The 144,179-nt window shown below is 44.2% G+C and overlaps 1 pseudogene; it reads right to left on the bottom strand.

Annotated features, from left to right (window-relative positions):
- Positions 1 to 119,184: 119,184 nt before the first annotated feature.
- Positions 119,185 to 119,302, bottom strand: LOC126425156 (5S ribosomal RNA; annotated as a pseudogene).
- Between the last annotated feature and the right edge of the window lie 24,877 nt (positions 119,303 to 144,179).

The raw sequence follows: 144,179 nt of genomic DNA, 5'->3' as shown, positions 1-144,179 counted from the left end.
GCATATTTTGGCCTCTGTTTACCGCTCCAATGTAGCTTTGCGCGGCTTTCTCGCATGTTTCACTGAAAATGGGACGAGGGTCATTTATCAACAGGTGTACAAGTTCTCTGTCTGCTTCCCAGTACACCAGCATGGGGTCTACCAACCCCCCTCACTGTCACTCATTTAAGGCAGCTGGAGGCCATGCCCCGTTACTGCTTTCTCAGAGTTTGAACCGTCCTAAGCTGGCCTATTGTCGCTTCCCTTCGCCACTCCCCAGCCAGGCCACGGTCAACTCTGAATACTTCCTTGGGATAAACAAGCCTCCAGTAAATCGACGCATTTCCAGAAAGTTTTCATGTCACATGAATTACTTTAAAACCATCACCAAACATTAATTATTCCAATACATCCATACTATTCCCTCTACAAGATGCATTGTGCCTTGTCAGTCATTTTTGTTCAGCCCTACTGTTCACTCAATGTGCGATCGGTCATCTTTAATGACTTCATGTAAGGGATGTAGTTCTTACCATCTTACAAATGGCCTCCATGATAAACATGTTGTTCACTTTAAAGCTTTGTGGAAATTCAGAATAATACGCTGCCTTATGTGTCCACTGAAAAGAAAAGTTGGGAGCAAAATGTCTCCTCCTCTCTGCTCTGGAATTTGTGAGTAAGGGATTGGCTGCTTCTCCTGAAAAGAGATGACTATTGTTAACTTTGATTAGGATTTGCCAATGAATGGAACAGACGAGTTAAATGGGAGAAATGGAGTTCGTGGAGTCTTGTGATTGGCACGAAACACTTGTTGGGGTAGTTGTGGCAGTGTTTTTGTGAAGTTTACTGAGGTTCGATGGGAAGCGAGGCGAGGAGAAACTGGATCTCCCGATTAAAGCTCCAGGCTGGAACTGGTCTTCCTATATAGACTCTGGTCTGGAGAGGATTCTGGCCTTGACTTTTGTTAGGAGTGGGGCTTCCGATTCAGACTTCAAGTTGCAGTGGGTCTTTTGATTCAGACTCATAGCTGGAATGGGTCTTCCGAATCAGACTTCAGTCTGGAGAGGATTCCAGTCGTAACTTTTGTTATGAGGGGGTTGCAATAAGCCACTTATCCTGGGAGTGACTTCGCACTAGCACAAGTCTTTACTGGGGAGCCTGTGGTGAGGACTTATCTGTACTGACAGTTTAGACCTTAGTCATCTCGGACAACTCGCTGTGCCAAGGGCCGGCTGAAATTTGATCTCCTTGCGCGCACTAGCGTATAAGTGATTCAAATTGGTCCATGATATGACTGGTGGAATCTGTCGAGATTTCAGGTCTCCGTTAGAGAGTAATTGCAATCCGTGCTACTTCGTATATTTCATGCCCACGATAGGGAATTACAGACGCTGCACAACTTTGCTCTGCAGACGCTTGAACCACGACAGTCATCTGAGACAGCGCCGCACGTCGACAAAAGGGGCATTTTACTGCTTCTCCGGTTTGTTAGGGCAAACAAGATCACAATCCCAGCACTTGTTCTCAGCGGCAGCAACGTAGTATAACTTCTGTGTAGAATAAATCCATCAAGGTCTATGCAGTGTTAGGTAATTTCAGGTTGCATATCCGTATTTTAAGCCAGAGTAAATTGTTCAGTCACACAAACCTTAGTTTTTGCCAACTACCCGCCAAACAGGGTTGTTAACTGTTCGTTGTATATTTGTGCTGCCATCAGATCAAATTTTATTTTTGTCATCACGCTTAAGATGTGTTTTTTCCAAACTTTTATCAATAAACTTCTGACATAACATTTATAAATGAGCTATCCCGTGTTGGTATATTAATCCCCCATCAACCTTTGACAAAAATAATGACAAGACCATCATTTCATTAATACTGTTTCAGCATTCGAGTTCATGTAGAGTCTGATAACTGTGATAACCTCTAAAGCAGGCTGTCAGCAACACACACAGTTAAAGGGCAAAATCAGTTTAGCGGGCGCATAGAGCAGGTAGTCAAGTGGAAGGTTTACTAGTTAAAGTAACTGCTGCGAGGGTGGTAGCTAAGAGTCGGGTGTCGCCTTACAAAACATACCGCGAGTCCAGTGTAGTCTTACAAACTGATCTTGCGCAAGAAGAGAACTCTTCCTCAATAAATCCCCTCTACTTCTCGCCCACTCTTTGCTAATCCGTAATTTCATACCAGTCTCTTACACTAACGCTTCTTATCGAGGTGAGCAACAACATCTGGCGATATTTCAAGAACTTTTGGGATTGTTTTGCACTTGAAAATGATCATGAATTAAGTTAAGTACCACCAGGACAACAGCAAACGACAACTACAGTTTTAACAGCTTTCATGGCAACAGTTCTGATACTCGGCACATCAACTCTCAGAGCTTCTTTCGTATTCGCTATTTGGTTTTGTTCGACGCTGGTTTTCTTTCGATGTTGAATAATAAAGTGATGGAATGACAATATTTTCTCTTCATACTCTTGTGGCATTTTCTGAGATATTTTGGTTTTGGTTTGCGTACTAACTCCATGACGCTTCATGAAGTTGTAGCGCCAACGAACTCCACCCTTAAAATCCGTTAAGTACTATTGCAGCGCTAGCTTACGAGCGTGTATTTCAATCATTTATGCACGATTTCCAATGTAATTTTGACGGTGTCCTTGAATCCATTTCAATACTTCATCTTCTAGTTTTGCCCATTTGTATTCAGCTCTCTATTTGCATATTTAGTCTTCCTCATCTTTTCCGTTCTTCTTTACTAGGCAGTCAACCGCGAATTTTTTTTTTTTTTCTGTTGGCAGAGGACCGAAATTCCATTCAGGTGCTCTGTTTCTATATTCTACTGCATATGTTATTACTTTCAATTTCCAGCCCGCATCGTAAGAATACCTTTTTTCCATTACGAAACTAGCTATAGCAAAAATATTGTACTGTTAGCGATAACACAAATTACTTTCACTTCAAGTTCACTGGCACCGCAGACTGCAATGACGTATCATGCTACACTGTGTTTTGGGTTTGTGATGGAGGGGCGGGAGGGAGGCATGTTGGCAAGCTTGTGAATCCCCACGACTCATGTTGGTCGCGTTGTTGCGCCCCTGCTGCCAGTTGAATCCAATGTTGTCAGATAGAGATAGGTGTCCTGTGGCATCAAATATGTGGGCATTTTTATGAGTGGCGGGAATTTTATATTAAACACTGGATATTTTTATGTTAATTTCGGTATAAAACGCCCCTGAATTTTTTAGGTAATTTTCCGAAGAAAAAAGTGCGTCTTATAGTTCCGTCAAATGCGGTATATTTTTTCGGATTTACAATTCATGTAGAAGACTAGCTGCTTTTCGTCTCCTGGAGATATACGGTAACCACCTTAGTGTACCTCTAACCTGGCAAAGAGATCGATCATCACTGTCCGTGTCTCGTCTGTTATGTTGTGGCGGAAACGAGTCCTCTGGTCTTCTCCGCTTTACGTGAGTGGTTCTCTATGTGATACCACTCGGCAGGCACTGTGTTTCTAGTTGCGAAGACTTGCGGTCTTGCTGCTTTAAAGTGGTTGTGAATATGTAAGTTATTCAGTCTAACTGAAGCGTTTTATCTTCATTTTTAGGATGTGGTCATTTAAAAGCATAATCATTCATTAATGCTAGGAAATGTTCAGGGCTTCAATTTAATCAGTATTCTCGGTTTACTGTGTTCCTTCGGAACGGTATGGTATGGGATATTCTGCACTGCGTAATGATTAGGCCATGATAGAACCATCTTTTGCTTGTGCGAATGTGAGAATAAATGTGCCTTCGGGTGAGCGTGTTTCTTTCAATTCTTATTTACTGGTATATACCTACTAATGTGTGCCTAGAAATACCTATTTCCACATCTGTTTAGTTACACCTATTACCACGTCTTCCTCGTTCAATGTGCCCTTAGCTCTAGTTTCTGTAATTCAGTGCGTGATTCTAGTTAGATTGAATGATAAGCGTCTAGCATGTTATTTGAGCACCTGTATTTTCGTATTTTTGAGAGATTTTAGTGACCCCCTTTGTTTGTGGGGACCACGTATTGCACGAGCCTCTGCGACCTTAAGCTACCTTGGTCTCGTTAGTTCTATTTACGGTTGTTCGTAATTTAATCTGACCTTTGCAGTGGAATAGTCTTTATTCAGTAGTCTCGTAATTTTTATGTCACTCGCAAAGGTGGTGTTCGATGAGTGATTTGTTCACCTCATGTTTATTCCCTTTCTCACGTCTGTATTGCGGGCGCGAATTCTCCTATCTTATATCAGTAAAACTCTTCCATTCTGTATAAATCTTTTTGTCGTAAGAGCGTGCTTATGGTGATAGTTCATTTTTCTCTGACCTTTATCATATTCTGTAAATAAGTCTGAGTGCATAAAACAGTAGACCCCTACGATCATTCCGTCTGCTTGCACCTCCCATACGATCAGTAAGAAGTGGTGTTATTTTTAAGTAATCTGGTGCGTTGTTTCATGGTCACCAGCCAGGCAATCAGTTAGGATGTTACACCATATTTTTCGTATGGAAATCGAAGAAAAAATATTCTCATTGGAACAAACACCGTATGTCCCGTCGTATTCCTTCTTACTTACCACGTAGTTACTGTCGTTGCAAAAAATTGTGGGCTTAATGGGTGTCTTTTCTCAGAATATTTCAGTGTTGCTTTTACCACCTGCACACAGGGGACAGTAATAGCAATGAAACACAATCTGAGAGGGAGCCCTCACCCCTGGAGTGCATAGCCCACGTTTTATTAATTTACTATACATTCCATTGTGTGATTACGTGATCTGATTTTGCGTAACTTGGTTAATTTAATTTGAACCCGTTTATGTCTGATTTCCCAGTTCGGCCTGATCTCCAATGTGCAAAAGAAGGGCTTGGCTGGTGGCGCCTTTGTACGTAGACCTGAGCTAAGTGGCTCCAACACCGAAAACGCATGTGCACATACATCAGTAGCACTACCAGCGTGGTATTACACGGAAAATCTATGTTACCTAACTCCCAAAATCACCCGTATCACTTGCAGGCTGCTATCTAACGGCTTCCAGGGGCAACAAGAATTCATTTTTCAGTACTTCATATGACCATTGTCCAAATTGAAAAATGTGAACTGCTTTTACAAATGGTTCAAAGGGCTCTGAGCACTATGGGACTTAACATCTGAGGTCATCAGCCCCTAGAACATAGAACTACTTAAACCTACCTAACCCAAAGATATCACACACATCCACGCCCGAGACAGGATTCGAACCTGCGACCCTAGCAGTCGCGCGGTTCCGGACTGAAGCTCCTACAACTGCTCGGACACAGCGGCCGTCTAGCATTTCCGACCGCATGTCCATAAAACACATTTAATTCCTCTAAGTATGAGGAATCTTTTCTGGAAGTATACTCATACGTTTTTGTTATACACTGTGATTAATATATTAATTGATTTTTACTGGTGGCTGTTAAAGAGGAAGGATTATGAACATCGATTACAGATAGCCAGTGCAGAGATTAATAAATGACTAATGACATCCTACACTTGACTACATCTAAGATGTAGCGGTAGTCAGTGAATTTCTGGTAGGAGTAAACGAACCTGAGTGCGAGCAGCTAACAACAGAGTCCATTAAAAGAATCTCGCCAGACGAAATATCACCCACCATTCTAAAACAGAACGCAAGTCACTTTGGAGCGTTGAAAATGGTGGAGGACCAGGAATACAACCAGGTAGGCATGTGACTCTCCACCTCTGAGCTAAGTGGGGCAGTTCAGTGATTGGAATATGCCAATTGGTCGTATCGAATCATTGCAGTAAGATGGGTCTCTCTGGGGACGCAAAACAATGGTAGAGAGGAATTACCGTGTTCGAACGTACCCTTGACTATACGTTGAGCGAAAACGCTAGACAGGTCAGGATATCAGTGGAGACAACCCGACATGTCTGGAAGGAACAGTGTATCTCTCCGAAAAAGTTCCTAACCGACAGACACCACAGAAGTGTAGCAGGCCTTGACAATGACACTAAGTTTCAAACCGACAGATACAGCTGCTGTCAGTGAACACAGAACGATTTCAACTAGTTTCCATGCTATTTGGCTCATTTTCAAATGGCTCGGGGCATGGAAGCCTGTGACGGTCGAGTTACGCTTTTATTCTGCATTGCGTGGGGACTTTAGTTCAGGATTCTGGTGATTCTGTCATGGTTTTGGGGGTGTTTCTGCTACAGTAACTTGGGTCACCTCACGCAGGCAATCGTGAACATGGAGCAGGTTTCAAATGTAAAGGACAGCAATCAGCTGCTGAATCGTTAATTTATTGTAGATCTATATGTCAACTATAATATAGTCATCATTTGTACTAAAATACCAAAAGAGAAAGACCGAAGGCCATGTAAAAAAATGTATATCAGGTAGCTATACGAATCCATGTGAATGGGAACATAGTGATAACATACCATTACCACGAGAGTCATACAGGCAAAACCATGTCAGAGCATAAACATGTGGCGATTGGCGTTAGCATTTACACCTCAGAAATAAAACTGAAGCACTTGCTTACAATCAATGCAGACAGCGACAATATGCGTCAACGAGGGCTTTTAGTACCCTCTATTGGAGTATACTTTCAAGAAGTTACACGAGTAGCTCAATTTTATTGCGAACGGTAACCATTAAATTAATATTAAAATACATATATCTGGAATATGCAAATTACATAGTAATTATATGTAAATGCATAAAATGTGAAGAACCGAATTTAAAAGCAATTAAAGTCATAAAAGACAGGAGGCGACACCTATGGGACTACATAGCGACAAAATCAAGTCGAAGTATGTAATGAGACTAATGGATTAAAAATCCATTTACAGAAGTTTGATACAACACATATTATTAATGTGTGTCAAAATGTAAAAACACAAATTGTGAATAAAACCCGAAAAATCTGCAATAATATAAAATAGTGTCACAAGAGGCATGAGAAGTCCTCTCTCAGATTATATCTGAGAGAGGTAATAATCTAAAAACACTTTATGTTGAAAACCTAATGTTTGGATAAATTTCGATTTACAGACTCGCATATTTGTGTCTATTACATATCTATAAAGTTATTGCTACATGTATATCAAATTACTGTTTCATAATATAAGCAATTCACAAACATGCAGTTGGGTTCCTTTTCGAAAATACGAAGCTGACCCTGCCAGGGCTGAGGAGTGTAGGTCAACACAAATGTCCCATTTACCAAAATTATCTTTATGAGAGAGAGAGAGAGAGAGAGAGCTAAGTGTCTAAATTATTGATAGTGCACTAAGGCTTTGTGCACAGGAAAGTTTATGCACTGCTTATCTTACAGCATCATAGTACCACATACGAGATATATGAATGTGGATATTGTATGTATGTACCATGTACTAGGACTTCATATATCATGTGTGAATGCTTATGTTGCTTCAAAATATTCTGTTCCTCAAGTTAATAATTTCCTAATGGAGATTTTAGTTTTCAACCTCATTAATATATTCCATAAAGAAGTCTGAAATACTTTTAGTGATTTTTACATGACAATGAATGTTTCATTTGTATGTGTAACTTAACACATGATGGATGAATTATTAATGAGCTAGTACTATTTTGAAACTATAAGCTCTAAATGAGACCATTTTCCTCAAAACTGTAGCTACTATTTTCATTTCATATCATGTTGTCCAGTTGTGTTGTATGTGTGGAGAGCAGACACTATTCGAAAGACACCTATAGAATACAGTTACTACAATGGTTCTTGTATTATGCACATATACGACTGGAATACTCTGGATGCTCAGTGTATTGGGACCTGAAGAAGATGCTACTGAGGTCTTGAAACTACTAGCCTAAATATTCGAAAATAATGGCTGATGATATATACTCTTACAACAGTATTCTGCCCTCCGTCTGTCCAACCCACCCAATATCTCTATCTGTTTATTTTGTCCTACCCCCCTCTCTTTAAACATCTCTCCCCCTCTGACCACACCCTTATCCTTGTCTCTCATTCCATCTATGTCGCCCCTCTCCCTTCTCCATCTGTCCATTACTCCTCTACACCTTCACCTATAGCCTCTCTTCCCTTCTACCTACTTTCTTCTCCTCTCACTTTGTCCATTCCCTCCTCCATCCATCTCAAACTGTCCTCAATCATATCGATCAGCATCTTTAGTACCTGAAATAGAGTTGAAAATCAACTTGCCCCTGAAATATAGGCTGCAATGCAAAGCTAGTCAATGAAGCAGGCCAATAAAACTCCAACACCACTTGACTGTCATCTGGGGCAGCCTATATGTCAGGGCCCAGAAATCATTTCTTACCCCTCACATGTAGTCTGCGCTGCAAAGAAGGTTGATTTGGCAGGCTGATACTGTTCTCACACAACATGCAAGTTGAGCAGGGCAGCCTGTACACTAGGAGTTGGAAGCCACACGTTTTTTGCCCATTTCTCCACTCCTACTGGAGCTGGAAAGTTAGAAGCCTCACAGTGCTGATACTTGTGAAGCCAACTGTTCTGTAGCAAATTTGCTTGTAACTGATTGGGGTATTTTGGAGCAGTTCCCAGCTATACACACATAAACTCACACACACTGCTTAAAATGTTTGCTGAGACTTCCCAGCAGTGATGGGCGTCTATTTATAGCATTCGCTGGCTGAAGTATGATGAGGTTTCAGCGAACTAGCAGGATGTCTTAACCAGATGTGCTGCACACTGGTAGAATGAGTGTCTCTAGATGGAGAAAGATATTTTAGAAGCGAATCAGGAAATTTAATGTCGCTCAGCCAGCTCACGTGGAGCAGATGTCTAGGTTATAGCACACAAGTCATACACATGTTGCAGAATCGCTGAGAAGTGTAAGAAACATGTTGGCGCCAACACAGGATGTTCCACATTATGTCCCTAGGACTTTGACACGCCCTATATATATATAGTCAAAGTCCTTGTATTACAAGTCTAGGGACATAATGTGGAACATCCTTATACATATATATATATAAACCGGACGCAATGGGAAGGACCAGGCCCCTTTGCTTTTTTCTTTTATCATTCGTTTATTACATCAAAGAAATACACATCTTAAGACAAAATTTAACTACACGAAATATTGCTCCCAGTAAAGGTTAACCTAAGCAGTGACAAAACTTAGTTGTCTTAAGGGTTTCTGCTGGCAACAAATTTGAAGGAGGCAATGTAAGGTTTATATCAGTTTAGCTCAAACACGTAGCTAGTGATTGAATCACGACACAGACACTTCAAAAATTTCGGTAACAAATAAATAGCGTGAATTTGTACTCACAGTAACGAACTAATTTACAGCCTTGCCATTGAATAAGTAGTAGGCCATTTGGAACGGATTAGCAACATCCCGCAACTCGGGGAGTTAATACCAACAGTCTGTAAATGTCTTGCTCCCCATTAAATAAACAAACTTACAGTAATTAAATGAATAACAAATCAAACACACTACGTTCCACTCAAACTCTTCAGTGGAAGCCAAGCCAAAATGAAGATTCCATTAACTGACTAGCACTGTTGTCACACTAAAGCTCATCTCTGTGTTCCCAGACACACATGGGGCAAACTTATACAAGACAAGATTTTGAAGGGAGCACATCAGTAAAACCAGTATTGCAGCTAACTCGTGCCACTGAAAATTAAGGTACTAGACCAGGGCACAAGGTGGTATACAAGGAGGTTGCCTTAGTGCTATACTGCGCTCCAAAATATTAATTCAAATGGACAATTCAAAATTAAGTACACATAAACCAGCATTAATTAACGAGGAGTGACATCAGGTCGCTCGAAGGGATGACAACACTTGATTGAAAAGACAAATACCGGAAGCGGCAGTAACATCAAACACCTTCTCCGAGTTTTAACCGAGAGACACTTCCCGCTGTACAAGTAAACATTTAACCAAGCACAAGGAAGGAACCGCAAAGAGAAAATTCAAATAAAACCCCCAAAAGATTATAAAGGACAGGGAACCCCAACTATTTAAATTCAAAAGAATTAGCACTCCCCAAAGGCAGAGTAAACGCGAAGGCCACACTTAAGAGGCCACCAAAATTGGTTACAAAAGGTCTTACACATTTGCTCCTTTTCTTCAAAGAAACACAAGGCTGCTTAACTTCTGCTTGCTTCTGCTGGACATCCGGTATGGCTCGTGTAGGATACACCAGGCAGCAACCCAAGCCAGGCGGTCGCAAGGCACGGCGAGCAAACTCAGGAGAACAGACAGGCAGGCAGCCAACACATATCCTCCATGCTGAACCGGCAGACCGCGTACAACCAACTCTCCACATATACGTGGTTGCTTCCACCTCGTACCTCGCGACGTCTCAGCAGGTAGCCCGAGCAAACTTCAACTGCCACTCGCCCCGCGAATGCGGACAACGACAAGGCAAGCAAAGATAAGAAACATCGAAGGATCGATAATGGACATCCAAGAGACAGGCGCGCCAGTAACGAGCGCCACGGCTCTCTCTCTCTCTCTCTCTCTCTCTCTCTATATATATATATATATATATATATATATATATATATATATATATGTGTGTGTGTGTGTGTGTGTGTGTGTGTTTTAGTGGTCTACTGAAAACCAGGAAAACCGCAGTGTGGAAGATCGTATGGGGCTACAACCTCGCTTATCCCGAGTTACTGGCTCGACCACTGCGGCAGCCACACCAGTCTAAAGTACACTCCTGGAAATTGAAATAAGAACACCGTGAATTCATTGTCCCAGGAAGGGGAAACATTATTGACACATTCCTGGGGTCAGATACATCACATGATCACACTGACAGAACCACAGGCACATAGACACAGGCAACAGAGCATGCACAATGTCGGCACTAGTACAGTGTATATCCACCTTTCGCAGCAATGCAGGCTTCTATTCTCCCATGGAGACGATCGTAGAGATGCTGGATGTAGTCCTGTCGAACGGCTTGCCATGCCATTTCCACCTGGCGCCTCAGTTGGACCAGCGTTCGTGCTGGACGTGCAGACCGCGTGAGACGACGCTTCATCCAGTCCCAAACATGCTCAATGGGGGACAGATCCGGAGATCTTGCTGGCCAGGGTAGTTGACTTACACCTTCTAGAGCACGTTGGGTGGCACGGGATACATGCGGACGTGCATTGTCCTGTTGGAACAGCAAGTTCCCTTGCCGGTCTAGGAATGGTAGAACGATGGGTTCGATGACGGTTTGGATGTACCGTGCACTATTCAGTGTCCCCTCGACGATCACCAGTGGTGTACGGCCAGTGTAGGAGATCGTTCCCCACACCATGATGCCGGGTGTTGGCCCTGTGTGCCTCGGTCGTATGCAGTCCTGATTGTGGCGCTCACCTGCACGGCGCCAAACACGCATACGACCATCATTGGCACCAAGGCAGAAGCGACTCTCATCGCTGAAGACGACACGTCTCCATTCGTCCCTCCATTCACGCCTGTCGCGACACCACTGGAGGCGGGCTGCACGATGTTGGGGCGTGAGCGGAAGACGGCCTAACTGTGTGCGGGACCGTAGCCCAGCTTCATGGAGACGGTTGCGAATGGTCCTCGCCGATACCCCAGTGTCCCTAATTTGCTGGGAAGTGGCGGTGCGGTCCCCTACGGCACTGCGTAGGATCCTACGGTCTTGGCGTGCATCCGTGCGTCGCTGCGGTCCGGTCCCAGGTCGACGGGCACGTGCACCTTCCGCCGACCACTGGCGACAACATCGATGTACTGTGGAGACCTCACGCCCCACGTGTTGAGCAATTCGGCGGTACGTCCACCCGGCCTCCCGCATGCCCACTATACGCCCTCGCTCAAAGTCCGTCAACTGCACATACGGTTCACGTCCACGCTGTCGCGGCATGCTACCAGTGTTAAAGACTGCGATGGAGCTCCGTATGCCACGGCAAACTGGCTGACACTGACGGCGGCGGTGCACAAATGCTGCGCAGCTAGCGCCATTCGACGGCCAACACCGCGGTTCCTGGTGTGTCCGCTGTGCCGTGCGTGTGATCATTGCTTGTACAGCCCTCTCGCAGTGTCCGGAGCAAGTATGGTGGGTCTGACACACCGGTGTCAATGTGTTCTTTTTTCCATTTCCAGGAGTGTATTTGCCACTCCACTGCTGGAGATAGCGCCGACTTATTGATGGCACTGTATTCGAGTATTTAATTTTTATAGCAGTGTTAGACTTGTACGGGTGAGTGTGTTGGACCCTCAGAAGCGGCAACGTATCTACTTTGCTGCCTGTCGCCTCCACGTACGAGCCACGCGTGCTCCAGTGCCAGGGGGGGATTATACACGGCTGGGTGGCGGGCTTAGTAACGAGACACCGGCCGCGGGCGGCGCTGGGCCGGGGCAGAATTTAATAAGACGACAGCGGCGGAGCAGCGGCGGCAGCGGCAGCGGCAACGCGCCCCTCATTTCCCGTCTCGCCGCTCCGCCGGGGACGCCGCATATTAAAATACGCAGAAATTCTCGATTTAGAGGGAAATTTATACTGAACACCGAGGTGACACCGCAACAAAGACACAATTTGACCCCGTTCCCCCGCCACCGCCCCCGCCGCGCCCCCCGCGACGTGTTTCTGCGTCTCCAGTTCCTTCGCCGCAGCCTCCGCCTTCGCCGCCTGCTTTCGCCCCCGGGGGCAGAAATTCTGCGCCGGCGGGGAATCGGAACCGCCGCATCGCGATGCAAATCCCCGTCGGCGGGCCCTCTTTTTCTTATTCGCCCGACTCTCTTCTGTATTCCGAGTCGGACGCCCCTGGCAGCACCGTGTCTGGCGCGTCGGCTTTCCTGACAGCCACGGGGAGGAATCCGTCAGCCGGAAGGTGTGCGGGGGCCGGACGGTTGTCGCAGTTGACTCGCAGACACATCTAAAAACATACACGCGGGGTGTCCACGAAATATCGTCACACCTTTAGACCTTAACAACTTAAAGACGACATGTTCCTAAAACTGAGAACATGATTTCAGACAGGTATTCCTCATGTGTAGACAATAAAATAATTTAGAATGGTATTTTCACTCTGAAACAGAGTGTGTGATGATATGAAACTTCCTGACAGATTAAAGCTGTGTGCTGGATAGAGACTCTTAACACTAACACCGTATCAGTGCACATTCAGATACAGAGTGAAATTTTCATTCTGGACACATTCCCCAGGCTGTGGATAACAAGGAGACGGCACGACCGTGGGGTCGGGGATTTGTCCGCAATTTTGTGTCGTGGAAGAGGACCCCTAACACATTATGTGGTTAAAATATTGGGACGCACTACCCGGAAAAATCCGGGGAAAATGGATCCAAAGTTTTTTAGGTGCATTATGAGTAGAAAACGTTAGCACACTGCCGAGCCGCCGTCTGGCCTAGATGTTTAGGGCTCGGATTCTTACGCCAGAGGTCTCGTGTTCAATTCCTCCTCTGGCACTTTTTTTTCTTCTCTTTCATTTTCTTTGGTTGGGTTGGGTTGGGCTGTTTGGGGAAGGAGACCAGTGAGGTCATCGGTCTCATCGGATTAAGGAAGGACGGGGAAGGAAGTTGGCCGTGCCCTTTCAAAGGAACCATCACGGCATTTGCCTGGAGCGATTTAGGGAAATCACGGGAAACCTAAATCAGGATGGCCGGACGCGGGATTGAAATGTCGTCCTCCCGAATGCGAGTCCAGTGTGCTAGCCACTGCGCCACCTCGTCATTTTCTTTGGTGATTCCACCAATTATTTAGAAAGTTTCCCAAACCTACATTATCTTTGACAAATTAATTTCATTATTGAATAAAAATTATTTTCTTTTTGTCCAACAACACAATTCATGACGGAGGGTTTTCCATTTTTCATCGTAAAGTATACGAGGAGAAACATTACCTTTTTAATCAGAATAACAAATTCGATTGGAAAACATTCAATTTTTATACATGTAATAATTATAAACAAGAACCGCAGTGGTAATTATAGTAAAAACAAACAAAGCAATCATTTTTGCGACATCTGGCGCAACATATAAAAGCGGATTTTTCACAATCACAGGCCGTTTGCAATAAATCTGTACAAAAACATGGCCCATTAACATTTACGAAAATATTTCGAGTTTCTGACAATTTTGAGGCAAACGAGGCATATTGAATAATGTCTCGCCGGCCGAAGTGGCCGTGCGGTTAAAGGCGCTGCAGTCTGGAACCGCAAGACCGCTACGGTCGCAGGTTCGAATCCTGCCTCGGGCATGGATGTTTGTGATGTCCTTAGGTTAGTTAGGTTTAACTAGTTCTAAGTTGTAGGGGACTAATAACCTCAGCAGTTGAGTCCCATAGTGCTCAGAGCCATTTGAACCATTTTGAATAATGTCTCGGAATACTGGTGACGAAAATTGATGGTGAATTATAGAATGAATTTTTGTACAATCTTCTCGGGAATTAATTTCACGATTCTCCTGTAACAATGCGCTGCAATTTTGCAAGCAACAGAAGAAGAAAAAAAAGTGCTGGAGGAGGAATCGAACCCGAGACATTTGGCGCAACGGTCCGAGCGCTAACCATGTGGGCCAGACGGCGGCTGAGCAGTGGACTAACATTTTACACTTTAAGGCACTTAGGAAACTTTGGATCGATTTTTCTTGGGATTTTCCAATTCCAAGTAGTGCGTCCTAATACTTTAACCACGTGAGGTGTTAGGGGTCCTCTTTCACCACACAAAATTACGGACAAATCCCCGACCCCACGGTAGTGCCGTCTCCTTGTAAACCATTTCTCAGCAATATTCCTTTCTCCATGAGTGCTAGTCTTGCACGTTTCGGAGGAGAGCTTCAGGGAAGATTTTAAGGTGGCAAATACGGCACTGGTGAGTAAACTTACGTGGAAAGGTCGTGAATCGTGCTAGGGTAGCTGAGTGGCAGAGTACTTGTTCTCGAAAGGCGAAGGTCTCGAGTTTAATCTGCCGGGAAGTTTCAATATAAAGAACTGATTATAGCATGTATCCAGAAATGCTTCGGTTCCAAGGTATCACCTACAAAATAATTTTATTCTCCAGAAAGTACCTACAGGCAGTTGCAGTGACAGAAATATTAGGGCGTGCTGAGAAGTAATGCGTCCGATTTTTTCATTCTGTTCTCAATTTAGGCGGAAGTGCTACATGCCAAGCACATTACTCGGACAACTTTCTCGCTTCATTTATGCAAGTTGTAACTCTCTGCTGCTAAACGGCTCCGAATCGTAGGGTGTAAAGTGGCGACAGTGCAGGAGGAAGAGCGGACTGTAATAGGGTTTCTAACCGCAGAAAACGTGCCTCCAATTCACATGCATGAAAGCTGTGTGCGGTGGTGATTGTATCGACATCAGTAATGTGCGACGTTGAGTTGTTCGTGCTCGTAATGAAGGAAACGGCGGTGGATGACAGCGTACGGCAATCGACGAGACTCATAGCACACGGGTTGATGAGCACGTCAGAGAAAATGGACGGATAATACAGACAAAGCTTTGAGCTAAGTGTAAGGGTACAGGCTATCAATTTGCACAGGCTGTTAATACAGACTTACGGTACAGAAAACTGTGCTGCTGGCAGTGCATCTCATATGCGGTAAGGCGGACGACAAAGCTGCTGTCGCTCGTCGTTTGTACCGAGAGGAGTACACACAGCGTGGATGTCCTGATTGTAGCACATCAGTGCCTGTGCACTAATGGGAAGTTCACAATTCCTAGTTTCGAGAGGGGACAACGTCTAACTACAACTCCAGATGCAGAGAAGGAGATTGTGCATTCTGAGCACACGATTCCTTCTGTCAGTTTACGAAGGTTGGCATTGCTATTCAGTGTTCCTTATACGATTGTCTAGAGACTGTTGCAAGAGCAACAGTTGTATCCGCAACGAGTGGTTCTTTCAACAGTGTGCTACAATCCTTACTTTCCTGCCTCAATATGAGGGGCATTCAGTAAGTAACGCCACACATCTCTCAGACAATTTTGGATGAAAAAAATTTGTAACTGTTGTGAAATATTCCCGCTTCAGTCCTCATAGTTCAATGAAGTTCCGGTAGGTGCTATGTTATACGTAACCTTCGAAATGACGTACCAATGGAGGTGCATTCCAAACAAAGTGCTTTCATTAAGTTTATTTTGGCGAAAAACGAGAGCATCGCCGATATTCATAGGAACTTGCAGAATATCTACTGAGACGTGGCAGTGAACAAAAGCACGATGAGTCGTTGGGCGAGACGTTTATCATCGTCGCAACAAGTTCGCGAAAACCTGTCCGATCTCCTGCATGTCTGCCGGCACACAGCTGTGCTACTCTCGGGAAATTGAAGAAATGAGTTCAGCACGTTCGTCGCCACAAAAATGAAACGAACATCTCCTTCTACAGTACAAAGCATGGCCTCACGCCAGTCTGCACCCGAGAGCAGCTAACAAAACTTCACTGGCCTGCCTTCCTTATTCACCCTAGAGGCCTGATCTCGCACCTTCCGACTTCCATGTGTTTGGCTCAATGAAGGATGCGCTCCGTGAAAACCAGTACGGGGTGATGGGGAGGTTATCGATGCATCTAGACTCGGCTCCGAAGTCGACCAGTAAAGTTGTACCATGCGGGTATAACAGGTCTTCCACTAATGCGGCGTGACGCCGTCGCACTGAAAGGAGATTATGTTAAAAAAGTAGGATTTTGTAGCCGAAAAAGGGGTGGGGGAATAATGTGGTGTATTGGAATCCTGAATAAAATCAACCTGCGTTACTTGTTGAACAGCTGAAGACCATTTCACACGAGATGACACTGCAAACATCCGTAGTGAGGCTACGAAAAAAAAACTCACATGCAGTCTTCCATCTCATCAACAAGTGCCGTTCTCCTTCAAAATATGGGGGACTATCATTGATGATCGGTTGGTTGGACCTCTTGTACTTGTAAGTAGATTTTCGTGTCAGATGTTCACACCGAAACTTATGTTTTTGAAACCGCTCCGCTGGTCATTCGTCAAGAACTTCACTTACTGGATGATAGCACTCCTGCGTACTGTGTACGCCTCGTGGGTACATGGATCGAATGTTCCCGATCGATGGATAGGTGGATGTGGTCCAATAAGTGATCTCCATGCTCACCTGATTTGGACGCTACCTGTCTCCACTTGTAAGGTCTTTTAAAATCGTTGGTGTATTCGTCTCCAATGCATGAGATGGGATTCTTAAGGAACTTAATTGTGGCAAGTTGTGAAGAGCAACGCAATACTTTTGGAACACAGGGTAGTGTTCGCAGGGCCATGAGACATCGATGTGAGGCCTATGTTCAAGCAGAAAATGGAGATTTTGGACAGTTCTGGGAAGAAAAATGTTTCTCTGGTTGTTACTGTTTTGAATGCCGTAACCCGGAAAGCAAGCATTTGCAGACACGCGTTGTAATGTTTTTATTGTCTACATACGGGGAATACCTACCTGAAATTACGCCATCTATTTTTGAAACACCCTATATACTAGATAATAACAACTGGTTTTCATCATGCGACAAGGTATGTCACAAAGGTTTGTTTATTTTTCAGATGTCGCATACCTGACGAAAAATGAAGACGTAACAAGTGAAAGTCCAATGTCCATGTACAACGGAGCACAATATGCAAGACAACCATCGCTCCAGCCTCATATTTGTGCTTGACATGTCATTCGTAGAAACAGATATTGTTCTCCAGAAACAGGAGGCGGTCGCCCGTCTGTGTCAGGTGTTAGCAAGGAGCCTGACAAAATCAGTGAGTACCGCGGCCAGATATCTGGATACGCCATGATCAACAATGCACAAAGTTTTAATAAAAGCTCCCATCATTACAACTACAAAGTGCAGCCGTCTCAGCCACTAAATCCAATCGACAAACCACTGCGCGAACAGATTGCAGCAGGTATGCTAGGCAAGACTGACACACTGTTTGTGACGCTTGACCAGGAACAATCCCAAACCTTTGGGCTCACAATCTGACACCTATCAAGGGAACCTCCCCATCGCACCCCCCTCAGATTTAGTTGTAAGTTGGCACAGTGGATAGGCCTTCAAAAACGGAACACAGACCAATCGAGAAAACAGGAAGTTGTGTGGAACTATGAAAAAAATAAGCAAAATATACAAACTGAGTAGTCCATGTGCAAGATATCCAACATCAAGGATAGTGTAAGCTCAGGAGCGCCGTGGTCCCGTGGTTAGCGTGAGCAGCTGCGGAACGAGAGGTCCTTGGTTCAAGTCTTCCCTCGAGTCAAAAGTTTCCTTTCTTTATTTTCCCAAAGTTATGATCTGTCCGTTCGTTCATTGACGTCTCTGTTCACTGTAATAAGTTTAGTGTCTGCGTTTTGCGACCGTACCGCAAAACCCTGCGATTAGTAGTCGAAAGGACGTGCCTCTCCACTGGAAACCGGAAAGGTCATAGGTCAACCGATTCCTCCACAGGAAAACACGTCTGATATATTCTATAGGACACTGATGACGGCATGTGCGTCACATGACAGGAATATGTTGTCGACCCACGTAACTTGTACACTTGGCGAATGGGTAAAAAGATTTTCTACCTTGCCCGATTTAGGTTTCCTTGTTGATGTGATAATCACTCCCAAAAAAGTGATGAAAACATAACGGACGGACAGATAATAATTGTCTGAAAATGAAAAATTAAACTTTTCACTCGAGGGAAGACTTGAACCAAGGACCTCTCATTCCGTAGCTGCTCACGCTAACCACGGGACCACGGCGCTCCTGAGCTCACACTATCCTTGATGTTTGCGCATGGACTACTCAGTTTGTATATTTTGCTTATTTTTTTCGTAGTTCCACACTTCCTCCTGTTTTCTCGATTGATCTGTGTTCAGTTTTTCAAGGCCTATCCACTGTGCCAACATATAACTAAATCCGAGGGTGGTGCGATGGGGAGGTTCCCTTGTAAGCAATGAGCCACCCAACCATATGGCTGCGTAGTACTGTCGACAATTCCGAGATACGTTAGGAGTAACTCATGGAAGCGTAATTGTAAGCGATTTTATAGTCAGCTTATCGGGAGTTGCGACTTTCAAATTCGAATGTACGGTGATCAAACCAAATGGTTCTTTTCCTTTGGTGCCCCCCCCCCCCCTCCCCCAGTATTATACTGTGAAGCTAACAGTCTATGGGGATGTGACGGTAAAAGACGAGAAGTTTGTGCGTTTTTTCCGTTTGGGAATAAATTGTATTGTTTTCTGAAGAATCTAAAGCATTTAATTATGGACACACTTTCTGAACTACATATATCTAATCTCTTATACCGACTTTTTTACATGCTACTATTATCAAAGACGTTTGTTCGAGCCTGATAAAGGATAATCTGCCTGTATTGAGGTAGCCGCTAATATAGATAAATTCAGATCGACAGCTGCACCAACGATAGACAAACTTTTGTTGTCGTGCGATAACAGCGCAGATGCTCTCTACTGTTGTTTGTTGTTTCGCTTACTCGTTTATCGGTCTTGCTTTGAGCCATAGCTGAGCACATTGTTCCGTTGTAGATTCTGGAATTGATCCATTTGATTGTCACATCTAATTCTGGTCAGCGACGGGAACATAAATGAGTTTTAGCGATTTTATTTGTCAGATGCTCATCGCCTCACCACATGACATTCACTTTTGTTACTTCTTTCAGTTTGATTCCCTGACTGATTAGAGCAGGATAGGCTGCTGTAGAGCAGACCATAACGATCTTGGACTAAGTGGGCACCCACGACAAAATACGCTGGAGGGGCATTCCAGACCTGGCATGCACTACCCGAACAACTGGAACTTCCTGAATGATTGCCATCGGCCATCGGCCCTGTGTTCATTCATGGCGAAGGCAATACTTCATTACCTGAAAAATACGAGAATGTGGTATGAATACCGGAAGAGAACTGTTGCTGTTATATACAGATGCTTTTCTTATCTTAGTAACACTAGGTTGGAATGATTTTGGACCAGCACAAACTACTAATCCTTTGTATAAGAAAAATGTAATATTTGTTCTCAGCAACTTCTTTGCACTGTATCAGCTCATTCATATTGTTCTCTGTTCATTTTAAAACACAAACACGCACGTATGCACATACTAGAAATATATATACATATATATTTATGTATATATGCCGACAAACTTTCAGAGGTCGTTCAGAGATACATTCTGTGCATTTTGTTACAAGTGGTTCAAGGTCTTCGGCGACTTGTTACACAGTAACAACGTAATTACGATTTAATAGTTTTGTTACAAAAATCGCCTTCGTTTTTGCAAATCATTGTGATGTAGTTGCTGTCTCTGCAGGGACAGTTCCGTATAGAGTCTTCGCCCCGCTCTTCCATAGCACTCAGTAACCAATACAGGAGACGTAGTCTTCATCAATAAATCTATCCCTTCTACTGTTTCACTGTTAATGTATAACTAAAACTGCCGGAGAAATAAAACCCATACATAACCAAGCAGTGCTGAATGCAAGCAAACTTGAGCGCATAGACCGAAGTAATGGGCATTACTGTTTTGAACAGCCGTGAGTGAATGGGACAAGTTTGTTGCCAAAGAAGACAGAGCACAAATCTTTGACATTTGCACTGTTGTGTACCACTTTCTCTGTAAGACGAGTACAAAGCTCACTGTGGCAAGAAACCAAACGAAATGCAGTAATGCTGTAACCAGCTGGCGGGGTCTGTGGGTCCCTAATACCAAAATGATCAGAAGGTGTCCCTGAACAACCTCTGAAAGCTCGACGCTGCAGTTATCGTTCACCATATGTACAGAGTGTCCCATTTACCTTGACCACCCTAAGTAACTCTTTTTCCAGATGCAAATTACAAAATGTTTCAAGCAAATGTTCTTTAGCCGTCAGGGAGACATCAATCAGCATGATTTCTTTCGTTGTAGCTTTGTTTATTACAAAGATATGAACAGTGGTATGACGTTTTTAAAAGGCACCCTGCATTTTTTATTCGGTAATTCATTTCCTCTCCTAAAGATCTATTCAAAAATGTATCACAATGTACCATTCACTGAAACACAACGTAATTTGTTACATAAGATTACACTGACTCTGAGCCCGGGATCACAAACTCGTTCACTTGTAGGAGTTGTCAGGACCAAGAAAAAAACAAGGAAAAAAACATAACACAAAATTGACTTTGACTCTCCTGTACCATTGCCCAGGAGTAGAACATTCAAAGATGCTCAAAGTGGTGACCCTGGACACCGATACACTGCTGCACTCGTTGAATGAAAGAATTTTTTACTGCTTCCAGTGTTTCCTGCTCAAGAGAATTACAAGCAAGTACGATACGTTTCTGCATGTCCTCTGGAATTGTTGGAATATCGCGATACGCAACGTCTTTAATGCATCCCCAAGGAAAAAGTCCAGAGGATTTAAACAGGAGACCTAGCAGGCCAAGTAACTGTTCCTCCTCGACTAATCCATCTGGCAGGATACAACTGGTACAGAACACGACGTGCACGCAAGGCATTATGTGCTGGACATGTATCGTGTTGATACAACATAAGCATTCTGGTTCTTGGCTGCGCTTCATCCAGAAGAGGAAGAATTCGTCTGAGGAAGCTGACATACGCTGTGCTGCTTATACTACCATTGATGAAATAAGGGTCAATAATTGTAGTACCAAGCATCCCACACCAGAGGTTAGCTCTCCATTGACTCTGATGTTTCACCTGTCTAAGCCATCGTGGGTTGTCGTTGCACCAATAATGCATGTTCCTTGTATTTAACTGTCCTTTGTTTGAGAAGAAACATTCATCGGCAGATAGAACATTGTAGAAGAAGTTTGGGTTGGCGAAGATTTGCTGCTGTGCCCACTGACAGAACTGTGGAAATCATTCCCATGCAATTCTTGATGTAGGAGTACATGGTAAGGATCGAACCGGTGACGTCTAAGAATACGATGTACACTGGTTTGAGGAATGCCAATCTCGTGTTCACGTTGTAGTGTGCTCACATGTGGATTCATAACAACGGAAGCGAGAACAATAAATTCGACAGCTTCGTCTTTCGAGTGCTACGACGATTGCGTTGTGGTGTGTTCTTGTCAGGATATCGCTCTGTACAGTTACGCTGCCTGCGTAGCATTTCGCCTACCTTCAACAACCACAATAACAGAAACGTTATGCAGATGCAGTTTGTAGGAAGGACGGCCTTTACTGTATACCTAAACTACACAACAGTATTTAAAAAGACTAGACTAATGACTAAATGTACCCGTGCATATGGAAACAGATTTGGAGTTACTGTTCTGCTAACTAACATTCCCATAGATGAGTAGCATTTCTACGTTCTCTTCGTTGGTGTACACTCTGCTCACACAACTCTTCAACAGACGATGGTTGACGGAATGACGGGTGTGCATTCTACTTATGTTTACATTTGTTCTCCGTCAGCGTCAGCACGTGGATGTGTTCCATTACCCCGAGTACCTGCACTAAGCGCTGTGAGCCGCAACGTCAGTTTTGTGTGTAATTAATAACGTTGTGTTTTAGTGAACGGTACACTGTGATACATTTTTGAACCGGTCTTTAGGAGAGAAAATTAATTACCGAATAAAAAATACGGGGTGCCATTTAAAAGAGTCATACCGGTGTTCATATCTTCGTAAAAAACAAAGCTACAACGAAAGCAATCATGCTGATTGATGCCCCTCTGACGGCTAAAGAACATTTGCTTGAAACAATTTGTAATTTGAATCTGGACAAACAATTTAGGGTGGTCACGGTAAGTGGGATACCCTGTGTACAAATAGGCAACCCCTCCACACATTCATGAGAAGCATTTTCTCTAGTGTTTTATCAGGTATTTGAAATTTTGTTTTCGAAGTCTGTAGCTTGATTCAGCCCACACAAATACTGCCCATCACGTCTTTCATGCGGAGCCCAGCGTCGACGAAAAGCACCCGTTTGTTTCCCTTTACAAACAAAATTATTTTTAAAGCGGGATTTTACTTGCCCATTCGATACAGCGGCCCAAATTAGTCCAGTGCGATGTATGCATATTTTATTTATATGTATTAACAGGGCCAGCAAAACACAACGAATGACCGATACTGCAGTAGCGACAGCCTTGCAATCTGCGCTGACTGCTGCAGCCATGCAACGGCGCTACTCAGTCGCTGTTGGAGTATTGATTACTCTTCGTGTTTTACTGATCCTGTTAATATGCGCACATAAAAATATCGCACTGGATTAATCTATTGAAAGAGCACGTACAGTTCCGCAAAAAAGAAATGTTTTAGTTGGGAGACAGACCGAAGCTTTCAGTCGTCATTGAAAGTCACATGAAAGACGTGATGAGCAATAATTTGTTTGCGCTGACACCAGCTACGGATCGCAAAAACGAAACTGGAAAGACCTGTCGAAACACCAGTGAAAATGTGCCTCTAGACTCTTAGGAGGAACCCCAGATTATATATAATACAACAAAATGTAGAAGCACTACTTTGAACTCTCTACAAAATTTGGTTCAGTACTGCACAAAGAAAAACAACTGCAGTCAGGTTCCGTGAACGCGTACAAACATTCAAGAAACAATTAAAGACAGAAAGACCTCACAGGCGCATTACACTACGGTGATTTATAAAATTAACCATATGCTGTATAGATTTCACAGTTCACGCTTGATAGAGTATGACTACATAGGAAACCGCACCTTTGTGATTTATTTCACTACTTATTTGGTTTATCCACCTTGGGTTTGTGCTCTAAGTCGCCTGTTTATCATTACTGGCAAAGACGTTCTGTGCATAATGATACAAACATAAAAACAAACAATTTAGAGTAATCATAAGAACTAACTGGTATTGCTAACTGTACAAAATAATACATTCACAGTCATCAACAATGGACTAATCACCAGAAATTTATGGCACATAAATAAATTATTAGTGAAGCAAGTAACACAGAAAGTGTCTATCCAGATTCTTCCTTTCAAATCTGTCAGGTGGTTTTCATCTCCTTAAAATTCGGTATCGGTAATTATCTGACCGTAGCCGTCACAAAACATTCTGATTTCTTATTTGATTTTTATGGATTTGGACTCTCATTTTGCCTCAGAGTTTTAATCTGATGTACTCGTATACGACGTTAAATGAAAGAAAACTTTTCACATTTCTTACTGGTTGCAATAATGCGTCCATGAAAACAGGAGACAATGTGATTGTAATACAAAGACGCTCACTCCCTGTGCTGTCGAAATATATTTGCAGTACGTGAAAAGCAGAGTGCCATAATGCTATACAGACGTGCGCTGAAATGAGTCTGTAGGTGACAAGCAATCCCTGTCCTTATGTATCTCGACGCTGACTGATGTGCACACATTTACGATCAACGCCGACCGGTCCCCATGGACCTCCGCGCGATACGCCAAACGATCAAACGCCATCTGCGCAACTCTATAAATTGTTCTCCATTCGTACTTCGAATCGGCAGAGAAATCTGTAAGAACGGTCGGGGAAAAGAATGCTGCGCGGAGAAATATGGGCGAGATTCATCTAAATAGCGCCATTCCGACCGCCTTATGGCGCCGCCGCTCCTGACAAAATCCTCCGCCTGCTACTGGCAGCAGGCTCGCAGATCGTAGGAAGGGCTTACTCACCGCCTATGAGGCAGCGTCGCTTCCCCCCGCAAGCACGCATACTCACCTGAAACAAACAGAAGGAAACATGACGTTAGTGTGGCTCTATATCGAGTAGAATGAAACATCTGAAAGAACAACATTGCGTCACACATATCCAGTCTCTGTTTTCGCCATGTTCTCATTCACACACAACGCAGACAGTAAAAACAACAACAAAACGAACAGGCAGTTTTTCTGATGTACAATGACGAAAACGGGATGGATTACACAATAAAAACTTCTCCGAACGCTACCAATCTGATGTGCAAAAACATTCTAAGAGAAAAACAACCGACATATCACAGACAAATTACCCGAATGGGACGGAAATCGGTATATGGGATGTACATATACAGAAAAGAACTGATTACAAATTCAGAACAGTCGGATGATTTGTTCAAGCGAAAGAGCTACACGAACTGAACAAGTTAACAACGCGCTGCTTCACCTCCGGAAATTATGCAAGCAGTTATTCAGCTTAGCAATGGTTGACAGAGTTACCAGAATGAGATTTTCATTCTGCAGTGGAGTGTGCGCTGATACGAAACTTCCTGGCAGATTAAAACTTTGTGCAGCGCCGAGACTCGAACTCGGGTCCCGAGTTCGAGGCTCGGTCCGGCACAGTTCTAACCTGCCAGAAAGTTTCATTGACAAAGTTTTTCGATGTCCTGCTGAGGGATATCGAGCCAAATCCTGTCTAGTTGGTGAGTTAGTTTGTCATAATACCAAGCTGGTTGGAAGGCCCAACGTACACTATGTGATCAGAAGTAACCGGACACCTCCAGAAACATGCGTTTTCTATATTAGGTGCACTGTGCTGCCACCTTCTGCCAGGTACTCCGTATCAGCGACCTCAGAAGTCATTAGACATTGTGAGAAAGCAGAATGGGGCTCTCCGCAGAACTCACGGACTTCGAACGTCATCAGGTAATGTGGTGTCACTTGCGCCATACGTCAGTACGTGAGATTTCCACGCTCCTAAACATCCGTAGGTCCACTGTTTCCAATGTAATAGTGAAGTGGAAACGTGAAGGGACACGTACAGCACAAAAGCGTACATGCCGACCTCGTCTTTTGACTGACAGAGACCGCCGTCAGTTGAAGAGGGTCGTAATGTGTAATAGGCAGACATCTATCAATACCATCACACAGGAATTCCAAACAGAATCATGATCCACTGTAAGTACTAAGACAGTTAGGCGGGAGGCGAGAAAACTTGGATTACATGGTCGAGTGGCTGCTCATAAGCCACATATCACGCCGGTAAATGCCAAACGACGCCTCGCTTGGTGTAAGGAGATTAAACATTGGACGATTGAACTGTGGGAAAACGTTGTGTGAAGTGACGAATCACGGTACACAATGTGGCGACCCGATGGCAGGGTGTGGGCATGGCGAATGCCCGGTGGACGTCATCTGCCAGCGTGTGTAGTGCCAACAGTAAAATCCGGAGGCGGTGGTGTTATGATGTGGTCGTATTTTTCATGGAGAGGACATGTTGTTTTGCGTGGCACTATCACAGCACAGGCCTACATTCATGTTTTAAGCACCTTGTTGCTTCCGACTGTTGAAGAGCAATTCGGGGAAGGTGATTGCATCTTCCAACACGATCGAGCACCTGTTCATAATGCACGGCCTGTGGCAGAGTGGTTACACGACAATAACATCTCTGTAATGGACTGGATTCCACAGAGTCCTGACCTCAATCCTATAGAACACCTTTGGGATGTTTTGGAACGCCGATTTCGTGCCAGGCCTCGTACCGATACCTCTCCTCAGAGCAGCACTCCGTGAAGAATGGGTTGCCATTCCCAAGAAACCTTCCAACAACTGACTGAAGGTATGTCTGCGAGCGACGTTCAAAATAATGGTTCAGATGGCTCTAAGCATTGTGGTACCTAACATCTGAGATTATCAGTCCCCTAAACTTAGAACTACTTAAACCAAACTAACCTAAGGACATCACACACATCCATGCCAAAGGCAGAATTCGAACATGCGACCGTAGCAGCAGCGCTGTTCCGGACTGAAGTGCCTAGAACCGCTCGGCCACAACGGCTGGCTTGCGAGAGGGGAAGCTGTCATCAACTCTAAGTGTGGCTCAACACCATATTGAATTCCAGAATTACCGATGGAGGGCGCCACGAACTTCTAAGTCACTTTCAGCCGCCGGCCGGAGTGGCCGTGCGGTTCTAGGCGCTACAGTTTGGAACCGCGAGACCGCTACGGTCGCAGGTTCGAATCCTGCCTCGGGCATGGATGTGTGTGATGTCCTTGGGTTAGTTAGGTTTAATTAGTTCTAAGTTCTAGGCGACTGATGATCTCAGAAGTTAAGTCACATAGTGCTCAGAGTCATTTGAACCATTCTGAACCAGTTTCAGCCAGGTGTCTGGATAGTTTTGATCACACCGTGTATAGTGCTCCAGAGGTTCACAGTTGGGGAGTGATCCGGCAACCTTGCTGGCTAAGGTAGCGTCTGAAAAGCGTGACGACAGGAAGTAGAACCTCTTGCCATGTGCTGGTGGGCATATATTTGCTAAAATACATGCCCAGTATGCCTTACAGTGAAGGGCAGCAAGATAAGGCGTAAAATATAGTCGACGTACCGCTGTACTGTAAGGGTACCGCGGATGGCAACCAAAGGGATTCTGCTATCAAAAGAAAGGGCAACCTAGATAATCACTTCTGATTGTCGAGCCGTATTGCGAGAGAGATTCAGGTTGGTATCCCATAAAAGCCTGGGGAAACATGGTGTGTCGCAGGGCGATCACTCTGTTTTTAAAATAATTGAAGAGCCACGATCGCTTCAATCATTTCTTAGACGACCGGTTTCAGCACTCTGAAGGTGCCATCATCAGATCTGTGAAGGTATAACATAACATGTTTGAGGGAGGGCTTACGTAAGTTAAATATATACATTACAATTATTACAGAACCACATACCTGAAACGTGGATTAACATTTATAAAACCATATAGACATCATGGCATATGAGGCAGACCATCTGATAAGATCATTGTCACAACCAATAAAAACGATAAAAAACTGCTCTCATGGTCGTTCTTCCCATAAAATATAAAACTGAAGTCACCAGATAAAACTACCACTGCTTGCGTAACACCGGTCGGTATCATCACTGCCCTATTCCGCGCAGGCTTACCTGCTGTGATTCTAGCGGTTCACAACCGGCCACCAGATAGCGTTGTCCAAGCAGTGCATACACAGTTCCACGGTATTTCCACTCATTACTACTAAAACACAACTTCACTATAACTGCTTGGCACATACCCATGCCAAGCCTACATTTGCGCATACATTCCCTGTACGTACTACAATCACTATAAAGCATATGAGGCACAGACATTATCCATTAGCGCCTTACAAAACTACATATTATAATTTACCTTTATTCATATAAGGAATATGCACACAGAAAGCTGTTCATAAAGCCCAGCATACAGGTTTTTATCGCTCGTCTCATTGTACCAATACAACAGGTGATACGTGGTCGCTACTTTTCCTCTCCTCAGGAGTAGGTATAGGCGACAAATTCGGGAAATCGTCAGCGTCTGAAGACGAAAGAGCAGAAGGACATTGCGTTGTCTCATACTGTAACGGAGGACACAAAGGCGAAGGGGGGGGGGGGAGACTCCGTTCCACCTCCACACACAGGAAGCTCCGGAGGAGCCACTTCGCGAACAGGTGGGATGCTGGAGATAACTTCTTCGCCACTCACAGTACCACGGATGAGAGGTATCGTAGCATCGAGAGAAGCAGGGGACGCAATTGATGCGGAGGAGATTGGGGCAGAAGGCATCCCTCACCATCTAGAGTGTGACGTCGCTTGTTTGTCACTGTTACGTGTTCTATCCTGGGGGGGCAATAGGATTCTGAACCCGTCGCGATGGTAAAGGCGGAAATTCACTTACACGCTTATGAAAAATGGTTCAAATGGCTCTAAGCACTAAGGGACTTAACATCTGACTGAGTTCATCAGTCCCCTAGACTGAGAACTACTTAAACCTAAATAAACTAAGGACATCACACACATCCACACCCGAGGCAGGATTCGAACCTGCGACCGTAGGAGCAGCGCGGTTCCGGACTGAAGCGCCTAAAACCGCTCGGCCACAGCGGTTGGCCACGATTATCAGAACTGACTTTTTTTTCATTATGATGTGAAGCAGAAGTAGGACCGACGTCGGGAATAGGAGGAATAAGATCAGCGACCGTCAATTTACCACGCTGTATTAACGATGGTTTTAGGACAAAAACCCTCCGTGGGCAATTACACCGAATGTGTCCACTTTCATTACATACGAAGCAGACTCCCTCTTGACCAGTATACATGACATGAACGTGATAACAAACACTAGTAAATGTGATGGAATATTGCGATTGACATGCATTTCTACGGAACGAATTCCTCTATAACAATGTAATCTGTGCTGAGTAGACCAACGTTCAAGACGGATGTTTTGCACGTTTATATTAGGAATCAGTATGTCCTTTAGAAAGTTGTCATCAACCTACCGCCGGAGGTTGACCACTCGAACATTGCTATAGTAAGTTGCAGCATCTGCGAGTGAGACCATACTAACGGAATTATCGCGATGCTTGAATGGGACTTGAGAATCATGTCGCGACAATTGTCTTTCAACGTGAAGGGATCCATAAATTTCACGTAAAACACGTACTCATCTGCGCCAAAATAAACGGTGTGCACCTGATCAGAGGTCACATGGATTGTGCCGACAAGCCAATCGTGGATATCTAGAGACCCGGGCTGCACATGTTATGTTGTTTTATCGAAAGTGAAGCTCAAAGTACCTTCTCTGGGAACACACGTGGAAACCATGGTAGCCATAGCGTGTCGGCCGACGTCGCTGCAAGGAGACGTACACAAACAGACGGTATGGCGGAGCGGAAGCACTACGACTCACTCGGCAGACAGAACAACACTACCGAGGAAAATTTCACACAAGCCACGCCGCGGCAAGGAAAATAAACAAGAATCTCCCTGCTCGCCGCTCGAAGCGGAACTTGCACTGAGCCATCGAGGACACAGGTGATAGTGCGACTGCAGGGACGTATCTCCGGCAGGATCCCGGTGACACCTAGATTTCCAGCTCACTTTCCACACACTACATTTACAATGCCCCTGCCCACTATACTCATTACTCGCGGCAGTCAATCTACCGATTCCCGTATGAGTTTGAGCAATGTGAGTGCATCCGCACTGAAGAAGATCATTGGCCGGTACGCCTGTCCGAAAGAACAGATACCACCTTCAAAAAGATGAGACTTTCCGGTTAATTATCTTGTTCCTCAAACTCTTAGGGGAATCGGTAAATTGACTGCCGCGAGTAATGAGTATAGTGAGCAGTTGTTGTTGTTGTGGTCTTCAGTCCTGAGACTGGTTTGATGCAGCTCTCCATGCTACTCTATCCTGTGCAAGCTTCTTCATCTCCCAGTACCTACTGCAACCTACAACCTTCTGAATCTGCTTAGTGTATTCATCTCTTGGTCTCCCCCTACGATTTTTACCCTCCACGCTGCCCTCCAACGCTAAATTTGTGATCCCTTGATGCCTCAAAACATGTCCTACCAACCGATCCCTTCTTCTAGTCAAGTTGTGCCACAAACTTCTCCCCAATCCTATTCAATACCTCCTCATTAGTTACGTGATCTACCCACCTTATCTTCAGCATTCTTCTGTAGCACCACATTTCGAAAGCTTCTATTCTCTTCTTGTCCAAACTGGTTATCGTCCATGTTTCACTTGCATACATGGCTACACTCCATACAAATACTTTCAGAAACGACTTCCTGACACTTAAATCTGTACTCGATGTTAACAAATTTCTCTTCTTCAGAAACGATTTCCTTGCCATTGCCAGTCTACATTTTATATCCTCTCTACTTCGACCATCATCAGTTATATTACTCCCTAAATAGCAAAACTCCTTTACTACTTTAAGTGTCTCATTTCCTAATCTAATACCCTCAGCATCACCCGATTTAATTTGACTACATTCCATTATCCTCGTTTTGCTTTTGTTGATGTTCATCTTATATCCTCCCTTCAAGACACTGTCCATTCCGTTCAATTGCTCTTCCAAGTCCTTTGCTGTCTCTGACAGAATTACAATGTCATCGGCGAACCTCAAAGTTTTTGCTTCTTCTCCATGAATTTTAATACCTACTCCGAATTTTTCTTTTGTTTCCTTTACTGCTTGCTCAATATACAGATTGAATAACATCGGGGAGAGGCTACAACCCTGTCTCACTCCTTTCCCAACCACTGCTTCCCTTTCATGCCCCTCGACTCTTATAACTGCCATGTGGTTTCTGTACAAATTGTAAATAGCCTTTCGCTCCCTGTATTTTACCCCTGCCACCTTCAGAATATGAAAGAGAGTATTCCAGTTAACGTTGTCAAAAGCTTTCTCTAAGTCTACAAATGCTAGAAACGTAGGTTTGCCTTTTCTTAATCTTTCTTCTAAGATAAGTCGTAAGGTTAGTATTGCCTCACGTGTTCCAACATTTCTACGGAATCCAAACTGATCTTCCCCGAGGTCCGCTTCTACCAGTTTTTCCATTCGTCTGTAAAGAATTCGCGTTAGTATTTTGCAGCTGTGACTTATTAAACTGATAGTTCGGTAATTTTCACATCTGTCAACACCTGCTTTCTTTGGAATTGGAATTATTATATTCTTCTTGAAGTCTGTGGGTATTTCGCCTGTCTCATACATCTTGCTCACCAGATGGTAGAGTTTTGTCATGACTGGCTCTCCCAAGGCCATCAGTAGTTCTAATGGAATGTTGTCTACTCCCGGGGCCTTGTTTCGACTCAGGTCTTTCAGTGTTCTGTCAAACTCTTCACGCAGTATCGTATCTCCCATTTCATCTTCATCTACATCTTCTTCCATTTCCATAATATTGTCCTCAAGTACATCGCCCTTGTATAAACCCTCTATATACTCCTTCCACCTTTCTGCCCACCCTTCTTTGCTTAGAACTGGGTTGCCATCTGAGCTCTTGATATTCATGCAAGTGGTTCTCTTCTCTCCAAAGGTCTCTTTAATTTTCCTGTAGGCAGTATCTATCTTACCCTTAGTGAGACAAGCCTCTACATCCTCACATTTGTCCTCTAGCCATCCCTGCTTAGCCATTTTGCACTTCCTGTCGATCTCATTTTTGAGACGTTTGTATTCCTGTTTGCCTGCTTCATTTACTGCATTTTTATATTTTCTCCTTTCATCAATTAAATTCAATATTTCTTCTGTTACCCAAGGATTTCTATTAGCCCTCGTCTTTTTACCTACTTGATCCTCTGCTGCCTTCACTACTTCATCCTTCAGAGCTATCCATTCTTCTTCTACTGTATTTCTTTCCCCCATTCCTGTCAATTTTTCCCTTATGCTCTCCCTGAAACTCTGTACAACCTCTGGTTCTTTTAGTTTATCCAGGTCCCATCTCCTTAAATTCCCGCCTTTTTGCAGTTTCTTCAGTTTCAATCTGCAGTTCATAACAAATAGATTGTGGTCAGAATTCACATCTGTCCCTGGAAATGTCTTACAATTTAAAACCTGGTTCCTAAATCTCTGTCTTACCATTATGTAATCTATCTGATACCTTTTAGTATCTCCAGGATTCTTCCAGGTATACAACCTTCTTTCATGATTCTTGAACCAAGTGTTAGCTATGATTAAGTTATGCTCTGTGCAAAATTCTACAAGGCGGCTTCCTCTTGCATTTCTTCCCCCCAATCCATATTCACCTACTATGTTTCCTTCTCTCCCTTTTCCTACTGACAAATTCCAGTCACCCATGACTATTAAATTTTCGTCTCCCTTCACTACCTGAATAATTTCTTTTATCTCGTCATACATTTCATCAATTTCTTCATCATCTGCAGAGCTAGTTGGCATATAAACTTGTACTACTGTAGTAGGCATGGGCTTTGTGTCTATCTTGGCCACAATAATGCGTTCACTATGCTGTTTGTAGTAGCTAACCCGTACTCCTATTTTTTTATTCATTATTAAACCTACTCGTGCATTACCCCTATTTGATTTTGTATTTATAACCCTGTAATCACCTGACCAAAACTCTTGTTCCTCCTGCCACCGAACTTCACTAATTCCCACTATATCTAACTTTTACCTATCCATTTCCCTTTTTAAATTTTCTAACCTTCCTGCCCGATTAAGGGATCTGACATTCCACGCTTCGATCCGTAGAATGACAGTTTTCTTTCTCCTGATAACGACGTCCTCTTGAGTAGTCCCCGCCCGGAGATCCGAATGGGGGACTATTTTACCTCAGGAATATTTTACCCAAGAGGACGCCATCATCATTTAATCATACAGTAAAGCTGCATGTCCTCGGGAGAAATTACGGCTGTAGTTTCCCCTTGCTTTCAGCCGTTCGCAGTACCAGCACAGCAAGGCCGTTTTGGTTAATGTTACAAGGCCAGATCAGTCAATCATCCAGACTGTTGCCCCTGCAACTACTAAAAAGGCTGCTGCCCCTCTTCAGGAACCACATGTTTGTCTGGCCTCTCAACAGATACCCCTCCGTTGTGGTTGCACCTACGGTACGGCTATCTGTATCGCTGAGGCACGCAAGCCTCCCCACCAACGGCAAGGTCCATGGTTCATAGTGAGCAGGGGCATTACAAATGTAGTGTGTGGACAGTAAGCTGGAAATGTGGGTCTCACGGGAATTGTGCTGGAGATAATTCCCTGCAGTCGCACTATCATTTGTGCCCTCGATGGCTCGATGGCTCAGTCTGCCATGTAAGCAGTAGGTCCCAGGTTCGAGTCCCGGTCGGGGCACACATTTTCAACTGTCCCCGTTGATATTTATCAATGCCTGTAAGCAGGTAAACGTCTGGATTTCATTGTAATTTCAATCCCATTCACTGTAATTTCATTTCATGTTCACGTGGTCTTAAATAGTGTGGGCAACACGTTGATATTCTACGAGAAAACAGCGAAACCAGATTTAATTTATGGAGTAAAGATAAGGAAATAGCACAAGAAAGGGATTAATTGGAAACTGGCGCAGAAAAGGACCTACCATTTCAGCTAGGGTATTATTAAGGTTGTTCTCAAAAGCAGGGTATGCTCTCTGTCAACAACGCAGTAGACGTAAGGGGAAAATCTGTGAAAATGTTCTTTTAACGGTCTGTAGACAAAAAAATTGTGGGATACGTATTAATAAATGTATCAGATACAATTGTATGTTACAAGTTCGTGCGCTTCCACGGCCAGTGCCATTTTGAATAAAATATGTTTTGATATTAGGCTGTGTCATTATCAAACTATAAAATTTCCGACGTGTCGGCCGACTAACTGCGGTCCTCCTGAGAAGAGTTATTCGTGTTCATTTTTACGCCAGTGTACTAAATTATCACTTAACTAGTTAAATATGTCGATTTTTTGGGATCGATTATTGCGACCGTCGTTTAGGTATCGAGAAATGAACGAAATTCAGCATCGATGGATTGCCAACATAGCTCATCCCTAATGCGACTTACTTCGCTGGTATCAGCGTATTTCACAGTCTACGTGAAATCTTTTAATAAGCCACGAATAAGAAACGAAAATATTAAAAGAAGTTTGGCGTTGCAGAACTGCACTTGATAATCCTCTAACAGGTTCGAACCCTATAGTCTAACTCGTCTAGGCCTATTGTTTGGTTGCGTTCTTATGATCTATATTATTTAACGTCTAAAGCGGTGATAAAATCCCTCGTGTAGGTTGCTATCAAATGGTTTCCAGGGGCAACAAAAAATTTTATTTTCAGTAGTGTTTTATATAATTACTGAATGAACTGAAAATTTGAAAATACTGTCATAATCTAGTCATCTAGGGGAGTAAGTTTAACACAATAAGACAAGTACTAAAATTTGTAACGTTGTACACTCTCAGTCCAAAAATTTCCGGTGCTGATTTTCATATCTGCGCGTTGGTTACCGTGGCTGTAGCGTTGTGTCACACATTTCAGTGGAGCAACATGTGCAAAACAAACTGTTCAAGACGTACTAAGACTGTTTGAAGGAAAGAAAACTGAGTGCAAATTTGCCCTGAACTCCATGACTCCCGAACAGAAACAGAGTCGCACGGACACCTGCCGCTACGCAGAATTTGGACAAATCTGTTTCTACAAGACACACACCGTTGGGTGGCTTGCGGAGTATAAATGAAGACAAATGTAGACATCATCATAGGTGGCGAAACTTGGTGTTATCAATACGAAACTACTACAAAATGAAACAGTGAAGAAATTAGCATGAAGGGTCAACGCCTTGACGATATATCATTCACCCAATGTGACGCACGACTCGAACAACATCTCAAAGCAGGGCTCTCGTGAGAGATTCAAGTGGGTGTGAGAACGTTCTTTACGTTGTACTTAAGTGGAGGGCGGGGAACGACGTAGAACACTTGAAGGACTAAAATCATTATCTTATCTTCTCTCTGTTCTTTACTAATTGAGTCTGAGAAATTTTTGGACTGAGTGGAGTATTTGATTTGAGTTAACGTGACTAGTGGCGCGCGAATTACCCAGACTACATTCATCCATTGTTTGAGAATCATTGGACTTACGGACTTGCAACAGACTTAAAACATAATTTGAAAACTTTAGTGCTTTGTGACGCTATCAGCCCTATAAAATGATAAAAAGGAATGAAGTTTGTTTGTTTCTACATTTTCGCTGTTAATGCAAAGTAAATTTCAGTTTCAGGAACGACCATTTAATTTATTACTTCTTTATCTCTATTTCTAAGCAACACATTTTACAGATAGTATCTACATATGTCACCGAATGTACCCGCAAAGTTATATCACGGTGTGGTACATCGTTCAGAAAATATGATGTCATAAACATTAGTACGCATGGAAAGCTAGATTTCTTGAAAACGCAGCATAAATTACCCTGACTCTTTGGTTTAGCAATTCTGGTTTAAGTCTACGATTAAATAACCCGAAACGAAAAAGCCAACATAATTAGAGTTTTATATCTACAATCATAATAGCTTTTACACGCTTATCGTCAAATATTTAACAATTTATCTCATTTGTGAAGTAATCAGTCATCTGAAGCTATTTCATACATCGATGCTGCTGATTGTGAGGGGAGGAGGGGGGGAAGAGGGAGTGGAGTAGGGTTCACTGCTTCTTGCCTAATTGGCGAATCGCCTCTTATGACCTCGATGGAGACGGGACATTCAAATTTAGTCCGCCGTCTCGTTCACTGGAACACTTTGATTACAAATGACGCGCATCACAGTGCTTCTTTAATTGAAACACTATTTATGTCTCGACAGAGGTTATGAAATCAGCAAGGTGAAAGTTATATAAAGGGTCTCGACGATCGGTAAAGGCATTTACATCAGTCTTCTCATTGTTAATAAGAATGCGTCGGTATCAGCCTCACCAGGAGTGTGTACATATGTGTACTACAATCAAGCATCCGTAATCAATCAAATTTTAGCGACAAATTTAAGAAATTAAGTGGTATAAAGGTGATAGAGTTATTGTCCGAGAAGGAAAATCTCAACAGATGGTCTGCTAATGCCAGTGTACCGATTACTGCTAATGAGAGGAGCTTCTTACGTAACGGTAACGAAGCATACCCATTAAGTGTCAGTACTCCTCAGTCGTTTGACACAGATACGGTTAACGAGTACAAAAATAAAGAGTCGAGAGTTCCCTACTATTACTTACATTTTCATTTACCGATGTTTGACTTAGGCTTGCCAAGCCTGGTCCTCGTCTTTGAAACCTGTGGCTGCTGATCGAAGCGTCCAGATGCAAAGCAGTCCTCGGTACATTACCCGATTTCAGGTATAGAAGATATCCGAAATCAAGATAGGCTTACAGTTCTAGGAAAACTTTATGCGTTTGGTCTTTTCATCATATTACCTTTCAGATGTAATATGTATGAAATAATATGACTAGGGTTGAAATAAATATAAATTAGAGAAAAACATGAGCGGCACTCCATCCAGCGATCCACTGATTACCGAACTTGAACGATAACGTCGTGACCATCGCCATCTCTTGTTCAGAGTCACAACGCTCCAATACATAACTGGAGCGTAAAACTTCTCTTGCAATGTCCTCGAAACCGCGTAAGTTGTACGTCTTTCTACTTGCACATTATGTTGTCCTAATTAATTACTGCAAGCTCAAAAATGGCTCCAAGCACTATGGGACTTAACATCCGAGGTCATCAGTCCCCTAGACTTAGACCTACTTAGGCCTTCCATCACACACATCCATGCCCGAGGCAGGATTCGAACCTGCGACCGTTGCAGCAGCGTGGTTCCGGACTAAAGCGCCTAGAACCGCTCGGCCACAGCGGCCGGCTTACTGCAAGCGTACTAAAGTTTGTAGTAAATCCATGATCCATACCTCGTGGCTGTCCCTTGTTAACTTGAGAAACAGGCGAAAGGATTGTCTTGTATGAACTGAGGACAAGCGTCCAGCAGTCATACTGCAGCCATGTTTATAATATACTGGGTGTTGGAAGTACTTCGTTAAGCTCTGTACGAGGAAACGAGAGATAATAGATCGGGTACTACATTTCGGCAATGTCCTGCGAAGATTCTCATCCGCCAAGATTGAAAACAACTCCGAGACCGCCGCCATGACAAGAAAACGGCATAATTTTCAGTGAAAACCCAGGCAGCAAAAGCACTGTGTACTAAGATATACGGTTTCCTGCTACTCGACAATGCTACGTCTGCGGTTCTTTACAGCGACGGGCAATCATCTCTAGCGCCGCGCGAGATTAGCCGAGCGGTCTCAGGCGCTGCATTCATGGACTGTGGGGCTGATCCCGGCAGAGGTTCGAGTCCTCCCTCGTGTATGGGTGTGTGTGTTTGTCCTTAGAATAATTTAGGTTAAGTAGGGTGTAAGCTTAGGGACTGATGACCTTAGCAGTTAAGTCCCATAAGATATCACACACATTTTTTTGAATCATCTCTAAGCAATGCAAGAAAATTCTGTAATGAATAAGAATTCTGTAATAAATAAGAACTCTACACCAGATTACAGGAAGATGCAAGTGCCACCTTTTCCTGCACCTTGCGCATGCTTATGGTCAAAAGTAAAAAGTTTACGATTTTATTGCTCGTCTGTCCGGTATGCTGAGCGTACCGTACGAACCGACTTCACAGACTTCGTATATGACCCATCGACACGCTCTCCAAATTCACATCGTCATCGTGAGCCACGACCACTTCCCGACACACACTAGCTGCGCAGCGGCTCAAAGAGTACTGGCATAAAGAAGAACTACACTGCCCTGCTAAGCGTGAGTTTACCACCGTTGGTTCCTGTTCTCAGAATACTCAGAATATCACTCTGTAGCTTCTGTGTGATCTTTCCCGTAACCATTTCGTCACTTTTTGTTTCAGATCGTGTCTCTTGTGCTTTGTGCGTCCAGAACAACACCTGTACTCACGAAGGATCTGAGTAGATGTGGCTTCTTTATTTAAAAAATAATAATGAATCCGTAAGGCTGGGTGGTCTGGTGCCAGTTTCTCAATTAGACACCCCTTCGCTGACTTGCTTGCCCCTAACCTAACACTGTAGCCCTTTCAGGGATAGTGAACATATAGTTTAACATGAATCAGAACCTGGCAAATCTCCACATCGTTGTTAGGCGAAGGCTAAGGCTAGGTTCAGGGTAAACTTACTATATCGTAGACCAAGTGGGATTCTATCCTGCGACGTTTTGCTTTGCAGCTACGCCCTTTAGTAATAGATCACCATGCCCCGATCCACGGGGAAGGAAAACTGGATGGTTCAATGGCTCTGGGACTTAACTTCTAAGGTAATGAATCCCTAGAACTTAGAACTACTTAAACCTAACCAACCTAAGGACATCACACACATCCATGCCCGAGGCAGGATTCGAACCTGCGACCGTAGCCGTCGCGCGGTTCTCGACTGCAGCACCTAGAACCGCTCGACCACCCCGGCCGGCGGAAAACTGGAGTTTAACGTCCTATTGACGACGAGTTTAATAGAAACAGGGTGCAAACTCCGACTGAAGAAAGATGGTGAAAGGCGCTGCAGTCATGGACTGTGCGGCTGATCCTGGCGGAGGTTTGAGTCCTCCCTCTGGCAAGGGTGTTTGTGTTTGTCCTTAGGATAATTTAGGTTAAGTAGTGTGTAAGCTTAGGGACTAATGACCTTAGCAGTTAAGTCCCATAAGATTTCACACACATTTGAACATTTTTGAACAAAGATGGTGACCGGAAAACGCTCGTGACAACTGGAAAGATATTGTGAATTTTCCTTAAAAGATTCAGGGAAACGTCGAAAATGTTTTATGTAGATTGCGAAACGGTAGTTTGAACTGCCGGCTTCCAGAATGCAGGTCCATTGTCTTACACTGCACGACCTCTTTCGGTTTCCCACCTTTTGAAAGAGAAAATCATTCATCTCGGAAAGTGTAACTTTAAAAAATACTGCTCTTCGAATTGACTTCAACTTCAGTAAAGTGTCAATGATTTATGTTTGCAGTCGCGTGCATTTTGGACGCCGACAGCCAGTAAATCTGCTTAAATAACGCCGAACAGCTGTTTCAGTGACACGTACCAGTTGGCGACGACGTCACAACAGCGACAATAATTTTTTACAAGAGAAAAGGATTTCCTGTGTTCATATGGACATATCGCGCTCCATGTCGTACTTTTAGGAGGAGCGATTTGTCATTTAAACACTATAAAACGGCTGTGATAAAAGATGTACTACATCGTAACGGGTCTGGATAACTAATTGCATGACGGTAGCTTCCGGAGATATTTCAAACTATTGATGTCTGTTGATAACACTAATAAGAGATCATTCAAATAATACTGAATTAAGCAAATATTCTGTGCACACTTTCGAAATTGCGAACTTTATGTCGCAAAATTATAGATGAAAACACCTACTATCCGTGTTGTTATAATGTATAATTACTTTGTAAACACACGCATCGGCTACAACTGTGCAGGGTTTACTTAATGTATATATAAACCGCCGAGAGCAGCGAATTGCTTCAGTAATTAACAGTTTTGCTTTCAGACGGGAATATCATCACATATTCACAGTCGTGATGGCAACGCTTACAGGTTTACCATCATGCCAATGAATTAAACTAGTAATAAATCAAATAAGTCAGCGGTTTTATCTGTATAATAAGGAGATAATTACTTTGTGTTTAAGACAATACGTCTGCGGTTCGAGGAATGTACTACACTACTTGTTAACTCACACCTTTTCTAATCACAGTGATAGTGTGTTTGCGAACATAAGAGAGCGAGGGAGGCAGTCCTGTTCTAAATGTCGACCTATTCAATCTGATGATGAATTCTTCTTAATATAGTCTAAATTGCGACTAAAGTAATGTAAATACTGTGATAGTACCACTTCTGAAAACATCAGAGCCATACTGGGCGAGAAATTTCTGCTGGACATGTACTAAGAAAAGGGTGAAGCAAAAGAGCATTGAAACGATGCCAAAAATTTAAGTAAGTAAAAATACAGCATTAACACGAATTAGTATAATTTCATTTGTTTCTCTTTCACTGCAATAAACTCGCGGTAAAGTGATGTGAAGTTATTAAAATACCTTTTTTTTTTTCAACTCGCTTCCTAAAATGAAATTGTGTGCATTTCGCTCTGTTGTACTGTATGCCACATATAAATCAAAGTAGATTTTATAAACATTACTACGCATTAACTACGATCAAAGTTTTCGACGTATTTGAGACGCCCTTTAGCGGGAGATCAGTTCAACCGCAGTACAGACACGGTGGCTAGCGTGCTAACTTCACATTTTCGAGCACTGTGTCTGAAGTGCGACTGTTGTTCTTATTTTACTTAATGCTTTTAATTTTTATACTTTTATCTACCAGGTCAGTAACAAGTTACTATAACAAAGTTAGGGTGCACTAAAGTGTTATATTAATCGTAAAATTACAGCTGGGTTTCACATTAATTGTCATATACGAGTATTTACTACATAACTAGCTAAGGAAACGTCGTTGCCCAGGTATTTACTTCAGCTTCTCTTAGTCCATGACCTCTACTTCATTTCTCTGTCCATCTCCTCCACCATATCTGTGTGTCCATCCCCTACCCTTCTCTTTGCCTGTAGATTTCCTCCTCCATCTCCCTCTTCACATTATAACGCTCACCCCATTAAGAGGCTGGTGGTTCTTACCACCACGAGATTTCTTTCCATATTGTAACTGACATGTATACCAAATTTGGTTGAAATCGTTCATAGGTTTAGGATGACGTTTCCTACCGTAGCTTTGTGCACGTACAGAAATTTCAAACATACTCCACATACATTTCTTTTGGTTCGCACGTATTTTTATGCATATTTCACACGTATCTCTAGCGCATTTCGATCTCCAGTTTCATTTTCACGCGGCTCCATGTTTATGATGTTGTACCTTCCGAACTATATGCTGTACGGTGATAAAATTTTGCAAGTACATCTACTGTTACATGTGGCTACTGTCTGCGAAATTCGTTGAGAAGAGAATTGGTAATAAAGAAGTAATACGTCCGCAGCTCGTGGTCGTGCGGTAGCGTTCTCGCTTCCCGCGCCCGGGTTCCCGGGTTCGATTCCCGGCGGGGTCAGGGATTTTCTCTGCCTCGTGATGACTGGGTGTTGTGTGATGTCCTTAGGTTAGTTAGGTTTAAGTAGTTCTAGGGGACTGATGACCGTAGATGTTAAGTCCCATAGTGCTCAGAGCCATTTGAACCATTTGAAAGAAGTAATAAATAAAACGGCAGCTGTCAAGCATCTTCGAATTTGACGTCAAATCTTTTGGGCTACGTGTAGTACAATGATATATTTTCATACATACATTTAGCGGTCGAGGTGGATAGTGTCTGCGAAAGATGTTGAGAATAGGATTAGTGGCAACGAAGTAATAAATTTAAATGTCTTTCATGATTTTCTTGCGTATCTCATTGTCTACGAAGTCATGTCTCCTGAACTAAATGTGAAAAATGGTTCAAATGGCTCTGTGCACTATGGGACTTAACATCTGTGGTCATCAGTCCCCTAAAACTTAGAACTACTTAAACCAAACTAACCTAAGGACATCACACACATCCATGCCCGAGGCAGGATTCGAACCTGCGACCTTAGCAGTCGCGCGGTTCCGGACTGAGCGCCTTAACCGCGAGACCACCGCGGCCGGCTAAATGTGAAACAATGATCTAATTCTTCTGGTACATTCAGTGGCGCATGTAAATATTGTTTGCGTAATCTGTCGCAAATACTGTTAGTAACAAAGAAGCAATAAATTAAAACGTCCTGCGTGATGCAGCAGTCTTACTGCATGAACAGCGATGATGTGTAAGCGATTAACTTCCTTTCTTTCATCATTGTGTAGGGAATTTCATGGAGAAAAAGTTTCGTAAAGGTTTGAAATTACATGTAAAGTTTGTTGAAAGTCTCTACATGCTCTTATTCTCAAATACTGGATGACTGTAGTAAGGCTACTCACTCGTCGTTTGTTACACTGCCTTTTCAGGCCCGCCGCTACTCCTTTTGAATGTAGGTGGTTCTTAACCAAACAGCGATGATTTTCAGACAATACGTGACATTTTGTACCAAGTTTGACTGAAATCAGCCCATTGGTTTACTTAGAGATGTGGAACACACATACGTAAATGTTTACGTACATCCTTTTTTTACAATAAGTACGGATATATATTGATGTCATAAATGTCATAGCATACCTCCAAATATTGTGCCGGGGGTCCTTTTGCGTAGTGCAGCATCTCGATGTTTCGTGTACTCAACAAGCCGTTGGAAGTATCATACACAAATATTGAGTCATGCTGCCAGTACAACTGTCCATAATTACGTAAGTGATGCTGGTGCAGTATTTCGTGCACGAACTGACCTCTCGATTATGTACCACAAATGTTCTGTGAGATTCACGTCGGACGATCTGGGTGACCAAATCATTCTCTAGAACTGCACAGAACGTTCTTCAAACTAATCGCGAACAATTGTGGGCTGGTGACATGGCACATTGTCGTCCATAAAAATTTTATCATTGGTTGGGAACATGAAGCCCATGAATGGCTGCAAATGACCTCCAAGTAGTCCATCATAGCTAATTTCAGTTGGTCCAGAGGACCCAGTCAATTCCATGTACACACAGGCCACACCATTATGGAGCCACCGTCAGCCTGAACAATGCCTTGTTGACAACTCTGGTCCGTGGCTTCGTGGGGTCTGTGCCACACTAGAGCCCTACTATCAGCTCTTACCAAATGACATCCAGACTCATCTGAACAGATCACTGTTTTCCAGTCCGCTAGGGTTCAAGCAATAAGGTTAGGAGACCAGGAGATGCACTGCAGGTGATTCGTGCTGTAAACAAAGGCATTCGCGTCGGCCCTCTGCCCATTAACGTCGAATTTCGCTCACTGTCCTAACAGGTACCTTCGTTGTACATCCCATATTGATTTCTGCGGTTATTTCGCAGAGTGTTGTTTATGTGTTAGCACTGATAACTATGCAAACGCCGCTGCTCTCGGTCGTTAAGTGGAGGTCGTCGGCCACAGCGTTGTCCAGGGTTGGAGGTAATGCGGGAAATTTGGTACTGTCTGTACACTCTTGACGCTGTGGATCTCGGAATATTGAATTCTTTGACAATTTCCGAAATGGAATGTCCCATGTATCTAATTCCAACAACAATTCCGTCGTGCGGCCCTAGTCACGTCGGAATTTTTTTCACAGGAAGTACCTTGGTACAAATGACAGCTCCGTTTATGAACTGCACTTTTACCTCTCGGGTACGAGATACTGTCGTTACCTGTATATGTGCATATCGCTAACCCGTGACTTTTGAAACCTATGTTCATAGTATTTTCAGAGCTTTAAATTGTAATATTTTTATATTTCTTTCTTATATCAATTCTTACATTAATTCTTGTGTTTTATTTTTATGTTTATTCTGCAAGAATCCTTGGATGAAACTGACCGTAGAAGCATTCGTTGTACAGAAATTCCGAACGCCAAGAGCTTCGCTTGAAAACCAATGTGCCATAGTCTCAGTTCTTCGTATGAAGCCCACACGAGAAATAAACATCCTTAACATTGCAGAAGATATCACGGGTTGGCAATAATTTCGTGACAAACCACGCATAAAGGATCATTTTTCCGAAAACTGGTTTTCGCATCGATTTTTATTGTATCGCGAATAGTTACGACACCCCTCTGCTGTGCAATGAGAGTAGAAAAATTCTGCCGTTTCCGGCTGAAATGTTTTATTTTCCCTCAAAAGAATACACCACAGGCTCAGTAGAGCGGCGTATACTTTGAAGTAATTACATTCAACGAAGAAGTTGATATCTCACCTTCATACATAAATTTCTCGTCGTATAACGAAGGATTGCTCTGTCCACCCCATGAATCAATAATAAACAAGAATGGCCACAATTATAAAATGTACGGTGACATAACCTGTTCAGATGTCGAGAACTTACTCGGAAACTATGTGTTTCCTGTACTGATTCCCTCTAGGGGACAAACCAGCTCGGCAGGTGAGAATCGGTTGAAAACAAGATGCTCCTTGCAGCCTGCAGAAATAGTCAGGTATATTTACAGGCCGATGGAATCCCACTTCCCCAGAACAAGTACGCAGCGCCATCAATATTACTGCCAAGATGTGGTCACCGAAAAAAATTTCAAATAATTTTTTCATTCATTTATTCAAACATAAAAGATAAACAAGAGTTGGGTTTCGAAAACGGAGCGCGAAAGTGTGTAGCTGCAACGCAAACCGATGTGCCAGCATTTCGGTCGAAGTTGTTGCGCGCTAAAAGGTACATAAAGTTCATGGAAACTTTGACCGCCTTTTTCTCAGAAACGGTCCATATCTACTGCTTATCCTCGACAAGTGATCGTTTATTTTGACTCCTCTTGCACCGAGCGAAGTTCCTGGGAAATTAGGTTATGGCACATACGGTGTTCTCCTCGAAAGCTGCATTCCATACACAGTAGCTTTGGTCGCCTGACTGCACAGACTTCTTTGACGCGGGAGTGACACCACGGTCAAGTAATTCCTGGCGGAGGCGTTCCAGCTACAGCTGAATGGGAAAATGTGCGGCAAACGATACCCTGAGCCTTCCCACACAAGATGGAGATGCTATGTGCGACAGAGTTATTTGCACGTACTACCTGCGAAGCCAATTTCATTTTGCCCTTTCACTGCAATGACAATGCAATTTAACCTTTATCAGTTAATTTTTAGCTAAATCTTCTTGAATCGCACAATCAAGCGTAACCACTGTACACGCACATTGCGCAAGCTATCATTAGTACTTGGTCAATAGTACCTACCCTGTTGAACTCGTAAATGAATGGAGAGAAACAAAGAGTATCTGTAGGCCATGCAAGGCCTGTTTTCTCTTATCTTGTCTTCGTGGTCCTTAGGCGAAATGTAGGTTGGCGGCAGTAGAATCGTTCTGCAGTCAGCCGCAATGTTGATGCCTGGCGCCTTTCTGGAACACAATATAGCTTTTCCTCTCTTGTGTGATTTCTCATTTATTCAAGCCGACGAAGCACGTGGCCTGAACTGAGATTGAGCTTACGCTACCTGGTGTTAAAAGACTCAAAATAGAATGCACCTTTTCTGTAATTCTGCCGTACACTTCTTTGTGATGTACAGTTTCTTCTTGCTTTGTCAGCTACTCGTTGTAACCACGTGTTCAGCATCAGTTAACTACTATAGTCCCTTAAATATGACTAGCGGTTTATCTTTTGGTTGTGAGAATTCAATGAGGGATATCCCCACTCTGGAGGTTTGTTTAGATTTGTGATGTTGTCACAGGGAACCGGACATGCACGACATGCAAGGAACCGACACAGAGAGAACTAGGAAGGAAAAAGGTATCCTAACCAACTGCAATTGGCGTCGATGAAGCCGTGTAGAAACTATTTTACATAGGGAAATTTGGCGTTCTTTAAACTGGCAACCCACGGCACACTTTAAAAACGCGTGCTAAAGCCGTTATGACAGCGTCCCATCACCACGTGGCAATCCATTCCATCTTAGAACAACCACAAACACACTCGACATCATTCCAGAAATATGAGAAACCAGACAAAAGAGTCAGTACCAGACGCTCAACTGACTTCATGGTATGGTTCGTGGCTAACACAAGACCCGTGTCCTGGATCTGAAACCTTGCACAAAACGAAAATCTTAAATCACTTCGTACTCCTTATGGCACTCATCCCATCAGCTCTGAAAGCGATTTAACTTACAAATTTCTACCCGAATTAGAACTTAGATCCATGTTCTCGCAGAAACGACTGTACTCAACGAAGCCTGGAACTAGACTGTCCTCTTGCCAATAACTTCACGTCGCCCCTCTGGACGCTGAGTCCAGAGCAAGAATCTTGTAGCAGGGATTGTCTCGGCCAATATCCAATGTCCTCTACATACCGCACCAAGCTAAGACAATTACAGGGACTGCAATATGCACGGAATACTAACGGCCTCAGTGCCTTGAGGAAGGAGAACTTTCTAATACCTTCTGGAAACTTTGTCCCGCGGTCTTCCCCAGCACAAATCCAAAGCCTTGGGTCTGAAAACGGCGGGAAAACCCATTGTCACTTTTGAGGCTCGCGTCCATCAGGAGAGTTCGCAGAAAGCCAACGAATTTTCCTTTTCCCCGGTGAGAAGGAAAAGAAGGAATTTCTTCGGTCTTGCCCCATAGGCGTCATGCGATTGTTTTCGTGGAAGTGGTTACACAAAGACGTGGGATATGGATTGAATGAGGCCGCTGATCTTAGTACCTATTTGAGCCGGCTGGTGTGGCCGTGCGGTTCTAGACACTACAGTCTGGAACCGCACGACCACTATGGTCGCAGGTTCGAATCCTGCCTTGGGCATGGATGTGTGTGACGTCCGTAGGTTAGTTAGGTTTAAGCAGTTCTAAGTTCTAGGGGACTGATGACTTGAGCAGTTAAGTCCCACCAGTGCTCAGAGCCATTTGAACCATTTGATTTAGTACCTATTTGAAGGAGCTACTTAAAGTAAATAGTTCGTCCTAAGTCCTTCGACAAGCGTCCACACCTCACAGAGCGATGTGTATTACGCAAAGATTAAATGCAAGACCTTCAACAAATCAAAATAAGAAAATATGACAGATACACGCAAGTAACATACTCGAACACGTAAGTGACATCCACATACATGTAAGTAACGTCCACCTTTTACAACTATTTTCAATATGGTTCCGAAATCCGGGAGCTGGAATGGAAAGTTCCATACACTGCCTCCAGCTGGCTTTCAGGAACATTCGACAGTTGCCTTCCTCCACAACACAACTATCGAGTTCAAAGACAGTTGGTCGAAATATATGCAAACACACTGTACTTTAGGTATCTAGAGAAACAAATGGAAATTGTTGATGATATAATGCTTGATATGACCAAGAACGTGGAAAAGTGAACTTAATTTTCAGTATTTAATACGGTAGTCTACATCGCGATTTCTTAAAATGGTATGACACAGAAACATATTTTAATGACTCAATACTTCACTGTAAAAAATGCAAAAAGCTACCATATGTAACGATATTTTGTTATCTGGGGATGAAATGAATCGTATAATTTTATAAACTTGCTATGTAGACAAAAACAATTTATACTGAAATTCATCAACTTCAGCCAAGCCTCGATTTTTATCAAACATCAACTCCAACTGCCTAATGGCTGCATTGTGTGCTACAAGATACCTCCATACTGATCACGTCCACGTACATTAACCCGCAACGCTTTTCGAGGACTGTAGAACAATTCAACGGCGGCTCAGGAAAACGCACTAGCTGTTCGTAATATTCGCTTCGTGTGCGAAAAGCAACTTGTTTAATACGTGAAAATTAGTTCCTCCAGCCTTAATAAATATGAAAACACGACTTGTACACTTCATGAAGGCTGCTAGCAGATGTTTTGATTTCTTGCGCTGCGAAACTTTCCAGAAAATATTTAACAAACAGGCCCTTCTGCGAAACAGCTGCAGCAGCCGAATGCAAGCATTTCAGTTGGCCATTTGCTACTCGTACCAATAACAGAAGATGCCGCTTCCCGAAAGGAAAATCAGAAGATTCTTTCCAACAGGTACTGGAAGACACTGGCGATCATGAGAAAGTCAAAAGGCCTTAAGCCATCCTCGGAGATCTGACCATAAAAAAATTAAGAAGGTCTTTAACGTAGTCCTATCATCACTAGGGTAGAAGAAAAATAACTTCCCAATAATAACGGCAACTGACCATAATGTCCGCCATTATACAGAGGCTCGTTCGACGAGTGTTACGTTACAGTTTAAATATGCACAAGTGTGCAAAACTTAAGGGCGAAAGTCACTTTTGCATGAGGTGTCACTGCCAAGTAATATAGCTCGATGAAACGTGGCCCATTCCTAGAAACAGCTGCTACAGTATAATACAGAAACTAACTGAAGGAAATACGGAGTAAAACGCCTGTGCTCCCAGTCAATAGTTCCACTGAAATCACTCCGATTTATGTTGGTATCTGGACACCATAAAGGCGAAACATGGTTCTTAACAGGTCTCTCGTCACTAGGGACAGCAGTGCACGCTCAGCAACGTGCTCCCATGTTGGCCACAAATTTGGTAAAGAGTTCTTGTGGCAAGGGTTCAACTCACATATCAGCGTGGGTGACAACAGCTGGGTGGACGTCGTTGCACTTGGACGTGATGCAATACGTCACGCCAATGCATCCCACCCGTGCTCGACGCATATTAGTAGATGGGGTTGGCAGGCCAGTCCATTCGACGAATATCGTCTCGTCACAATAGCTTCTCCACCTGACCTGTTCAATGCAATCGCGCATTGCCATCCATAAAAATTAATGCACCCATGGAAAGGCGTGCATTGGAGAGGAGTACAACTTCACAGTGACCGGTGGGTGTACCTTGTTCAAAGATTAGGATGTCAGTTGGAACACGCAACACTATGCCTCCCCACACCACGACACCTGTGCCACCAAAACGATAATGTTCGATAGAGTTTTTCTAGTCATATGAGTGTACTTCCATAATCACTACTCAGGCTGAATCTGCTCTCATCTGAGAAGCACACCCTACCTCAGTCTCGTTGCTCCAGTCCGTACGCACTGGGAACCATCGCAAACGGTGCCGCTGATGAGGGGGTCAATGTACCGGTTATCGCAGTTGTCTGTGATCGACTACCTTCTCACATTCAGGAAGAGACGCCTATGGTTTGGTACGTTCACAATGCATGCTCTCTGTGCTGTGAACAATACCAGGCTACCATCGTCACACTTCGTGTGAACTCATTCAAATGTTGTCCTCGGACCGTCTGCACTACAGTGCACGGTACACGCTCCCCGATTGAGGCACACTGCCTTTTCGCATTCCTTTAACTGCCTCGTGTTGCGGAACCACGCCCATTTGACTCTGTAGTCACGTTGAAGTCATACCACACACATCAAATAAGTATACTGTATCACAGACACAGTCCCTTTGATTGTTCAAAGTTGTCACTGAACTCGCCCAAAGATATAATTGTTTATATGAGCATGAGCAGCGCCTATTAGACGGACGGGGTCAGACAGCCGATCAGTTCCAGTCATTCCACCAGGAAGGAGGTACACGGCTCGCGTTGTCTGTAGTTCAACCATGCCAAGACTGTCAATACCGCTGTTCGATCGCGTCCGCATTGTTACTTTGTGCCAGGAAGGGCTCTCAACAACGGAGGCGTCCAGGCGTCTCGGACTGAAGCAAAGCGACGTTTTTCGGACATGGAGGAGATACGGAGAGACAGGAACTGTTAATGACATGCCTCGCTCAGGCCGCCCAAGGGCTACTACAGCTGTGGATGACCGCTACCTACGGATTATGGCTCGGAGGAACCCTGACAGCAATGCCACGGTGTTGAAAATCCTTTCCGTGGAGCTACAGGACGTCGTGTTAGGACTGAAATTGGGCGAAATAGGCTGCATCATGCGCAACATCACTCCCGAAGTCCATGACGCGGTGCAGCTTTGCAACTACAACAACGTGTAACGCGGTACAGATGGGCCCAACAATGTGCCGAATGGACCGCTCAGGATTGGCATCACGTTCTTTTCACCGATGAGAGTCGCAGATGCCTTCAACCAGATAATCGTCGGAGACGTGTTTGGAGGCAACCGGTCAGGCTGAACGCCTTAGAGACACTGTCCAACGAGGTGCAGGTTCCCTGCTGTTTTGGGGTGACATTACGTGGGGCTGACGTAAGCCGCTGGTGATCATGGAAGGCGCCGTAATGTCTGTACGATACGTGAATGCCATCCTCTGACCGATAGTGCAACCATATCTGCAGCATATTGGCGAGGCATTCGTCTTCATGGACGACAATCCGCGCTCCAATCGTGCACATCTTGTAAATGACTTCCTTCAGGATAACGACATCGCTCGACTTGAGTGGCCAGCATGATCTCCAGGCATGAGCCTATCGAACATGCCTGGGATAGATTGAAAAGTGCTGTTATGGATGACGTAACCCACCAACCACTCTGAGGGAATTACGCCGAATTGCTGTTGAGGAGTGGGACAATCTGGACCAACAGTTCCTTGATGAACTTGTGGATAGTATGCCACGGCCAATATAGGCATGCATCAATGCAAGAGGACGTGCAACTGGGTTTCATAGGTACCGATGTGTACAGCAGTATGGACCACCATCTCTGAAGGTCTCGCTGTATGGTGGTACAACATGCATTGTGTGGTTTTCATGAGCAATAAAAAGGACGCCAATCATGTTTATTTTATGTTGATCTCTGTTCTCATTTTCCGTTCCGGTCCCGGAACTCTCGGAACCGAGGTGATACAAAAATTTTTGATGTGTGTATGTGCTGTCAAGCTTTCTGTGCATGGCATGGAGACCGCTAACAACATAACCCAGCATTTTCATTCGTTTCCACTGGTTAATATGTCATAGCACTTCACCTTTCTCGTCCTTAATTTTTGCAGAGTGGTGTTTTTACCTATTCACTGGAGTTGCGCTCTATCAAAATAACGGTTCTGTAATTTTGGTACGGTAGAATTAAGGTTAGTATTGGTAGCACTTGTAGGGAGAGAACCACAAATGAATCTGAGAGAAGCTGGAAGCCCACGAGTTCTCTTTGTTTATTGTTTGTTTGTTTGTTTGTATGCAACCTCCATAGCTGAGTGGGCAGAGCAACACGGCTACAATTTCTGGTTTGGTCGGAGATTTCATCCATTCGGGCCGGATGTTATGCTGGCCTCATCATCGACACGTAAGTCGCAAAGGTGGCGTAAAATAAAAAGACTTGCAATAGGCGGGCCAACAACCTCAGATTTCGTTTCCCGGCCAATAATGACATACGTTCATTTCACTCACTTTTTTGTTAGTTTTGCAAGTATTTGGAACCACACATCGTATGGTGTTAGTACATCGTGTATTTTATATTCATACAAAATATAAATTGCTTTTTATAAGTTATAAAAATTTGTTGATCGCGTAACCTCTGTACTTTTATGTAACCAAACCAATTGATTTGTATGCAAGAAAAGCTTACATGCGCAAAAATAAATAAAAATCTATATAATTATTGTGTTCTTTAATTCATCCTGATCAGAGTCCAGAGATTCCTGATTACTGATAAGAGCGAATTTATTTGTAAATAACAGAAATATATTTTCTATAAGCTTCATGAAGTGCTGAAGGAATGTTTCATATGTTTCCGTTTTGTAGATTTTTTTTAAATTTTGCATTTTCTGGTTAAACTGCGTTTTGCACCACTATATGACGATTTTTTTTATTACATCATACCATTGTTTCACGTCACATATCAATTTTCGTACTAAACCTGAATTAAACATACACAATTTAAATTTTGCTATAAATACTGCTTATTTTTAAGTAACAAACAAAAAAATAATTACGTAGAACAGAAATGTTCTGTAGGTTATGAGGCTACTTTTATATCATCACCCAGTTTATGAACAGTTCGCCGCTTCCAGTTTTTGGGGGATTCTGGTAAGACACTAATCACATAAGTGAACAAAGAGAGGTAAATGATGCAACGCCCAATAGGTATGTAACACACACAGCGTACTGGTAAAGTGGTTACGACCTTAACCTACCAAGGCTACTAGGTAAACCACCGTAGTCTACGCTTAATTACGACAATCTACGGTAGCCTACGCTAGATTTACATCTCTACTACCTTTTGTCATCTCCACGAAGCTTGTTCAGGGATATGTATCCAAGTATGAAATGGAGCCTAATACGGTACAAAGACCCTTAACTGACAACACCGTACGAAACAGCTATATACGAAATGTGTTTTTTAAAGTAATGTCTGTTTGAACATAAGTACACAATGAAAGTTTATTTCAAAAAAGTAAATTTATTTTCAGGAAGTACATACTTCACTCGATTTTTCGACATAGTTGCCTAGTTTGTTCAAACACGTATCATACCTCTTAACCAATTTTAAAATACCCTCTTCATAAAAACTTGCCACCTGCTCCGATAACCAAGAGTTCACTGGCGTTTTCACGTCGTCGTCATCATTGTAACGGTTGCCACTGAGGTGTTGTTTGAGGTGTAGGAACAGACGGTAATCGCTCAGATCAAGTTCAGGACTGTAGGGTGGGTGCTCTAAAACTTCCCAGCCAAAACTGTCCAATAAATCGCAGGTCTTACCTTCAGCGTGAGGTCTTGCATTGTCATGGAGAAGGTCAGTTCCCTTTGTCAGCATGCCGCGTCTTTTGTTTTGAATCGATCTCCGTAGCTTTCTCAGGGTTTGGCCGTATGCTTCTACATTGATAGTGGTTCGTCGTTGCATGAAGTCCACCAACAAAACACCATGCCCATCCCGAAACACCGATGACATGATTTTGCGCTGGGACAGAGTTTGTTTGGCCTTCACCTTTACAGGCGAGTGTGTGTGTCTCTATGCAATGCTCTGTTGCTTCGATTCGGGCGTGATATGCGAAACCCATGTTTCGTCTCCAGCTACGATCTGACTCAAGAAGCCGTCACCTTCTTCGTGATAACGAGTCAAGAAACTCATCGAACACTCAAATCTTTGGATTTGTGGTACTCTGTCAGGAGTTTCGGGACCTAACGGGAGTACAGATTCCTAAACTTCAGGTTTTCAGAAGCAATGTTGTAAAGCACTGACCTCGACACATCAGGAAATTCGTTTGAGAGACCTGTTATTGTGAAGCGCCTTTTCTCCCGAATCCTCGCTTCAGCTGAAGCCACCAAATCATCTGTAATCAAAGAAGGGCGACCGGAGCGGTCCCCATTATGGACGATGTCACGGCCATCTTTGGATTCTCGTACCCACTTGCGCACTTTGCTTTCACTCATAACAGTATCACCGTACACTTCGCAAATCTGTCGATGACTTTCTGCAGCAGACAGGTTCCTTGCTGACAAAAACCTGAACGAACCTCACACGCAGCGGTCGAGTTGATAGTCTTAAACATTTTGAAATCATAGAACGGAACTGTACAGGTTAGATACAGAGCTGAAACAGAGCACAGTTGTTCCCGAGGCATTCCGGTACACGACGCACGCTCTTGTTCCGTTACGCGCGTGAACTGCTAGTGTCTACAAAAAAAACGGACCTTACTTAAAAAATACGGCCCGTGGCTGCAGAAATAATTTTTTAAATTTATTCCCCTGCGATAGTTACCTAAAGCAACATAAACACGTAGGATAATACGTCGCGACTCCTGTCAACTTTCTAACCAGAAATGAGCATCTGAATGCACATACACTCCTGGAAATGGAAAAAAAAACACATTGACACCGGTGTGTCAGACCCACCATACTTGCTCCGGACACTGCGAGAGGGCTGTACAAGCAATGATCACACTCACGGCACAGCGGACATACCAGGAACCGCGGTGTTGGCCGTCGAATGGCGCTAGCCTCGCAGCATTTGTGCACCGCCGCCGTCAGTGTCAGCCAGTGTGCCGTGGCATACGGAGCTCCATCGCAGTCTTTAACACTGGTAGCATGCCGCGACAGCGTGGACGTGAACCGTATGTGCAGTTGACGGACTTTGAGCGAGGGCGTATAGTGGGCATGCGGGAGGCCGGGTGGACGTACCGCCGAATTGCTCAACACGTGGGGCGTGAGGTCTCCACAGTACATTGATGTTATCGCCAGTGGTCGGCGGAAGGTGCACGTGCCCGTCGACCTGGGACCGGACCGCAGCGACGCACGGATGCACGCCAAGACCGTAGGATCCTACGCAGTGCCGTAGGGGACCGCACCGCCACTTCCCAGCAAATTAGGGACACTGTTGCTCCTGGGGTATCGGCGAGGACCATTCGCAAACGTCTCCATGAAGCTGGGCTACAGTCCCGCACACCGTTAGGCCGTCTTCCGCTCACGCCCCAACATCGTGCAGCCCGCCTCCAGTAGTGTCGCGACAGGCGTGAATGGAGGGACGAATGGAGACGTGTCGTCTTCAGCGATGAGAGTCGCTTCTGCATTGGTGCCAATGATGGTCGTATGCGTGTTTGGCGCCCTGCAGGTGAGCGCCACAATCAGGTCTGCATACGACCGAGGCACACAGGGCCAACACCCGGCATCATGGTGTGGGGAGCGATCTCTTACACTGGCCGTACACCACTGGTGATCGTCGAGGGGACACTGAATAGTGCACGGTACATCCAAACCGTCATCGAACCCATCGTTCTACCATTCCTAGACCGGCAAGGGAACTTGCTGTTCCAACAGGACAATGCACGTCCGCATGTATCCCGTGCCACCCAACGTGCTCTAGAAGGTGTAAGTCAACTACCCTGGCCAGCAAGATCTCCGGATCTGTCCCCCATTGAGCATGTTTGGGACTGGATGAAGCGTCGTCTCACGCGGTCTGCACGTCCAGCACGAACGCTGGTCCAACTGAGGCGCCAGGTGGAAATGGCATGGCAAGCCGTTCCACAGGACTACATCCAGCATCTCTACGATGGTCTCCATGGGAGAATAGCAGCGTGCATTGCTGCGAAAGGTGGATATACACTGTACTAGTGCCGACATTGTGCATGCTCTGTTGCCTGTGTCTATGTGCCTGTGGTTCTGTCAGTGTGATCATGTGATGTATCTGACCCCAGGAATGTGTCAATAAAGTTTCCCCTTCCTGGGACAATGAATTCACGGTGTTCTTATTTCAATTTCCAGGAGTGTAGTTTTCGACATAGCGCGTTCTCGGTGTTCTTTCTGGAGTGTGTGGCGCACGTGGAACGCACGGCTTCCCCCCAGGCTACGCAGTCCGGTGGCTAGTGCGCCGGCTGCGCGAATTGTATAGGCCCTGTTGATCTGGGCTTATTCGTGATGAACCAATTACAAAGGATTTCAAACCAATCACGCCATTCATACAGACGAAACGAAATAAACTGCGGAAACATCAAAGTAATTTGCGCATATCAATCACGTCGATTTCATTAATTTTGCTCCGAATTTCGATACGTTAGGGATATTTTGAATGGGATCTCATATAAAGCGGCCGCCTCAGCTGCGATAACGTGCGCCGCGCAGCGGAATTTCGTTGCGCGTCCTCTAATGCAATCTCTTTCCGCGAAAATAATGTGAATTGGACTCTGAAATGAAAGTCCGCTTTGTGGCTTTGTGAAACAAGTGCTCTGATTCCTTCTGGCTTAATCGTTATCGGTTTTAATACCACAGTAGTTACGCAACATCAAGTCGATTTTTTCCTTTATTTTTGTTAATTTCATAGAAGATCTACCTGATTTATACCTGCGAAGTTTTCATTTCCTTTTATGTTTGTTCCTTTTAGCCCTGGGGATGGTGATCATCGTTGAAACAACTAGTTTTTAGTTACACCGCTTCTTTTCGTCTCGAATTTAAATTGCCTATTAAAACGGCTCAGAAATAACCGGTTTCTGAAATGATAGATTTTCGGTTTTCTTTGCTGTTACTTGCAGTAATACACCCAGACTTTGAACAACTATTGAGAATTTTTATTGAAAGTGAAGGAGTCGGAGATTGCGATCGATATACGATTCAGAATGCGGCAGAAATCGATCTCATTGTGTTCTGCAAAGATTGCGAAAGTGAAGAAGATAGACGCGGCGACGGTGAGAACGAAAGATCACAAGTTGAGGAATACTTTGCATGGTCACTTTTTGATGGTGTTAAGCAACCACAAAATTACGGTTTCAGTTGCTACCCAAAATTTACAGCACCTCAGTAAAATTGTTGGTATATGAATTAAATGTACCTTCTCTTCCAGTGAAGATTGTGGCTGTTTTCTTCTTATGTGGTGTTTCAAGTTTGTTGCGGCTCGTCCCGCTTTTAATATTTTAAAATAATACAGAATCATACTTCATAACTACTGCATTTACTTCTGATCTAGGGGTGGGTCTGTTCTGCAATACAACTGATGTCCGAGGAAGACAGCGGGAACTGTCGTGTAGACCAGGTGGGGCAAATCTTGCACACTGCACTTACACGCGTACCGTCTAACAAGTCACGTCACACGCCAGAAGCTACAGCATTCTCTCTACAATACTGTACAAACTCTTACCTATTTGTTGCTGCTTTCTACCTGTGGGTGTTGTTACAAAAGTTGTGCTGATTGCTTTTCCAGTTTCTATAATAATCCAATACTTCTAAGCAATAGATACTTTCCGAACAAGAATTATTGATTTACAAAAAGTTTTATTTAACCCTTAGTTTCCCACGTCATTTTTTTGTCTCACTCTGTTTCAAGTACGGTCTAACAGACCGCTTTTCTTATATATAGTCCTAAAAATCGCATTCATCAGTTTCCGTGAAATAGTTCAGGTTACATTAATACCACACATAAAATATATTCAAATACGTTTCAAAGTTTATTTTACGAAAAAACACATTTAAACGAAAAACTGAACAAAATGAACATAATACATGGTGTTCAAAAACTCTCTCCGCAGTGCCGTACGATTGTAGCCGCGCGTGCCGTATGCCGCAGTCAGTATACCGAAATGAAACTCAGTGAAATACAATTTATTAATTTACCGAATATTCATTTTTACTTACAAATTTTCACATTAAATGTTGAAAGTGTCTCCCTTGGTGTTGAATACCCAGAATGAAATGATGGGTTTGTACTACACATGGAGAATTTTGCGAGTTCATGTACCTGGATAAATGAAACCACACCTCATCAGTGAAAAACGTTTCATTAAGAATATCCCTTCCATTTTGTTCAAATGGCTCTGAGAAATATGGGACTTAACATCTGAGGTCATCAGTCCTATAGAACTGAGAACTACTTCAACCTAACTAACCTAAGGACACCACACGCATCCATGCCCGAGGCAGGATTCGAACCTGCGACCGTAGCGATCGCGCGGTTCCAGACTGAAGCGCCTAGAACCGGTCGACCACAACGGCCGTCTTCCATTTTGTTGAAAGAAATTTTGGAACCATTGACAATAATGAAGTCTCTTGCCATGCTCAGTATTTTTCAGTTCTTGCACGACTGTCACTTTGTATGGGAAAAGTTCTAATTTTTTCCGTTGAGCTGTGTGGGCCGTTCCGACACTAACATCGATTTCATGGGCGAGTTTTCTTACTGACTTGTTCGGACTCACGGACATTTTATCGGAAATATCGAGTAGTTTATACTCAGATAAAACGCTAGGACGACCACTTCTCGGTGCATCCGTCACTGAACCCGTACTTCGAAATTTGTTAATCAAATCTCGCATAGTATCACGATGTGGGAGTGTTGTCTCCCGGAAAACTGAATTAAATGTTTGACGAACTGAAACTGTGTATTTACCGCCAGTTTTGAACACTTGTTCCACTAACAACACATGTTCTTCTATGGTTATCATTTTAACAGTAACAAAAACGGAACAAACGAACAAAGGAACTAAACGTAAACGTTCACGTCAACAAGTAACGACACACACCAACGATACTACTCACGCTGGCTGAGATAAACGAAACAGTGGAATGCTGGGAGAGTCCACTTGAAGGGAAGTAACCCAGGCAGGCGAACAATCATACGGCACTGCGTAGAGACCTTTTGAATACCCCGTATTACACTATAATGTTAATGCTATGAAAACTCAAAACCCTGCACTCACAGTTTACTTTTCGTTATATTTTTATTGTTTATGATATATGTAGGAATAAAAACATAAGCAGCTCCCATAAAACTTTCAACACAATGAAAATCACTAGTAATTTTCAGGTTTTTAGTTATCTTCTCAGAGGTTTTCTTTGCACTCGCTGCAAATTTTTGCAGAGAAAACAAGCCACATTGGCTTCTTGCAACGGTGACAAATATAAAAGGTCCTTCTCTTCTGTTTAAGGTCACAGTTGGAGCATGTTTTGCGTTTTCCCAGTCGTTGTGCAACGACTTCTACTGTTGGTTCTACTACACCCAGAATACGGTGAATGGATACAGAAAGTTCACGGGCTATGTCATAGTTCTTGACTCGCTTTTTATCTCTGATGTCAGCAACGAGTTTGGAAGCGTCTTCAAAAAATTAAAGCCGCTGATCTGAATATCGTTTTTGTAGGAACTGTGAAGGACAAACGCTTTCACCCAACATACAGGGTGTTTCAAAAATGACCGGTATATTTGAAACGGCAATAAAAACTAAACGAGCAGCTATAGAATTACACCGTTTGTTGCAATATGCTTGGGACAACAGTACATTTTCAGGCGGACAAACTTTCGAAATTACAGTAGTTACAATTTTCAACAACAGATGGCGCTGCAAGTGATGTGAAAGATATAGAAGACAACGCAGTCTGTGGGTGCGCCATTCTGTACGTCGTCTTTCTGCTGTAAACGTGTGCTGTTCACAACGTGCGAGTGTGCTGTAGACAACACGGTTTATTCCTTAGAACAGAGGATTTTTCTGGTGTTGGAATTCCACCGCCCAGAACACAGTGTTGTTGCAACAAGACGAAGTTTTCAACGGAGGTTTAATGTAACCAAAGGATCGAAAAGCGATACAATAAAGGATCTGTTTGAAAAATTTCAACGGACTGGGAACGTGACGAATGAACGTGCTGGAAAGGTAGGGCGACCGCGTACGGCAACCACAGAGGGCAACGCGCAGCTAGTGCAGCAGGTGATCCAACAGCGGCCTCGGGTTTCCGTTCGCCGTGTTGCAGCTGCGGTCCAAATGACGCCAACGTCCACGTATCATCTCATGCGCCAGAGTTTACACCTCTATCCATACAAAATTAAAACGCGGCAACCCCTCAGCGCCGCTACCATTGCTGCACGAGAGACATTCGCTAACGATATAGTGCACAGGATTGATGACGGCGATATGCATGTGGGCAGCATTTGGTTTACTGACGAAGCTTATTTTTACCAGGACGGCTTCGTCAATAAACAGAACTGGCGCATATGGGGAACCGAAAAGCCCCATGTTGCAGTCCCATCGTCCCTGCATCCTCAAAACGTACTGGTCTGGGCCGCCATTTCTTCCAAAGGAATCATTGGCCCATTTTTCAGATCCGAAACGATTACTACATCACGCTATCCGGACATTCTTCGTGAATTTGTGGCGGTACAAACTGCCTTAGACGACACTGCGAACACCTCGTGGTTTATGCAAGATGGTGCCCGGCCACATCGCACGGCCTACGTCTTTAATTTCCTGAATGAATATTTCGATGATTGCGTGATTGCTTTGGGCTATCCGAAACATAGAGGAGGCGGCGTGGATTGGCCTCCCTATTCGCCAGACATGAACCCCTGTGACTTCTTTCTGTGGGGACACTTGAAAGACCAGGTGTACCGCCAGAATCCAGAAACAATTGAACAGCTGAAGCAGTACATCTCATCTGCATGTGAAGCCATTCCGCCAGACACGTTGTCAAAGGTTTCGGGTAATTTCATTCAGAGACTACGCCATATTATTGCTACGCATGGTGGATATGTGGAAAATATCGTACTATAGAGTTTCCCAGACCGCAGCGCCATCTGTTGTTGAAAATTGTAACTACTGTAATTTCGAAAGTTTGTATGCCTGAAAATATACTGTTGTCCCAAGCATATTGCAGCAAACGGTGTATTTCTATCGCTGCTCGTTTAGTTTTTATAGACGTTTCAAATATACCGGTCATTTTTGAAACACCCTGTATGTTCAACATGTAGAAAAATAATGTCATTGACTGTCACTGGATGAGACCTCGTCGAATAGCCATATTTCTTTCAACTAAATGTATTTCTAGCAGAACCTTTAGCTAACGATTCGGTCTCTGCAGTTCTGTCCCCACCACTTTGATCACTTGTTTCATTCAACGATTTCACAGGCGCCAAAACAAATTCGTCTTCACTTTCACACTCTTCCTGTTCTGAATTACGTTAACTTACAATTTCGTTGTCACTATCTAATCCAACCTCAGTTCCTAAACTGTCCTCGAACCATTTTAAAACAGCATCCTCAAAGTCAGCATCTGTAACATGAAAAGGAGATGAGGACTTAGTTACAGAATCTATAACGAAAGCTCCCAGGTGCGGTCTCAGAGACAGTTAGCACGATAGAAGCAGTAATAGTAAAGGTTCACATCACATAAAAGTGGGTACTAACGAAGGAAATCACTGCAGCTTCGGGAAAGAACAACTAGATAACGCTGTATCTCCTACCCCACCCCTATGCGTTAGCAACTGAGTAACAATAAACACTAGCGGTCTGTGAGACCGCATCTGGGAAGTTAAGAGTTCAAAACAAAAAAAAATTAGCACTGCTGCAATGGCAAGTTAATGCGCTTGTTTTTTGCCGGGTAATTAGGAAAAAATGAAAAGAAACCTGTTACAACCGATACAAAACAAATACTGAAAAATACCGGCTATTCAGAACCTGATACCGGTACCGGTTTTAACCGGTCGGTTTTTCTATCCTTAATATGAATCTGAGTTTTATTTGCAGGGCGAAGTATTATCGATTCGTTTGATTCTGAACTTCTTAGGATCTTTCATTCATTAAAGTATCATCTTTCACATATGCCCTTTGTAGCTTTAAATTCCTTAGTACTGTTACCAAACAACCCACGATTCTGTGTGATTTCCCTAAATCGCTCCAGGCAAATGCCGGTATGGTTCCTTTCAAAGGGCACGGCCGATTTCCTTCCCCGTCCTTCCCTAATCCGATGAGACCGATGACCCCGCTGTCTGGTCTCCTTCCCCGAAACAACCAACCAACCACGATTCTGTACAGAATCAAACCCTAAGTACAAGACAGTCTGTCTCCTGAGTTCAGTGGTCAATGCGACAGTGTCTCCTGCGGGGACGCGGGTTGGATTCTCGGTACTGCTAGGGACTTTCCTTGTGGACTAGGGTACACACAACCTCATGGTGCCGATTCAGGAAGTACCTGACTGAGAGGCAGCGGCTCCGAGGTCGGAAAGTCTACAACTACAGGAAGTCCGGTGTATTCACCCCCACCCCCAAAACTGCGTCCAACAATGAACGGCGCAGGATGACACGGTGATCGGACGACAATCACGTGGCCTTCACAGCCTGCTCTCTAGGTTGCTATTTATGTATAAAACAGCTTCAAACTTCCGATTATGTTACAAGTGAGCTGTAAAGTGATGTAAGATGTCTAGCTTAATTTTGGTGGTGGTGGATGAGTGTGATGTGAGTTCTCTTTTTATTCGATGAGTCATACTTCATACTTAAGAAGATGAATAGAAAGAATAAACCTGCAATTTTCGGTTATAGTATTATTAGAGTCCTGCTTGATACAGTCAACTCTTTTAAATATCGGGGCGTAACGTTAAGAAGCGCTATGAAATGGAAGGAGCTTGAGAGAGCTTTGGCAGGGAAGGCAAATGGTCGGCTTGAGTTTATAGGGAAATTTTAGGGAAGGGTGGTTCACCAGTAAAGGAGACTGCATTTAGGACACTGGTGCGACCAATTCTTGAGTACTGCTTCAATGTTTGAAATCAGTACTATGTTGGATTGAAAGAAGACGTCGAAGCAATTCAGAGGCGCGCTGCTAGATTTGTTACTTGTAGGAACTCAAATGGGAATACCTGGGGGGAAGGCGACGCTGTTTTGGAGAAACGCTACTGAAACAATTTGGGGTGGCGACATTTGAAGCTCACTGATAAACGATTCTACAGCTGCCAACATACATTGGGCGTAAGGACCACGAAGGTAAGATTCGAGAAATTAGGGCTTAACGGAGGCATATAGATAGTTGTTTTTCCCTCGCTTGATCTGCCAGTAGAAAGGAAAGGAAATGACTAGTAGTCGTTCAGGGCACCCTCTGCCACGCATCACACGGTGGCTTGCAAAGTGTCGATGTAGATGTAGATACTTGTACACTGGATGTTTCTCACACAGATGTCTTTAATAGTCGATATGTGCTGCCACAGAGATTCTGAGTACTAGCAATGTGATTCAAATGGCTCTGAGCACTATGGGACTTAACTTCTGAGATCATCAGTCCCCTAGAACTTAGAACTACTTAAACCTAACTAACCTAAGGACATCACACACATCCATGCCCGAGGTAGGATTCGAACCTGCGACAGCAGCGGTCGCGCGGTTCCAGACTGTAGCGCCTAGAACCGCTCGGCCACTCTGGCCGGCACTAGCAATGTGATCTTTGGTTGTCAGCAGTATGTCGTTGCCAGTGCAGCATTCGTGTGTCTTAAGTGACAGACTGTTGGCGGTCGCGCTGCTAAGCGGTTTGGGAAAATACCTAAAGCAACACATAGACGCAGATGACGTTGGTTGAAAAGTGGCTCTAACCACTAAGGGACTTAACATCTGAGGTCATGTCCACTAGAACTTACAACTACTCAAACCTAACTAACCTAAGGACATCACACACATCCATGTCCGAGGCAGGATTCGAACCTGGGACCGTAGCGGTCACGCGGTTCCGGACTGAAGCGCCTAGAACCGCTCGGCCACAGCGGCCAGCTCAGACGACGTTGATGACTGAAAATATGGTCTGGTAAGAACTAATTCTAGAAGTGTGAAGATGTTGAGGTAATGTTGCACTGCATTGCTTTGCTAGCACGTAATTTATGATTAGTTGGACAAAGGTAAATTTTTATTATTTTTCTTTATGATGTGGCTCGGTTAGTGTGATTGTCGACACGAGATTAAACAAAATTATCTGCTCACGTGGCTTGGACACAGCCATAAATTCACTACTCTTTTACTCCGTCATTAACGACTTACATGGCAGAGTTATATATTTTTTAGAGCAAGTGACTTTTGTAAAGTCTTTTGTAATGGTTAAAAGTCAGGTTCGGAAAACAGACTTTTAAATGCTAGTGTCTTCTTTATGATTCAGTAGTTTGTTTCTTTCATCGCCCTCTTACTAAAGTTGTATTTTGTAATTGAGTATCACCACTTTGCACTCAGCGGAATGCCATTATTGATTGAAGACATAAAGTTTGAAAATGAGTCCGTGATAATATTTTGGCACTTGATTTTACAGGTCCATCTTGATCACACAAACTTTTACACTACTCTATTACCGGTTTCGGCTACTGCCATCTTCAGATCCGTTACAAACAAAAACAGTGCGTAACCAACTAAGTTCAGGTTGCTGACGCTAAATCTATAAAATACCTGGTGCTACATAAGAAAAATAAAAAGTGTTTATATGATTAATAGCCACGTATATCAGCCATACAAACCATAAAACATTCTGATGTAGTATGAACGTTAAACTAAATATGTAGGTTCATAGTAAGTGCTGGTGACGATCAGGGCGTGTCTGGTATTTATACAAAGAAACTGAGGCCAGCAGAGGGCACTATAGCTAGGGTACATGATTAACCATTATCGCTAATGTAATGGTTAAAAAGCGGTATGCGTAATCATTAATTAAAATTACTACACATGGCAAAACGAGCGCCTGATAATAAAACATGTACTAACATACTATACGTGGAATTAGATACATACTTAAAATCCACATAAAAAGTGTAAATACTAATAATGTATAGCTCCTAGGCTGCCAAGGTAAAACATACAATTGTATAAACGCCAGTATGAAAAGTATAAGATTAAAAGCACATCTATAAAATGAAATCTTCCAGCCTGACAGATCAATTACGGTAAACGCCATTGTAAGGTAATTACCGAAACAGTGACTATTAATTAAAAATTAACAAATCGATAGTCGGTAATACATCCGGAGTGTGGTTTCATCGTCGGCTCCTCGTGACTTCTCTGTATGCCGACGCACACCAATCCGCTGGGGCGCCCAACGCCGCTCAAACCAGTAGGTTTCTGAATACATCAAAATAAGAATTTACGTTAAACTCCTTCTGTTCATTCAGCATTAATTCCGGTTGCCTTTTTCTGATCACATTAATTTCCATTTTCTCGAGTAGGTTCAGTAACTGGCCCTTTGGCGCCCTATGCAACACTTTCATATTATTCTCTGTGTTCCCCACCGAATGTTCTTCTCTGTCCAAATGTGCCGAAAGCGCTCTTATTTTGGTTATAATATGCTCTATTAAACGAGTCTTGAAATTCCTTCCTGTCTTACCGATATAAAACTTGTCACAGTCTTGGCAGTTGATCTTATATACACCAGATTCCAAATATTTGTTGCTGTTGTTGCCAATTTTATGGCGTAGCCTAAAACCAAATGTATTTTAATTTGAAATCTAATTTTTATTTTCGTTTTTCTCAAAGCCTGTGCAATTTTGTTGGAAAATGCACCGTTGCACGACATAGCAACAAATTTCTTGCCCTCTGGTTCTATTGTCTCATTCTTCGGATTGCATGCCGGTGTTGTACGAGGAATTGTACACTAATGAAAGAAAAGCGACTCCAAGAAGGGGCCTTGCGGCACGAATGAAAATTAGCAGGCGTGTTCCTACTTCTAAAAGATGATGTCTGTTCAGACTTGGCGCCAGACGCAAAAGAGTTGCACTACTTGAGGATGCAAATCAGGTTTGCTTTAAGTGCTCATTGCAACGGTCATGAGCGTTAGTTACCTTCGAGACTGGACGTGGTGAACTGATGATGGTCAAGAGCTCTTTTAAGGTGACACAGACGCCGTTATTAGTTCCTCACCAAATTTGAACGAGGTCGCGCAATAGGGTACGAGAAGCTGGATGTTCCTCTGCAATACCGCAGAAATATTTAGCAGGAATGTGGCCGCAGTGCGTGATGGCTGAGAGCGGTTGTCACGAGAATGTACGGTAGCAAGAAGACCGGGCACCGAACGGCCACGTGGCACTACCGAGAGGGAACTCGATCGTGTTCAGCGTAATGGCTCTGGCGCATGATACTGCATCCGCAGCAATTGGACAGCAGTTGGCATCAGAGTGACAGTTTTTTTAATACAGATTTATTCAAATTAAGGTTCATTTCTAAGAGATATATGGACCGTGCAACTTCTACTTTATTACACAATTATTATACAACTTTACAATGGTTACTAGTATGCATTTACAAATTACGTAACATAGTACTGTACATACATTACATCTTAACCCACTTTTCCGGCTCACTTAGCACCGGCTACATATTAACCAGGTTACCATCCCTAGGGACGAGGACCCGGGGTGGCTAGTTTCAGGTTAACCACTGCACTGAGTTTCTTTTTATCTAATCGATCATCTTTTCTATCCACTGCAACAGCGTTCTTCTTCTACTACTACTATTCTACTTCTGCTTTAGCGCTGACTAACTACGTTTCTAAGTAGGCCGTATGGAGGGGAGGCACCATCTTCTCGACGAGGGATCCAGATCGTCGCGGAGGTCCAGTCCTGCGAAGGCGGCCAGTCCTTCCGACGGCAACCCGTCGATATCCTCCTCCAACTGCTCCCGGTCTCGTCGATGACGTGGAGAATCATCAATCTCGCATGCATGTCTCCTCCTTCATCCTTTTCACTATTCCACAGATGAGTTGTTACAGGGTGTTTCAAAAATGACCGGTATATTTGAAACGGCAATAAAAACTAAACGAGCAGCGATAGAAATACACCGTTTGTTGCAATATGCTTGGGACAACAGTACATTTTCAGGCATACAAACTTTCGAAATTACAGTAGTTACAATTTTCAACAACAGATGGCGCTGCGGTCTGGGAAACTCTATAGTACGATATTTTCCACATATCCACCATGCGCAGCAATAATATGGCGTAGACTCTGAATGAAATGACCCGAAACCTTTGACAACGTGTCTGGCGGAATGGCTTCACATGCAGATGAGATGTACTGCTTCAGCTGTTCAATTGTTTCTGGATTCTGGCGGTACACCTGGTCTTTCAAGTGTCCCCACAGAAAGAAGTCACTGGGGTTCATGTCTGGCGAATAGGGAGGCCAATCCACGCCGCCTCCTGTATGTTTCGGATAGCCCAAAGCAATCACACGATCTTCGAAATATTCATTCAGGAAATTAAAGACGTCGGCCGTGCGATGTGGCCGGGCACCATCTTGCATAAACCACGAGGTGTTCGCAGTGTCGTCTAAGGCAGTTTGTACCGCCACAAATTCACGAAGAATGTCCAGACAGCGTGATGCAGTAATCGTTTCTGATCTGAAAAATGGGCCAATGATTCCTTTGGAAGAAATGGCGGCCCAGACCAGTACTTTTTGAGGATGCAGGGACGATGGGACTGCAACATGGGGCTTTTCGGTTCCCCATATGCGCCAGTTCTGTTTATTGACGAAGCTGTCCTGGTAAAAATAAGCTTCGTCAGTAAACCAAATGCTGCCCACATGCATATCGCCGTCATCAATCCTGTGCACTATATCGTTAGCGAATGTCTCTCGTGCAGCAATGGTAGCGGCGCTGAGGGATTGCCGCGTTTGAATTTTGTATGGATAGAGGTGTTAACTCTGGCGCATGAGACGATACGTGGACGTTGGCGTCATTTGGACCGCAGCTGCAACACAGCGAACGGAAACCCGAGGCCACTGTTGGATCACCTGCTGCACTAGCTGCGCGTTGCCCTCTGTGGTTGCCGTACGCGGTCGCCCTACCTTTCCAGCACGTTCAAACCGTCACGTTCCCAGTCCGTTGAAATTTTTCAAACAGATCCTTTATTGTATCGCTTTTCGGTCCTTTGGTTACATTAAACCTCCGTTGAAAACTTCGTCTTGTTGCAACAACACTGTGTTCTAGGCGGTGGAATTCCAATACCAGAAAAATCCTCTGTTCTAAGGAATAAACCATGTTGTCTACAGCACACTTGCGCGTTATGAACAGCACACGCTTACAGCAGAAAGACGACGTACAGAATGGCGCACCCACAGACTGCGTTGTCTTCTATATCTTTCACATCACTTGCAGCGCCATCTGTTGTTGAAAATTGTAACTACTGTAATTTCGAAAGTTTGTCTGCCTGAAAATGTACTGTTGTCCCAAGCATATTGCAACAAACGGTGTATTTCTATCGCTGCTCGTTTAGTTTTTATTGCCGTTTCAAATATACCGGTCATTTTTGAAACACCCTGTACTTTCTATTGTTATTGTACGTTCTCTGAATATGATTGGAGATTATTTTTTGTAACTTTGTCCAGTGTACGATGTGTCTTGGTTCGAGATCAGCTCTTTCAGATCATTAGTATTTACACTTCTTTCTGTTCCCACAACGGCTACGAGAACAGGGCACTGGAACAGTATATGCTCTAGGGGTATCTGGATCGGCCCTACAGTCTCAGCTTGCCGACTCCAGTCTGCCAACCCTGTGAAGATACACAGGATATGTGCCATGTCCCGTAAGAAGATGTACCATATCTCTGTTTGGTTGTAAATCTTTCGTTCTTAATCTTTCCCTTATGTCTGCATTTATCCTGTGTGCCCGCCTAGCTGCTTCAGAGTGGTCTCATTGTTCTTGCCAGATGTTTTCAACCTCATTTCTAATTTCATTCTATTTACCATGTGTTTCCCCGCTATCTCCCTTACCTCTCAATATTTCCCATTTTTAGCAAGTAAACGGCGGCTCTTCGCCTTATTATCAAGTACAATGGGCAAAAACCCATTATGACTAACAATATATCTATGGGTGATGTTCCAAATGCCCCTGTTGACCTTATCAATAAGTTTCTTTGTTTCCTTCTTACGGCCATGGATGGCCCCACGCGCTGCAATATGTGGTCCCATGGGCTAGAGCCATAACTTACTACTGAAGCCAGCAGGCTTCCGTGGTAAAGCTTAATAGTATTCGCTGCTCAATACTGACCACAGCTGAGGTCTTTCCACCTACTCGTTCAATATGTGGTCCAAAGCTCCATCCTTGATACAGTTACACCCCTAGATATCTTGCCACTTTTTCTCCACGAACAACTCCATCGTTTAATCTTATTGTAGAGTCGCTTGATAATTTGTCCTCCATTGCAATATATGACGACTTTCGTGGGGCAGTATCCATTTTGGTATTTCCGCATCAAGACATAAGGATTCTCATAGCTATTCTGCACCGGTCTTTTGCGCGACTGTTCCCTTGTACCAGGATCAGCAGATCATCTGTCTAGGCAACGGCCCCCACTAGTGATGCTTCCTTCTGCAGAGAGTACAGCAGTGGCTCTGTGCTCACGTCCCAAGAAAACTGGGCAACATATTGGGTCCTGGGACATCCTTTAATGATGTTCTTGGTCACAACTGTATCGGAGGACGTCATCCGTACAGACCGATTCGTACAATAATCCCCTAGACACCCGTAAAGCGGTCAAGGATAACGTGAAAACAATATCGTCCACCACAGGTGGCACCAGATACACTCCTGGAAATTGAAATAAGAACACCGTGAATTCGTTGTCACAGGAAGGGGAAACTTTATTGACACATTCCTGGGGTCAGATACATCACATGATCACACTGACAGAACCACAGGCACATAGACACAGGCAACAGAGCATGCACAATGTCGGCACTAGTACAGTGTATATCCACCTTTCGCAGCAATGCAGGCTGCTATTCTCCCATGGAGACGATCGTAGAGATGCTGGATGTAGTCCTGTGGAACGGCTTGCCATGCCATTTCCACCTGGCGCCTCAGTTGGACCAGCGTTCGTGCTGGACGTGCCGACCGCGTGAGACGACGCTTCATCCAGTCCCAATCATGCTCAATGGGGGACAGATCCGGAGATCTTGCTGGCCAGGGTAGTTGACTTACACCTTCTAGAGCACGTTGGGTGGTACGGGATACATGCGGACGTGCCTTGTCCTGTTGGAACAGCAAGTTCCCTTGCCGGTCTAGGAATGGTAGAACGATGGGTTCGATGACGGTTTGGATGTACCGTGCACTATTCAGTGTCCCCTCGACGATCACCAGTGGTGTACGGCCAGTGTAGGAGATCGCTCACCACACCATGATGCCGGGTGTTGGCCTGTGTGCCTCGGTCGTATGCAGTCCTGATTGTGGCGCTCACCTGCACGGTGCCAAACACGCATACGACCATCATTGGCACCAAGGTAGAAGCGACTCTCATCGCTGAAGACGATACGTCTCCATTCGTCCCTCCATTCACGCCTGTCGCGACACCACTGGAGGCGGGCTGCACGATGTTGGGGCGTGAGCGGAAGACGGCCTAACGGTGTGCGGGACCGTAGCCCAGCTTCATGGAGACGGTTGCGAATGGTTCTCGCCGATACCCCAGGAGCAACAGTGTCCCTAATTTGCTGGGAAGTGGCGGTGCGGTCCCCTACGGCACTGCGTAGGTTCCTACGGTCTTGGCGTGCATCCGTGCGTCGCTGCGGTCCGGTCCCAGGTCGACGGGCACGTGCACTTTCCGCCGACCACTGGCGACAACATCGATGTACTGTGGAGACCTCACGCCCCACGTGTTGAGCAATTCGGCGGTACGTCCACCCGGCCTCCCGCATGCCCACTATACGCCCTCGCTCAAAGTCCGTCAACTGCACATACGGTTCACGTCCACGCTGTCGCGGCATGCTACCAGTGTTAAAGACTGCGATGGAGCTCCGTATGCCACGGCAAACTGGCTGACACTGACGGCGGCGGTGCACAAATGCTGCGCAGCTAGCGCCATTCGACGGCCAACACCGCGGTTCCTGGTGTGTCCGCTGTGCCGTGCGTGTGATCATTGCTTGTACAGCCCTCTCGCAGTGTCCGGAGCAAGTATGGTGGGTCTGACACACCGGTGTCAATGTGTTCTTTTTTCCATTTCCAGGAGTGTATATCAACCATGACTCCAAGGACGTACGAACTGGATGATGAAGAAACAAAATCGGCTGTCAGGTTTATGGTATCCTCTGTGGAACGCCCCCGACGAAAACCCAACTGCCACTCATGCATCCCTGCTAGTTGCCGATGACTCGTCAGTCTTGAGCAGAGCAAGTTCTCTAATACTTTTTCTAGGGTACCAAAAGGGAAACAGGCCTATACAATTTACATTCCCTTATGTCCTTATCTAGTTTCCTCAGTATAACTACTTCTGCTTGTTTCCCAATGTTCGGGTAACTTTTATTCTCTAAGCAGTTATTCAACAGCCTGGCCAGGATCGGCATATTTTGTTTGCCAGTACTTGGAGGACCTCGACAGGGATACTATGGGGGCCTGACAACAACCTGATAAGCAGTTTAAATATTGTTTCTACCACTTCCAGGAGGAAGGGGGAGAGTGTTGTTTAAGTTGTTGTTTTCAAGTGACAGACTTACATATTCATGCGCCGGAGTGTCCTGTTCTGGACTACTGTCCGGAAGCAGGACATCCAGTAGCACCGTGATCGTTAGCTGTCTTCATTCTGTCATTCCTTGCTGAACAGGAATTCCCACTGAGGAGAGAACTTTGGGGGTTTTGTGCAAGTTGGTATGGCACAATCTTTTCCCAACTAGCTTGTCTGACATTACAGTGACACAAAGAACTGTTACAATTCGGTTACTACAAGGACAGCTCGGAACCAGAAGCCCCGTAGCGTGGATTACACTGACCTCAAACAACCGCTATTTGCGACTTAAGTAGTGTCAAGGAAAGCTCACTGGAGGACACAGTGGAGGTCTGTTGTGCTTCCTGATGAAAGCTGGTTCTCTTTCGGTGCCAATGATGGCTGTGTATTGGTTAGATGGAGGCCAGTTGAGAACCTTGTGAGTGCTCTGCTTCCGTGTTGGCAACGCTGTGTAGCGCTTTGCATTGGATCTCTCTGACTGCGCTTTCTTTGTAAGAGACTCTGTGGCTGGTCGGACTCGTTGTTGGAAGTTAATCACCAGTACCGTTGGGCAGTTGGAAATTAGTCGTAGCAGTGATGGAAATACTGTTGGGCAGTTGGAGGTGAACAGCCAGCAGTGATGGATGTTAGATGTGAGAAGTTAGGGTAGAGGTCTGAAGAGTTAGCGTAGGCTAACGATCTGTACATGTTCGACTTGGAGACTGAATATTATTCATGATTACATACCTTTGTACTAGATGTCAATGACGATTTATATAGGTGTTTAAACTGGATGTCACATTATTAAGGTAAAAAATACATTATTCGGTTTGCACCAAAATCTTTCCTTTGCTAACCATATGCCTATTAGTAGTCAGTAGCTTTAGTAGTTAGAATCTTTTATTTAGCTGGCAGTATTGACGCCCACTGTAGTGCAGTAGCTCGCGCAATTAAGATTTTTGTGAGGTAAGTGCTTAATGAAATGTATAGGTTATTGTTAAGATTTCTTTTTAGTCAGGGCCATTCTTTTAAATTAATTATTTGAATCAGGTTGTAATTGTTTTGAGCAGTCAGATTGCGTTGCGCTAGAATATTGCGCGTCAGTGTTGACATGATAAGAAAAAGTAAAGAGAAAGTAGGCTCAGTACATTCAGTTTTATTCAGCTGTTTCAGAATCAAATAACGTAGAAGGTTTATCTTCTCAGTCATTCTGCAATTTAAGTACAGACACGCTCATTTAAATATAGAAGTTTCAACCCGAAACGAACCTGTACGCATGTTAGAAACATTGGATCTACACCTGGAATTATGGTCTGGGGCACTATTTCATACTTCAGCAGGTGTACTTTCGTGATTATCCCACGGACCCTGACTGAAAATTTGTACGTCAACCTGCTGGATCGACTTACTGTGCTGCCATTCATGAACAGCATTCCAGATGGAGTTTCCCAACCGGATGACGCTCTCCCAGATACCGCTGTTGTAAACCAACATGCTCTATAGAATGTCGACATGTTGTCTTGGCCTGCTCGATTACCAGATCTGTCTCCAGTCGACCACATATTGGACATAATTTGACAACTCCACTGTCACCTTCAAACAGCATTACCCTTCCCTGTATTGATCGACCAAGTGCAACAGACATGGAATTCCACCCCACAAAATTCCATCCAACAAATTGACATCCGGCACCTGTACAACACAAATGCATGCACGTTTGCTTGATTCCATTCAACATTCTGGAGGTTATACCGGTTGTTAAGGTACAGGCATTTCACATCAGCAGTGGCTTATCTCGCGCTTACATTACCCTGTGATCTTACAATGTTAATCCTTAACTATGTTACCCAGAAAAATGTATTACTTTACATTAATTATACACTCCTGGAAATTGAAATAAGAACACCGTGAATTCATTGTCCCTGGAAGGGGAAACTTTATTGACACATTCCTGGGGTCAGATACATCACATGATCACACTGACAGAACCACAGGCACATAGACACAGGCAACAGAGCATGCACAATGTCGGCACTAGTACAGTGTATATCCACCTTTCGCAGCAATGCAGGCTGCTATTCTCCCATGGAGACGATCGTAGAGATGCTGGATGTAGTCCTGTGGAACGGCTTGCCATGCCATTTCCACCTGGCGCCTCAGTTGGACCAGCGTTCGTGCTGGACGTGCAGACCGCGTGAGACGACGCTTCATCCAGTCCCAAACATGCTCAATGGGGGACAGATCCGGAGATCTTGCTGGCCAGGGTAGTTGACTTACACCTTCTAGAGCACGTTGGGTGGCACGGGATACATGCGGACGTGCATTGTCCTGTTGGAACAGCAAGTTCCCTTGCCGGTCTAGGAATGGTAGAACGATGGGTTCGATGACGGTTTGGATGTACCGTGCACTATTCAGTGTCCCCTCGACGATCACCAGTGGTGTACGGCCAGTGTAGGAGATCGCTCCCCACACCATGGTGCCGGGTGTTGGCCCTGTGTGCCTCGGTCGTATGCAGTCCTGATTGTGGCACTCACCTGCACGGCGCCAAACACGCATACGACCATCATTGGCACCAAGGCAGAAGCGACTCTCATCGCTGAAGACGACACGTCTCCATTCGTCCTTCCATTCACGCCTGTCGCGACACCACTGGAGGCGGGCTGCACGATGTTGGGGCGTGAGCGGAAGACGGCCTAACGGTGTGCGGGACCGTAGCCCAGCTTCATGGAGACGGTTGCGAATGGTCCTCGCCGATACCCCAGGAGCAACAGTGTCCCTAATTTGCTGGGAAGTGGCGGTGCGGTCCCCTACGGCACTGCGTAGGATCCTACGGTCTTGGCGTGCATCCGTGCGTCGCTGCGGTCCGGTCCCAGGTCGACGGGCACGTGCACCTTCCGCCGACCACTGGCGACAACATCGATGTACTGTGGAGACCTCACGCCCCACGTGTTGAGCAATTCGGCGGTACGTCCACCTGGCCTCCCGAATGCCCACTATACGCCCTCGCTCAAAGTCCGTCAACTGCACATACGGTTCACGTCCACGCTGTCGCGGCATGCTACCAGTGTTAAAGACTGCGATGGAGCTCCGTATGCCACGGCAAACTGGCTGACACTGACGGCGGCGGTGCACAAATGCTGCGCAGCTAGCGCCATTCGACGGCCAACACCGCGGTTCCTGGTGTGTGCGCTGTGCCGTGCGTGTGATCATTGCTTGTACAGCCCTCTCGCAGTGTCCGGAGCAAGTATGGTGGGTCTGACACACCGGTGTCAATGTGTTCTTTTTTCCATTTCCAGGAGTGTATTTCGGTGTTGCGTTTTTTTCCGTAAGTGGATTAAGTCCAGACAACTCCGACGAAATATGTGTTGCCTAACTGTTCTGGTATTAGTGTAAGTTCTATTCAACTTTAAAGTCTCCATAATAGTTCTATCGGACATCTGTTGTCTGTATTAGATGGTCAGTGGAGCGCCTTGAGTTCCTTGCCTCAACACAGATACAATGGAATTTTGAGTTGGACGCCTTTACAGACCACCCCAGGAACAATTCCAGACCGCCACAACACATTCACTAGCCTTGACAAGCAGACGATGTTACTGAAACAGGGTCAGACTTCATGGGCTTTATACTTTCATGCTGGAGGACGTTATATGCTCCTTGACATAAAATTGATACACATAACAGAGAGTGCTACCAAGGCGATGAACCACGCCAGCTGTCCCGAAGGATACCCAGACCCGGCGTCAGACAGAACGGCAACCACTTCGCCCAGAGGTTGATACTTAACGTGTTTCGAACATCGATACTCCGGATTAGCTGTTACAGAAGTTAATCGTTCTTCGCCGAATTTGCAGTCACTGATTTCATTTGATTCACGAAGTGTGACATTACGTAAGCCCACCAGAAGAAATGTTACGCATCCTCTTGAAAGAGCACAGTGGTCGTTCCAGAATACGAGGCGGTCACTTGATCCTCGTGGCATTGAAGTGGCGGGTATGTGCCAGTCCATGGCATGAAACCAGGTAAGTAATATAAGCAGGAACGAACTATTCTGTTTGGATGCGCCTATGGTCAGACCGTGAAAGAAACTTTGATTCGTTTGAGTCTCAACACGGTCCCTCCAACGTGTCTGCAAGTAACGGTGCATCGCTCGCAGCTGTGTAATGTGGAAGCAGAAGAAATTCTAGAGGACAGTGCCTGCAGGCGTGTCACACATGGTCAAAGACAATCGGTTTCAAACCCGGCAGGGTTCAGTGGACTGTAGGAAGAGAACTCCATGCAACGGACGCTTCGAGTCGGACGCCTAGTAAAAGATCATTGCTCACAAGAGCACATAATGCTCCATTCCTTCAATGGGCCATACGAAACAAAACCTGGATATCTTTTGACTGTAGCCGTGTGAAGTGGCACCACGAGTCGCTATTGTGGCTCTTCGAAAGATACAACGCGTCGAATGCAATGACGAGTTTGTCCCGCAGTCCAGGCAAAAGGTAATTCCTTGATGTTCTGTGTTTTTCGTGTCCTGCCTCGTGATGGCTGGGTGTTGTGTGATGTCCTCAGGTTAGTTAGGTTTAAGTAGTTCTAAGTTCTAGGGGACTGATGACCTCAGAAGTTAAGTCCCATAGTGCTCAGAGCCATTTGAACCACCCAGCTGTAGACAGATTCCGTGAGAGAGTACATTCTACAGACACTGCGACCAGTCACCTGTGAATATCCACACTGATTATGCCCTCCTTCCGCACCAACCACTCCGTCCAGCTCTGTCCTTCATGACCACACTTCATGTTGTCCGCTCACGTAATGACAGGAGTTGCAAAAATGAACTGACTATGCAGGGATTACACTTGTAGTGACGTTCTGCCAAGAGTAGACAGAGGCACTACGTATTTGCGACTATAATGGTGTGTCAGATAGCGCACCAAGGACGATGGGAATAAATAAAGTTTAAATTAGTATGGAATTCCTCTCATAGATAGGTAGAGAAATGGGAAAATAAAGTATCCGTCAAGTAATCGGCTAGAGCTATATTGGGGAACCCATCTAGAACTTGTAGGATAGAGCGATTCCAGAACATGACTAACCTGAAGGATGGTATGCAAATGTAATTCATCAACACTTGAAGTAACCATAAGGACATTCCTTCAACCGGTTTTGGAGAAAATCTCATTGACTGAGGACAGTATCTGGTTATTACTAAAGGAGGTAGAGAAAAATGAAAGAACAAGCTGCACGGGTCGTCAGCTGTTCATAGAATCGGCGTAAGAGCGTCACGGACATGCTCATCCGATATGGCTGACAGGTGAGGAGAGATATTGTACGCAGGTCGTTCAATAAGTAATGTCCCACAGCTTTTTTTAAAAAGCCGTTAATATACATAGACGAAAGTACTTGTTAGTGGTCCACGTCTGATGTTTGTTCTGTACACCGGCGGAGTTTCGAACCATTCTGGTAGATTGCAGAACCGTAGTGTAGCGTCAAAATGACGTCTACATACGACTCACGTTGCAAGCAGCGTGCTGTTATTGAATTCTTGTGTGCAGAAAAACAAGCCGTGGTGAGAATCCATACACATTTGTGTGGAGTGTGTGGCGATGCTGCAGTTGATAGTACAGTTGGGAGATGGGTAAAGAAAGCTACAGCCTCAGGAAAAGCAGAAGCAGAGCTCCATGATCAACCACGCTATGGATGTCCTGTCACAGCCACTGCTCCAGACATGCTGAATCGTGCGGACGCCATTGTTCGTGCCGGCCGACGCCTCACAACTCGACAATTGGGTCTACAGTTGTCGGTCAGCATTGTAAGTGCGTCTGCAATGATCGAGACTAGGATATTCAAAGAGGTGCTCACTATGGGTTCCACGAATGCTCACAGTGGACCTCAAGATTCAAGGAAAAGCATTTTGCAGACCGACGGAGAGGCCTTTCTGTCACAGATCGTTCATCCTGTACATCCTGAATCATCTACTAATTTAATAAAGTTTTCTTCCTACTGTATTGCATAATCATAATAAATAAACCTTCTTACTTTTTTAGCCTTCCGGGTGCTGAAATTCCGATGGACAACAGTGCAAATAATGTTTGGAATGATCATGTACGTAAAATGAGGACTGTCGGGATCATACATAGATTTGCTTGTACCACCCATTAATGGAACTGGTGGATAAACGAGAGTATGCTGAAAATAAGCGCCTCCGAATTTTTATTTCTGTTTTCAATATCGGTTGCGGTATTACACTTCGTGCATATTTGTCGTCCAACTTTTTCGCTTCGCTGACGCAACTTGCAGTTGTCTGCCGCTAGAGGGCTGCTACTTGTAGCGTGTAACACGGGGGTGTCTAACTTAATTACGTAGATGCTTGAGAAAATGCCTGCTATAATCGAATTTGTAACAGCAGAAAGCATGGCCCCAGCTGATATCGATAGACGGATGAAAGATATGTACGCCGGTAACTGTACCGACATTAGTAACGCACGACGTTGGATTGTTCGTGCTGTACGGGCTGCTCCCCATTTCTCCTTATTGACGGTGGCAAATAACCGATTCTGCAAGGTTATTCGATTTCACTCACGCAACCAGCTCGAAGTAATGATATTAGTTGCGTGACGTTACGCGAGAAAGTATTCGTAGCAATGGGCAGTTAGCAACAGACAAGAACAATAATCATTCGTTATGTAGGCACAGAAAATTCTTAAAAGTCGTTAATATATGCGACACTATTAGCAAGTTAGTTACGTGCCCAATGCTAGTAATCATAGCGCGTAACAAGCAGAGTGATTTGCACGGCATACGCTTTTGTGCAATGGGAGAAGCCACAAGTACAACACACTCATGTAACTAAAGAAATTTTAGGGAACATATGCTGACCATTGATATATTACTTCACGCTTTCAATGGTTATTAATTCATTGGTTTCTCGTAGAGGTTTGTTCAGATGTTATTTTACAAATTTATTTTATAGCAAGACTAACTAGATCCGAGCATTACATATTCTTCTAAAAGAAATTATTTCAGTTCTTTACTTATCGGGTGAAGACCGTAATATCTGAAAGCAAGTTGTTCTGGCATAATGGCGACTGATGGCTGCTAACTAAACATGCTTGGACGGTGGAGCTTTGCAAAGATACAAAAATTCTTTTCATTCAGTTCTACACTCCTGGAAATTGAAATAAGAACACCGTGAATTCGTTGTCCCAGGAAGGGGAAACTTTATTGACACATTCCTGGGGTCAGATACATCACATGATCACACTGACAGAACCACAGGCACATAGACACAGGCAACAGAGCATGCACAATGTCGGCACTAGTACAGTGTATATCCACCTTTCGCAGCAATGCAGGCTGCTATTTTCCCATGGAGACGATCGTAGAGATGCTGGATGTAGTCCTGTGGAACGGCTTGCCATGCCATTTCCACCTGGCGCCTCAGTTGGACCAGCGTTCGTGCTGGACGTGCAGACCGCGTGAGACGACGCTTCATCCATCCCAAACATGCTCAATGGGGGACAGATCCGGAGATCTTGCTGGCCAGGGTAGTTGACTTACACCTTCTAGAGCACGTTGGGTGGCACGGGACACATGCGGACGTGCATTGTCCTGTTGGAACAGCAAGGAATGGTAGAACGATGGGTTCGATGGTTTGGATGTACCGTGCACTATTCAGTGTCCCCTCGACGATCACCAGTGGTGTACGGCCAGTGTAGGAGATCGCTCCCCACACCATGATGCCGGGTGTTGGCCCTGTGTGCCTCGGTCGTATGCAGTCCTGATTGTGGCGCTCACCTGCACGGCGCCAAACACGCATACGACCATCATTGGCACCAAGGCAGAAGCGAGTCTCATCGCTGAAGACGACACGTCTCCATTCGTCCCTCCATTCACGCCTGTCGCGACACCACTGGAGGCGGGCTGCACGATGTTGGGGCGTGAGCGGAAGACGGCCTAACGGTGTGCGGGACCGTAGCCCAGCTTCATGGAGACGGTTGCGAATGGTCCTCGCCGATACCCCAGGAGCAACAGTGTCCCTAATTTGCTGGGAAGTGGCGGTGCGGTCCCCTACGGCACTGCGTAGGATCCTACGGTCTTGGCGTGCATCCGTGCGTCGCTGCGGTCCGGTCCCAGGTCGACGGGCACGTGCACCTTCCGCCGACCACTGGCGACAACATCGATGTACTGTGGAGACCTCACGCCCCACGTGTTGAGCAATTCGGCGGTACGTCCACCCGGCCTCCCGCATGCCCACTATACGCCCTCGCTCAAAGTCCGTCAACTGCACATACGGTTCACATCCACGCTGTCGCGGCATGCTACCAGTGTTAAAGACTGCGATGGAGCTCCGTATGCCACGGCAAACTGGCTGACACTGACGGCGGCGGTGCACAAATGCTGCGCAGCTAGCGCCATTCGACGGCCGACACCGCGGTTCCTGGTGTGTGCGCTGTGCCGTGCGTGTGATCATTGCTTGTACAGCCCTCTCGCAGTGTCCGGAGCAAGTATGGTGGGTCTGACACACCGGTGTCAATGTGTTCTTTTTTCCATTTCCAGGAGTGTATAACACAGGGAGGAAGTGAAGGTAAAGGAAACCATGACAACTTTAAATTAACTATTGATATATTATTTGAACACAATTACATGACACAGACAGCTTCAACAACACTATAATTTCATCGTTTAATCAGATAAGCTAGCAAAGAGATTCTCTCTCTCTCTCTCTCTCTCTCTCTCTCTCTCTCTCTCTCTCTCTCTCTCTCTCTATTGTGCATCATAATCAACAAAAGGTAATACAAAAAAGAGAAGGCTTATAATAATCTCTGACATTACTTTAGGCGTTCTGTGATACCACTGTCTTTGTCACACGCCCCTTTTTAGTGCAACACTTTACACTGTATTTCATTCAATATTTACTGAATTACCAGTGGACGGCACAGTGCCCGTAATGATAGAAACGGAGGAACCAACCTCAACGTGGGTGACGTGCACGACTAAGTACGGCAACCGACGACACTCATCGGAATTGGGTTGATGAGCTCGTCAATGTTCGGATAACACAGGCGCAGCTATATGGTAAGCGTTGCATATCAGGAGATCTGGCACACAGAAAACTGTGTCCACTGTGGGTGCCTCAAGGGTGCTCACTCCTTACAGGAAACAGCGGAGATTGGACGTCTGTCAACAATTTCATTTGTGTTCTCAGCATGAGTGTGATGGGTATCTTAACAGTATTGTGTCAGGTGATGAAATCCGGGTTCAGCATTTTGATACCGAAAACAAGAGAGCATCGGAGGAGTTCCGGGGCAAAGGATCATCGACGCCAGAAAAGCTGAAGACCGTATCATCAGCAGGCAAAGTCATGCTCACAGTGTACTGGGATGTTGAAGGTGAGGTGCATTTTGAGTTCATGCCAACAGGCACCACAACAAACTCTTCAAGGTACTGCGAGACCCTCAGAAAACTAAAAGCATTCTTTCAGAATGACAATTCCAGACGTCACACGAGCGCTGCGACCCTTCCAAGAATCCGAGGCCTTGGGTTCACTGTCATCAGTGATCCACCATATATTCCCAACTTGTCTCCGTACGATATTCATCTGTTTTAAAAACTTAAAGAACATCGTCCAGGACTTTACTTTCGTAATAGTGTAAGCGGTGTAAGTGAGGTTGTGGCTCCGTCGACAAAGTCAAACACTCTACAATGACGGCACCAACAAACAAACTGGTCTCTCCTTGGGAGAAATGTGTCAGTTGCCAGAGTGATTATGTCGTATACATGAGCAATAAAGATATTTGTTTCCCTCACAAAATCAGTAAGAATTTTCACATAAAATTTCAGACGCACAGTGGTTAACACAACTGCCTAGTTAGCAGCAGACCCAGGTCCGTATGTCACCCTTGGTTTTAATTTCCATTCGGCGCTTCAGTCTGCATGAATACATGACACAGATGTTTGAGACTTGAAAAGATCTTTGGAGCAATATACACTACTGGCCATTAAAATTGCTACACCACGAAGATGACGTGCTACAGACGCGAAATTTAACCGACTGTGATATGCAAATGATTAGCTTTTCAGAGCATTCACACAAGGTTGGGGCCGATGGTGACACATACAACGTGCTGACATGAGGAAAGTTTCCAATCGATTTCTCATAGACAAACAGCAGTTGACCGGCGTTGCCTGGTGAAACGTTATTGTGATGCCTCGTGTAAGGAGGAGAAATGCGTACCATCACGTTTCCGACTTTGATAAAGGTCGGATTGTAGCCTATCGCTATTGCGGTTTATCGTAACGCGACATTACTGCTTGCGTTGGTCGAGATCCAATGACTGTTAGCAGAATATGGAATCGGTGGGTTCAGGAGGGTAATATGGTATCGGTGGGTTCAGGAGGGTAATACGGAATGCCGTGCTGGATCCCAACGGCCTCGTATCAGTAGCAGTCGAGATAACAGGCATCTTATCCGCATGACTGTAACGGATCGTGCAGCAACGTCTCGATCCCTGAGTCAACAGATGGGGACTTTTGCAAGACGACAACCATCTGCACGAACAGTTCGACGACGTTTACAGCAGCATGGACTATCAGGTCATAGACCATGGCTGCGGTAACCCTTGACGCTGCATCACAGACAGGAGCTCCTGCGATGTTGTACTCAGTGACGAACCTGGGTGCACGAATGGCAAAACATCATTTTTTCGAATGAATCCAGGTTCTGTTTACAGCATCACGATGGTCGCATCCGTGTTTGGCGACATCTCGATGAACGGACATTGGAAGCGAGTATTCGTCATCGCCATACTGGCGTATCTCCCGGCGTCATCGTATGGGATGCCATTGGTTACACGTTTCGGTCACCTCTTGTTTGCATTGACGGCACTTTGGACAGTGGACGTTACATTTCAGATGTGTTAAGACCCGTGGCTCTACCCTTCATTCGATCCCTGCGAAACCATACATTTCAGCAGGATAATGCACGAGCGCATTTTACTGGTCCTGTACGGACCTGTCTGGATACAGAAAATGTTCGACTGCTGCCCTGGCCAGCACATTCTCCAGATCTCTCACCAATTGAAAACATCTGGTCAATGGCGGCCTAGCAACTGGCTCGTCACAATACGCCATTCACTACTCTTGATGAAGTGTGGTATCGTGTTGAAGCTGCATGGGCAGCTGTACGTGTACACGCCATCAAGGCCGTTATTACTGCCAGAGGTGGTTGTTTTGGGCACTGATTTCTCAGGATATATGCACCCAAATTGCGTGAAAATGTAATCACATGTCAGTTCTAGTATATTATATTTTTCCAATGAATACCCGTTTATCATCTGCATTTCGTCTTGGTGTAGCAATTTTAATGGCCAGTAGCGTAGTTCCGTTTGTTTGAGACATTTATTCTTGGGTTTCAAGCAGGATCGCTATTTCGTTCGGTGCTGAGGCGCTATTCCAAAGCCTGAGCAATGCTGTTCAAGTTAGGGGGAACAACGAGTGGGCTGACGTGTGAATGGCAGTGTGGCAGTATGGATTGTGCAAACCTACTGTGCCAGGTTGGCGTTGTGGTTACCGCGTCTGTCTAGTGAACTGAACACCTAGGTTCTGTTGGGAATGCAGGAGGACGGCAAAGGTTACCTTCAGTCAGAAAGATTCCCAACAATTGGTAATAAAATACTATCTATTAAATATGAAGAAATAATCTGAACCGCGCGTCTTAGATGTTGAAACTATTACAAGTCCTCTAAATTATGAGTGTCCGAGTGATGCCTGTGCCGTACGCGGTTCGCGGTCGTGCCATTTATGCTCGTCATCTTGTTTTTATGGTTCTGTCACCTCGTTTTCTTTTAATTCGACTTACTGGCGTCACTAGGTTGCTGGTTTGCTTGCCCGTGAGTCGCAGCAGCAGCGCGTATCGATAAGTGCACTGTCGTACTATCTCTGGGGCGACCGCTAGTATTTGCGGGTCGTGGTGTGTCTGCGGTCGGTCGGAGATGGAGCGCCAGCGAGGCGCGGACAGCCAGTACTCGCTGACCGTTGGCCGCACACATGAGCTGTCCGTCGGAAGGAGATTGGAGTGGTTGGTCGTTTGGTCGGTGGTCTCATCAGGCGACGTGTATTTGGTCTTTTGACCTTTTCTGGGCTCGTTAATTGGTCATCGTGTCGGACGTGCGTCGGTTCCTTCCTCGTGCAGAGATGTCGTCACCGATGGGCAAGAGTTACCTCTGCATGGTTGGGTCTGAGCAAGTGTGTCCGGGTCGCCGTGTCTCCGAGTTCCGAACGGACATCGAGTTGAGTTGGGTTGGAGCTGCAGTTAGCTCCAGACAGCCAACACTCGCCCGACCGTTGCAGACACTTATGATTTGAGTCGGGACGACTTTAGTTGGTCGTTCGGCCGGCCGTCTCATCGGACGACGTGTATTTGGTCACCGACCGCTTATGGAAACACTCTGTGTGTGGACTTGTCATTTCTCCCTGTTGTTCCACGGTGATTGGTTTTAGGATTGTCGGAATTCTTGGTGCAAGTGTTTATGTGGAACTGTGTGTAGCTTCTGTGACTTCCACTGAGCAGATGAATGCTGTCTGTGTACTGGAGTTGTTAGTCGGACGGTTGCGACAGAGCCGCGAGGAAGTCCCTTCGGCGTGAGGTCAGGCCAGGGCCGCTGTCGGCGTGGACGCGTGGTTGGAGTTGTGAGGGATTTTTCCCATTGTAAATCCTTATTATTATCCAGGCCTTAGGCCGTGAGTTGTTCTATGTCCAGTGTGTGTAGCCTTCAGCCGAGTATTAATATAAAATTTTTGTAACCAAGGCCTTCAGATAAAGACAATTTTAATAACTTGTATTCAGGCCTTCAGTCGTATTGTTTTTGAATGCTTCTAAGTGCATGTGTGATTAAGTATTTTAGCGAATAAAGTTTGTATGTTTGTGCAACTAGCAGCAACTGATTAGGGCTCCTTTCCACAACCTGATCTACTCTGTCCAGCGAAACCAAATTTCGTTGCCTACGTAGAGTCCAGATCTGGCCTATGATACCTACAGTGGCTAAGTCTTGCAGACAAAGGAAGAACACTGCAGCTTGTAGACTCGACGGTAACTCGACAGTGTACACAACACTGCGGACTGAAGACAGCTCCGGTATTTAACGAGTCATCGAACAATCGCTATCCATATAAGTGATGCCCCTGGTGGACCTCAGTGTAGTTCGTACAGCCAACCCATACAGTGCCTGCGCTACGAGTGTTTCGAGTGCGGCTGATTGACTGCACCGTCATCACAGGTTCGATTCCCTAAGTAAAAATTTTTATTCGTCACTTCAGTCTGCATATAGAGGGTGTTACCAAAAGGTACGGCCAAACTTTCAGGAAACATTCCTCACACACAAAGAAAGAAAATATGTTATGTGGACATGTGTCCGGAAACGCTTACTTTCCATGTTAGAGATCATTTTATTACTTCTCTTCAAATCACATTAATCATGGAATGGAAACACACAGCAACAGAACGTACCAGCGTGACATCAAAAACTTTGTTACAGGAAATGTTCAAATTGTCCTCCGTTAGCGAGGATACCTGCATCTACCCTCCGTCGCATCGAATCCCTGATGCGCTGATGCAGCCCTGGAGAATGGCGTATTGTATCACAGCCGTCCACAATACGAGCACGAAGAGTCTCTACATTTGGTACCGGGGTTGCGTAGACAAGAGCTTTCAAATGCCCCGATAAACGAAAGTCAAGAGGGTTGAGGTCAGGAGAGCATGGAGGCCATGGAATTGGTCCGCCTCTACCAATCCATCGGTCACCGAATCTGTTGTTGAGAGGCGTACGGACACTTCGACTGAAGTGTACAGGTGCTCCATTGTGCATGTACCACATGTTGTGTCGTACTTGTAAAGGCACATGTTCTAGCAGCACAGGTAGAGTATCCCGTATGAAATCATGATAACGTGCTCCATTGAGCGTAGGTGGAAGAACATGGGGCCCAATCAAAACATCACCAACAATGCCTGCCCAAACGTTCACAGAAAATCTGTGTTGATGACGTGATTGCACAATTGCGTGCGGATTCTCATCAAATTTACAATTTGATCACGTTGGAATGAAGCCTCATCCGTAAAGAGAATATTTGCACTGAAAGGAGGATTGACACATTGTTGGATGAACCATTTGCAGAAGTGAACCCGTGGAGGCCAATCAGCTGCTGATAGTGCCTGCACACGCTGTACATGGTACGGAAACAACTGGTTCTCCCGTAGCACTCTCCATACAGTGACGTGGTCAACGTTACCTTGTACAGCAGCAACTTCTCTGCTGCACGAAGAATTGCCTCGTCCATTGCAGGTGTCCTCGTCGTTCTAGGTCTTCCCCAATCGCGTGTCATAGGCTGGAATGTTCCGTGCTCCCTAAGACGTCGATCAATTGCTTCTAACGTCTTCCTGTCGGGACACCTTCGTTCTGGAAATCTGTCTCGATACAAACGTACCGCGCCACGGCTATTGCCCCGTGCTAATCAATACATCAAATGGGCATCTGCCAACTCCGCATTTGTAAACATTTCACTGACTGCAAAACCACGTCCGTGATGAACACTAACCTGTTGATGGTACGTACTGATTTGCTTGATGCTGGTACTGTAGAGAAATGAGCCGTATGTCAACACGAGCACCGAAGTCAACATTAACTTCCTTCAAATGGGCCAACTGGCGGTGAATCGAGGAAGTACAGTAGATACCAACGAAACGAAAATGAGCTCTATCATGGAAATTAAGCGTTTCCGGACACATGTCCACATAACATTTCTTTATTTGTGTGTGAGGAATGTTTCCTGAAAGTTTGGCCATACCTTTTTGTAACACCCTGTATACATCATAAATATTTGAGACCATACAGTGTCATTTAATTAAATTTAAAAAAAAAAGCTTTAAAAGTTCCACATAAATAAATCGTAAGCATTACTTTGCAGCACGCTCTCGTAAAAGACAGGATTGTACCGGTAAGTGATATACACACTGTCACATATAACTAGTAAAGTATGTAGTACTAAGACGAGCTGGCTCGTGTTACAGTAGAAGCAGACGCTGCCCTTCTGTCTGGAGAAGCATCGCCTCCGTCATGCGCAAGTGATTACTTGTAGTGACTGCGCTGTCTTGGCCAACACGCTCTCCGCAGTGATGGATCGCCGGTAATTTGTAAGGCGCGCCCAGGTGCGGCAGCAGGAGCAGCGCGAGGCATCGGCGCCGCCGAGGTGGAGAGAGAGCGTTTACAGAGCCGGCGTAGGCGCATAACTCCTGTCAGCGCCGCGGCGCCTTTATGGCGCTGTAAACAGCAATTCCGGTGGGCGCGCGCGCTGCGAACCCGCGATCGCGCTCGAGGGTTACCGTGGGACATCCATCCAGCGGGGGAGGTGTGTGTGTGAGGGCGGGAAGGCGTACCCACCCCCTGGCTTTGTGGCCGCGGAATGGCTGCCGACGACACGGGCCGCGCGGGCATTCACATGCAAATTCTCCTCCCCGGGGTCCGGAACACGCCGCTAAAAAGGACGGCATTATACTCCGTCATGCCACCGGTGATCGACTTTCCTTTGTCGGGCGCCGACCTCCCACTCCTTTCCCGCCCCCTCGCCGCGGCAGATCTCCCTTCCGGCCTTGCCCTGCCGGACCGGCAAACAACAACAGCAGCAGCAACGACAACACCGAGGGTCCCGGCCACTCCTGCCGAGCGGCCGGTGGAGGGCTTTACGAGCTTCCTGCTCGTGTTTCCTGGAACCCTCAGACAACTCCTCTCGACTCAGTGTTGGATTACGGCTTCGATACGCCCCTCTCTTCTGGGCGAAAAGATGTCTTGTTAATATTTGTGAGAAGGGATTCTGTATTTTCAACAAGCACGCAGAACTGCCATCTCTATACAGAGTAGAAATGGGCAAACTCGTTCATCCTTGGGAATTAGTTCACTGCTGATCGTTCTTTTTTGGGAACCGTTCATTTTTACTCGTTCACCGTTCATTTGTGCTTGGTATATGGTTCTTATGAAAAACTGAAAACTGGTAGTGTAGGTGACTGAAGGATGGAGGGTACCAAGAGGGGGTACTTGCCTCCCCCCGGGAGTATAGAGTTTTTATTCATTACAGAATTAGAAGTAATTTCTGTGATTCTGCAGAACCTCTCGTTTAGCCAACCGTAGCCTTGTGTGGCTGATCGTAGGGCAATAATATAGGGTGGCGCACGGAAAACCGGCCCAGAGTACAGACTGCTCGCCAATTAAGGACGATGTGCTGCCCATTATGAGCAGATACAACAAACAGACAAACATGTAATAATTAGGCAGTCAAGAAATAATAAGCTAATCCAAACAACAATTGCGAAACAATCGATGAAGATATGTAGAGAGCCGGAGAAGAGAACATGAAAGCCGGCTGAAGTGGTCGAGCGGTTCTAGGCGATACAGTCTGGAACCGCGCGACCGCTACGGTCGCAGGTTCGAATCCTGCCTCGGGCATGGATGTGAATGTGATGTCCTCAGGTTAGTTAGGTTTAAGTAGTTCTAAGTTATAGGGGACTGATGACCTCAGCAGTTAAGTCCCATAGTGCTCAGAGCCATTTGAATCATTTTGAACGTTGTAAACAATAATCGTTTATACCCTATATATACATCACGTTGTGTCTGAGTTCGTAGGCGAAGTAGAGACTTTATGGAAGCGTAAAATAAAATGTGGGTTTCTCATACTTGCGTCACACGCTTAGTAAAAATTAGGTTTTTACGTTGCATTATTAAAGTTCTCCTTCTGAACACATGTTTTTGAGATAATAAGTAAATACGATTTTATGGCAATCTATGGCTTTTCAAATGGAGAGGCACCGCTTTTCCTACTGAGCCAAAAGACCTACAACCAACTTTTTTTTCTTCAAAGAAACCGAACTAGCAGGTAATGCAAATAGGAAACAACCAAACTTAAAAATAATTAGAGCCTTCTTAAATGTAGTGTTTTGTATATGAAAGATACACGAAAATCGTTTTATATGAATTTTCTTACACTAAAAATTAAGCAAATTATTGAAAGTTAGCTGCTAAATCAAGTCGATGAAACCAAAAAATATATGAATAACAAAAAAACTTGCCTTGTTATAAGTATGTCTTATGCTGTTCATCGATATAATGAAGTGAGCTGATATGCCCTTCTGTTACCTGAAAAGACGTTCCAATTACATACAACGTAAGTTTTATGTAATTTACGTAACTATAAAATACTTTTTGATTACCGGTCGTGGACCAAGTGCAAGAACAGTTTGGAACGCATGTAAAATAGGCGAGCGCAGTGAAAGAAACGAACAACTGGATACTGAACTAAGTAGGAGCAGTCGGTAGTGGAACTGAGACAGGTGGTCATGCGAAGAACGACGAGTGCGGCCGAGGGAGACCGAGACTGAGACGAGCTGGAATGAGAACTGCCGAAGTGACCGCCACGACCGAAGTGAACTAGTGAACTATCAACTGATCGTTCCTCGTTCCCGGGAACTATAAGTAGACCGCTGCGACCGAAGCGAACTATGAACCGATCGTTCCTCGTTCCCGGAAACTATAAGTAGACCGCCGCGACCGAAGTGAACTATGAACCGATAGTTCCTTGGAATTCGTTCCTCGGTCCTTTCGTTCATCTTGGCGAACCGTTCCTTTGCACCCGTTCGTTCGCGAACAACCCATCTCTAATACAAACTTTATTTTGAGACGCGGAACTGACGGCTTAAGTGCTCGGCGTAAACAAATATAGTCATTTACAGCCGTTTCTTCAAGTAGTGCGACAGACGCACTAACGTAACCGAGGCCGGAAAAGTACGCTAGTACGGAAGCTCTCCGCCTAGAAATAACAGATCAGCACTGTAGCCCGACTTCAGTCTTTCTCTGCTGGCAGCCTGGAGCGCTCCCGCTTCTAATGTGTAAATGGTATTCTGACAGCAGCACCGTCAGTTCTCAGTGAGAGGCTGCAGTAGGAGGTTTGTGTATCTTTTAGCTTTGCGCGTGCGATAAAAATAGTCGAAAGGTCATCGAGGGGACACTATAGGAATCTGTACCAACAATTTCAGAATTTTTCTTTAATTTTTGGGGGAAATAGCGACTTTTAACTTCGTACACGTTTCGAATAAAATACTGGCGAAATTGCGAAACATACCGTTTTCCGAAGCTTATGTACGTCAGAAGCAATGCGCTAATGCATGAGCTGTTTTAGCAAGCATAGAAAGTAGCAATTTTGTATTTTTAATTTTTTTAATTTTTTTCGGTGTAGGAGTCATTAATCTACTGACTGGTTCGATCATGCCAGCCTTGAATTCCTCACTCGTGCCAACCTCTTCAGCTCACAGTAGCACTTTCACCCTACGTCCTCAATTTTTGTTGGATCTGTTCCAATCTCCGTCTTCCTCTAGAGTTTTTATCGTCCACAATTCGTTATAGTACCGTGCTAGTAAACCTACATTTCTTCAAAGAATCGAATTTACCTCTATAAAACAGATTCCAAAGTCTGATTACTTTACAAATAATGTGTTAAATATTTTACTTTAAATCTGTAAGCCATAAAATACAGGGTGATTCAAAAAGAATACCACAACTTTAGGAATTTAAAACTCTGCAACGACAAAAGGCAGAGCTAAGCACTATCTGTCGGCGAATTAAGGGAGCTATAGAGTTTCATTTAGTTGTACATTTGTTCGCTTGAGGCGCTGTTGACTAGGCGTCAGCGTCAGTTGATGCTAAGACGGCGACCGCTCAACAGAAAGCTTTTATTGAGTACGGCAGAAGTGAATCGACGACAGTTGTTCAACGTGCATTTCGAACGAAGTATGGTGTTAAACCTCCTGATAGGTGGTGTATTAAACGTTTGTATAAACAGTTTACAGAGAATGGGTGTTTGTGCAAAGGGAAAAGTTCTGGATGGCTGAGAACGAGTGATGAAAATGTAGCATGCATCCAGCAAGCATTTGTTCGCAGCCCAGGAAAATCGACTCGCAGAGCTAGCAGAGAGCTGCAAATTCCACAATCAACTGTATGGAGAGTCCTACGAAAAAGGTTAGTTATGAAACCTGAACGTCAACTACCCGAAGCGATGGATCGGCCGCCAGGCAGCCCGTGACAGAGCACTTCATCACTGGCCTCCAAGAAGCCCTGATCTTACCCCCTGCGATTTTTTTTTATGGGGGTATGTTAAGGATATGGTGTTTCGGCCACCTCTCCCAGCCACCATTGATGATTTGAAACGAGAAATAACAGCAGCTATGCAAACTGTTACACCTGATATGCTACAGAGAGTGTGGAACGAGTTGGAGTATCGGGTTGATATTGCTCCTGTGTCTGGAGGGGGCCATATTGGACATCTCTGAACTTGTTTTTGAGTGAAAAAAAACCTTTTTAAATACTCTTTGTAATGATGTACAACAGAAGGTTATATTATGTTTCTTTCATTAAATACACATTTTTAAAGTTGTGGTATTCTTTTTGAATCACCCTGTATTTAAGAAAGGTTTGAAATTAAGCTTAAATTTTGCTAGATTATTAATTATGAAGCAGTTATATAAATATAGTCTAGGTGATTTGCACTTCATTTCAAGTAAAGGCTGCTTTTCCACGCATCTAAATGTTTATGGCGTCATCTCTCCTGAACAATGTGAACACGATGAAATAATTTAGCAGATGCATTCAGTGGTTTAGAGAGTGCCCCAGAAATGTTGCTAAAAACTTCGAGGGGTCGTAGAGGGTGCCTTGAGGAACTGACCGAAGACAAGAAGTTGTGCCCAGTAACGCCATCTAGCGACGCTACAGAGCTTCTGAGTTGTAATAACTGGCGCCAGTCATTAGGCCAAGCCTCCCTTTCGGCACCAAACGTGACTTGTATGCTGAGGCACCATAAGTGGAACGTCTAGTAATGTTTCGTTATTCATTAATCGCCAATGATTGCCATGATCGCCAGTGGAGAAGATAGAGCTTGCTGCTGCGTAGAAAGTCCGTGTCTCCTATAAATGAGATGTTCTGTTGCCTCAGTGGATGAAGGTTTCGAAATCGATCCACAATTATTTTTCTCCTGGAACACTCTAAAATATCCAATGTTTTTCGCTGTATGGGAGAGAAATAAACTTGAAATGGAAACTTGTGTCCCAAGCCGTCATTCATAAAGGCATAAGTGATTCACATTAATAGGAAACAAGGCCTGACTATGCTGCAGCTAACACCATCTGGCTAATTACACTGGCGATCGTAGCAACCAGTCGTGATCACTAAATGACAAAAGAACATTGTGAGATGTCCCGCCTACAGTCCGTCAGCGTGTGAAGTCACGTTTGATGCTGAAGGGGTTGCCTACTGGTAGGCATCGGTGCCTATAATTTAGACGCCCTGTAGCGTCGTTCGATGACGTTACTGGGCATTGGTTCCCATCTTCAAGTTTTTCCTCAAGACGCCCTCCACTACTCCTGAAGGTTTGTTGCAACATTTCTGGGACATGATGTATTTATATACTGCGTGCAAACTGTGTTGCGAATATCATTAGCAGTGAAGGAGTAGTAAAATGAGTCACCATGCTTAATACTGAGGTCTGACTGCATGAACAACGTAAATGTGAACTTTTACCTTTCACCTTTCTTTCAGGCTGTCAGTGAGATAGGGTTTCCTAAAGCTTTTAAATTGTGTCTGAAATTTGCTGGAAGTCATTGAACGCTCTAACTCTGAAATACTATATGAATGAAGTCTGAGGGTTTGTGGGCAGCCCGTTTCGTTCCCAAAAAAAATTTTGGGAATTTGTGTGAAGGTCTTATGGAACCTAACTGCTGACATCATAGGTCCCTGAGCTTACGAAATGCTTAATGTAACTTAATCTAACTTACGCTAAGGACAACACACACACACTCATGCCCGAGGGAGGACTCGAACCTCCGAGGGGGGGGGGGGGGGGGGGGGGGGAGCCGCGCGGATTGTGACAAGACGTCCTAGGCCGCGCGGCTATCCCGCGTGGCGCTCCCTTAACACAGTCACACAGTCTCTAGTCGTAATATTTGTCTTATTGTGTTAAAATTTCAACGTAAGATTATATTTCAAAACGAGTAGGTTACGGTTGCATCTTAATTTTTTTAATGCGGTCAGTATTTAAGCCAAACATAGATAATGGAATTTTTGTTGCCTCTGGAAGCCGTTAGATATAGAACCTGAAACTGCGTTTCGCGATACCGGTTTAGTAATATAAATAAGTTATTCCACAAAGTCTTCAGTCATGTCCTTCCACACGTTCCTTTCTTTGCGAACTCTTCAGAAAACCTCCTGATTCGTTACCATATTGACCCATTTAATTTTCAACATCCTTCATAGCACTACAGTCACGTTTCAATTCTCTTATTTTCCAGGTTTCCTTATTCTATGGTACACTATCAAACAAAGCTGTACCCCAAAATGTACATTCTCTGGAATTTCTTCCTCAGATTAAGGCCACCGATATTTGATACTAGGCGAATTCTCATTGTTTGGAATGCCCTCTTCTCTTGTGATAATCTGTTTCTTAGCTCCTCCTTGCTTCGTCCGTCATTTATTGTTTAGCTTTTGAGATAGCAGAATTCCTTAACTTCGTTTATTTCATGGTTCCGAAATCTGATGTTAAATTTATCGCTACCTCTCATTATTTTCATCTTTTCGTCAGTTTACTCTAAAACCATATTGTGTACTCCTCAGACTATTCATTTCATTCAAAATTTCCTGTAACTCCTCTTCACATTTTGTTCCAGATAGTAACGTTATCAGGGAATATCATCATTGTTACGTTTACATCCTGAATTTTAGTCCCACTATTGAACCTTTATATTATGTCCATCATTGTTCCTTCGATGCACACATTTAACGGGAGCAGAGTACATTCCTGTGTTACGCCCTTTTTAACGAGTATTTCGTTCTTGGTCTTGCATTCTTATTGTTCCCTCTTGGATCTTGACATGTGATGTACTTTCTACCTGACTCTCCTCACAGCTTATTCCTTTTTCCTCAGAATCTGGGTAATCCTGCATTACTTTCGAAAACTGCTTCCATGTAGGTAAATCATATGAACGTGTGTCGGTTTTTCTTAAGTCTTACTACCATTATCAATCGCAACGCTGAGTATCTTCTCGCAAGTTTTTCCCTTGCTCTCTTTGGGGTATCAGTGCGTTCAGTATTTCTCGAGATATGACATGATAGAACTCAAGTCATTTCCCAGAAAGGGTATATTAAGCCACTTCAAAATATTGGTCTTAATCTGGACCCAGTTTAAATTAATAGCTGATTTTTACTTGCTTTGAAACAAAATGGTTTAAATGGCTCTGAGCACTATGGGACTCAACTGCTGTGGTCATAAGTCCCCTAGAACTTAGAACTACTTAAACCTAACTAACCTAAGGACATCACACACATCCATGCCCGAGGCAGGATTCGAACCTGCGACCGTAGCGGTCGTGCGGTTCCAGACTGTAGCGCCTTTAACCGCTCGGCCACTCCGGCCGGCGCTTTGAAACACTATTGACATTGGCGCCATATCTGATCTTCAGATTTGTTACGTGATCTTTGTATGAGACAGGGACTCCATAGTGAATTTATATATCGCCGTAAAGAGTGGAGAGCTGTGGCGGATACCTGCAGACAGCACTTATCGCGGTAACAACGCAACTTCGGACATTGAACGCCAGGTCGTAACGAATTTAAATCACACTACAGATGGTGCAAGAAATTACTGACACTAGTATTACCCAATAAGGCACACCCAAGCTCCGTCGTGTCTACATTTCTGCTACAGTGGAGGAGAATTGTTAATAATGTGAACTGCAACATCTTAAAAATGGTGCACTGTAACATGCTACACATCCACCCGCCAATGCTCTGCACTGAACAACAATTAAACACTAACGAGCACATTCGTTTGATAATGCTCCTCGAACATTTTGACAACATTTATTCACAATGTAATGTGTGAATTCACATTTTGTGTGTGGATAGCCAATGGACACTTCAGATTGGATGCTTTAATTTGTTTTTTGAAAAAAAAAATCTAATGTAGTATGCCTTTTCAAACCGTTTTTATTATATAGCTTTCTTGTTTGTCTTTTTTATACATATTTTATAACTGCCTTTAAACAAACTTCCCGCTGAGCTAGAGACCTGAAATTTTAAACATAGCTCAGAACTTGATGACAAGAGAATGGTGTACAGGTAAGAACCAACTACCTGTAATGGTGCAATAGCAGAGGGGGGGGGGGGGGGGCGGGTGGGGAAGTGCAATCGAAGTGAAAGGAGCATAACGCAGAGCACCGCCTGTCCAGTTAGACTTCCTGCAATATGGTTGCGCTCAGTGGATTGCGTCACAGCCCCTCGGACCCAATGTGCGTAAACTGATTGGTGGAGAGCAAGTCTGCAAATATCCATTCGATTTACACATACGCCTCTCTAATGCGTGAAGCAGATTCTACCAAAAGGGCCACAGGTATCACTTGCAACCTGGAAAACAATTACTGTGTATAGTGGGCATGCGGGAGGCCGGGTGGACGTACCGCCGAATTGCTCAACACGTGGGGCGTGAGGTCTCCACAGTACATCGATGTTGTCGCCAGTGGTCGGCGGAAGGTGCACGTGCCCGTCGACCTGGGACCGGACCGCAGCGACGTACGGATGCACGCCAAGACCGTAGGATCCTACTCAGTGCCGTAGGGGACCGCACCGCCACTTCCCAGCAAATTAGGGACACTGTTGCTCCTGGGGTATCGGCGAGGACCATTCGCAACCGTCTCCATGAAGCTGGGCTACGGTCCCGCACACCGTTAGGCCGTCTTCCGCTCACGCCCCAACATAGTGCAGCCCGCCTCCAGTGATGTCGCGACAGGCGTGAATGGAGGGACGAATGGAGACGTGTCGTCTTCAGCGATGAGAGTCGCTTCTGCCTTGGTGCCAATGATGGTCGTATGCGTGTTTGGCGCCGTGCAGGTGAGCGCCACAATCAGGACTGCATACGACCGAGGCACACAGGGCCAACACCCGGCATCATGGTGTGGGGAGCGATCTCCTACACTGGCCGTACACCACTGGTGATCGTCGAGGGGACACAGAATAGTGCACGGTACATCCAAACCGTCATCGAACCCATCGTTCTACCATTCCTAGACCGGCAAGGGAACTTGCTGTTCCAACAGGACAATGCACGTTCGCATGTATCCCGTGCCACCCAAAGTGCTCTAGAAGGTGTAAGTCAACTATCTTGGCCAGCAAGATCTCCGGATCTGTCCCCCATTGAGCATGTTTGGGACTGGATGAAGCGTCGTCTCACGCGGTCTGCACGTCCAGCACGAACGCTGGTCCAACTGAGGCGCCAGGTGGAAATGGCATGGCAAGCCGTTCCACAGGACTACATCCAGCATCTCTACGATCGTCTCCATGGGAGAATAGCAGCCTGCATTGCTGCGAAAGATGGATATACACTGTACGAGTGCCGACATTGTGCATGCTCTGTTGCCTGTGTCTATGTGCCTGTGGTTCTGTCAGTGTGATCATGTGATGTATCTGACCCCAGGAATGTGTCAATAAAGTTTCCCCTTCCTGGGACAATGAATTCACGGTGTTCTTATTTCAATTTCCAGGAGTGTAGAAACTTGCAACTTCAGTAGTTCAGTAGTTCAGTAGTGGATGACGATGCAGTATTACCTCGCTTCCCGCGTGTTGTTTTCAGATGAGATAGAGTTTGAAACTGTCACCGTAGCTTAGAACTGAATAACAATGTAATAATAACTCACTTTCTTTAAAAAATGGTTCAAATGGCTCTGAGCAATATGAGACTTAACATCTGAGGTCATCAATAGAACTACTTAAACCCAACTAAACACATCCATGCCTGAGGCAGGATTCGGATCTGCGACCGTAGCGGTCGCGGAGTTCCAGACTGAAGCGCCTACAACCGCTCGGCCACACCGGCCGGCTAACTCACTTTCTTGTGCGTGGGGAAAGGTACATAGTGTATCACTGCCATTTCCCCATTTCCCTGTTCCCAATACTTCATGGTAAGTACGGTTGCTCGTAAGCCTCCTCACGATCTCGAATCTCACCAATTCTTAGCTTCTCGGTCTTTTCGCGAGATTCACGTAGGAAGAAGCACTATATTGGTTGACCCTTTACTTGCTACCTTCTAATATGACCTTTGCTGTCAGAAATGCCTAAAAGTGTCGTCGAAAGTAATCTCCTCTTCCCAAAGATTGCGCCTAATACGCGACAGCGTTGGCGGAACTGAAAATACAACCAGAATAACAAAAGCTGTGTTAAGTGTGAAAATTCGTTATGATAATGAGATCAGGTTGAAAATGTTTCGGCACCATAAACATAACGCATTTTAACCATCACATTTACGCAACCTCTGTTATTGGTTTACTGCCGCTGACGAACTCCGGCGGATGCCTGCCTGATTAAAAATTATCGACCGCTCACCCCGTTCCCTGGTAGAGGAGGGAGGGGTAAATACTGAAACGTGATAATTCAGGTAGATGTGAAAGGGAGCGGGCGCGATGAAATCCATCAGCCGGCCACTAACTCTAACTACTTTGACAGCGTGTCAGACCGATAAATCACACTTCGGCTAAACAGCGGCGCCGGGCCATGGAAACAGCGTGCGGCCAATGTTCCGCGGAACAATACACAAGTGGGACACGCCGCTGTAATTTGAATATATACAACAGTCGAAATGGCATACGAATTTCGCGTTAGCGGCGAGTGCTCTAAAGAGCGGAACGTCCATCGACGAAAGTGCTGTTTTAAAATCCGCGCCATTAAAACTGCTCTGAATGAAGGAATGACAGGAGTAGTATGAGAAGCTGTATCACAAAGTATGATTTGCAGCAGCATCAGCGAGATTGCTGACGTCTGCATTTACACTTGCATAACGTACACAATTTTTCTCTCGCTTAATATTCATAAGCTTGTGTATTTCCATATCGGTCACAGCTGTTGCAGTTCTTCTCTGGGTAAATAATCAGCTGCCCACTTTGTGTGAACGGACAGTATAGTAATTGCTTTGATGAAATGAAATGTGCATATGGCGTATTTGGCCGGGAGCCCCTTTGGGGAGTTCGGCCGCCTGGTATAAGTCTTTACTTTTCGCGCCATTTCGACGAGTTCCGCGTCGATGATCGTGAGGACAACAAGACAGACAGTCCCAGAGTGGAGAAAATCTCCAACCCGGCCGGGAATCGAACCCGGGCCTCCCCGTGGCATTTAGCTACGCCGAGCACTCAGCTACGGTAGCAGACATTGCTTTGATGACAATTCTCTTAAAGTCAGAAATTTGTCTGTGTAAACGTTTTTGCTCACAAGCAAACGACAGCGGATTTTGCTTACAGTGCATGTCTTAAAAGTAATGTAATTATGGAGCAGTCTTTGTTAGAAATTTTGCAGATTGTTCCGGCCATACATCAAGCGCAGGCACGTCGACCTAGAACGACAGAGTAGAGAAGGCGTCAGCCAATAGAACGCTGACTATAAAGACACCACGACAGGGGCGCCGCCTATACGAAGAGAATATAAACGCAGCTCTAGCTAGCCCCGGCCGCGACCGCACTAGAAGACGGGCAGTAGAAGACCAGCAGTGATATAAAGGCTTTAACCGTGGCTTATGACTTGAATTAATTGCTTGCATGGGCATTGTATATATCGAAGGACATTGATTATTTGCGTGTCGCCATTTGCTTGCGACCCATCATTGTAAGAACGCAAAGTTAAGCACTGTCAATTCAATTTACTGTACCAAACTACATTAATAAGATATGCTTGACTGTTGTCTAGCTATCCGAGGCAACAGCTCCCTAGTCATCCTATATCAGACGAGTGGGCAGGTTCCCACACAGATCACATAATTTCTCCACTTAATCTTCGTGAACCTATATACGTGTACTACATCTTTTGACAAGATTCATAATTCCGACGTCACCATCTTATCATCGGTAGAAATCTGAGTATCACGCAGATGCTTCTCCATCGAACCAAATACATGCAAATCTTTCGGCGCTAGGACAAAACTGTGGGAACCCCATCAGCTCAAACGAAGATTATGGATCCAATGGATTATTTACAGTTCCCACATCACTCAGTATAACATTTTTTTATAGTTCATTTAAATTTATATATATATATATATATATATATATATATATATATATATATATATGCTTTAAATTTTCGCGTACTGGTACTATATTTTCTGTAGATATAAAGTAAAGAAAGTAAAGTGTACTATACTGGAGTTTGAAGTTCTTTGCATTGTATGTGAGTAATGTATGTGAGATACTTTGTAAACTGTTTATTACGCTAAATAATTTTCTGATGACGTTTTGTAGTTAAAAATATTTTTGTGTATAAGTTGTTTATGTTGATGTAAATTTGACAGTTTAAGAAATGATCACGCTTAGGAACACTGTAAGAAATAGGTGCTATGTAAAAGCCCGTGTGCTTTTGTTTGAAACGAAAGTGGCTCTGTGCTGGTGGAAAAGGTGGCAAGAGCGAACCGGCGCGCTACCTAGACCAAGCGCGGTTTCAAATGGTTCAAATGGCTCTGAGCACTATGGGACTCAACTGCTGTGGTCATAAGTCCCCTAGAACTTAGAACTACTTAAACCTAACTAACCTAAGGACAGCACACAACACCCAGCCATCACGAGGCAGAGAAAATCCCTGACCCCGCCGGGAATCGAACCCGGGAACCCGGGCGTGGGAAGCGAGAACGCTACCGCACGACCACGAGATGCGGAAGCGCGGGAAGTAAGCCACACAGTCTGTAGGCAGCAGTGATTCAGGAAACACCAATGTGGAGCAGCAGAAGCTTTGCCTGCAAATTTGCACAAAATTGCCTCGGATGAAGACTGCAAACAGCTTAGGGCATAGCTGCGAGTTGTTAGGCTACTGTATGTAAAATTGAACGACGCCGAGAAGAGAAATTGAGCCCATACAGAAAGACACTTGCAGGCCGTACTATGGGAGCGTAGCCGCTATAATTATTGCCCCATCAAAGCCTACAACCACCAGATAAGATTTATTTGTATTTTACTTTTGTGCAGCGTGAACCATTAATTTAAACTTTGTTTTAAAGAAACTGATTCACCCTGTTATTTCATCCTAATCATACACCTATATCGGGTTCCTTCCTGGTGTTTGATTAATGCGAGTATCCTATTTTACAGACTTATGAAGTGCCAAGTTAGAGGCACCATTTAAATTATTTTTCTTAACTAGTGCAAAGTGTTATAATAAAAGCATGCTTATGTAAAATTCAGAGTGAATCAAAGTTACTAGAATCTGTCAAATGACTATAAAGACTTAGTTCAAAGAATAATAGTTTTTGACAGTAAATTCCGCTAATAAAGAGGTTTTTTGAAGTGAAATGTTAAAAATAAAATGAGTTTGCCTTAGTATCTAATTATTTTAGTATTTAAGTTTCTTGATTATGGAAAGTACTTTTCTAAAGGTCCTTCCTGGCCAAATTTTTTTAGCTTCCTTGAAGTTACCTACTGCTCTTTTTCTCTTTTAAAAACACAGTGTATAAGGGTGTCGTACAACATTGTTTAAGTAGAGTAATATTTATTTGAGGAAGTAACTTAAACAGTAGCATGAAAGTGGGCAAGATTCCTACTTCTGCTTTTCCAATACTTCACTGTTTCATTGCCAGGATAGGCTGGCGACCTGTAGTACATATTTTAAACCACTAAATGAACTTGTAACTGAGTTGTCCTAGCTTCAATGTGATAGTATTCATACTGCGTTTTTTTCTAAACGCTCGGTAAGGTCATGGAAAAGAATTGCTCAGTCTGATTTACTTAACCGTTAGACGCAACACACGCTAAAATCCTGAAAAAAGGGCTAACTCTCTTGATTAGCTTTTCCTATTAACAGGACTACCACTCCATAGTGTACTTTATTTGGAAACTAAACTAAATTTAGTAAGAGGGCTATGCGTGGCATTATTAAAAAAGGGTTTTCTGTTATTTAGGTAAAAGCACACTAAATTACAATAGTACTGGCTGGGTTATACCAGTACTTCCGATCTCGTAACCTATAAATTTATGAATGCAAACTTTGTAATCGGCTACGTTTTCCTTTAAGTACGGTAGTAAGAGTCGAGTTATCTGCTTTACGAAGAAACGAACCATGGCTGAGCCTGGTTCTGCTAGTTTTTCTCTAAGCACAATCGCTAATCTTTGAAAGCAACGAATCAATCTCCTGAAATATTTTGCACGTTTCCACTCATTAATTTATTACGGAATGATTAACGTTTCATAATTGGGACTCACAGTCATGTGAAATTTCTTGAAAGACATCACGTTTACGCGAGTGACTGTTAATGGTTCAAATGGCTCTGAGCACTATGGGACTTAACTTCTGAGGTCATCAGTCCCCTAGAACTAAGAACTACTTAAACCTAACTAACTTAAGGACATCACACACATCCATGCTCGAAACAGGATTCGAACCTGCGACCGTAGCGGTCGTGCGGCTCCAGACTGTAGCGCCTAGAACCGCTCGGGCACTCCGGCAATTTCGGTCTTACCCCATTATCAACTGCAGCTGAAATATAAAATGTTTATAAAATATTTTACAAGAATAGTTGTGTATTTTAACATTCGGCCGATAACACAAAATGAAAAATGCAGTTATGTAATCATGTTTACTTACATGTTTTGGCTTAAGCCATGTCTATTTTATACAAGCTGACACATTTATATGTCGTTGGCATCTGCTGTTATATACATTCGTAACGCTGCTAAGTAGTGCGAGCACGTATGTCCATATATCGTGAAACAGCACAGTCTGTTCTTACATATGTTCGTTCCATCATCACTAGTAACTTTTGCACAAAACCACAGCACTTGTTTTGCGATGTATGGACATGTGTTAACATCTACCTGTAAATTTCTACAAGTTTTCAGAGAGCCCTTCATTATATACGTATCATTTACTGAAAAATTCTGAGGTCACTAATAACGTTATGTGGCAGGTCATTCATCCATACTAATCGTATAAATGATGTACGTATCTATGTGTGTTCCACATCTACTCCTAAACCACTGGACCGTTTTCAACCAAACTTGGTACACATATCACATAACGTCTGGCGGGAATTACTGTAGGGGTAAGAAGCGCCTATCTGTCAAAGAGGAAGAGGTGGTGGTGAGAACGATGTGTATGTCATGATGAACGATTTCGCAGATGTTATTCATCCAGAATTTGAGAATGGGAGCCTTGTTACAAAATTAACACATAGTTTCAATCCTATACAAAAGTTTTGCTTGCTGAGAACCAACAAAAAGTGCTGAAAGGAGAATACGTTGGTTGCTTACCGCATTGTCACTGTTCGTGTGGTTAAACCGCCCCACGACGTTTTAATTTATTACGTATTTGCAAATAACTCTGTTCGCAACAGATTTCGCAGGCAGTATACAAATATATCATTGAATGTACCAGAAAAATTATACCATTGTACAACACACTGTTCAGAAGAATTGAGTTGATGGTGACTGAGCTCTGTACAATCGAAGCTGAAGGACGAAATTTGCTACAGATACAGTTGAAATACGTGTGCGAATATTTGTGAAATATGTTAAATATATGTATATATGTGGCATGCGCGTACTCTGCCAAAACCGCTGCTAAAATGCTCCCCGTAAATCAGTAGATTGATGTCAACCAAATGTGGTACGCATTTCAGATTATCTACAAAGGAATACTGTCGGCGGTAGAACCAGAAACCTGTGGGGGTGGGGGATGATAAGCTGGAGAGAGAAAGGGGAGAGGAAGAGAGAGGGAGAGATGGAGAGGGGGAAAGAGGATACGTGACAGATGTAAGGGAGGAGAACATGCACACAGTGGGGAGAGCAGAAATGGACAGAGAAAGGGAGGATGAGGAGTTGGACAGAGATAGGAGGAGGAGGAGGAGGAGGAGGAGGAGGAGAAGGAGGAGGAGGAGGCGGAGGAGATGGACATCGCAAAGAAAGAGGAGGAGATGGACCGAGAGAGGGTGGAGGACGAAGTGGACAAAGAGACGGGGGCAGGAAATAACCAACAGAGATGGACTCAGAGAAGACAAGTGGAGGAGATGACGAGAGAGGGCAGAAGCAGATGGACAAAGAGAGCGGAGACGAGCATATGGACAGAGAGCGTGGAGAGCAGCACATGGACAGAGAGAGGGGCGAGTAGTAGATGGGCGCAGAGAAGGACACAAGGAGAGAATGCAGAGTGGAGGAGATGAACGGTGAAAGAAGGAGACGGACAGAGAGGAGGATGTAAGAGATGAACAAAGAGGGAGAAGGAGGAGACGAGCTAGAATCGGCAAAAATACGTGCCTGGGCAATGCCGGGCATTCATGTAGTATACAATATAAACAGTGATGGACCTAACACATTCTTCCGGGTCACGCCTGAAGCTATTGATACATCTATAGATGTCCAAGATGCTACTCCAGGTGGGTGTAAAAAGAATGTCCGCAACGAAGAATAATATACGCTAAAATGAAGACTTGGCCCTGTCTGACTACCCCTTGAAGCACATCTTAGGATCTCTTAATTCTTTAAATTACAATCTAAACATAACTGAAAGATTAAGGCAACTAATCACACTACATGATAAACGTTGTTCCTGCTTATACATTTATTGTAGATTAAAAAAACATTTATATTACAAAGTACACATTTCCTAAGTAAAATTACTAATCAATTGCCAAACTCTGCCCCTTATTATGACTGCGTAGTCTAATATCAATAACGCGAAATGACTGACTTCATCTACGTACCAAACACTAGGAGACACTACTTTCAAAGGTGATCTACGGTGGTGTGGAACCTCAGAGGAAATAAATTAACGTTATCACAGCTGTTTAGCTTTTATATTCCTAAAAAGCCGAAGCAATTTGCGATATCACCATATGTACTGCGTCTGGTGCGTCGAAGTGATGGTTCTCGTACTCGTCTGCGACGATGGAAGAACTCCAGCCACAAATACTCTTTCAAACCCTAGGATGGCAGAAGGTGGTCCTCTAACTAATATACTCTACTACTGTCTTCTCCTCTCTGTGTTCTACAGACGAGAAGCGCGAAGTCCCAGCCACAAGGACGGAGTTCAGATAACGTCTCAACGTAAGTATAGGCAGAGGAAGTGCTCTCAATTACTGAACGCTGCGTACTCAACGACGACTTCCAACCCGGAGGTGAAGTCCAGAATCGTATAGGTTCGCAACAGTATAGTGCCTAACGGTTCTAGCTATAAACTCTCCTGAGAGCAAAGACAGCAAGTCCGTCCATACCAGCAAAGCTGATATCGAGCGACCGTCACACACGGGCGCTCACAACGGAAGACCACGTCTCTACAGCGCTGGCTTCCAAGCAAGGCTTGGCTCCCCACCATCGTAATTCCGAAAACGAATTATATTCCCGAAACCACGGAATAGTCTCCCTCTCTACGCCAGCCACCATATTTTAGTCTTTTGTCATACAGCGCGGAAACTTTGCGAAGAAAGACCTATACTCGTACAACGGTACGCTTCTGAGTAAAAATCCTTGGAAATAACCCAGCCTGTGTGGTTTCCGTCCAAGATTTCCAGCGTTTGGAAGTATTATCCGATTATCCTTCCGGCCCCTGCTACAATAGCCGCCGGCCGTCACCCTATTGCGCTCCAGAGCTCAGGTGCCACAGCGTCCATCTAGCTACTTCCTGTATTTAAACAGGACCAACACCTGTGCAGGCCTTCCACCCAGAGCTTGAGTTCTGCCTGCCGTTTCATCTCCTCTGGCATTCCAACCTTTAATAGTATAGACAATCATTCATTACGCCGTTTTTATAATAAAGACACTCCGTCACCTTTCATGCAATAAGCGTTAACAATTATTTACAAGACGTATGTGACAATGTCAGTCTCCTTTATATATTTATACATACGATGTACAACCTGTCACATGATACCTAATTGTGTTTGTAGATCACGGCAAAGTTTGTGGATGAGTTTTTCTAAGGTGCGAAATCATAGCCACTTTACAGATGATTATCCATTCAAGATACGTCTAAAATGCATAATTTTAATTGATTCTAAGAAAACGCTGCTGCATTACGAAAATGACTCGAACGAGGTAGCACAGAACAGGACACTGGTGGAGCAGCATTCGGAGGAATTAGAGTGCAAATCCTCGTCCAGAAATACAGGCTTACGTCCATCATGGTTACTGAAAATCAGTAGACTAAAATACAGAGATTGTTCAACTGAAGACGACGCGGTCGATTACCGTTCCCATCCTTCTTCAACCTTAGGCTGTGCTCCAACTAACTTTTATTCGACTGGACGTAAAATCCTTATCTGTGTTCTACATGAGGGATATATTTATGCACCACATTCTCTGAATCAGGGCAGGACTTGTTTCACAACTGCAAAATATTCTTGAATAAGCACTTTGTGATTATCAATATCGCAAGTCTGCAGCCTGAATGTTCCTGGTTAACGCAACTGCGGCTCGTCCCGGCGGAGGTTCGAGTCCTCCCTCGGGCATGTGTGTGTGTGTGTGTGTGTGTGTGTGTGTGTCTGTGTGTGTCCTTAGGATAATTTAGGTTAAGTAGTGTGTAAGCTTAGGAATTGATGACCTTAGCAGTTAAGTCCCATAAGACTTCACACACATTTTGTTAACGCAACTGTATCCTGGAGCGAGACTCGAAACAGTAATCTTATTGTTTGTGGGCAATGCTGTGACTGATTGAGCTATCAACGCAGGACCCACCAGTCGCATCTTCAGAGATTTTCTGCCACCGCCTTTCTATCACTTTCGAAACTTCTCAGTGCATCCTCTACATAGCTTGTAACAAGAGGACCGTACGAAATTCTCAACACCGATTCGTTTCACCTTGACAGATTGTATAGGGCATGAACAGAAATTTAACACATGTAAACAGGACCGTTTTCGAGAATATTGCATGGTTTTAGGCGTGCTTATATGTTTTGCATAGTCGAAAATATTCAAGCATTCCGCAGCAGTTTAATAATTGAGAAGACTCACCATTGAATCTCACTGCTAATACTTTTTTTCATTTCCACGTCAATCTAACAACACATTTCTTATGACTACGAAAGTTGTCAATATTAACTGTTTGATTAGTTATTTACATAAAATTTATGCTGAAAAACGAGGAAAAATTTATTTGCTAATGAGTGTGGAAATAAGAAAGGATATAAGAGACCTTTCAATTCAGACATTATAGCTATGTGATTGGTATTATTGTATCTACATTTGTGACAAGTATAATATGTAACCTAATATAATAGCGTAATATATAATCTAATATACAACCTATGCAGTAATCAGGATGATAATGATTGCAGATGCATTGAAAACAATAATTATTGTGATGTACACCCCTTGTGATGAACTCCGAATTTTGGTGTGTGTGTGTGATTTTTCAGTGTATCTATTGCAAAACAAACTTTCTTTTCATTCATTAACGGTTCTCGTTCATCACACAACTTATAGGCGTACCGCGCATACCGAAGCCTCAGAATACTGATACAGACGACCGTTAGTGCACGACTGATAGAATTTTTGTGCAGTCTTGTTTAGAAGCTATGTCTCTTTTCTTTTCCATGACGAAGGTGCAGTTTTGTGGTACTTTTATAAGACTTGCCTGCAAAAATAAACATCGCTAGGATGCACCATCCTGGTACATTTCTGAGACGTAAATTTAATACCGCAAACTTATCAGAATTAAGTGGGAATGAAAAAAAATTACCGGTAGTCAGATTCGATCCAGGGACATCACCCCTATGAAACTAACGGCTTACTCACCCACCTGTGGGCTGCTTGGAAGCTAATGACCATACGAAGTATATAAGGATGGCTAAAGTTTTCGAACTCGAAAACGGCTGAGAGTTGCTTGTTCCTGTTTACATATGTTGGCTCAAAATGGTTCAAATGGCTCTGAGCACTATGGGCCTTAACTGCTGAGTTCATCAGTCCACTAGAACTTAGAACTACTTAAACCTAACAAACCTAAGGACATCACACACATCCATGCCCGAGGCAGGATTCGAACCTGTGACCTTAGCGGTCGCGCGGTTCCAGACTGAAGCGCCTAAATCAGTCTAATCTAAAAGCCGTAAATTCAACTAAATACCTAGGTATTACAATAAGGAACAACTTAAATTGGAAGGAACTCATAGAAAGTGTTGTGGGGAAGGCTAACCAAAGACTGCGTTTTATTGGCAGGACACTTAGAAAATGTAACAGACCTACTAAGGAGACTGCCTGCACTACGCTTGTCCGTCCTCTTTTAGAATACTGCTACGCGGGGTGGGATCCTTACCAGATAGGACTGGCGGAGTACATCGAAAAAGTTCAAAGAAAGGCAGCACGTTTTGTATTGTTGCGGAATATGGGAGAGAGTGTCACAAAAATGATACAGTATATGGCCTGGACATCATTAAAAGAAAGACGTTTTTCGTTGCGACGGAATCTTCTCACGTAATTCCTATCACCAACTTTCTCTTCCCAATGCGAAAATATTTTGTTGACACCAACCTACATAGTGAGGAACGATAACCAAGATAAAATAAGGGAAATCAGAGCTCGTACGGAAAGAAAAGGTGTTCATTCTTTCTGCGCGCTATACGAGATTGGAATAATTGAGAATTGTGACGGTGGTTCAATGAACCCTCTGCCAGTCACTTAAATGTGATTTGCAGAGTATCCATTTAGATGTAGATGCCTAGAACCGCTCGGCCACACCGGTCGGCGTTTACATATGTTGAAGTGCTAGTCGTGCCCTAAGCATCCTGTTAGTATGAATCACATTGGTGAGAGGGACGTTCTTACGGTTCCCTTGTAAGCCATTTAACCACAATTTTTTCTCCTAGAGGTGTTAGTCCAGCAACTTTGGAGCCAAGAATTGAATGGGTGAGAGGTACTGGCGAACTGAGCAAGTGAAGGCGGTGGTAAGCCGTACTTCCATATAGTGGCATAACAGGCCCTTCCCCACCAAGATCACTGCACTTTTGTTTCATCCCCATCGCTGTTGATTCATTTATTGAGATCAACATGACATTGCAATGAAGCAGCATATACAAACATCAATAACAGTTTTTCCGTACGATACATTTCAAAACATGGAAAGCACACGAACGAAATAACAAAAACACCACATGAAAAAGTGGTTCTACCTATTAGACGAAAACAAAAATGCAAATGTCACCCTAACAGTGACAGGAAGATGTTATGGAACAATTCAGCCGGAATATAGTCACGAATTCCTTTCATATATTTCACCCCTCGCCTTTTCTATTCTAGCCTCACCAAATTTTTCCATTTTCCTTCTTCTTCTTTTTTTTCTTCTTCTTCTTCTTCCACTTTTACTTGTTCGTTTTTCCCCTCCTACTTCATCCATATTCTTTCCCTTTAACTTTGCCTTACTCATTTTGTCAAAATATTCCCTCCGCCCCCCTCCCTCACCATTCCCACGGAAACGGCGTCCTGGGAGAGAGCTCTGGCTGCCGTGCCTTAGTTACGCCACTACATAGCTCAGTCAATAAGATCAGTGTTCCCGAAAGTCAACAACCCCAGTGCCGGTTACCCGTCTGACTTAAAATTTAAAATTGACAAGCAGTTCTAAAACGGCTCCCATGGAGGATAAAGATTAATTTTGTTTCTTCTGTTCGCTATCAGTTCCAGTAACTGTTCGCGTTGAACAAGTATTAAAAGAGGGTGGGGTCTAAAATAGCCATTGATTAACAAATTACAGTCTGTTGCTTTGTTTAAATGATTTCTGGTGAATTTTGAATTGGCTCCTTCAAGGAGAAGACCAATTTTCCTCACTTGCCTTGCCTAATAAAACTAGTGCTCTGTCCTGAATGACTACAACGTCGACGGGAGAATGAACTCGGAGCCCCTTTTTGTACACAAGGTTATTACAAGCCTTTAGATGGAAGTTGCGGCTGCGGAAAGAGCTCGTATTGTTCTGAAGCGATTCTCGGACAACTCCACAACGCGCAGCCAGTACTGTCAGCTCGGCATTCAATTTGGCGGTGTCCGGGACAGCCCGCCGACACTGCATGTGGCCGCTGACCCACTTTGGCCGACAGCGTCCGTAAGGTTGGGAACTTTAAATGTGTCAATGCTTTGTTTGCCTTTCAAGTCGGGGCAGAATGGCGGCAGTAAATAGTGCTCCGCGAGTGCCAACGTCACGGTGGCCAATAAAAACGGAGCGGCAGCGGCCCACAGAAACCTCGGAGCACTGGCAACTCGCGTTCCGGCCACCGCTACCACACACACACACACACACACACACACACACACACACACACACACACACAACGTAAATGTCCTCTGTCAGTCCCAGAAGAATCACCTCAGGCAGCAATGGATGTACAATGAAGGCTTTCACGACCGGATGTTTCAGCTGTCGACAATTCTTCCGGGTTGTATGGTCGTGGTCCATGGAAATGTTCTGTCCCTGATGTTTCATCCAAGGCTACGTTGGACATCTTCGGTGGTGCTCCTGGTTGTGCTGAGTCTTGCCGACTGACAAGTCAGACGTCAACAACGGCCTGAACACCGTGGAAAGTGGACGTGATCTGACTTTTCACGTGATTACAGAGATAAACCTTGTCAAAGATAAAACATAACTATTGATCATAGTAAGTCAAAGATAAAAACTTATCATCGGTTCTTTAGAGCCACTGTCCATATATCGCTGGGTTTCATAGTTTCTTTTTTCTGTTAAAATTATCCCCGTGTTAATATACCTGGACGCCGAGTTAAAACATCTAAAGCAAGCTTTTGAGAAGAATGGGTACTCTAGTAAGGAAATAAATAGAGTTTTGCTACCAAATAACAGGAGGGCTAAGAACAACGATAGGACACAGCGATGGGAGAACACGGTTTCTCTACCCTTCAACAAAAAAGGAACGGATGAAATCGGCAAGATTTTAAGGAAACATAACGTTCGACCAACTTTCTGATCAACTGAGAAAATAGCCCAAGCACTTCGTTCCGTTAACGATAAACGTCCCCCCTGTCTGCAAGTGGTGTATACAAGAATACGTTTACATGTGGTAGAGTCTAATTTGGAATTACAAAGAGAAGTATGAATACACGGTTAAAGGAACATAAAAGTCTTTGCCGACTAGGGAAAACAGACAGCTCAGCCGAGGCGGAACATGCTCTGCATTCGGGTGATCACGTAGTGAAATTTTCGGAAACTGAAGTTTTATGTACCATGACGAAGTATTATCCACAGCTATAAAGAGAAGCCATCTAAATATAGAAACATGGGGATAATTTTAACAGAAAAGAAGAAGCAATGAAACTCAGCGACAGTGGCGATACAGAATCGCCGGCCGGAGTGGCCGAGCGGTTCTAGGCGCTACAGTCTCGAACCGCGCGACCGCTACGGTCGCAGGTTCGAATCCTACCTCGGGCGTGGATGTGTGTGATGTTCTTAGGTTAGTCAGGTTTAGGTAGTTCTAAGTTCTAGGGGACTAATTACCTTAGAAGTTAAGTCCCATAGTGCTCAGAGCCATTTGATACAGAATCGATGAGAAATTTTTATCTTTGATCGATAGTTATATTTTATCCTTGACAAGGCTTATCACTGCCATCACGTGAAATCCAGACTGCGCCCACTTTTCACGGTATTTAAGCCGTTCTTCGACGTCCAACTCGTCAGTCGCAAGACTCAACACAACCAGGAGCACCTCTGAAGATGTCCAACGTAGCTTTGGACGAAACGTCAGGGATAGGAGAGTTCCATGGACCACGCCCAAACAATTCGGAAGCATTCTCGGTAGCAATGGATGTCCACCTGGCACCGAATGTTCTTGTTAAAATGGGCATCTACCTGTCCTGACCTAGAACCACGTGTCAGGTTCCTCCCATAAAACGCAATTAGCTTAGCCTCTTAGTTTAATCACAATGATTCTGGTCGGACTACTCACAAAAATTATCGAAAAGTAGGGGAATTAGCGAACTACGTAAGTAACTCTCATAGACTGACTATACAAGCTGAGATATGGAATAAAGCCCTAAGTTTAAGGTATGGCCTCGCACGGAGAACATTGTCTCGTCGGTGATGATCAGTTTATTAGAACAGAAAATAATTACTCTGCTATACTGTGCGTTTGGCAGAGGTACTGTAGCAGAGCCGGGGAGCAGAACTTGCCTCGCCGATTCCGTGCTTTCAGCGGCCGGCCTTAACCGCGTCGCTAGCTGTTCGCTCGGCCGGAACGGCGAGCGCTTGTTTAGGTATGCAAACTCTGCCGCCGACAGTCGCCAACAAAACAAAAAGGCCAAAATCCCTCCCCTGCAGACTCCAACGAGGCAGACAACAACACCGAGTTGCAATTACGTCAGTCATGTTGTGAAGAACGCCGGTGAATGTTAATGGCCGCTTTAGACTTGTTCGCAAGCAGTGTGCGAACACCGACTGGCCTGTTGACTAGACGAAGAGAACTTCTGGTCCTGTCCGTCCGTAAAACTTCAGCATCAGTGGCTGTTTTAGGTGTGCTTCTGACATTGAAGTTCACATGTCGTGTACCTAGATGAACTTAGTATTTCGTTTGAAACACCTAATTACCGCTTACGTCTGTCCGTATATACTATTACACGCTGTTGTCATTTCTGCTTTGTACTTTTTCTGAGCACAGTCGATTCGTCGCAAGCAAACGGCATGAAGCGAAAAGTGCAACTGCACAAACAGCCATAATCTTTCAAAAAATGTGCACAGGCTAGAGAACTGTACCTAGGTTGTTGGAGTGTAGACGCGGTACATAAACCAAAGAAGAGTAGAGGACATAAAAGGGAATCACTAGTTCAGAATGGAGTCAGACAGGGTGGTAGTCTACCCACGACGTTATTGAATCTGTACACTCAGGAAACAGTACAGAAAACCACAGAGAAATTCGTAAAAGGAATTACATTCCAGGGAGAGGAAATAAAAACGTTCAGGCTTGCCAGTGACATTGCAATTCTGAGAGACTATCTAAAGGGCTTGAAAGATCTGTAGAACAGAATGAATAGCGTCTTGAAAAGGGGTTAGAAGATGAATATCCATAAAAGCAAATGAAAGGTAACGGAATGTAGTCGAATTATATTCGGCGATGCTGAAGGAATTGCGTTACGAAACGAGGTGCCAAAAGAAGCGGATGTGTTTTGCTATTTGGGCAGCAAAATTACTGACGAAGGCTGAAGTACAGAGGATATAAAATGCAGACTGGTAGATTGGCAAGAAAATCATTTCTGAAAAAGCGAATTTTTTTAACATCTATAAGACATGTAAATAGTTAGGAATCTCTTAAGAAGGCATTTGTGTGGAATTTAGCCTTTTATGTGAAAATAAAAAGAGAACAGAAGGTTCTGAAATGTGGTGCTAATTACGAATGCTAAAGAATATGTGGGTAGGTTGAAGAGACCCAGTACAGGAGTGGTAGGCTTATCTTATAACCCGTTCCCCTTTTTTTTTTTTAGGCGGTAAGTGATATGTGGACAGAGTTTACCGGAATAAGGTGTATACTTTCCAACACCTACAAACACCTCCACCGCACAACCACCCTTGTAAATCAATTGCTACCATCATGCAACCTCGAACACTACAGATTCAGCATTAACGCTCATCGTTTTCGATTATGTTTACATCACCCCCTTACCAGCCACACACTGATAATCCACAATTCTCTAGTAATGAACCGATTTCTAAAATATCATCGATCATCCCAGCAGCACCGAAGACTATAGTCTCGAAACTAATAATGAACGTTTTCTGTTATTTGAGTATGTTACCTCATTCCAACCCCCTTTTCTGCTCCTGGCGAAGATAAGGATTCTTAGCTTCCCTCATTCCTCCTGTCCCGAAAAATGAATTCTTTTCGGATTTTAAGCTACATTTGTACGAAATTTGGTTTACAGTCAGTTTCTGGGGCTATTCCACGCATAGATACCAACTATTCACAGCATAGTAACGTACTGTAAAAAATATTTGCTGTAGATCAGCGAACGTAATGTACACAACTTTATACTCTCTTACGATGTTTGTTGTGAAGGATCAGGCGCAGCTTGACTACAGTCGTTACACTCACAAATATAACACTAAAAACAAATATAGCGTCCACTATCTACTTCTTAACCATACTCCTTCACAGAAATTAGCAAATAATGCAGTCTTAAAAATTTTTCACTGCTTTCCGTGTGGATTAAAATGTCCTAGCAAATAATGAAAGATTTTTGAACAAACTGAAAGCATTTCTAGTTAATAATTTCGTCTACTTCACACGCAAATTTATTAGTTAGTAAGTAAGCAGTTGGTAGGCACTAATGAAATTTTGTAGTGGATTACGATAAATGGCTAGCATTTTCATAGATAACATGTCTACTACTTGCAAACCAACTGATATGTTTGACATTATGGCGAGTTGTACGCAATGTGATTAACGGAATATGCAAGAAGTTACACTAATCGTATCCATCCACCAGAGTCCAAGGACTTATCAGACGTCTCATATGCGTAAACGGAAGTTTACTTTATCTAATGAAAGGCAATGTGGTGAAATGGTGTCAGTCAGGCAGTTTGTTGTGACTGTGAACCTTTTCGCAAACAAAACAGTGAATTATTTGCTTCTGACTGAGTTTTCATGTTTAATTCGTATCACTTTGCTTGCTCTACGCGTTGTCTCGGTTTTGTCAGCATTAAGTACATTTGGCTTTTAAGCTTCAACAGCTGCCTCGTTTTTCAGATTAAATTATCGGTATTCAGATCCATCCATTATACAAGCAACGATTATTCACTGTTTTTGTCAAAACACACTCAGAATCGTTGTGCCATCATCAGACACTATTTCTGTATCAGTCTGTGAATTGCATGATCAAGTAATGAATAATGTAACCAAAGTAGGCATAAAATATTTTAAGTGATTTTTACCATGTTCTCGCACGGCATATAATCGTTGCTGTCGCCCTTTGCAACCAACAGATTCTGCAATTACAGAAAATTGTATCTCCATATCTCCATCGCACATTCAATAGTGAAAGATAAAACAATAGTTTTGGCCACAATAACATCTTTTTGAGAATTCTTCTTCTTCTTCTTCTTCTTCTTCTTCATCTGCTTTCACGGCCACTTCAGTCACTCATTTTATGAGTTTCGTTTCCAGTAACTTTTCTTTCCGAATCATCTGACCTTTTTGTAGTTCTTCGTCTGCAAATACTCTATTTTGTCTATGTCCTTTGTCAGTTTTTAGTTTAAAGCTTATCTTTATGTTTTAAATTTCCTAAAATTTTCTGTTTTGTTTTGCAAATCGTCCAGTGTTACTTCTAGTTCCTGTATATCCTCCATAATTTCTTTTATCCATCCTACTTGTTGCTTCATTTTCCCGAGTATCTCAATAGCTTTCCTCGGTAATACGGTTTGTGGTATCCTCATAATGTGACCAAAGAGAGACCCTTTTCTCCGTATAGTATCTGTAATGGGCTCCAGTTTTCTGTATACAGCTTCATTTTGCACTTCCCTAATTGTCTATGTTTTTGATATTTCTTATTTATTCATATTCTAGCTGTTCTTCTCTCTGCCGTTACGATTTTGTCTGTTTCGTTTTTCTGAGTAACGTTGAACGAGTTTCACTTCCATATGGCACTTCTGGTTGAGCCATATTCTTGCACGATTGTAATTTAGTGTTGATAGATACACAGTTTTTGTTGCATGTAGACCATGTTAATGCAATGGCGCTTTTTCGTTCAAATTATATGTCATATTTGCATCTACGAATTTAAATTGTTTCACTGTTTTTACTTTCCTGCTATTTAATGTTATGTGGTTGCTTACTAGTGCATCCGCTACCAATATCTGAGACTTTTCGAATGATAGCTGGAGTCCTACTTCAGGTATTATATTTTTTATGCTAGTTATTTGATTTCTGGCTTCCTGAATACTATTATGTAGTAAAATTACGTCATCTGAGAACCCCAAACCGTCTAAGTTTATTTGATTTTTCTTAACTCCAGTTCTTATGCTTTTAGGTTTCTCCTTGAACCATTCCCCAGTCACGTATTCCAGGTCACAGCTGAAAAGAAATGAGATAAGACATTCCTCGTCTTAATCGTACACGGCTCAGATACTTCGCCTCTGAAACTTACTTTAGACTCGATATTATTAGATTTAATTTTATCATTGTTATTAATTTGGGATGGAGTTTGAAATTCCTTAAAACCTTAATCATAAAATTTTGAAGTCTACTACCGTTCTAACTTTTTTTTTGTTTTCTTTTGTAGTAATCGATTACCAGTCTCCGTAATAATCCATTACCAGTATCCGTTCTGTACGCCTACTCCATGGCCTAGGTCCTACTTGGTATTTCGTAGTTCCTGCTGACGGTGATCTTGACTTTCCATTATCAAAGACTCCTTAGAAATACGTATGGCGGAAAGTCTGATGAATTGTGATAGTTGGATAATGCGTGTACCTCATCATTTCCCCGATTTTATCCCCAGAGGGGGCGCTGCCAGCTGGGTCGTATGGTCAGTGAGTCAGCACCTTCTCAAGTCATGCGCGTAATGCTCACGGGACGGAATATCTTCATCAGTCTTCAATAGCTCACCCGAGGGTGACCGACAGCTGTCCAGTCAAAATATCATACAGTAAAATGAACGACGACCGGTTGCGAGCCCGAAACTTTTATGCTGAAGTATATTCGGGCATAAAGGGAATGGTTCTCGTTTGCATACCAGACGGACTCGAATTCCCGTAACTAGACATATACATATTACGTCACACGTTAGTCATTTTCTCTTAATTCATGGAACACAAAGGACGTGCGTAACCGTCCAAACGTAAAAAAAAGAATGGTTCAAATGACTCTGAGCGCTATGGGACTTAACATCTGTGGTCATCAGTCCCCTATAACTTAGAACTACTTAAACCTAACTAACAAATGGTTCAAATGGCTCTGAGCACTATGGGACTCAACTGCTAAGGTCATTAGTCCCCTAGAACTTAGAACTAGTTAAACCTAACTAACCTAAGGACATCACAAATATCCATGCCCGAGGCAGGATTCGAACCTGCGACCGTAGCGGTCCCGCGGTTCCAGACTGTAGCGCCTAGAATCGCACGGCCACACAGGTCGGCAAACGTAAAAATGTTTTGATTTTTTTTACCTCACAAATCTCATAGAACCACTTTTTTAACGGTACTCTTGCTATTATTGGATTTGTGAACCTTTTTTTAAATACTGTACTCAATATTTCAGACATTACTTTTCGATCCTTTCACTATTATTGATACCAAGTACCGATGATCAACTTGTGTTTAGAAATTTTCACAGTTAATATACATAATGTATGTTTTGTGGAACATAAGTTTTCAAGTGGCACCTTTAAGCTTTAATTATCGAGCACTGACTGATTAATAATATAGTGGCTATCTTGTCTGAATACCAACTGCAAACCAACTGATAATCACTTCATGAAAACCTGATTGATTGCATCATTACTGCTGGGCCTTGCCTCACTGAGCCTATGTGCGCGACAAATTGGAAAATAGTAAAATACAGGATAATTACATTTTAACTATTAACTCAAAAGACGGAAACAATAAAAGACACAAAGGTGTAATAGCAGAGAAGTAAGTTGTTTTACGAAAAATTGTATAACTAGAAAATGACAAAATAATAGCTACCATTTTGTGAGAGTGTAATTTCTATGTGCGCGTGGATTTAAAAAAATGTGCCAAGAATTTTCCAGACACTGAAATATTATAATTTGAATAATTAACAAATCAGCATGACATTTTAGGAAAAGTAGATGTTTCCATAAACTGATAAATCAGATCTACTAAACCGTGGTGCTGCATTTTGGAAAGAATTACATTTTGAGATTGGAAAATCATAGAAGACGATTTTCCTAAATAAAAACAACTCCTGAAACACGAAATATTAGAAAAAAAAAATAACATATTTATTGAACAGTGGGAGATGAGGGGTCTGGAATAAGATACATATATATATATATATATATATATATATATATATATATATATATATATATATATATATATATATTCCCCGCATCGTAAATTATGAACATTTTTTTAAACAAAATATTACCAAATGAACCAAATTCCTGCGAGAGCACACCTGCCTATTGGGGAAAGCGAGTGTAGGATTCAACACAGCCTGAGAATTATACACGGCCTTTTGTTAAATGTCTTGGAAGACTTGGAAATTTTCTTAGAAAATAAGAAAAAGAAACAAAATTTACTAAACGAACAAAATGAATTTAATTTACAAGGATTCTTCCAGTTATTCGACGAAGTGCTAAAGAGATGCAGCCTGGACATAAAATCTTCGATATTAACCAAACAAAAATATTTTAAGAAACTGAGATTTTGAATGTACATTTGTAAAGAAATTTTTAAAGAAATATTATCTGCAATATATTTTCAAAGGTACCGCAAATATTAAAGACGTATTTTTTTCAGATTTATTTGACAGATAATCCAGCGCAATCACATGCACGAATGAAGTGTGTGTATACATGCCCGTAAAAGTGGCCACTGAAATAGAAAAGCATTACTTTCGGTTGCAATACAAATTTCGTAACAATTATCGGTAGTTTAGCACATTTTGATGGTAGCGTAGCAACTGAAATACAGTGGTTTTTCGCAGGTTACATTCGAACCAATGAGTATAAATGTAGCACCTTATCTCGCTCAGCCGGCCTAAGTGGCCGTGCGGTTCTAGGCGCTGCAGTCTGGAACTGCAAGACCGCTACGGTCGCAGGTTCGAATTCTGCCTCAGGCATGGATGTGTGTGTTGTCCTTAGGTTAGTTAGGTTTAAGTAGTTCTAAGTTCTAGGGGACTAATGACCTCAGAAGTTGAGTCCCGTAGTGCTCAGAGCCATTTGAACCATGTATCTCGCTCAATAAGATCACTACTTTATCTTTGTATAAAGATTGTCATGGATGTTGCAAGTACTGTAGTACAGTCAATTTAAACTTTGGTGCTGTCAATGTACTCGGCCAACTGCTGTATTTAAAATGTAAGTTACCTTTATGTTCTATTATGACAGTGTAAGATTCCATATTGCCACTCTTTGTATATTTTACACTGTACATTTCAGAGTGTCTGATAATGCTCCTGTTCATTTAAAGAACGAAACCGGTCAATAAATAATTCTGCGAGTGACTTGCGAGTGTCGTGAATAACTTAAATCACTATGCAGCTGTTATCAGTAATCGTTAAATTACAATGTGAATAATGTGTGGATAAGTTTTTACTCTTTTATGCAACTACGGTGTAAGCAGTAATTAATAAAATTATGTTCTTAATATGTAGAATTGGAGCATATGGAGGTATGCATTCTAGACAGTCATGAAGGTATCCAGTTGGACTCGTGGTGACAAAAATATTCCTTATCGCCAGAATTTATTCAAACTACAGTTTATGACGAGGCTGTGTAGCAGCATTCATAACACCTCTCTCTCTTTCTCTCTCTCTCTCTCTCTCTTTCTCTCGCTCTCTCTCTCTCTCTCTCTCTCTCCCCCTCTCCCTCTCCCTCTCTCTCTCTCTCTCTCTCTCTCTCTCTCTCTCTCTCTCTGTCTCTCTCTCTCTGTCTCTCTCTCTCTCTCTCTTTTTCTACTACATCTACGTCTACGTGTCTTCCCTACATTTCACAAGTAAGTCCCTGGCAAAAGGTTCATCGAATCAATTTCAGACTATGTCGCTACCCTTACATTATCGAACGGGAAAAATGATCATTTGCATATTGCCGTGCGATATCTGATTGATTGGTTGGTTGATTTGGGGGGAAAGGTACCACACAGAGAGGTCATCGGTCCCATCGGATTACGGAAGGATGGGGAAGGAAGTCGGCCGTGGCCTTTCAAAGGAACCATCTCGGAATTTGCCTGATGCTATGTAGGGAAATGACGGGGAATCTGAATCAGGATGGCCGGACACGGGTTTGAACCGTTTTGAAACGTCGCCCTCCCGAATGCGAGTCAAGTGTGCTAACCACTGCGCCACCTCGCTCAATGTGAGATCTGATTCCTCTATTTTATTACATGATCATTTCTCCCTACATAATTGGATGCCAACAAGGTATATTCGCATTAGTAGGAGAAAGTTAGTGACTGAAATTTAGTGAAAAGATATGGACGAAACGAATAATGCCTTTGTTTTAATCATTGCCACCACAACACGCGTACGATATCCGTAACATTCTCTCCCCTATTTCGCCACAATACAAAACGTGCTGCCCTTCTTTGTACTTTTCCGATGTCCTCGTATGTGACACGCATCGCATACTGCGCAGCAGTGCTCAAGAAGAGCACGGACTAGCGTAGTGTAGGCAGTGTCTTTAGCTGATCTGTAAGAGTCCTGCCAATAAAACGAATGAAACCTACCCCATATCTATGAGTAACAGAATATCTGTTGCTTTTTCCTAATGAACAGTCCGCCTCCGTAACTGAGTCGTCAGCGCGGTTTGGTGCCATGCGAAAGACACGGGTACGATTCTCGCCCCTTTCTTGTTTGGAGGCCTGGTACTCCGCCTTGTGAGGCCAACTGAGGACCTACTCGAAATATTACCAGGTATTCCGTAGTCAACGACCGGGAGAGCGGTGTGTTGACCACATGACCCTCCATACCGCATCCGATGACACCACTGGCAAAGATGACACGGCGGTCGGCAGAACCCGACTGTCCGATAGAGGGCCAGAACGCAGAAGTTTGCAAGATCATCCACTTTCTTTGTTTATCCTGATCTCTGTTTGGAGAAACTTAAGGTTTGTGAAACAGACGTAACTTCGCAGAGTAGCTCGGTGCGAATGAATGTAATCGTGATTTGCAGCCCGTCACTCGACCTACCGCAAGTAAAACGGCCGTGCACAGGACTCACTTCCATTTATTCGAGCTGTCTCAGTCGACGGTAATTTATGAAATAAATAGCGGCTATAAAGCTTTCGTAAGTGGCAGCAAGTTTTCCGTTATCTCAGCCTCGGAAAGAACAATTCTGATACACGCAGTTTACCCTGGAGGTGTAGAGGCTGAGAGCGGAAGGAAGAAAAGTAGCTCATTAGCGTACGGGGGAAGAGTAAAAAGCTTCGTCATGGCGAAAGTAGTGCACGGCAGTACATTTAGGCCATAACCTCGACAACTGCCTTAAATCCCGGGCCCGGAAAAATTACCAGCGTTCGCCGGCAACTTTGTATTATATGCGGGGCGCAAGTTGTCCGAGCGAGTACCTGCTGGCGGCGCGCTACCTGTGCTGTGCTGTGCTGCGCTCCGTCGTGCTGCCTGGTAGAGACCTTAAAAAGTTTTCTTATTAAAGAGCCAGGGCGGCGGGATGTGCACCGCGAGGGTATGGCCGCCTCCTAGCAACCTGCCGCCCACATATTGGGGGAGCGGGGGGGGATTCCCCCATCCTTCGCAGCAGCAGATCAAGCTTCAGCTGATACCTGCTGCACAAAAGATGCGGCATTACTGTGCAAGGCATCCTGTACACTATAATGCACTTTCGGACGTTCATTTCTTGACATCTACGATGGTGTCGATTAAAACTGCAACACAACAAAGGATAGAAAAGACGTTTTACTTACTGTGCGTGTACGTGGTAGCAGGAAGCACACAAGGAAACAAGCCGATCAATTAGAGTCGGTCAAATAGCTGACCACCTTGTTTCGTACATAAACTAAACTCCTCCCGCACAGACCATGAAGGCCCAAAGGGGCCGACGGGCCGCCGTGTCATCCTCAGACCACAGACGTCACTGGATGCGGATATGGAGGGCCGTGGTCAGCACACCGCTCTCCCGGCCGTATGTCAGTTTCCGAGACCGGAGCCGCTACTTCTCAATCAAGTAGCTCCTCAGTTTGCCTCACAAGGGCTGAGTGAACCCCGCTTGCCAGCAAAGCTCGGCAGACCGGATGGTCACCCATCCAATTGCTAGCCCAGCCCGACAGCGCTTAACTTCGGTGATCTGACGGGAACCGGTGTTACCACTGCGGAAATGCCATTGGCGGTTTCATACATGATAAAAAGTAGTGTCAACACAGTGATCCTTCTTACCAGACTTTACAGACCGACGTTCACTGTGTTATATGCCGTGAATACAATCGCTTCACATCTCGATCACCTCCTCTTCAAATAGGCGGAAGAAGTGGTACAGGCTCTGCGCATCAATCTCTGTGGATGTCTAGCACGGACCGCCTGGTGATACGGATGATCTCTCCTCTTGTTTTGTAGCGTGTGCTACCAAGAGATTCACTTTGGTGACCAGATGGTCGGGTGAACATGGTGGATATTCCAATGTTTCCCAACACCCACCTACTCTCGAACTCCTGTGTAGGATCGACGCGTGTCTTTGTGCGCTGTTCGGGAGGATAATGGGTTGGGTTAGTTTGTTTGGGGGAGGAGGCCATATAACGAGGTCATCGGAAGGACGTTCTAACAATACCACCACTTGCAAAGTAGGTTAGAAATCAGATTAATAATGTTGCTCACGCAGCATATGTTCGCTTTATCGGGCAACAACAAAGTTATAGACTGTGGATGGTATCGTCAGAATGGAAATAATGAAGTCACTGTAAAAGAGTCATTAATTTTGGCATTTATCTTGAATGGATTCCCACGTAGATTTCGTCGAAGTTGTTATGGCTCATCTTGTTGATTCTGGGGTGATTCCACTTTGACTGCTAGAAGGTCCAGATCTGTATTTTAGCAATATTTGAAGACCTAAAAAATGTGTTTTTCAGGAAATTCTTAATGATCAAACAATCAAAGATCAGAACAATGGTATGGTAGAAATAATTTTTGACTTGGTGTTCACGATCCACATTTTTATTAAACTTCTTGTAAATTCTCATATACTTCTTCTTAATTGTCACACTATCAAGAAAACAGTATTGTATCAATCTTTATAAATTTAATTTCCACTTTAACCAAACACGAGACTTGACTGTTCTTTTACAAAGCGAAATAACAACTTAACTTCTGCAAAGTGAAACAAAGACTGCTCTGTGTGTATTCGCGCCAAAACTGTTACAAGTAAGTCAAAGAGTATGACATTCTCACAGAAAGGAATACACACAAGAACCATATCATTGTAATATATCGATACATCGGAGTACCCATACATTAATAAAACCAAATGTGAATATTGTGACAAAAATATGTCTGTTACTTCGCAGAAAAGTAGTACGATATTACTGGTATCGAGAACTGGGGTTGGAGTGCCGTAATGGTCACGTAAATAAAGAACCGTTAAACGGGGAAGGAAGTCAGCCGTGTCCTTTCAAAGGAACCATCCCGCTATTTTCCTAGAGCGATTTAGGGAAATCACGGAAAACCTAAATCAGGATGGCCGGACGCGGGATTGAACCGTCGTTCTCCCGAATGCGAGTCCAGTGTGCTAGCCACTGTGCCATCTCGCTCGGTGAACTATAATAGGATGTAGTTCCGTAAAGGTGCCACCACTTTTATCTCAGTGCCCGACAAAAGTTATGTCGCAAGAAATTGCAGAAACAGGCTGGAGTGACCGTCTGTGCCTGCTGTACAATGTGATGCAGGATTAACCCATCGTTACTGTAGGCCACAATAACCACCACTTTGGTACTTTTAGGTTCACGGAGCACGTTCTGTGGGCGAGGGGAACCAGAGCGTCTCCATTCAATACCGCTTTAATGGTGGTTCGCACGGCAGAGCCCAGGTATTGCCCACGTGAACACTTCAACCTCCGTGTGGTACCTACGGAACAGTTTATTTGCAAGTGCATAACGATGATACTATTATACCTCGCTCATTTCGTACGGTATCCAACGCTCTGCAATTTTACGGAACCCAAGAATATAGAGCAAAATGTGGAGCACTGTTTTGTGGTACACGCCTACCTCTGCGGTTAACTCACGCACTGGTCATTGGCGATCCAGATCCAGCACAGAGGTAGGGAGCTCAATTGTTATGTTGTCGGTGTGGAGTCGTCCCGAACGGAGTCGATCTTGTATGACATTCCTGCCATTGCTACAGAATTTCATCCATCTCGCCACTGTGCTGCACGGCCATGCCGCATCTGGACAAGCCTCACGCAGCATTGTTGTCCATTCCGACAACGTGGCACTTCAGTCTTGATCCACGCGCATTTTTAACGTTTCCTAAATCCACTGTTACGCCGCTTGGGCTGGCCTCTTGCACTTTATGACAGTACACACTAAAACTGACTCAAACACAGCCCTCTGGCTCACTGCGTTACTTCAGCTGTCCTTATTCTATCAGCTACCTTCAACATTGATGCACATCCTTCATGTTACAGCAGTGTTATTTATTAGGCAACCCTCGTATCATGCTACGTACAGCGTAAGGAGGAACGAGGACTGTCGTTTTTAATGACATAAACAATTACAACAGATCAATCAATAATACCTCATGCATGTTCCCCTCGTGAAAGTGAAGCGATGGTTAATCAATTTTTATTCAAACATAAAGCAAATGAATTTGATCCCCTGTTAAATTCATCGTATGTACATGTTCCAGACTGTATTTTGTAGTAGACGTTAGCCAAAAAACACACCAGGCTACAGTGGTGCGGGCGAGTCCCTTAGTCGTCTGTTCACAACGGCCCGGAGGACTTCTGCCTTTTAGGAAAAAAAGGTGCTGTCTAGCCGGTCCAGGCAGGGCTGCTAAACTAAACTAAACTCCGTCCGAACAGACCAAAAGGCCCAACGGCACCGACCGGCCGCCGTGTCATCCTCAGCCCACAGGCATCACTGGATGAGGATATGGAGGGACATGTGGTCAGCACAGCGCATTCCCGGCCTTATATCAGTTTATGAAACTGGAGCCGCTACTTCTCAGTTAAGTAGCTCCTCAGTTTGCCTCACAAGGGCTGAGTGCAATCAGCTTGCCACCAGCGCTCGGCATACCCGACGGTCACCCATGCAGCTGCTAGCCTGGCTCGACAGCGCTTAACTTCGGTGATCTGATCGGGAGTGTTATCACTGCGTCAAGGCCGTTGGCTCACCAGGGCAGCACCCATGCAATAATTGTTGGAGAGATGTTTTGTCTCTTTTAGTTGCGCTCCTAGGTCAATCTTCCCGAGCTATTCCTCATGTCACCCTGGTGCCGATCAGACTCCAGCCAAGTCTCCAATGGTCGTGATGTAAGATGACGCCGGTGAGTCCGCGCAGAATACTGTGGCTGGTAGATGCGCAGACAGTTGAGTACACATGACGAGAAACGTTGTAGTGGGGGTTGCGGGAAGGCGCTGGAGGAAAAGTGCCGTTCTGAACTCAAGCCTACATTCGTATTTTTTTTTTTTATGTTAAGTGGGGCATCTCCGCGCCCACAATAGTATGGTTACCTTTAAAAAAGATCTTCACATCTTCTTTGGTTAGTATCTAAAAAGAATTCCATCGAAAATGCAGGTATTTATTTTCGCCTTGCTTGTTAACAATCTTTAACATTCAAAGAAGCCTCTTGAGCGGCGAACATCGGGTAAAAACTACTCATTTCTCTGGTTTCCGTGTTAAAAATTGCTTCTTTTGCCAAAACACTACTAACATGTGCAGAAGCAATTGCTAGAGAGTTCTGAAACAGTGGTTTATTAAGTTTATTACCTGAAGAAAAGTAAGGTCAGTATCTTGCGAGAAAGCACACTCTCAGTACAGAAAAAAAAAGAAGTATTGACCTACACTGTTCCAAAACCCATTGTATTTCTCGCTTCATCACATTGTTTCTGCATCTACATATACATAATGGATACTCTGCAAATCACATTTAAGCACTTAGCAGAGGGTTCATCGAACCACCTTCACCATTCTCTCTTATTCCAATCTCGTGTAGCGCGCGGAATGAACGAACACCTGTGTCTTTCCGTACGAGCTCTGATTTCCCTTATTTTATCAGGGTGATTGTTTCTACCTATGTAGGTCGGTGTCAACAAAATATTTTTGCATTGGGAGGAGAAAGTTGGTGATTGGACTTTCATGTGAAGATTCTGTCGCAACGAAAAACGCCTTTCTTTTAATGATGTCCAGCCCGAATCCTGTATCATTTTAGTGGTACTCTCCCCAATATTTTGCGATAATACAAAACGTGCTGCCCTTCTTTGAGCTTTTTCAATGTACTCCGTCAAACCTATATGGTAAGGATCCCACACTGCGCAGCAGTACTCTAAAAGAGGACGGACAAGAGTGGTCTAGTTAGTCTCCTTAATAGATCAGTTACATTTTCTAAGTGTCCTGCCAATAAAACGCAGTCTTTCCTTAGCCTTCTCCACAACATTTTCTATGGGTTCTTTCCAATTTAAGTTGCTCGTAATTGTAATTCCTAGGTATTTATTTGAATTTACAGCCTTTCTATTTGACTGATTTATCGTATAACCGAAGTTTAACGGACTCCTTATAGCACTCATATGGATGACCTCACACTTTTCTTCATTTAGGGTCAACTGCCAATTTTCGCACCATTCAGATATCTTTACTAAATCGTTTTGCAATTTGTTTTGGTCTTCTGATGACTTTATTAATCGATAAACGACAGCGTCATCTGCAAACAACCGAAGACGGCTGCACAGATTGTCTCCCAAATGCCGGCCGGTGTGGCCGTGCGGTTAAAGGCGCTTCAGTCTGGAACCGCGTGACCGCTACGGTCGCAGGTTCGAATCCTGCCTCGGGCATGGATGTGTGTGATGTCCTTCGGTTAGTTAGGTTTAAGTAGTTCTAAGTTCTAGGGGACTGATGACCACAGATGTTAAGTCCCATAGTGCTCAGAGCCATTTGAACCATTTTTTTGTCTCCCAGATCGTTTAAATAGATAAGGAACAGCAAAAGGCCTATAACACTACCTTGGCAAACGCCAGAAATCAGTTCAGTTTTACTCGATGACTTTCCGTCAGTGACTACGAACTATGACCTGTCTGACATGAAATCACAAATCCAGTCACGTAACTGAGACGATATTCCACAAGCAGGCAATTTCATTATAAGCCGCTTGTGTGGTACAGTGTCAAAGGCCTTCTGGTAATCTAGAAATACGAAATCGACGTGAAATCCTTTGTCAATAGCATTCAACACTTCATGCGAATAAATAGCTAGTTGTGTTTCACAAAAAAATGTGTTCTAAACCCATGCTGACTGTGTGTCAATAGACCGTTTTCTTCGAGATAATTCATAATGTTCGAACACAATTTATGTTCTAAAATCCTGCTACATATCGACGTTAACGATATGGGCCTGTAATTTAATGGATTACTCATACTGCCTTTCTTGAATAGCGGCGTGACCCGTACAATTTCCAGTCTGGGTACGGATCTTTCGTCGAGTGAACGGTTGTATATGATTGTTTAGTATGGAGCTAATGCATCAGCATACTCGGAAAGGAACCTAACTGGTATACAGTCTGGAGCAGAGGACTTGCTTTTATTAAGTGATTCAAGTTGATTCACTACTCCAAGGATATTTGCTTCTACGTTACTCATGCTTTCGGCTGTTCTTGATTCGAATTCTGGAATATTTACTTCGTCTTCTTTCGCGAAGGCATTTCGGAAGCCTGTGTTTAGTAACTGCTTTGGCAGCACTGTCTTCGATAGCATCTCCATTGCTATCCCGCAGAGAAGGCATTGATTTTTTCTTGCCGCTAACATACTTCACATACGACCAGGATCTCTTTGGATTTTCTGCCACGTTTTCATCGTCGGAAATAGGGTGGAGAATGATGTTTTGCGTAATAACCATATAGTAAAAACTTTCCTCTTTGTAAGCTATCATTTTCCAACATTTCATTTCGTTATTTCAAACCGTTTATGATATATGAGGAATGCTGTAGTTATTTTACTCTGGCTTTAGCATTGGCCCGGTGCGATCGGAAATGAGTGTGCTATGTCAGATCAATTGTGGCATGATTGGTCACAGATAGAGGCCTCCACTCTAGTGGAAATAGAAATCTAATACATCAACTAAATTTCATACAGGGTTTCATATTATGTAATATGCACCAAACACAAAACCATAGTGATCCCTATTGTTATTGAAATTTTTTTTCGGATTACGCACAGTGTCTTACTTCCACGTAAATATCGCAATAACTATGACCATTAACGAAATGATGGGGGCATCGTCATAAAGTTTCTAACATTCTGTGTGGTGTCTGTTTGTTCTATATCGTGTCTCCCTACCACTTTCGCGCAACGACGCTCTGAGCATGTTTTTTAGGGAATTGACTTGTTTGAACCTGGGACCTGTTGCTGGTAAGGAGACGTCAGACCACAAATGACATGTAGAATTCAGAAGAGTTCAGTGAGACTAGCGATGATATAACCAAATACTTAATGATTTCAGCGTCAGCTCCACTGCACACTCTGTAAAAGAATCTTAATACTAACTAAATTTAGTGGAAGGGGTTCAAGACTTTCCTATTTTTAGTTAGCTGGTAAAATAACGTCGAAAAAGCAGTTAACTTTACAATTGGAAATTTTATTCTACTCACAAAACATTGTTTATAAATTGCACTATTGATAAAAGGAAATGTTTTAATACAGGATGGTAAAACCCAACTGCGTTCAACAAAAATGTGAACGAATATTCCCTGAATGGGTTTCCAAGTTCTACAATGGATCGAAGGATGACCTATGACATATCACATCTATAATCTAGGTTTAAATTAAGTTTCACAAGAGAGAAAACTCAATTATCTTTAATTACTTATCTAACTTGTCGTAAATTACAGTGGCTGATGTGGCTTCTCAATAACTATATAACAGAAAAATCATCGCGTTTCAGATTTTTACTTCAAGTGGCAAATGTGAACACCATGAGCTTTAATTGACGATCGACACCAGTATTACGCAAAAAGGGGGTGTAACAGATGAGACTTCTGCAGTTCTGAGTGAAGCTTTATGCGCTGTTATGCGGCATCGCGTGCGTTCATTACCATGTCGGTGTTCGTCAGGGGGTGGCGGACAGCGCAGCTCCGCTCACCTCGCCGTCTCGGAAGCAACTCTCCCCTAACTTCTCCTTACTACAATTTACCGAAGTTGGTTTAAAAAAAAAAACTATCTGGCTGTATTTTCATCTGACCAATCAGGGTCTCAATGTTAACCTTAAGCTCCGCCTACAAAAATTGTGTCTATCCAATGAGAAATGTTATACTTTTCGTGGTGGGGCAATGTTTTTTAAAGTTTGCAACGTAACAGAGACGCGAAAAAGTCTCACGCTAAAACTTGCAGCTGGTGTGATCCTTTTAGCGTTATCGTAAGATCTATACTGTTCTTCTGGAGGGCTCTAGCTTTTAACATGGGCTGGGGGGTGGTCCTGACGTAACAGAGACGCGAAAAAGTCTCACGCTAAGGCTCTAGCTTTTAACATGGGCTGGAGGGTGGTCCTAACGGTTAGCTGGTGACGTGGGTGTCCGTCCCTTATCGTAGGGCCTTCTAACTAAACACAGTTCTGCTCTCGGCTTCTGTTCTCGTTTCTCCCCTCGGAACTGCGTCTGTCTCACGGTGGGAAGGTATGACATGCACTTAGGCATTCTTGTGTTAGTCTGTGGTATTCCATTTGCTCACTCGTTATTCGTATTTGTTGTTGTTGTGGTCTTCAGTCCTGAGACTGGTTTGATGCAGCTCTCCATGCTACTCTATCCTGTGCAAGCTTTTTCATCTCCCAGTACCTACTGCAACCTACATCCTTCTCAATCTGCTTAGTGTATTCATCTCTTGGTCTCCCTCTACGATTTTTACCCTCCACGCTGCCCTCCAATACTAAATTGGTGATCCCTTGATGCCTCAGAACATGTCCTACCAACCGATCCCTTCTTCTGGTCAAGTTGTGCCACAAACCTCTCTTCTCCCCAATCCTATTCAATACTTCCTCATTAGTTATGTGATCTACCCATCTAATCTTCAGCATTCTTCTGTAGCACCACATTTCGAAAGCTTCTATTCTCTTCTTGTCCAAACTATTTATCGTCCATGTTTCACTTCCATACATGGCTACACTCCATACAAATACTTTCAGAAATGATTTCCTGACACTTAAATCTATACTCGATGTTAACAAATTTCTCTTCTTCAGAAACGCTTTCCTTGCCATTGCCAGCCTACATTTTATTCGTATTACTTTTGTTAATTTAATGTCACGATTTATTCGGAGCTATGTGACATACTACTGGTATGCTTATCATGTCAGGGTTTTCATGGAAGGCGTGGGATTTGCCTGACACCTTAAAAGTTGACATATAAATCTATAAGTAATGCAAAAATGAAATTGTTTTACTTAATAGTTTCTAGAAAATCTCGTGAGAAAAATTGCCGGGCGTGTGCCTCGACTTTATCATCGCTGAGCAGCCGAAAGATGGCAGACACTGTCAGCCCCCCTGCGCACTGAGCTAGGTGGCGCAGTGGTTAGCACACTGGACTGGCTTTCGGGAGGACGACGATTCAAATCCGCGCCTGGTCATCCTGATTTGGGTTTTCCGTGATTTCACTAAATCGCTGCAGGTAAATGCTGGGATGGTTGCTTTGAAAGGGGACGGCCGAATTCCTTCCCTCTCCTTGACACAATCCGAGATTGTTCTCGTCTCTACTGACCTTGATGTCTACGGGACATTAAACTCGATCTTCCTTCCTTCCTCCCCTTCCGAAAAAATGAATGAACCTGCCCAGCGCTTTTGGTCACTGCGCATTGGCCATCTTATCCTCTGCAGGCTATAGCCGCATTTCTGTGTCCACAAAGTAAAGGGTGTTTATTAATGAATATCGGGGTTTTTACGCTTTGTAATATTTATTACATTAAACTTACAGTTATAAATGATATGTCAAATAAAGGAGTAACCCAAACAGTTGTATTTGGCACCAGTGCGCATGCGCAGCGCGCAATGTTTCCGCCGCAATCCGAACTTCACTCTGCCCAAATACTGGGTAGGCCGCAAGAGGCCCAATGATAGGGCTGGTTTTGCATGGCCTCCACGTTCACGTGACCTAACGCCATGCGATTTTTTCCTTTGGGGCTTCATCAAGGATCATGTGTACGTGCCTCCGCTACCAGCAAACCTCCAGGAAATAAGAAACGGGATTGAAGCAGCTGTTGCTACAATCACTGAAGACACACTTATCAACGTTTGGGAGGAACTCGGCTATAGACTTGATGTGTGCCACGTGACAAATTGTGCTCACATTTAACATTTATAAGGTTCTTGGTAAAACTGTTTGAGTTGCTCTTTCATTTGGCGTGTCATTTTTAACTGTAATTTTAATGTAATTAATATTATAAAGCGTTAAAACGCCGATATTCATTTATAAACACCCTATAGTTATTGTCGCGACAAACTGGCGCCACACAGTTCGGTAGAAAACAAACTTTTCCACTCGTGGACGGCAAAAAGCTAACTGGCCGCTCGCTAAATTTCATGTAGAAAGGAAGTGCAACATTGTCTTCATCTCGCCGGACCTGTGGTTGTACGATTACGATTGGACTAGCGCAAGTTACGCGTTTCTCTTTGAAGAGTACAAGTGAAATAGGGGTGCGAAGTACGAAAAACATTCTGGCGTGAAGCTCCGAGTGGAACAGGGGTCTCTTCAATGCTGGCGGCCTACCCTGAGTGGCGCGGCTTGGGGCCTCTGAGAGCAGAGTTGGAAACAGCTGACGTCGCCTTAACTCTGAAATGGCGGGAAAGTGCAGCATCACTAAATAGCACTCTTGGCCTGAGCCGAATTTGTCAACTCTCACGGAACTCACAAGTTTCACTTTCAACTATCGTCATCCCATTAATTCGACTAGTCGCTGCTCTTTAACTCGTGAGTGGACGACATGTTCGTGATTGCTTATCCATTGCCGGACGGATGTACTTCAACCAATGAATGTTTAACAGTATACTCGAAGAAGTTGTTTTTGTCCCTTTAGGTCGCATAGGTTTCGGCCAAACTCATTCTAAGTGATGGCTCGTGTTCCGTTTTGTTACTTTTTGTTGCGCCCCAAACAACAGTCTACGAGAGGGATGGTCAACCAGTAACGCAACACCTTTTTTGTTTTCAAAGCAGGTGGTATTAATGCAGCATTAATGCACCATATATATTCCCCATTCTTTTGACTCCAAAACCGTATTTTTCAACTCAATCTCCGTTCAATGCGACGGCCTTACGCCACCTCAGCCGGAGGGCTTGAATGCCCGCACGGCACCACTCTACTGATCGATGTTGGAGCCAACTTCTTGCGACTCGCATTCGGGAGGACGACGGTTCAATCCCGCATCCGCCCATCCTGATTTTGGTTTTCCGTGATTTCCCTAAATCACTCCAGGCAAATGCCGGGATGGTTCCTTTGAAAGGGCACTGCCGACTTACTTCCTCGTACTTCCCTAATCCCATGAGACCGATGACCTCGCTGTTTAGTCTCTTTCCCCAAACAATCCAGTCCAACTTCTTGCTTCATCTGTGACGTCCCCATCACCCACTTACGGATTCCCGTGGAGTACACCCTTCATAGGAACAAACAGGAACCCGGAGGGCACCCTGCTTTGTGGGTCCCAACTGAGCGACGAGTGTGTCAGCACTATCAGCAGAGACGCCCAGTAGAACAGGGAGGTATATATTTGTGGCCACCTCAAACGAGAGAGTCCGCACGTTCCAACATTGCAGGAGTCACAGCTGTGTGCGGCCGGTCGGCACGCTGGAGATCGGGCAGGGTTCGGCGACCTTGGTGCGATGATGACCGTGGCCTCGTCCAACGACTCACGGTGCTTCTGTTCATTTACAGGTCTCCGTAGACATTCTGCAAGCACCTATGAATATCTACGATGCTCTGGTTTTCTGCAAAAAGTAACTCAATGACAGCTCTCTGCTTGGATGACACCTCCGTTATAGACACCATTTTGAAGTCTAGGTATAGTATCCCACCAATCGGAACTTTACGAATCGATAGGGGATGAAGCGGGAATATTCCGTGATATCTCATAGCAATTACCACACTTTTTCAACTGACATCAGTCGAGGAACAAAATGTGTTGCCTTACTTATTGAACGCTTCTCTCTCATGTCCATTTCTTATGTTACTTGAAGATGTCAGTCCACATTCAGAAGTCCCTTTGAGTTGCACACATCATGTAGAATCCTTACTGCCAGAATGATGTTTGTGTGTAATAGTAAACAATCTAATGTGTTCTAGACAAAGACTCTCATTTAAGTACTAGGGGGACCGGAAAACAGCATTTGTTTTGCATTACATTGAAGTAGATACACTGTTCAGCTTTTAGTTACAATCAACTACGTAATAACCCTGGTTATCAATGACCTCTTGCCATCTATTGTGCAGATTTTCAATGTCGAATCAATAAAAATCAATTTGTTTTTGAATAAATTACCTGGAGATGGCGTTTCGGACATCATCCATATTTTCAAATTATTTTGCCATTTAGAAAACTTTGTAGTAATCAGAATAAATGGAAACCAGGTGCCGCAATATAAGGTGAGCGGATGAGATATTATCTTTCACCCCAATTCATTAATTATTTCCAGGGTTTGTCTTGCACAGTGCGGTCTTGCATTATAGTGTTGCAGAATAAAGCATTTTCTGTTGACAATCGCATCTTTCAGTTAAAGATTAATTTGCTCCATGTAGTTGTTCACAGTAAATGTCTGTGTCCACAGACTGTTCAGGTTTCAGCACTTCAAAAGGAACGGCTTTTGCAAATAGTACACCAAAAAGCGCCTTTTTGGGGGGTGGGGGTAAACCTGGCTTATCTGTGATTCGTGGCGGTTCCTTGAAGAGAGTTACTGCCTATTACGTTTTGGATTATCACAGAGGACCCATTTTTCAACTTCAGTGATCTAGCGGTCAGAAAACGTTTCCGTATTCTGGCTCTGGAGCAGTAAGTTGCACGTGGTGGCTCACTTAGCTTTGTTTGTCGTTACCAATCTGTTGACAATGTTCTTGGACTGTCGACCAAGCTTGGTTACGAGTGTCTGACAGTTGCTCAATTGTCTGGCACGGTTTTGCTTCCACTTATGTCCCTAATACGTCATTGTCTAGTTATTTGTCTCCCAGATCGACAGGAGTCGGAAAGACCAAAATTGCCGGATCTGAAATTAGATAACGACATTTGGCATTTGCTATCACGTAATTCACATGAATAAACATGACCATATGCTCACCGCAAAACCTAGATTCAAACATGGCACAGTCATACATTCTTATAGCTTGTAGTAGAAGTCTGTAAGGGATTGTGTCGATGTGTGCGAGTTTATTTATAAGCTTTTCCGCTTTGTCAATTCCCTGTGTTATTTGTTGGTTAAACGTCAATCGTTTGTTCGGAAATGATCAGAACCTTCTCTATCCGAGGTCAAATAACTGTTCTGCTGAGAGGTCAGTGGAAGCACTGTGCCTGATGCTCGAAATATATTCGACACAGCTAACAATTGGCAGCGAACTGCGACATAACTGTCTGAAGAGTGGCAGACAAAGTAATGGATACCACGGGGGGGATTTAAGGAACAGGCATGAACTAAAACAGCGTCGAATGAATGCGTGGCAGAGTGGTTGGCTAACCTGAGTTAAAGGCCATGGAGTTTATTCTTTTTCCTCCGACATCCGGGAGCCATTGAAAATGCACTGTGCAGACTCATGTCGAAGCACTGGTACACTTTTTAACAGGGCTCGGAACCTACCCAACGCACGTTCTTCGATTGCACCTCTGTCAGCGAATAGAGTGTCCCTGTAGGGAACCAGGAACCCTGAGCGTATCCTTGTGCACTGTAAATTACACACTAGAGTCGGACAAACCAGTTTCACAGATGCCGATATCTAAGAATCCGTAAGGGAACCAGACAAATGGCAGGATCTGAACGCAGCCACTGAATTAACATCACGCATACTACCTACAAACCAGACCGTACAGAAGAACCTTACACGTGATGAACCAGACCCATAGGAAGTATTCGACGCAGAAAAGAACGAAAACACTGACTCTGATAGTAACAATTTGTAACTCATTAGCGATGCAGTGGAAACAAAATGGGGTACACAACAGTGACAGACTGACGGCTAGTTTGCTTCCAAACGAGGGGACACCATGAAATAAAACCTACAGACCATTGCTAGCTACACTACGTGATCAAAAGTATCCGGATACCTGGCTGAAAATGAGTTACAAGTTCGTGGCGCCATTCATCGGTAATGTTGGAATTCAATATGGTCGGCCCTGATGACACCTTCCACTTTCAATCATGTACTGTAAGGTTTCTGGGGGAATGGCAGCCCATTCTTCACGGAGTGCTACACTGGGGAGAGGTATCGGTGTCGGTCGGTGAGGCCTGGCACGAAGTCGGCGTTCCAAAACACCCCAAAGATGTTCTATAACATTCAGGTCAGGACTCTGTGCAGGCCACTCCATTACAGGTACGTTACTGTCGTGTAACCACTCCGCCACAGACCGTGCATTATGAACAAGTGCTCGATCATGTTGAAAGATGCAGTCGCCATCCGCTAATTGTTCTTCAACGGTGGGAAGCAAGAAGGTGCTTAAAACAATAATGTAGCCCTGTGCTGTGATACTGCCACGCGAAACAAGAAGGAGTGCAAGCCCCCTACATGAAAAGCACGACCACACCGTAACACCATTGCCTCCGAATTATAATGTTGACACTACACACGCTGGCAGAAGACGTTCACCGGCCATTCGCCATACCCACACCCTGCCATCGGATCGCCACTTTGTGTACCGTGATTAGTCACTCCACACAACGTTTTCCAACTGTTCAGGCAGTAGGTGGCAGCAGAATGCACCAAATATGAAAAAAGTATGTTTTTGGGGGTGTCCAGACACGTTTGATCACATAGTGTATAAATCTGCCTGGGTGTGCCCTGAATAGGCACGTTAAACCTCTAACAGCTATACTGTAGAAGCAGTACCAGTGCAAAACTAGATCGTATACAAACGAAACAGACCATCCACACACATAGAACAATACAATGATTTACATCAAATAGGAATTGAATACTCATTAGAATATAACAGCATGGAAGACAAAGTGAAGGCAGACATACTTCCCTACAGTCAGTCAATCATTTGGAATAGAAAAAAGTATTTCAGGCAGGGCTAGTGGCTCGAAGTTTACTACCGGGATCCTTCCGTATGGAATGTGTCTGAGTGTAGGAACTCACACTACTCTATTTCTTTTCTTTTTCCTCCTAACAAATGCTCCCAAGTTTTCAATATGAATATATTTTTAAGTTTTTGTTTAACTATAAAAATATGAGTCTATATTAGAATACAACAAAAATGCTTTTATTCAATAGACAAACAAAAAAAGTAATGCAAAGAAGGGACTACCAACAAAGATACATGTAAATAAATAAATTATCCTCTGCAACGAGGAAGATTGGGAGAGCGTGATAAATCTTCGGTCTTGTGTTATCTTGTTAAAACACGAGAGCATGCAGACATCGAAGACAGGGCGTAGTCAACGGTCGTAGCACGTAGGAAAAGTAACGGTTGCTGCTCAAATTATCGGCTACACGAAGTGGCGGTCATCGTGTTTTGCACGCAAAGCCACTCCATACCATGACGACACATGTTGGGTCGATATGAGTACGACGAAAATGATCCTGCAGACCAAACTGTAATTGCAATCTCGTATGTTGCCGGCCCTGCGACGATACAAACTCCCGGTTCACCGCAACGTCTGAGATGCTGTCGGGGTTGACAGGGGTAGCCCCGAGTAGAGCGGGGAGCATGTCGTGGCCAGCTGCTGTATCCGCTCCGCTTCTGCCAGAGGGTGCCATGGCGACCGCATGCTGACGGCTTCGCAGTGGGGTGGAAGGGGGTTGCGCGGGGTGTAAGGGGGGGTGGGGGGTTGGCAGCAGCTGATGTGGTGGCTGGAACAGACTGACAGAAACCTTGTATTGCTTTCCAAACAGTCGTCTCACTAACACGATTTATCAACATGCGTCGCTAAATACAGAGTGAGTCAGAAAGATGCATCCCGTTTCACAAGACTTCTACATCTTGTCCATGAATGAAGGTAGAGATTTGGTTTTGATTTTAATTCATGTTTCATGTTGCTTTATGTTAAAAGAACTTTTCGATTTTTTAAAAAGTTTTACTTTTCCCATCTTGCACATTATAACCTGCCCACACTCTTCCGCATATTAATGATTCACGTAGCGTAATCTTTTGTACTTTACAGAAAAATCATCGACTACGAAGAATAAATGCTAACCGAGAGTGATAACAGGATTATAACCTGATAATGAACAATAGTGATCGTAAATAAATTATGTATTCCGGTTAAATAACGTTTCTATTAAATAAGTAATTGTGTTTGACTGGAAAATTCTCACTTAATAATAAAATACGGTCACCAGCACATTCTTAGGCAAAACCACAAACTGGTATCTACTTACTTTCAAAAACTATACGCAACATTTACTGAGATGTGTCTAGGCGGCAACGTTAAATGCACATGTGCATGTTGAGATTAAAGTTCATCATACATGTTGTTAACAAAAAGTGTAGAGTGTTTTGAGACTGGGTACTACCAAAACAAAATCCAAGAAACATGGGTTCTAAAATGCATTTCTTAAGAACTTTGAGCACTTATTCAATAGAAGAGGTGTGTGTCACAGTAGAGAAGATAAACTAGTTCTCATGGAGTCTTAATGTATTCATTTTAGAGCCTATGTTTTCTGGAGTTCTTTTCTTTTGGTGGATAATATTCGAGATTTTTAAAAAATCATGTAAAAATAATAAATGAATGTTAACTACTGTACTATTGTAGCAAATGCTTTATAATCTGTGGAATGCACACTGACTAGCAACTGCCAACACATAACGCAATTGGGCAACGCTACTCACAATAATGTTACCTGTCGTCAGCTTTTGTGAAACAATACCTACGGCTGATTAATGTTCTGTAATAGAGTGTATATCGATTTTGCTCAATACGGTTCAACAAATAGAAATAAACACTTTAAACACCAGTAAATAACTAGAGCCAAGATTACATAACAGCTAAGAGGAACACACAAAATATAATCACCCTTCTTAAATCTAGTAAATCACTACACTTTGCCAGTATTTTGAAGTTACTTTCTTATATCAACTCAACTCTCTGATCGTTATAATTAACTGTGAGACAATGCAAAATGAATTTCACTTAATTATCATTGCTTCTCTCTTTTGAAATATTTAACTTCGAGTTTTAAATGGCAAGTTCACATACTTTAAAATAAAATAACATTTCGTTAAATAAAATGACAAGAGGCTGTGATAATCATGATTCGAAATGATCCTATTGTGTTTGGTGACTTGCGTAAATCAGCAACAGTGAAGCTAATTACAGTTTAACAAAATTATTCTAATGCTCACTTCAGCTGAATCTGTGACACTGGCGGGCATTATACAAACTGCACTGGTAGACGGCACAGTGATACTTTAAGGTGAGTTACACATGGGGCGGCGTAGTGCATTTCGTAGCAAAAACAATTACCAGTCCGCAGCTCGTGGTCGTGCGGTAGCGTTCTCGCTTCCCGCGCTCGTGTTCCCGGGTTCGATTCCCGGAGGGGTCAGGGATTTTCCCTGCCTCGTATGACTGGGTGTTGTGTGATGTCCTTAGGTTAGTTAGGTTTAATTAGTTCTGAGTTCTAGGGGACTGATGACCATAGATGTCAAGACCCATAGTGCTCAGAGCCATTTGAACCATTTTTGAACAATTACCAACGGTCTCTTCTTTCAGTAACTAGCAAATTGTATTAATTTTGGCCACACAGTGCTCTTCTCGCCCCCCCCCCCCCCTCCTCCCTCCCCAATTTCTTAAATTCTCTTGATTTGCCTATGCAATGTAACGCATATAATATAAGCTCGCTCATTAAGCAGGCAGTGTATTACATGTCGCACAACAGCACAGTCACTTTCAGTCCATGCTAGTCCACAGTAGAATGGCACCTCTCTACTCTCTCTGCCTGCACGCCATGCTCTTAACAAACTCTTTGAATTTTAGAACAATGCAAACTCCCTAAATTGGCCACCGTTTCCAGTACAGAATTCTACAATATTATGTTTGAATATTTCGTTTACAGGCATACATTACATTTTGACAAGTAACGATGATGGTTTGCAAAATAATCAAATACTTACTTCTACAAAGGATGTTTCATACACAACAAATACTTCGACTGGTCTTGTAAGTGATCCGATACTTAACTCGTAAGAAGTACCTGACCCTGTTTGGAATAGCAGGTGAAATGTAGGGACAAACTAGGTGATCTAATTATCAATGGATAGCATCAATGGATACTATATACCTGAAGAAATTTGTGCCTTCCCCGCCTAATTCAAGTTGTTTTATCAAGGCTTCGAGCGGTGTTACACCGTATTAGCACATTATTAATATACACTCCTGGAAATTGAAATAAGAACACCGTGAATTCATTGTACCAGGAAGGGGAAACTTTATTGACACATTCCTGGGGTCAGATACATCACATGATCACACTGACAGAACCACAGGCACATAGACACAGGCAACAGAGCATGCACAATGTCGGCACTGGTACAGTGTATATCCACCTTTCGCAGCAATGCAGGCTGCTATTCTCCCATGCAGACGATCGTAGAGATGCTGGATGTAGTCCTGTGGAACGGCTTGCCATGCCATTTCCACCTGGCGCCTCAGTTGGACCAGCGTTCGTGCTGGACGTGCAGACCGCGTGAGACAACGCTTCATCCAGTCCCAAACATGCTCAATAGGGGGACAGATCCGGAGATCTTGCTGGCCAGGGTAGTTGACTTACACCTTCTAGAGCACGTTGGGTGGCACGGGATACATGCGGACGTGCATTATCCTGTTGGAACAGCAAGTTCCGTTGCCGGTCTAGGAATGGTAGAACGTTGGGTTCGATGACGGTTTGGATGTACCGTGCACTATTCAGTGTCCCCTCGACGATCACCAGTGGTGTACGGCCAGTGTAGGAGATCGCTCCCCACACCATGATGCCGGGTGTTGGCCCTGTGTGCCTCGGTCGTATGCAGTCCTGATTGTGGCGCTCACCTGCACGGCGCCAAACACGCATACGACCATCATTGGCACCAAGGCAGCAGTGACTCTCATCGCTGAAGACGACACGTCTCCATTCGTCCCTCCATTCACGCCTGTCGCGACACCACTGGAGGCGGGCTGCACGATGTTGGGGCGTGAGCGGAAGACGGCCTAACGGTGTGCGGGACCGTAGCCCATCTTCATGGAGACGGTTGCGAATGGTTCTCGCCGATACCCCAGGAGCAACAGTGTCCCTAATTTGCTGGGAAGTGGCGGTGCGGTCCCCTACGGCACTGCGTAGGATCCTACGGTCTTGGCGTGCATCCGTGCGTCGCTGCGGTCCGGTCTCAGGTCGACGGGCACGTGCACCTTCCGCCGACCACTGGCGACAACATCGATGTACTGTGGACACCTCACGCCCCACGTGTTGAGCAATTCGGCGGTACGTCCACCCGGCCTCCCGCATGCCCACTATACGCCCTCGCTCAAAGTCCGTCAACTGCACGTACGGTTCACGTCCACGCTGTCGCGGCATGCTACCAGTGTTAAAGACTGCGATGGAGCTCCGTATGCCACGGCAAACTGGCTGACACTGACGGCGGCGGCGCACAAATGCTGCGCAGCTAGCGCCATTCGACGGCCAACACCGCGGTTCCTGGTGTGTCCGCTGTGCCGTGCGTGTGATCATTGCTTGTACAGCCCTCTCGCAGTGTCCGGAGCAAGTATGGTGGGTCTGACACACCGGTGTCAATGTGTTCTTTTTTCCATTTCCAGGAGTGTATTTGGGTACAGGTTACTTACATCAAAACTATACAAAATAGTCTGGTAAACGCGTGCTTTAAAATGGACTTCTTAAGAGCCATACTGTGAAACACATATCTTCTACTGCAAGCTCTTTGCTTTCCATAGTTTGCGAGGAGGCAGTATGGACCAGAACATGAAAAAGTCCGGTAAATATGGGATTTAAAACGCACACCTTAAGACCAATGAACATTTTCTCATCTTCATTAATGCAAAAAAATGGTTCAAATGGCTTTGAGCACTACGTGACTTAACTTGTGTGGTCATCAGCGATCTAGAACTTAGAACGACTTAAACCTAACTAGCCTAAGGACATCACCCACATCAATGCCCGAGGCAACATTCGAACCTGCGACCGTAACGGGCGCGCGGTTCCAAACTGTAGCACCTACAACCGCTCGCCCACCACGGCCTGCGATGCGAAAAACTTCACCACTATTGAACAAGTGTTTATAGCTGTTGGTATGCACTTTGGAGCCCATGTTTACTGGACAGTATTTTCTTGTTTGGTCCATATTATCTCTTCCCAAAAAATAAAAAGCAAGGGACCTGGAATAGAGGGGATGTGTTTCACAGTATCGAAGCTGGACAAGTGCTCACAGTCCTTAAGGTATGTATTTTAGAGCCCAAGTTTATCATCATTTCTTTCTTCTTTTGTTGTAAGAATCCTGTCCCTTAAGCTTGAAAAAGTATGTCTGAAACACCCTGAATTAAGAAAATTATATTAATATTGCAAAGTAAGTGAAGTAATAATTACAATGCGCTGATTTGTCATCTTAGATATGTGTACAAAAATAGCCACCCCCAGGATATATCACGCTAATACGGTGTAACACCGCTCGAAGCCTTGATAAAACAGCTTGAATTAGGCGGGGAAGGCACAAATTTCTTCAGGTATATAGTATCCACTGATGCTATCAATTGATAATTAGATCACCTAGTTTGTCCCTACATTTCACCTGCTATTCCAAATAGGGTCAGGTACTTCTTACGAGTTGAGTATCGGATCACTTACAAGACCAGTCGAAGTGTGATAGGCTGCCTTAGTGTTCATCAGATCATCAGAAAGCTTGTTTACAGCCCTGTGGACACGGCTGGCGTCATCATAGAAAAGAGGAGTGTGCACAACATACTCGTTATGAAGATATAGAATACTCACCGAGAATGCTGAAGTAAGGATCGTTGTTGATATAGTAAAATCTTCTCGGGCTTCCACCAGTGTCATGTGCTTAAAATCCTACGAGCATTCGACCGAACTCTTCTCGATTATTGCCAAGTGGTTAATGACTGCCGTGGCTTCGCCATTCTACAGCGCGAACCAGCTGCCCCTACCGATGTCGTTTTATGTAACCCGCAATGTTATATTCGGCCCTCAAAAATCACGTGAGAGATTTTTGTGTTCTCCCGTTCGCTACACGAAAACTATTTGTCCTACAGAAATAAACGAATGCGATTTCTTTTTTGGAAATTTAATGGAGCACAATTTTGTACAGGGCGGCCATAGTTTTGCAGTTGTTCAAGGAAAACTCGTCTAAGGGACTTTAAAACGCACCCCCACTTCCACACTCAGCCCACACCTTTCATAATGTGTAGTATGTTGTTCATGGCATTCCCTCCACCCACTGCACAAAAATTTGTGTCTACACAATTTTTTTCCCCACATTTGACTTTTCTTACCTTCGTTGACTGGTCTTGTTACGCCACCTGTTTAGTCGAGCACTTCCAAATTGTAAAATTGATGTTTGTGTAAGTTTTACCTAACAATTTTGTGAATCCTAACAGGATGAAATAAACAATTACGTCGTTGTATACACGGGGCCTTCTGGTTATGGAACTGCTGAGCTTGTAAGGGTAAAATTTGGATCGAACTGTCATGTAATGGGTTTTAGCGTAACGTTTGCAAATGTCATTTTTTTTTTTCATTACCCTCAAGGGCACATTTAAATTAATAATGTTAACAAAATAGACGACATTGCTGGTGGCGTAATAGTCCAGCCAACAAAATGCAAGAAATGTTGAACATCGGGAATGGGTCATGTAGTCGGAAATTTCTGTGTAGAGGTAGGAGGGAGCGCCACGAGCAACATGACAGACCTACTGAGCGGAGAAGGATGACTGTGGGAATGCGTTTGAAGGTCACTTGTATACGTTTCCTTGAATAACTTGAAAACTGTGGCCTCAAGCAAAAACGTATCCCAGCGCGAAATTCAACTACATTAAATTTTCTACAACAATGTCGTGTTAATTTTTTCTGTAAGGCTAACAGTCTGCACGTAGCAAGCGAAATACACTCCTGGAAATGGAAAAAAGAACACATTGACACCGGTGTGACAGACCCACCATACTTGCTCCGGACACTGCGAGAGGGCTGTACAAGCAATGATCACACGCACGGCACAGCGGAAACACCAGGAACCGCGGTGTTGGCCGTCGAATGGCGCTAGCTGCGCAGCATTTGTGCACCGCCGCCGTCAGTGTCAGCCAGTTTGCCGTGGCATACGGAGCTCCATCGCAGTCTTTAACACTGGTAGCATGCCCCGACAGCGTGGACGTGAACCGTATGTGCAGTTGACGGACTTTGAGCGAGGGCGTATAGTGGGCATGCGGGAGGCCGGGTGGACGTACCGCCGAATTGCTCAATACGTGGGGCGTGAGGTCTCCACAGTATATCGATGTTGTCGCCAGTGGTCGGCGGAAGGTGCACGTGCCCGTCGACCTGGGACCGGACCGCAGCGACGCACGGATGCACGCCAAGACCGTAGGATCCTACGCAGTGCCGTAGGGGACCGCACCGCCACTTCCCAGCAAATTAGGGACACTGTTGCTCCTGGGGTATCGGCGAGGACCATTCGCAATCGTCTCCATGAAGCTGGGCTACGGTCCCGCACACCGTTAGGCCGTCTTCCGCTCACGCCCCAACATCGTGCAGCCGGCCTCCAGTGGTGTCGCGACAGGCGTGAATGGAGGGACGAATGGAGACGTGTCGTCTTCAGCGATGAGAGTCGCTTCTGCCTTGGTGCCAATGATGGTCGTATGCGTGTTTGGCGCCGTGCAGGCGAGCGCCACAATCAGGACTGCATACGACCGAGGCACACAGGGCCAACACCCGCCATCATGGTGTGGGGAGCGATCTCCTACACTGGCCGTACACCACTGGTGATCGTCCAGGGGACACTGAATAGTGCACGGTACATCCAAACCGTCATCGAACCCATCGTTCTACCATTCCTAGACTGGCAAGGGAACTTGCTGTTCCAACAGGACAATGCACGTCCGCATGTATCCCGTGCCACCCAACGTGCTCTAGAAGGTGTAAGTCAACTACCCTGGCCAGCAAGATCTCCGGATCTGTCCCCCATTGAGCATGTTTGGGACTGGATGAAGCACGAACGCTGGTCCAACTGAGGCGGCAGGTGGAAATGGCATGGCAAGCCGTTCCACAGGACTACATCCAGCATCCCTACGATCGTCTCCATGGGAGAATAGCAGCCTGCATTGCTGCGAAAGGTGGATATACACCGTACTAGTGCCGACATTGTGCATGCTCTGTTGCCTGTGTCTATGTGCCTGTGGTTCTGTCAGTGCGATCATGTGATGTATCTGACCCCGGGAATGTGTCAATAAAGTTTCCCCTTCCTGGGACAATGAATTCACGGTGTTCTTATTTCAATTTCCAGGAGTGTAATATGAAAATCTCGTCCGTGGGTTTTGAAGCCCAGATATAACATTGCGGGCTGCATAATGCGACATCGGTAGGGGCAGCTGACTCTCACTGTACAGCCGCGCTGCCGGCTGTGACGTCGTTGGTGTTGGCTTCCTCGCGTCCGTCGCTCTCGCTGAAGCTTCAGCCTCACGACAGTCGGCTTTCAGGCTGTGCTGAGCTGCAAACCGCCGTCCATACTGTTGCTGTTTCCTGATACTTTTATTTCAACAGCTTCTTTTCTAATGCTATCCCTAAAGCCGATCGTCCTCATAATGATAGATGTTTCGTCGAATATCATCTGGCGTCGGTTCAGCCATGACTGATTTTTCTGGTCAGCATAGGCATAAGAGCTTCTCACGTTCCGCTCGATGTTGCTGTTTATTCGACGTAGCTGCAGCCACATGCCATGGTATCTTATACACCTCAAGCGTTCTGATCCCTTCACAGGCCTCATGGGTTGAACACTGATGAATTGCTGTGTCCCTCCAAAAAGCAGCTAATTTTTCCCGGCATTGTGTCACAGAAAGGTAAAAACACAAGTTTTTTGCTCTTTTCCTTGGTGGTGTTTTTCCTGCGCGTCCCACGGGAAATGGCCAATGATGCTTAATGGTATTTGTAGCCATTTTCCCGGAAATCTATTCCGAGTTGGATTAGTTGTAGTCGCAGGTTTTTCTGCGTCTGAAACGACTTTACCACGATGTACAAGAGTGTTCAGAACGTCACGTTTTTGTGCCGGAGGACGGCAGTCAGAGCGTGGAGATACCGATTCTTGTGTGTGGGTTTCCTGTAGACTCTGTGGCTTACATGCTTATTGGAGTATCGGTGAACGAGGACGTCAAGAAAGGTCAGTGCGTCATCTGCCTCTACTTCCTTCGTACACTACTGGCCATTAAAATTGCTACACCACGAAGATGACGTGCTACAGACGTGAAATTTAACCGACAGGAAGAAGATCCTGTGATATGCAAATGATTAGCTTTTCAGAGCATTCACACAAGGTTGGCGCCGGTGCCGACACCTACAACGTGCTGACATGAGGAAAGTTTCCAACCGATTTCTCATAGACAAACAGCAGTTGACCGGCGTTGCCTGTTGAAAGTTGTTGTGATGCCTCGTGTAAGGAGGAGAAATGCGTACCATCACGTTTCCGATTTTGATAAAGGTCGGATTGTAGCCGATCACGATTGCGGTTTATCGTATAGCGACATTGCTGCTCGCGTTGGTCTAGATCCAATGACTTTTAGCAGAATATGGAATCAGTGGGTTCAGGAGGATAATACGGAACGCCGTGCTGGATCCCAACGTCCTCGTAGCAGTAGCAGTTGAGATGGCAGGCATCTTATCCGTATGGCTGTAACGGATCGCGCAGCCACGTCTCGATCTCTGAGTCAACAGATGGGGACGTTTGCAAGACAACAACAATCTGCACGAACAGTTCGTCGAAGACCTTGGCTACGGTTACCCATGACGCTGCATCACAGACACGAGCGCCTGCGATGGTGTACTCATCGACAAACCTGGGTGCACGAATGGCAAAACGTCATTTTTTCGGATGAATCCAGGTTCTGTTTACAGCATCATGATGGTCGCATCCGGGTTTGGTGACATCGCGGTGAACGCACATTGGAAGCGTGTATTCGTCATCGCCATACTGGTGTATCACCCGGCGTGATGGTATGGCTACCATTGGTTACACGTCTCGGTCACCTCTTGTTCGCATTAAATGCACTTTGAAAAGTGGACGTTACATTTCAGATGTGTTACGACCCGTGGCTCTACCCTTCATTCGATCCCTGCGAAACCCTACATTTGAGAAGGATAATGCACGACCGCATGTTGCAGGTGCTGTAGGGGCCTTTCTGCATGCAGAAAATGTTCGGCTGGTGCCCTGGCCAGCACATTCTCCAAATCTCTCACCAATTGAAAACGTCTGGTCAATGGTAGCCGCGCAACTGGCTCGTCACAAAACGCCAGTCACTACTCTTGATGAACTGCGGTTTCGTGTTGAAGCTGCATTGGCAGCTGTACCTGTACGCGCCACCAAAGCCGTTATTATGGCCAGAGGTGGTAGTTCTGGGTACTGATTCCTCAGGATCTCTGCACCCAAATTGCGTGAAAATGTAATCACATGTCAGTTCTAGTATAATACATTTGTCCAATGAATACCCGTGTATCATCTGCATTTCTTCTTGGTATGGCAATTTTAATGGCCAGTAGTGTAGGTGGTGGAATGGAGCTGTTGGAGATCAGTGTGCTGATGGTCACGATAGTCAACCAGCATGGGCGGGCTAGCTTTGGAGTGCTGAGTGGATGCCTGGCAGTTGTTATAGAAATATCTTTACTGAACCATCAATTTAATATTTATGAACTTCAAC

Source organism: Schistocerca serialis, chromosome 1 (assembly GCF_023864345.2).
Source record: "Schistocerca serialis cubense isolate TAMUIC-IGC-003099 chromosome 1, iqSchSeri2.2, whole genome shotgun sequence".
Classification (NCBI taxonomy): domain Eukaryota; kingdom Metazoa; phylum Arthropoda; class Insecta; order Orthoptera; family Acrididae; genus Schistocerca; species Schistocerca serialis.
This window is presented reverse-complemented; position numbering and strand designations above follow the sequence as displayed.